This window comes from Schistocerca gregaria, chromosome 3 (assembly GCF_023897955.1).
Source record: "Schistocerca gregaria isolate iqSchGreg1 chromosome 3, iqSchGreg1.2, whole genome shotgun sequence".
In the NCBI taxonomy this organism is placed as follows: domain Eukaryota; kingdom Metazoa; phylum Arthropoda; class Insecta; order Orthoptera; family Acrididae; genus Schistocerca; species Schistocerca gregaria.
The window spans coordinates 235,751,309-235,895,487 of NC_064922.1; the positions used below are offsets into that span (position 1 = coordinate 235,751,309).

At 39.0% G+C, this 144,179-nt stretch overlaps 1 protein-coding gene across 3 annotated transcripts; it reads left to right on the forward strand.

The window, feature by feature from the left end:
• The first annotated feature begins 24,266 nt into the window (after nucleotides 1–24,266).
• LOC126354264 (uncharacterized) lies at nucleotides 24,267–104,615 on the forward strand. 3 transcript variants are annotated; one of them, XM_050003790.1, is made up of 9 exons: nucleotides 24,267–24,401; nucleotides 25,019–25,261; nucleotides 42,043–42,205; nucleotides 54,623–54,797; nucleotides 57,300–57,556; nucleotides 74,826–74,898; nucleotides 79,418–79,540; nucleotides 88,231–88,327; nucleotides 103,643–104,615. In XM_050003790.1, the coding sequence occupies exons 2-9, from the start codon at nucleotides 25,047–25,049 to the stop codon at nucleotides 103,692–103,694; spliced, it is 1,155 nt and encodes a 384-aa protein (XP_049859747.1). In that variant the 5' UTR covers nucleotides 24,267–24,401; nucleotides 25,019–25,046; the 3' UTR covers nucleotides 103,695–104,615. The 3 variants fall into 3 exon arrangements, with proteins under 3 accessions (XP_049859747.1, XP_049859746.1, XP_049859748.1); XM_050003789.1 differs by lacking the exon at nucleotides 24,267–24,401 and adding an exon at nucleotides 24,451–24,710; XM_050003791.1 differs by lacking the exon at nucleotides 24,267–24,401 and adding an exon at nucleotides 24,714–24,796.
• The last annotated feature ends 39,564 nt before the right edge of the window (nucleotides 104,616–144,179 follow it).

The following is a 144,179-nucleotide window of genomic DNA, read 5'->3' on the forward strand; positions in this document are numbered from 1 at the left end:
TTGTGATTGATTGTTTGACCCAGAGATGTTAATTATGGACCGACTTGAATAAACTATTGCAGTGTAATTATATTTTAAGAATCTACTGTAGGGCACTATTAATTGTGATCTGTGACAATTTTATGCAGAAGTGGATCAATTATTTTGTTGCCACTACTGAACCTTAAGCTCGCCACTGTGATTGTGCATCATGGTCTGATTATAGTGTAAAAACTGGTCACCATAATTAGTAACTGATCTTTGAAGGGAATAAAATTGTGTGTTCATATCACCTTAAAATATAGCATCATGTAAATCGTTGAGCAAATATCTTCCCACACTCTTTTAAACTTTCAGCTTTGAGGTTTGGTGTTATTGAGGAAGAGACTACAAAAATCAAGTCAGTTACATTGCAACCCCCACACAGTTTACAACAGAGGTGGAACAGGATTACACACTCCAGTTTTCTTGATATCGTAATGAAACAGGAACAAGATGGTAAACTAGGACACAGTATGTACATGGTAGAAAAGAGAGATGCCACAAACATAGCCTGACACAATGAATTACGCCAGACTATCTAATCAGTCTTGGTTGACAGTAGTATAAAAACTGACCATACTATGGATTACAACAATGCCTAAATACTTAAGACAATCTCCCTTCTCCTGGAATTGTGTGATTAAAGAGGTCACTGAATTTAGGGACTAAGACGGTCTAATTAATAAAGGTAATGGCCTACAAGTGAGTCAGGCATGAAATCCTGCACTGAGTCTAGAAAAAGAAAAGTGTTCCCATCAGTGACGTCCACACCTAACAGCAACACTGGAGTTCAGTGCCAGGCACCACAACTGCCACCATCCACCATAGCACCTAATGTGAAGTAATGGAGAAGATAACAGTCAACATATACAGGGTTTGATTCAAAAGTTTCAAGACTTAACTCAGTACTATAAATTTACTCGACATTTAAGTACAGCGAACTAAAATTCTTCAAAATATGATCCTTCAGCATCATCACAACGCTACCAGCGCACCTTCCACTATTTGAAGCCCTTCTGGAAGGCCACGGGCGTCGCGCTGTCAAGGGCTCTCGTCGAAGCCTGCTGGATGGCGTCAATGGAGTCGAATCAGTTCCCTTTTAGGACTGTCTTGAGTCGGGGGAACAGGAAAAAGTCACTTGAAGCCAAGTCGGGGCTGTAGGGCGGCTGCAGCAGGGTTGTCATGTTGAACGTGACCAAAACTTCAGTGGCGGCGTGCGACGTGTGAATGGGCGCGTTGTCATGGTGGAGAATCCAATAGCCCTCGATCACCATGCGGACGCAGCGAACTCGATGCCTCAAGCGGCGGAGCACTCCAGCATAAAAGTCACCTGTGACAGTCTGTCCACAAGCAACAAACGCCTTGTGAATCACTCCTTTACCATAATAAAAAACAATCAGCATACACTTCACACACAACTTGCTCATGCGAGCTTTCTTGGGCTTTGGTGAGGAATCAGTGTGCCATTCTGAGCTTTGACACTTCGACTCAGGATCGTACTTGTAGACCCAGGTCTCATCACCTGTAACCACTTTCTCCAGAAGGTTCGGATCAACATTAAACCGTTGGAGCATTTTCTGGCAAACAGTCATGCGCCGTTTCTTCGGATCCACCGGCAAAACTTTTGGCACCAGTGTGGCACACACATTTTGCATCTTCAAATTCTCCACACCGTACTCTGACTGAGTCCCAGTTCATCGGCAGTTAATCTAGTACTAAGACAACGATCACTGTTTAAAAGTTCCAGCACTCTTTCTACATTTTGATCCATTCGGCTTGATGATGGCCTCCCAGAGCGATCGTCGTCTTCAACATTCCCGTGGCCATCTTTGAAACATTTGTGCCACATGAAAACCATTGCATGGGCCATGGCTTCTTCTTTAAAGGCCTCTTGAATCACACAGTGTCTCCGTGGCGGTTTTGTTCAGTCGCATGCAAAACTTAATTGCATAACGCTACTCCAAGTGCTGCTCCATTTTCGCCTATCCCACTTTTCGGCTGAGGTCAATGACACGCACTCACAGCATCAGTTCATTCCCTGAGACCCCCACTACTCCTCCCACCAGGCGGAACTGGTCTGCGTGCAGTCCCCTACCCAGAAATGAATCAGTCTTGAAACTTCTAAATAACATCTTGTATATATAATGCCGACAGAAGTGGAGCAGTTGTCATTGGGGACCACCTGAATATTACAACAAGTCTGTTTGCACCTTTAGAAACATACGAGAAACTGGTGAAATCAGGACAAAGAAGTGATGAAGTTTCTCAACAAAGAGTTGTTCTTGACACTATTAAGATGAAAAGACACACACACACACACACACACACACACACACACACACACACACACACCAAGATTAGTAACATAGCATTGTTAGGTGCAACAGCCACAAGACACAAGACAGCTTTGTTGGTGCTGCACGTTTTTCTTAATTTTCATCGAGAAAATCTCATGCTGGAGTGTTTCTCGTTGACTTGTCAATGTAGAAGTTGGCAGAAAAAATGCTAACCAAAAAATTGATGTGATTCACACGTTTATTTATATGTAAAAGCCAACTTTGGAATTATTCTTTCTGCAGGACTGCTTGTGCAAGATTCATGAGCAAAATGAAATTCTAGATTCATATATTTTACTATTCGTGTCACTTCTGCATAATTTTTCACTGACTGTATCAATACACATTTGTGTTGGGATATACATTGTGAAATTTCAAACATTTGTGAGTGCCATGATATTGTCAATTGTAGGCTTAAACTTACTCGTGCTCTTTTAACATTTTTAGAATGGTAGGCCTATCCTCATTCAAAACAATCATTCCCTCCTTCCATTGCAAAATTGTTTGAGAAATAGGTTATTTAACACTTTCACATACACGGGACATATTTGTCCCACTTATAAATCATCTTAACCCTTTGTCACTATTTTTTCTTCGCCAATGAAAGAATTCACTTTTGCATTTTTCTTGATTAAATGATTTATCTCAACATGTTTCCTGATAAAAAGAGATTTCGAAAGTGGTTTTTGAAAAATATAATATTGTCATTAAACACCGTTGGATCACTACAGGTACATATAACTAAAGAATGTGGTCAACAACTTCTTGGTACAGAAATAATTAGCACACCATTCAAGTGACAAAAATTTTTTGCAAAAAATTATTTAATATGAAATTTAACACAACAGTTATTGTTTTTATTCAAGTAAAGTGTTACATGGCAATTGGAACATTGAACTTGGCTTCTGCCAGTGCATTTTTCTAATTTGCATCTTTGCTCCCTCCCTTCAATGTAATGTGGCCAATAAGAAAACCCATTGTATCTGACATCTGAAACTGACCTCAGCTCTCTCTGCAATGTTTTTACCGTATCTGATCTGGGTTCTTCATCTTCAAATTCATCCTCAGTCAATCATGGATGTCCTCCTCCTTGAATTGGAGCTGTTTTCCTTCTCCATTAGAATTAAAGCTTTGGTTACCTGATTTCTGAACTTCAGCAGATCATTTTCTCTTTGCGTCCTTTTCCTTTGGCATCCAGGTCTCTCACGTATTGCACCCATTAGTTGCATATGGAGAGATCAACCATGTGAAAAGTAACTTTTACAGGCCACTTCTTAGTTTCCATGTATATTCTGTACAGAGAGATCAAAAAATCAATTTGTCAATGCCATCCATAAACACACAGTAATCCTTTACGATGGCTGGTCTTGTGACCTCCAGATGTTGCTTCTGTGCTGCACTCCACTTCTTTACTTTATCAATAATTTCTGCACCCAGGTATGAGGAAGTGAGTGTGACAGCACTATTACCAAGCCAACGAACGACACAGAGATCTAAAACTTCCTGGCAGATTAAAACTGTGTGCCCGACTGAGACTCGAACTCGGGACCTTTGCCTTTCGTGGGCAAGTGCTCTACCATCTGAGCTACCAAAGCACAACTCACGCCCGGTACTCACAACTTTACTTCTGCCAGTACCTCGTCTCCTACCTTCCAAACTTTACAGAAGCTCTCCTGCAAACCTTGCAGAACTAGCACTCCTGAAAGGATATTGCGGACACATGGCTTAGCCACAGCCTGGGGGATGTTTCCAGAATGAGATTTTCACTCTGCAGCGGAGTGTGCGCTGATATGAAACTTCCTGGCCTGTGTGCCCGACCAAGACTTGAACTCGGGACACAAAGATCTTTTTCTGTGGTCACACAGACATTGACAGATCCTCTTCCTTCCTTCTTCAGTTCAAACTCAGATTTCAGTGGGCACTTTTGTAACCAGTTAGCTCTGATGGTCTCTATGGAAAAACTCTTTTTTTCAACAATTCAAGCACCAGTGACATAGATGTAAAATAATTATCGAAATATTTTATACCTACAGACTTGTGGAATGTGTTCACTCAGTCACATCGCAATGGAGCAACCTGATCCCCGGTGCTCATGCTCACTTCGAATTCCCGTACTTCTGCCCTGATATATTTCAAAATCATATACAATTATGGAAACTCCACAACAAACAAAATTTTTTAGACCAACAGGGTTTGGTTTACCCAAACAAATTGCTTCATTACAGTGCTTCCGTTGAAGGCATCATTTGCTTGTCAATACTCTGCCTTTCTCCTTTTTTCAGACTGAGAAGTTTGCCTGATTCTATTTAGTAGTGGTCTCATCTTCCAAATTTTGTCTTTTGGAGAGCCATCATCCATATTGTTGACTAAATGAAGATGATTCCTCAGTTTGAATATTCTATTTACAGAAAATGTGTCTGCAATCAAAGTTATTCCTGTGTAAGGCTACCAATACATACACAATCTGGAAAATCCTAATGCACCCATCAAAATATGTACCCCAATCAGTTTCCTTATTTCAGAGCTAGTACATTTCACTGGCACTCAGTTTTTCTGCACTAAATACAAATTTAATTGTTCAGAAAGTAATTCCAGAAAACCACTGGTGAAGTATTCTGAAAAATATTTAGCAAGACTTCTTATTTCTCCATCAGCTGTAATATCTGGAGCACTGAAACTATTGTCAAGGCATTTGAAATGTATTTTTTTCTATTTTAAGTTACCTTGTGGCTATTCATTTTCTACTTGTGGAACTTCTTTGTCAGGTACTAGAGTGTCTCTTTCATGCTGTGAGGTCCGGCACTCCCATTGTGCTTCTTCATTCCTCATATCTGCTGTATCTCCAACATTTTCAGGTGCAGACTCTTCACTGTCTAAGAGTTCTCAAAGATCACGGTCGTCGAGCTCTAGCGGAACCTCCTCAATTTCATTGCCGGAAAGTTAAAATGTTTACTGAAGTCAGCTATGTGATGTATGAACATAATCGGAATATCCATCAAATATATTAAGAATGATTAGCCTTCAAAATTATTTCAACTGAACATCAAAAATATTAGCCACAAAAACAAGAAAGTCCATGCAACATGAATGCACGTCATCACAATGGTGGCAAATGACAACAACCAAATTTTGAAAAAATGTAGCTAACAATTTAACAAAAGAACATTCACCAAAATAACACATACACAATAACCTTACCTTTAAGAAACTTGTAACATCTTTGTCTTCTATAAATCTTTGACAGACTTGAAACAGAAAGGAAAAAATGTGAAGCATGTTCCACACACTACAGCACGCATAACACAGCATGATAAACATTCGACTGTTGATTTCCCTATTCAAAGGAGACAAAAGCCCTCCAGTGACACACACCTGAACTAGATTTTTATCTGCCACCAGTATGACAAAATGCAGACACTATGTGTTTCCACTCTGCAGATGGTGAAACATGATGGTGTCAACTGACAATGCACTGAATGAAATGGTTAACAATTGGATTGTAACCACAGTAGATGTACTACAGGGACTCTACCTGAAGCAGAGATATTCGTTTTCTTCAATTTTGTACATCTTTGGTGGCAGCAATTACTATAGTTGTCCATTACGGTATTGTTGGTGATTATTGCTTCAAAGATACATACATATTTATTCAATTATCGTTTCTTTTATGACCTGTGCCTTACTGTCAAAGCTGGAAACTATATTTCATGTAAGTCTCTCTCTTACTTTTGGCCATTTGTTTAGAAAATAACAGCAACTCATCAGTGGAAATATTTCTTTCCATTCTGTGGGACATAGTTGTCCCAGTGTACTACAATGGTGTACTTGCATTTGAATGTTCATGTTATGTTATGAAATCATTACTATTACATAAAAACAGGTGGAATAAAATTTTAACTCAGTTGGAAATGTAATACCTTTCTTTTTACTAAATAATTGAAAAAAATACTTGTACTACTATAGTTTCAAATGCATTTAGGTCTTGTGCTCCAGAAAAGAGAATTTTTCATCACTGATGAAACTGTTATACAGGTTTTTGGAAGCTTGCATAGTGATGACAAAGATGGTCTGTTACTAGATGAAGAGGATAAAATGTTTCTACAAGGAGATTGGGAAAATTAAAGAGAACATGTTATTATAAAAGATACTGTATAAGAAATACAAAGTCCACTTAGCAAAAGAAGGCAGACAGAAGAAATCACATCAGAGCCAAATGCTAAGACACCTGAAATGCCTTACAGATTTGCCAGAAGTTTAATGGACCAGAACTTACCAACAAAGACATATCAATGATAAATGAATCACGAACTGGGAAAGTGCTGTTGTTTAGTGTCAGTGACATTTGACAGTTTTTCTCCCACTATGGGCCTAAGAGTTTTGTTGCATGCTATATTAATTCCTGAAAGTACTCAGTATGCAGAACTATTTGGCAATACATTCAGCACAAATGAAGAGGTAATTGAAGCATTTCTTAGTGTGACTCTGGAAATGGGGCACCACATTTTACCTACATTTAGAAGCTACTAGGCAACTGAACCTGATTTAGGTGTTCCTTATATAGCTCAGATTATGAAAATACACCAATTTGAAGAGATTCAAAAGTACTTACATTTTTCCAGCAATGGAGACCAGTCAGTAAAGAAAGATCATGCATACAAAGTGAGACATGTGACTGTAAATTTGAACAAAACCTTTCAAGAATCTCTTAGTACAACTAGCACTCAATTTGTGGATGAGTATATGATCAGGTTCAAAGGACATAGTATTATATGACAGCATGTCAAGAATAAGACAAACAAGTGGTGTTTCAAAATGTGGTGCAGGTGTGATTCAGAAACTGATTATCTGTTTGAGTTTGATCTATACACCGACAGAAAAAACTCAGGTCCTGAAATAGGACTCAGTGAGTCAGTAGTTCTGCAACTGACAAAATCTCTACCTGGAGTGGGATGTTAAATTTACATAAATAACTTTTTTATCTCTCCAGCTTTGCAGTATTACTTTGGTTTAGAAAACATCAGATCCTGTGGAACAGTATGCACCAACTGTAAAAATATCCCAAAGATATTCCCTCTAGGCAAAGAAATAAAAAAAAGGTGATTTGTAAGCCTTAATAGCAATGGACTGACAATTCGCAAATGGATGGATAACAAGCCAGTTTTTCTACTAATTTTATTTCTCCTACACCATGTACAGCCATGAAGAAGCATCAGTCTGATACTTCTGAGATGACAGGAAAATACAACAAGTGGATAGCAGGGGTGGACATTATGGACAAAAAACAAAAAAGTGACTTATGAGATTGACAGAAAGGCAAAGATTATGTATTAGCTGAGAATTTTCTTTCATCTTCTTGACATTGGTGTGAACAAAGCACATATAATATATTCAAAATCTGCAGCAGAAGAAGGATTAAAATCAATATTATCATCTGTAGAGTTCAGACACTGCATTGCAAGAAATGTAACTGGCACTTATTACAGTTGACAAAGGAAATTATCCACAGCTGTAAAAACCTCAAGAAGGTTCCAGACATATTGTAATAAAAAGAGTCCAGAGAACAAAATTATAAAGCTGACGTGAGACAAAGATGAGGCCATTGTGTTTCAAACAAGTTGAAAATCACACTTACACTATCTGTGAGCAGTGCCGTGTTAATTTATGCTTTACTTCAAGCAGAAACTGTTTTGCAGAATTTCACATCAAATAGACAACAGATATATGGCCTTTGTGGTTCTTCGACATACAAAGTGTAATGTGTTCTATAAATGTCCTTTAAGCTACACAGGGACAAATATGTCCCAGCATTTTTTAGGAGTACAAATGAAATGAAATGATTTTGTGGCATTGTTGGCTGGGAGGCCCCATCCAGCGAGTTCTGCTACAAATTTGCAAGTCTTATTGCAGGTGATGCCACACTGGGCGACTTGTGTGTCAGTCATGATGGAATAATGATGACAACACAACATCCATTTCACAAGAGGAGAAAATCTCCAACCCGGCCGGGCATCACACCCACGCCCTTTGCATGGTAGGTAAGTACATTACACTCAGCTAAGCAGGCTGACTTTAGCAGTACAAATAAAAATGCTTGAAATAACAACATATTTTGTATATAAAACTTCCAATTACCACATGTTGTTGTTGTTGTTGTCTTCAGTCCTGAGACTGGTTTGATGCAGCTCTCCATGCTACTCTATCCTGTGCAAGCTTCTTCATCTCCCAGTACCTACTGCAACCTGCATCCTTCTGAATCTGCTTTTACCCTCCATGCTGCCCTCCAATGCTAAATTTGTGATCCCTTGATGCCTCAAAACATGTCCTACCAACCGATCCCTTCTTCTAGTCAAGTTGTGCCACAAACTTCTCTTCTCCCCAATCCTATTCAATACCTCCTCATTAGTTATGTGATCTACCCACCTTATCTTCAGCATTCTTCTGTAGCACCACATTTCGAAAGCTTCTATTCTCTTCTTGTCCAAACTAGTAATCGTCCATGTTTCACTTCCATACATGGCTACACTCCAAACAAATACTTTCAGAAACGACTTCCTGATACATAAATCTATATTCGATGTTAACAAATTTCCCTTCTTCAGAAACGCTTTCCTTGCCATTGCCAGTCTACATTTTATATCCTCTCTACTTCGACCATCATCAGTTATTTTACTTCCTAAATAGCAAAACTCCTTTACTACTTTAAGTGTCTCATTTCCTAATCTAATTCCTTCAGCATCACCCGATTTAATTTGACTACATTCCATTATCCTCGTTTTGCTTTAGTTGATGTTCATCTTATATTCTCCTTTCAAGACACTGTCCATTCCGTTCAACTGCTCTTCCAAGTCCTTTGCCGTCTCTGACAGAATTACAATGTCATCGGTGAACCTCAAAGTTTTTATTTCTTCTCCATGGATTTTAATACCTACTCCGAATTTTTCTTTTGTTTCCTTTACTGCTTGCTCAATATACAGATTGAATAACATCGGGGAGAGGCTACAACCCTGTCTCCCTCCTTTCCCAACCACTGCTTCCCTTTCATGCCTCTCGACTCTTATGACTGCCATGTGCTTTCTGTACAAACTGTAAATAGCCTTTCGCTCCCTGTATTTTACCCCTGCCACCTTCAGAATTTGAAAGAGAGTATTCCAGTCAACATTGTCAAAAGCTTTCTCTAAGTCTACAAATGCTAGAAACGTAGGTTTGCCCTTCCTTAATCTAGCTTCTAAGATAAGTCGTAGGGTCAGTATTGCCTCACGTGTTCCAACATTTCTACGGAATCCAAACTGATCTTAGCCGAGGTCGGATTCCACTAGTTTTTCCATTCGCCTGTAAAGAATTCACGTTAGTATTTTGCAGCTGTGACTTATTAAACTGATAGTTCGGTAATTTTCACATCTGTCAACACCTGCTTTCTTTGGGATTGGAATTATTATATTCTTCTTGAAGTATGAGAGTATTTCACCTGTCTCATACATCTTGCTCACCAGATGGTAGAGTTTTGTCAGGACTGGCTCTCCCAAGGCCGTCAGTACTTCCAATGGAATGTTGTCTACTCCGGAAGCCTTGTTTCGACTCAGGTCTTTCAGTGCTCTGTCAAACTCTTCACGCAGTATCGTATCTCCCATTTCATCTTCTTCTACATCCTCTTCCATTTCCATAACATTGTCCTCAAGTACATCGCCCTTGTATAAACCTTCTATATACTCCTTCCACCTTTCTGCCTTCCCTTCTTTGCTTAGAACTGGGTTGCCATCTGAGTCAAAGGTCTCTTTAATTTTCCTGTAGGCAGTATCTATCTTACCCCTAGTGAGATAAGCTTCTACATCCTTACATTTGTCCTCTAGCCATCCCTGCTTAGCCATTTTGCACTTCCTGTTGATCTCATTTTTGAGACGTTTGTATTCCTTTTTGCCTGCTTTATTTACTGCATTTTTATATTTTCTCCTTTCATCAATTAAATTCAATATTTCTTCTGTTACCCAAGGATTCCTAGCAGCCCTCGTCTTTTTACCTACTTTATCCTCTGCTGCCTTCACTACTTCATCCCTCAGAGCTACCCTTTCTTCTTCTACTGTGTTTCTTTCCCCCATTCCTGTCAATTGTTCCCTTATGCTCTACTTGAAACTCTGTACAACCTCTGGTTCTTCCAGCTTATCCAGATCCCATGTCCTCAAATTCCCACCTTTTTGCAGTTTCTTCAGTTTTAATCTACAGGTCATAACCAATAGATTGTGGTCAAAGTCCACATCTGCCCCTGGAAATGTCCTACAATTTAAAACCAGATTCCTAAATCTCTGTCTTACCATTATATAATCTATCTGATACCTTTTAGTATCTCCAGATTTCTTTCATGTATACAACCTTCTTTTATGATTCTTGAACCAAGTGTTAGCTATGATTAAGTTATGCTCTGTGCAAAATTCTACCAGACGGCTTCCTCTTTCATTTCTTAGCCCCAATCCATAATCACCTACTATGTTTCCTTCTCTCCCTTTTCCTACTGACGAATTCCAGTCACCCATGACTATTAAATTTTCGTCTCCCTTCACTACCTGAATAATTTCTTTTATCTCATCATACATTTCATCAATTTCTTCATCATCTGCAGAGCTAGTTGGCATATAAACTTGTACTACTGTAGTAGGCATGGGCTTTGTGTCTATCTTGGCCACAATAATGCATTCACTATGCTGTTTGTAGTAGCTTACCCGCACTCCTATTTTTTTATTCATTATTAAACCTACTCCTGCATTACCCCTATTTGACTTTGTATTTCTAACCCTGTATTCACCTGATGAAAAGTCTTGTTCCTCCTGCCACCGAACTTCACTAATTCCCACTATATCTAACTTTAACCTATCCATTCCCCTTTTTAAATTTTCTAACCTACCTGCCCGATTAAGGGATCTGACATTCCACCCTCCGATCCGTAGAACGCCAGTTTTCTTTCTCCTGAAAACGACATCCTCCTGAGTAGTCCCTGCCCAGAGATCCGAATGGGGGACTATTTTACCTCCGGAATATTTTACCCAAGAGGACGCCATCATCATTTAATCATACAGTAAAGCTGCATGTCCTCGGGAAAAATTATGGTGGGAGTTTCCCCTTGCTTTCAGCCGTTCGCAGTACCAGCACAGTAAGGCCGTTTTGGTTAATGTTGCAAGGCCAGATCAGTCAATCATCCAGACTGTTGCCCCTGCAATTACTGAAAAGGCTGCTGCCCCTCTTCAGGAACCACATGTTTGTCTGGCCTCTCAACAGATACCCCTCCGTTGTGGTTGCACCTACGGTACGGTCATCTGTATCGCTGAGGCACGCAGGCCTCCCCACCAACGGCAAGGTCCATGGTTCATGGGGGGATTACCACATAGATACATAAATTTCAGTCATTAGCCCTTTACTTTTCTTATGTACCTGAAAGGGTTAAAAGAATTTTCGGACACTTATAAAACTATATTTTTGTAAGTTAACAGTACAAGTGCTTTTGGATAACTTATTTCATAGCAAATCAGAGTTTGTGATTCAGATTTACTGACAAAGAACAGATTACTCCAAATTTCATTGCATGAGGGTAATCCCAAAAGTAAAATATACTATTTTTTATAAGTACATAGACCTGTTTATTCTACAATGGTTTACATCAGTTTACTGCTTTAACATTTAGCTATTTTTCAACATAGTCACCATTTCTATCGATGCATTTTTGTAGACGTTGTGGCAGTTTTTGTATGCCCATGTCATACCCGCTCGCTGCCATGCTGTCCAGAAAGTTATGAACCTCCTCTTTCACCTCGTTGGCACAACTGAATCACTTTCCGGTCAAATGTTCTTTTAACCTAGGGAACAGGTGATAGTCACTGGGCATCAGGTCAGGACTATAGGGTGGGTTCCACTGAAACTGTTGTAGGAGAGCAACGGTTTGCCGAGTGATCTGTAGGTGAGTGTTGTCATGGAGAATGTGTACACCCTTGCTCAACATTCCTCTTCTCTGTTTCTGAATTGCCCGTTTGAGTTTTCTCAGAGTCTCACAGTACCTGTCAGTGTTAACTGTGGTCCCAGCGATTCAGCTCCGACGCCGAGGTGAAAGAAGAGGTCATAAATTTCTGAACAGCATGGCAACGAGCTGGTATGACATGGGCATACAAAAACTGCCACAGTGTCTACAAAAATGCATCAACAGAAATGGTAATTATGTCGAAAAATAGCGAAATGTTCAAGCTGTAAACTGATGTAAACCATTGAAGAAATAAACAGGTATATGTACTTATAAAAAAAAAAAGGAGACCTTACTTTTGGGATTCCCCTCGTATATTAATGCAAACAGATGTGCATTTTTGAGAATTACCATTGATCTGTAAATAAACTAATTTGTAGTAAATCGGCATTTATGACTTAGTTACTGAATCAGATAGTCCAACATATTGTGTTACTTCTAGTTTACCTTTAAAGAAGTATATATTATCTACACTTATTGCAAATTAACTCTGTTTTTGAGTTTGCCAGTAACTATAATTAACCTAAACATGATGTAGGAAATTAGTAATGTTTTCTCCAGGTTTTTCTGTTGCTCTAACAGAAATCTGATTTTGTATAGTTGCTTCAATTCTTGTATGGAAATAGTAATTTTTTAGGTCAACAGATATACACTCCTGGAAATGGAAAAAAGAACACATTGACACCGGTGTGTCAGACCCACCATACTTGCTCTGGACACTGCGAGAGGGCTGTACAAGCAATGATCACACGCACGGCACAGCAGACACACCAGGAACCGCGGTGTTGGCCGTCGAATGGCGCTAGCTGCGCAGCATTTGTGCACCGCCGCCGTCAGTGTCAGCCAGTTTGCCGTGGCATACGGAGCTCCATCGCAGTCTTTAACACTGGTAGCATGCTGCGACAGCGTGGACGTGAACCGTATGTGCAATTGACGGACTTTGAGCAAGGGCGTATAGTGGGCATGCGGGAGGCCGGGTGGACGTACCGCCGAATTGCTCAACACGTGGGGCGTGAGGTCTCCACAGTACATCGATGTTGTCGCCAGTGGTCGGCGGAAGGTGCATGTGCCCGTCGACCTGAGACTGGACAGCAGCGACGCACGGATGCACGCCAAGACCGTAGGATCCTACGCAGTGCCGTAGGGGACCGCACCGCTACTTCCCAGCAAATTAGGGACACTGTTGCTCCTGGGGTATCGGCGAGGACCATTTGCAACCGTCTCCATGAAGCTGGGCTACGGTCCCGCACACCGTTAGGCCGTCTTTCGCTCACGCCCCAACATCGTGCAGCCCGCCTCCAGTGGTGTCGCGACAGGCGTGAATGGAGGGACGAATGGAGACATGTCGTCTTCAGCGATGAGAGTCGCTTCTGCCTTGGTGCCAATGATGGTCGTATGCGTGTTTGGCGCCGTGCAGGTGAGCGCCACAATCAGGACTGCATACGACTGAGGCACACAGGGCCAACACCCGGCATCATGGTGTGGGGAGCGATCTCCTACACTGGCCGTACACCTCTGGTGATCGTCGAGGGGACACTGAATAGTGCACGGTACATCCAAACCGTCATCGAACCCATCGTTCTACCATTCCTAGACCGGCAAGGGAACTTGCTGTTCCAACAGGACAATGCACGTCCGCATGTATCCCGTGCCACCCAACGTGCTCTTGAAGGTGTAAGTCAACTACCCTGGCCAGCAAGATCTCCGGATCTGTCCCCCATTGAGCATGATTGGGACTGGATGAAGTGTCGTCTCACGCGGTCTGCACGTCCAGCACGAACGCTGGTCCAACTGAGGCGCCAGGTGGAAATGGCATGGCAAGCCGTTCCACAGGACTACATCCAGCATCTCTACGATCATCTCCATGGGAGAATAGCAGCCTGCATTGCTGCGAAAGGTGGATATACACTGTACTAGTGCCGACATTGTGCATGCTCTGTTGCCTGTGTCTATGTGCCTGTGGTTCTGTCAGTGTGATCATGTGATGTATCTGACCCCAGGAATGTGTCAATAAAGTTTCCCCTTCCTGGGACAATGAATTCACGGTGTTCTTATTTCAATTTCCAGGAGTGTACAAGATAATCAGCAGCCTCAGTTTAATGTTATTTGTTCGCTGTTGTGTAATACATTGCACCAGCCAAAATACAGCTCCACTGTGAATGCTGTTTTTGAACACGGAATGAGTTGCTTGACATTTGTAAGCAGCTGAAAATCATCCTGACTATTGTCAAATTATTGGCACCTGCTGTGAATCAGTGTGTTGGAAGACCTCTAGAGAGTCATGTACCTGTGGTACCAGTATCAAAGGTACCTTACGTACTATCCTTTCCTGTGGTTCCTGTCTGCTCTGCAGGAAGTACAGGATCTCTCATTATTCGTCCACTTCACAGCAAGTGGTGTTTCAGTGGTAGACTACGGAGGACTCAGGATGTTATATGGATCTCTCAACAGAGCTGGAGGTGCCATATTTCACTGGAACTGAAACTGACCCAGTGAGATTTACTACTGTTTGGGGGAATCCAGTTTTGTTTGGTGTCAAGAGAAGTCAAACACAAAAGGGTAGGAGACTATTGATGATTGGCAGTTTAAACAGACAGCGTCTGATGGCATCCTAAGGGAAATGGCAGCAAGAGACACAAAAAGGTTCATGTTGCCGTCTGCCATATTTCAATAATGGATTCGCGAAACAAATATCTGGTTATGATCATGTTAGTTAGTTACTTGTTCCGCAGATCATATGGATGATTTTTTTATCAAAATGATGCAGAAAGTACCAGTTTACAAGCTACATATACATGATTAGTGTTAACATTAATGAACACATTAGTTATTAGCTCCACCCATGCAGCTACACTAAAAAATGAATTTAAAAAAATAGTTGACCAAGCACTTGATAGCTACACATCCAATAGTGGGAAAGATCCTCAATGGTATACAGTCACTGTAAAGTATGTTCCAAAGAAACATAGTAGGTGCAAAACAAAGCATAGTCCTACAGACAAAAGCTGAATGAAACACATTTGTCTGTGAGGAGGGGAATGCTTGCAGCCTTCAATGAATACCATAGCAGAATATTACTGATAGTTCTCTGACAAAGCCCAAAAAATTCGGGCCACATGTATAGGTTGTTCATAGTAGCAAAGATAGTGCCCAGACGCTAAGAACTAGAGCAGAGCTGAAACTCAGGGTAGCAAAGCAAAAGCAGAAATACTGAACTCCTTTATAAAGGAAAATCCCGAAGCACTGCACAAATTTAGTTCTCGCACCACTGCAAAGATGAGTAATGTAGTACTAGTGGTGTTGAGAAACAGCTGAAATTCAACACCTCTAGAGCTTAATGGAATCCCCATCAGATTTTATACCAACTTTGCACTTGTGTTAGCACCCCGTTTAACCATAAATTAATATAAATTCCTCAAACAAAGAAACCATGTCCAGTAGTTGGATTACAGCAGAGTCACACACGTCAGAAAGGGTGGCAGCAGTGATGCCTACAACTACTGTCCAACCTCCATGACATCCATCTGTTGTAGAAGGTTAGAATTTATTCCGAGCTCAAATGTAATGAGGTATCTTGAACAGAATGACTTTTTCTATGCCAGCCAGCATCAATTCCGGAAACATCAATCATGAGAAACCCAACTTGCATGTTTCTCACAAGACATCCTGAAAGGCATGGATCAAAAGGCAGTCAGGTAAGTGCAGTATTTGGTGAGTTCCAAAAAGCATTTGACTCAGCAGCACATCTACATTTATTATTGAAAGTGCAACTTTAGGATATCCAGCAAAATTTGTGACTGGATTGAGGATTTCTTGGTAGTTATCTTTGATGGGAAGTCATCAATAGATGTAGAAGTAACTTCACGTGCGTCCGAAAGAGGCACCCTTCCTGTTCATCTTGTATATGTACTAATGAGCAGGCAGACAATACAAATCATATCCTCAGACTTCTTGCAGATGATGCATTTATGTAAAATAAAGTACTATATGAAAAAAGCTGGGCTAAAATGTGACATTAAGCCTTCCTGAACTCTTGCTTGTGGTGTCAGATTGCTCTGTAGCACAGCTGGAGATCTAGACTATATCAAAATATGATAAAATAAAATAGAAACTTCCACATGGGAAAAATATATTAAAAACAAAGATTCAAAGACTTACCAAGCGGGAAAGTGCCGGTAGACAGGCACAATAAAATAACACACACACAAAATTTCTAGCTTTCGCAACCAACGGTTGCTTCTTCAGGAAAGAGAGGAAGGAGAGGAAAAGACGGAAAGATGTGGGTTTTAAGGGAGAGGGTAAGGAGTCATTCCAATCCCGGGAGCGGAAAGACTTACCTTTACAAATGTCTGCTTGTGTCTGTGTATGTGCGGATGGATATGTGCGTGTGTGCGCGAGTGTACACCTGTCCTTTTTTCTCCCACAGTAAGTCCTTCTGCTCCCGGGATTGGAATGACTCCTTACCCTCTCCCTTAAAACCCACATCCTTTCGTCTTTCCCCCTCCTTCCCTCTTTCCTGAAGAAGCAGACGTTGGTTGCGAAAGCTAGAAATTTTGTGTGTGTATTTGTGTGTTATTTTATTGTGCCTGTCTACTGGCACTTTCCCGCTTGGTAAGTCTTGGAATCTTTGTTTTCAAAATATGATAAGTTGTTTATGAGTAGAAGCCAAGGTTGTGGCAACATATTGCGCTGTAGTGTGGTCTAATGTTTACTGTCATGCCATACTGAAATGCACTTTGATATATTTAATACACTTCTTATCATAAAAACCAAAAATGCAATGTAAATTCAGAAAACTCATTTTAGACAGCAAACAAGTCTCTGCCAATATTTTAATGCATATTATGCACATATATCTTATATAAACTATGAAAAATGCAAGAGAGATTGACTACATAACTTTTACAAAAGCTACACAAACATTCAGTCAAATCTTGACAAGATATACCCAAGGGAGGGGTCCAGTGGGTCTGGACAACACTACACCCCCCCCCCCCATCACCTAATTAAAATTATGCACGATTATTTATTTTTATTTATTTACACGTCAAGTTCCATAGGAACAAATTGAGGAGCAAATCTCCTAGGTCATGGAATGTGTCAGTACATGAAATTACAACATAAAAGTGATAACAGATAAAAATAAATGTTCGTGAACCTGAAAAAAGGATGTGCGGCAAACAGTTACAGACTTCTGTGTGGAGCAGGGCACACTGTTTTATCAAATGGCTATTTTCAACCTTGTGCAGCAATGGGATGATTGCCTCAATGGCCTCGACAATTTCGCACCAGGGGCACACCAATTCTGGATTCTATGGCCTTCGAATGGAAACCTTTTGATCCAACCTTATATTCTGGTTCTCAGTCCTATGACAAAAAAGGGATACATCCTACTGAGTCAACAACACCATCAATAGATTTAAACTAATGATATATTGATACCGCTATTGGCTACCACCTATCCCTACTTTAACCAAGACCAACTATTGTACATTTCTGGCCTCATTTGAGTTGAATTCTTGATTTGTTAATCGGTTCAGTTCTTACTTGTAGTTGAATTTTACGAAAGGGCTGCCATTTACTGTTTTGTGCTGCTTGCTGCCTGATAACTTCTAATTGTGAACAAGTTTCTAACAAAGAAAGAGGAGGAAAACCAATTTTGATGTGTCTGCTAGCATTATGACAAGTTAAAAATATGTACGTACTACTGTAACAGCCTAATTACCTATCTACAGCAGTTTAATGTTCGCACTAGAGTTCTTATTAGGACACTGGTAAAATGTTGGGGATGCAATACTTCAGTATTTCACGAAGCAGAGCAGTACACATTATTTTGGTGTGTGTGTGTTTTTTTTTATACCACAATCATGAAAATCAAAATTCGAAGGAAAGGTCAATGCCAGCTGAAATTGGGCATCAAAATAATTTGATGTTGAAAGTTGAAAATTTTTCAGGACTGAGACGCTAACCCAAATCTCCTGCATAATGCAAGCGCTTACCTTAACAGCCTCAGCCATTTGGACACACTTCCTGCCCAACTCACATTCTCAAAATGTCAAAAGCTAGTAGCATCCACTGTCCATTCACCTACTTGCTCGACAGACAGAACAGACACCTACATATACATGCACTGATCAGCCAGAACATTATGACCACCTACTTAATAGCCGGTATGTCCACCTTTGGCATGAATAACAGTGAAGACACATCATCGCATGGAAACAATGAGGCCTTGGTAGAGTACTGGAGGGAGTTGGCACCTCATCTGTACACACAAGTCAGCTAATTTCCATAAATTCTGGGCAGGAGGCGATGAGCTCTTGAAGCCATTTTCAGTCATATTCCGGATATGTTGGATGGTGTTCAAATCTGGCAAGTTAGGGAGCGAGCACATCAACTGGAACTCGCCACTGTGTTCGTCGAACCGCTCCATCACATCCCTGGCCTTGTGACATGATGCATTACCCGTCAGGAAATGTGATCGTCATGAAGGGGGTGAATGTGGTCTGCAATCAGTGTATAATACTCCTTGGCCATCATGGTGTCTTGCATGAGCTCCACTGAACCTGAGAATGCCCACGTGAATGTTCCCCAAAGCATAATGGAGCTGCCATCAGCTTGTCTCCATCCCTTAGTACAGGTGTCAAGGAGCTGTTCACATTGAAGACAAGAGATTTGTGGCCTTCCATCGGCATGATGAAGAAGGTACTGGGATTCATCAGACCTTGCAATGTTCTGCCACTATGCCAACATCTAGTGCTGATGGTCACATGCCCATTTCAGTCATAATTACCAATGTCGTGGTCTTAACAGCTGCGGACACCCAGTATTATGAATGTTCAGCGCACTATGTATTCAGACACACTTGTACTCTGTCCAACATTAAATTCTGATGTTAGTTCCGCCAGTTTGCCACCTGTTCTATTTTACCAGACTATGATTGACATCTGTAAGTCAAAGTCAGACAGATTTTGCACCTTCCCCATTCTACACGCAGACACCATGCTCACAGATACTATATGCATCATGTATCTGTCTGACTTGCAGTCATTCCTTGCCAGGTGACACTGCTATCACCTGAACAGGTATATATCGACAATAGGTCGGTCGCCATAATGTTCTGGCTGATCAGTGTAAAGCATATCTGCAGGTGTGACTGCCTACAGGGTCCGATCCTCTTGCAGGAATACAGAGCTCAGTGCAAACAAGTAGGTGAATGAACAGTGTAGTTACTAGCATGTGACAAGTTGAGAATATGGGTCAGCCAGTAAGCATGTCTGGATGGCGAAGTTGGTTAAGTCAACCGCTTGCATTAAGTGTGAGATCCGTGCTTGCATCCTGATCTGACAGAAATAATAAACGTTCGCCATCAAATTATTCTGATGCCCGACTGGGGCTAGCACCATTTCTTCCTTCAAAATTATTGTAGATATCATTAAACAGTGTGTAAAAGTAGACTTTGATTAGCCTGTCACCCAAAAATTGTGTTGATCAATAAAATTATCACCCAAAACGCGATGGTTGCTTCTCTTTTAAGAAATTTGCTCAAAATTCTTTAATTGTCATCTTAAAATATGCATTTGCTCATGCACTATCAAACAATGAAACACATACAATTAAAGAAAAAACATGCATTATTTGAATTCCATCTTTTGTTGTGATGCATTTTATTTTATTTTAAAACAATGTAGAATAGGTTTTTCCAATTCTTTGCTGACCGGCGTAGCTCTGCTCCTTGAGGCACTGAGCTAGCAATCCCTGGTTTTGGGAGGCAAGACGTTTGAATCAATCCGCTGGCAACCTTGGAACTGATTTTCTATGGTTTCCCATTTATGATTAAAGCAGATGTCATGTCTGGTCCCTTACTACAGGTCACAGTAAATTTATTTTCTGACACATTCCAATTCTCTTACAGGTGCAGCCTCTCTGCTTAGATGAAAAGAGCTGCATTGAAGGTGAGCGAAACATGTCTTCAAAGACTCCCAGGCCCCAGCACTAAAGGCCATACATTGAAATTTCGCTTACCAATCATCATTTTGTACTATGCCTCATATCTGTACCCAGAGATGGCTCATTCATGGAACAGAAAAAATCATGTCTTCAAGTTTTACTGGAAAAATGATGTTCTACTGTAAAATGCCTCATTGGCAATATGCTTGGGAAGTGACTCAAACCGCATAACTCTTAAAGCATTTGGAAATAAACGTAACATAAATGACAACATATGTTTTACATTGCTGAGGAGTTTATTAGCTTCAAAGCCTGTATAACCATATCACCATGGATAAGTCAAAACTTATTTATGAGGTCGCATGCTTCAGAAGTCTAGTTGAAACTAATACTTTAATTAATGTTAAGGCCCCACAATTGCATCGAATAGTATTTGTATACTCAGCTGTACTATAGGCCTATAATTTATTCAATCGAACATTAAGATTCTTGTGCTTTGTGATAGTTGACCTTATATTAGAAGGCTGAGGTGTATTTTGTTAGCAAACACACAATACAGCATGTTCAAATTTTAATTTGATACTGTTGAAAATATACATTGTATTTTTTTAAGAAAAGCTTTTCTTGCTTAATTTTATAGGCAAGATACTATATTAAAGCAGATTGTGTACATACAGTTAGTACACAAAGAAATGTGGTTTCAGAATAAAATAAAAAATGCCCCCCCCCCCCTATTTTTAGGAGGTCCTCTTAACAAATCAGACCTCCCCTCCCCCCTTTTTGACAAAATGTTCCAAAAAAAATGGACGCTTCACAAACTGGAAAAACCTAGTATCCTATTACTACAATATTACATCTACATGGGTAATTTGTAGTCACACTTAAGTACCTGGGAGAGGGATCAACAAACCACCTTCATAATAATTTTCTATTTTTCCAAACTTGAACAGCACGCAGAAAAAAAGAACACTTATAACTTTTGCACAAGCTCTGGTTTTCCTTATTTTATTATGATGATCATTTCTCTCTATGAAGGTCGCCGTCAACAAAATATTTTCACATTCAGAGGAGAAAGTTGGGGATTGAAATCTTGTGAGAACATTCCACCTCAACAAAAAACACCTTTGTTTAATGATGTCCACCCTAAATCCTGTATCATGTCAGTAACACTCTCTCCCCTACTTCACGATAATATAAAATATGCTGCTCTTCCTTGAACTTTCTCGAGGCACTCTGTTAATCCTATCTGGTAAGCATCCCAGACCGTGCAGCATTACTACAAAAATGGACAGACAGCGCAGTGTACACAGTCTCTTTAGTTGATCTGTTTTATTTTCCAAGTGTTCTGCAAATAAAACATAGTCTTTGGTTTGCTAAGCTACAAAATTTTCTATTTATTCTTTCCAATTTCAGTTGTCCGTAATAGTAATTCCTAAGTACTTAGCTGAATATACAGCCTTTAGGTTTGACTGATTTACCATGTAACTTAAGTTTAATGGATTCATTTCAACACTCATGTGGATGACATCACACTTGTCATTATTGAGGGACAAATACCAAGTTTTGCACCACACAGATATCTTTTTAAATCACTTCGCAGTTTGTTTTGATCTTCTGATGACTCTTGAAGTCATTCTTGGAATAGTTTGCATATATTTTCAAGTGTCTGCCAGTTCAACAGTCTTAGTAACAACTGGAGCTGGTCATACATGATAAAAATACGCACCTGGGAGTAAAAATTAGTACAGATTTAAAATGTGGTGATCATATAGCCTCAGTCATGGGTAATGCAAGTGACAGAATTTGACTCATTGGTCTATGATTGAGACTACTTACAAAAGCACTCTTGCAAACCCATCCTAGAATTTTGCTCAACTTTATGGGAGCTGTATCAAATAGGTATAATACTATACTGAGTATATACAGAGAACATAAGCAAGAATGGTTATGGTTTGCCCACCCACAGGAGAGCGTCACAGAGATGTTGAAGAAACTGAACTGGCAGAAACTTTAAAAGTTATGCAAATTGTCCCAAAAATGCCTTGAAGTGACAGCTTTAAATGATGAATCTAGGAACATACAACAACCCTCTACATATACTTCCCAAAGGTATCACAAGGACATGATTATGTCAATTACAGTGTGCAAAGAAGCATTTTGTTTTCTTACTGCCATCCATACAAGACAGGAATGGGAAGTAGCCCTAAAACCTGTTACAATAGACAGTACACGTTGCCATGCACTTTCCAGTGGTTTGCAGTATGTATATGTAGACTGTAAAATAAAATTACACAGTCCAGAAAAGAATGAGCAGAAAATATGGGGAAAAAACTAATAACTGCAACATCTACAAATATCAAGCAGTAATTAATGGGGAATCAAAAATTCACGCTGCAGTTTATTGACACTTTCATTACATTGCATGTCACAGGAAAAGTAGTGAAAAGTCAATTTCAGAATGCTAGCAAAATTAAGCTTACAAGGGAAATAGTAATGAATGCTATGGTTCAGAGTTATTGTCAGAAATTAAAAAACAAGCATCTGATTGGAATTTTTACTTCACATGGAATTTGTATTGAAGTACATAGTGAAGAAAAATATCATTCAAAGTAGTAATCATCTAGGCAGTACGATCCTGCTTAAACTAAGAGGCACATCAGAACCAAATTGCTGGAAACAAAGAAAACTTTCCCCAATAAAATATCTTTAGTAGTTTCAAACCAAGGAAAAAGAGTGTGACCTCTAAATCTGTAGAACAGAACAGTATGGATGTAAAACACAGCGAAACTGGAGAAGAGGAAATAGGTAGCATTTCACATGTGGTGCTGCAGGTAACGTTAGGCTAAAAGTATCAAATGAAAAATACTAAAGAGCACAATTAAAACGTTGCATATATGAGAAACAACATACAAGCACTTTTTGGTGCAGATTCGAAACGAATAATCCACAATAAAGATGGCAGCAGCAGAAACAAGGCAGAACAGGCAAATATTAGAATATGTATTATTTTGGGCATTGCATGCATTAACATCTGGTTCCATGCAGAAGACAATTCTGAGTAGTATTTGATCATCTGGTTCTTCCACTCGGATTTTTTTTTTTATTTCATCTACACATATGTTGACCTATATGATATATTCTTTCAGTACCTGTCTTCAATTGTACCACAATCCATATTTTCTTTCCCTTATTTTAGTGTTTAATGATAGCTGACTTACAGGTCCCTGGATTCATGCATGCGTAGCTAGTGTTCAGCAATCTGCTACGTTATGTTTACGTGTCCAACAATAGTTGACTATAGTTCCCACTTCGATGTCAACGTTAAAATAAGTTCTGGAATACAAGTCTGAGAATATGAAGGCCAGAATACTACTGAAGCAAGCTCTGATGTGAAATGGTTGAGAGCTGCTTTATGTATTTTAAAAACGTGGTTGTCATTTTCAGGTTAGGCTACTAGAGCTAACAATAGGCTGCCACTCATCAGCTATAGCACGGAATAATTTATTGGTGAACACGACTGCTTCATTTCCATTAGATAACGGTGTATGTGCGTTGTTGGTTTGTGAACTTCGAAATTTACTGGCCTACATGTTCACTTTTCCTAAAATGACTGTACTGGCTGCCAATGGAAGAGCGGAAAACTTATTTGCGGGCTCAACACTTGAAAACTTCACACATTTCGCACGATGTCATTATTTAAGACATATCAAGAAATAACTGTAACTCATACAGTATTGGTAGCATTATACATTACTCTCGCACTAGATTTCTCATAGGCAGATAAGTATTTTTATGCGGAATATATCATGACAAACAATGCGAATTACACACTCCTTCGTACTGTCTTAATTTCGAATTGCCCCAACTTCTTCGTGTACAGATCGATCATCACGCGCTTGCGCTCAACTATCGAACAGAGTCAAGGAGGCTATTCGATATATCAATCAGCTGTTCCTTATACGGGAGGGAACAGTTCAAAAGACATCTTTACGCTCCATTTCCGAAGACAATTCACCTGTTGCCATGGTAACAAGACGCAACTGGTCATCGTAACACACTGGCTTGAATCACCTTCCAAATATTAAGGTTGGGTTCGGGTAAGTAAACGAAATAATTTTCTAATCGAAGAGTGCGGAAGAGACATCGAAGTTTGTCTGTAGTCAACCCAAGCCTTGCTTTTTTTTTAATCAGGAGAAAAAAAGTAACATTTGCGTATGGTGTTTGGCAGTGTTTTACGCGAAGTAAATATGTGAGATAGCAGAATTAACATAAAAAAATGCAGTTTTCAAACGATATTCGATAGCAAATGAGTATTTTACATTCGTCAGTGGAAAAAACTGCTGGACTTACTCATCCCCACTACTTTTGATGAGCGTGATTGACTTTTGGTCAAACCTGAATAAGATGTATGACATTAAAATTTAAGTTGTTATTTTATTAAAGTGTATGAAGTTTTCTGTGGTCAAAACGATTTAAAAATGCCATATAAATGGTATTTTGCATAGTTTTCGCCATAAGGCAACAAATAGTTATAAATTACTCTGATAATGTGATTGTTACTTTTATATTCCATTATAGGTTACTGAGTTTCAATATCTTATTTATTCCGACTTACGCCTTTTATGAATAAATTGCTGAAGATATCGTAGTTCTTAATTAATTTTTGTTGCGTTGAAACAGCTGCTAAAATTTATAAATGTTTTTTGTCATGCAGACTACCAGGGGAAATTCCCAAAAGTCCGATGGATCTTGCCGAAACCATGAAGAATATAGTTGCAAAGGGAATACAAACTGAGATGGGCCCTCCATTTGCTGGTGCTGGTTATGTGACAGAAAAGTTGTACATGCTGCTTCAATTATATTTGCAAAATAAAGGATGGAATCCATCAGTGGAATTGTTACAGTGCTTCAGCGAATTAAAGGAAGCATCAATGCTACCAAGTGCTGCCTACTTACAGTAAGAACTTCCTTATTTATAATAAATATTTTACTGAGTTTGTATTACATTTCAGAATTGAATTTTTATATCTCTTTCATCACAAAGTTGATTTTTTAAAATATTCTTTTTTTAATGGATGATGATGTAAGGAGAAGAGAACGATTGTTCCACCTCACACAGACTGTTGGGGGAGGGGAGCAGTATTGCGGAGCACCATTTATCTTCATCATGCAGTCCAGCAAAATAAGCGCATACTTGTGTATTGTGCTTATTATTGAGCATCTACTAAAGTAATGACATACAACATGAATTTTCAGACCAGTTTATACCAACTGAGTGAGATGAACATTTACAAGGAAGGGCAACATGAGTAATCATGGGAGGGCATCATGGAAATGCCGAAAAATGGGAATTGACATGTACTAAAATACATGCTGATTATCACATTCCATATGCAGCTGAAATGAGAAGAGAGGATATCTGCTATGAGCAGGACAAAGGTTTGCAGAATGTGAATGGATATGTAGAGGTTATCTTGTAATACTTTTTCTACTAATACCATGTGGGAAGTATATTATGAAGGTATATGGAATAGTCAGTGTCTGTCTGATGACCTCAGCCAGCAGTTGAGAAAACACTGGTCATGAAAGGAACATGCGTAGGTCTGAGTCCTGGACTTGCACTGTCTCTTTTATTGTGCAATACTGTTGATATGTCAGTTTAATTCTAGTTTAAAGTACAGCATATTTTGTGTTCACATAGTTTGCAATTTATGTGGCTCATTAGAAAACTGATGAAAAATGATATAAATGTGTTGCTATTTCTTGCCATGCTGGCTTGTTCACTCCTTGTTTCTTTTAAATTGTGAAACCCAGCATCTGGATCATTCTGTGTCAAATACACACACGCAGTGTACCTTACCATTCTAGATTTTCTTAAATGTGATACACTCATTGTGGGTACTGAGATTAAGAAAATGCCAAATTTCAATTTTTTATTTCAAACCATTCCTTAAATATGGCTATGTAAAATTTCCAAAAACTGTCCAAAAAAATTACTCTAGAAGAAGTCCTAATTGAACCATAGACCTGGGAAAGGCGTTATTTTGCATCATTTTTTATGCTCTTTCCAGTGGTGTACAACACAACATAGGTCCTAATTAATAAATTTTTTTTCAAAATACAGGTTGAGATTTTGATTGATTTTTTTCCAGAAAGTGCATAATCTGAAATTTTGATAATATTTCCATAAGTACTTAGTTCCGTTGTTAATCACGTGACAAAATATAAATATGGGATGGTGATGGATTCATTGTTAAAAAAATGTTCGTAACTTGGTTTTCACTAAAAAAAAGTTGAACCTTGACTAACCATTACATCTGGGACCATGAGATAGTTGGAAAGCTGTGAAGGTCAGATAATCAGAGGAGAATGAAATGAGTCATTTACAGAGCTCAAAATAATGTCATAAATCAAAATTAAATAAGAAAATTACACTTACTTGTGGAGGAGGAGGAGGAGGGAGGGGCAAAAACATAGCTTTCATGTTGCCTTGTTCAAGTTAAGACACAGGAGAGTGGCATGGGGCTTTATCTAGCACTGCAGTTACATGGGGTGGTAATAGGTTCCTGGAATTTGAGTATTTTTTGACAGCCAGGACAAATGCACCAAAAACAATTCTTTAACGAAATTACCATTCGTCCAAGCACTTTTTTGGGCTTGGTAGTAAACAGTAAGTGCTGTTTTTTTAGGCTGTCTTCCTATGCAAGTGCTGAGCCTGTGGCTGAGGCAGCGTTTTATAGTTTAACCCAGTCTCATCAGTGTTGTATAACTGATCAGCTACCAGTTTATTTTCCTACACTTCCCCACCCCCAACAAACTCCCTAACAGCACAATCACCAGCAGCAGAAAGTTTTTCACCTGTAATAGCAACATGCCAACATTATGATGATTTTTTACACCAGTGAACCTAGCTTCCACATGTTTCTAATTGGTGACTGGTGTAAAATCGATTGCTAATGCTGGAATGCTATTCGGCGGGCGCACAGACCAGTGATCAAGACACATGGTCATATAAGTCCAATTTTTACCAAACCTACTTTAACAAATAGGAATTTAATTAAAATATACAGAAAGATAACTAAACTATCAGAAGTATCAAAATACCATCATCTTAAAACAAAACCAATAAGTATACTCTATAATTAAGTTCAGCTTACTTTAATTTGATGCAAAACTAATAGCCTGTTAATTGGTAAAACAAAAATGTTGGACATTGGACCTATAAATTCAAATTTAAATAAGGCATGAAAAAAGTTTAATTATTGCTGTAATAGCTCTGTTCCATGTTGCTTGGACCAGAACTATTAATTACGTGATGGCTTGTTTTTGAGTAATGTGTATCTTAATACAATTGAATGCAACACAATAGAAACTAAGAACAATTTCTAAACAACTATCTACAAAATATAAGTTAATACTAACCTAAGGAAAAAGTCTGAGTTGAAATCAGTTTCCCAAAAAATTATTTTGGGCCTTCGCAGATAACATTTTCAAAAAGCCGGTTTGGTTTGGCTTGCATCACTTTCAACAAGAATATATGCTCTCCTAGTCAGAGTAAATGGATTTACTTTTGTGAGAACATCCATAACTAACACCCACAGCCCAACCGCTTGAGTAGGATAGGAGAGCAATGTAGACAGTCTACATGGATAAAGAAAAGTTATTTTCATTTCATCAACTTCTTCACTCAGTTTTGTCATACTCAGTGGTGGCATAGACTGATATATCTCATAATTTCGATTTGTCCAGTAATGTAGTTACCTCCCTCTCCCAACTCTGCACATCATATGAAAAGTATTTCACTTTTAGTTGATGTAGAGTTGGGAATGGATGCATGAAATTGATGTGTTCTTTTGGTTGTCAACACTTCTTCAAGCCAGCTTTTTAAGACCATTTCGGAAGCAGCCTAATATTCTACAGTGGGAAAGGCGGCATATATTTTTGTTTCGTTATCACTCAAATAGCCTCATAGGGTTTGTATCTGGTTGGTATGGCCTTTGCAAACTTGGACGATCTACCAGTATCTTAATGAAACCCCCTACTCCATCACACGTCCTTCCCATGTGGTGTGGCTGAAAAGTGCACTCGATTTTTATGTTGAAGTCTTCCTCATGAAGGCAAAGATTCAGAAAGTTTTTCGTATTTTTGTATTGAGCAGCAGAACATCTGAAAAATAGTAAATCTTTTTTAAGCTTTTGAAATTTATTTGTCAAATATGAAATTAGCTTCTTTTGAAAGGCATAAACAGCAATTGCATTGTGCTCTGGACAATCAGAAACGATGACAAAGCTCACATACTCAGTTTTGTGTAACTGTTTGTAGTTAATAGCAAAAGGATGTTTAATAATCTGCTGACTAGTCCAGTGGTAACTGTGAGCTTCACACTGTAGAAGCATCCTGTAATTTTCTGAAATATCACATGTAACAACAAATTTCAGTTCATTAAGGTTTTGTTTTGTGGATTTAAAAAATACTCTTTGCTGCTTGGCAATGAAGTCATGCTGAACCAAAGAGGATGTCATGCAAAAGAATAAAGCTGTAAATCCTTCAGAAGTTTTCTGTATGATTTTCAGATTACAGTGGTCAACAGACAGCTACTGGCAGAACTCGAGTCATTTAACCAGATTTTCATCAAGAGAGACTTGTAAAATTTTACGTATTTCAGTTTCACTTGGGCAATAGTCACAATTTCCCCAAGTTGCAATCAGTTGACCATGGGTTGCAAAGCATTTTTACAATGCATTGCTGGTAATTGTTTAAGTTGCCATTTGTTACTGTTTTTAGTTTTTCATTTTCAGTTATTTATTTTTTGTGTTGTTGAGTTGTGCGTACGCAGTTGGAGTGTGTGCCACTCCGTCCAACTAATATGCAGTGTTTTGGTCTCAACCCAGCAATTTTAGAAAAACCTATTGTTATGGTAGGAAACTTGTCTTTAAAATGCCTGTGAGCTTCTTTAAGGTTTCACAGAATATTATTAATTTTCAGTTTCCATATGATTCTGTTACTATCAAACAGTCTTTAATACCTGGCTATCTTCATCTTTTTCATAAAATGAATGTACAGGTTTGACAGTTTCTATTGGTAAACATTTCCCTGCTTTTGGATTTGGACCTGCCATAAACTTAACGTTTTTTGCTGAACCGTGTAATTAACAGCATCAAATTTGCACAGTATCCTCCTGATACTACACTTTTCAATTAAAATTGTGTGATTCTTTAGTTTTTTCCTTAACATTTAGAATTTTAAAAAAGTTTGTTGTGAGGTTTTGGAGAGGAAATTTGTCAATTTCAGTATCATTATCTGATAAAGAAGCTTCAGCAGCAAAAAAAAGTTTTTTCTGTTGACAAGGATGTGATTTTTTCCCTCCTATTTTTCCACTTTTGATTTGACAGAGTGCTTTGATGTTTTCTTTTTTTTTTCAGTTGGGATCTAGTGTAGTTCTTGAAGTGATGTGTTAAGTGTTCAAACAACCATTGAAATTTTGGTGAAGTCTGGATCTTTGTCTGGAATAATTATCTTATATCCAGAAGAAACTTCATCTTCAACATCTTTATCACTGACTGGCTCTGTATTTTTCAATTAATAGGATATTAATTTAAATTGTATAAAATTAAAGTAAGCAATCGATTGAATTTAATTATACAGTATGCTGATTGGTTTTGTTTTGAGTTGATGATATTTTGATATTTCTCTCTCTCTCTCTCTCTCTCTCTCTCTCTCTCTCTCTTTCTCTTTCTTGTCTGTATATTTTAATTAAATTCATAGTGATTGAATTTTTTGTTGATAATGTACCCATCATCATCCCATATTTATATTTTGCCATGTGATTTTTTATTGACGTACTTTGAAAATTTTAAATTATGGACATTTTTGGAAAGAAATAACATTTTAAAATTGTATTTTGAAAAAATTTTTGATTAGAGCCTACACCATGTTGCAAGTCACGGGAAAGAGCATGAAAATGCTGCAAAATGACGCTTTTCCCAGCTTTATAGTGCAATTAGGGCAGCTCCTAGAATGATTTAAAAAAAGTCTGCTCCTGCTATTTTGGTCAGTTTTTGTAAAATTTTACATTCCAATATTTCAGAAACAGTCTGAAATAAAAAAAACTGAGATCTGTTATTTTTCTTAGCCTCAGCACCCACTATGAATATACCAAATTTTGCAAAATCTGAAATGGCTAGGTAATGATTCTATTTAAAGTGTGTTGATCTAACATGGATTGGCTCATCCCCTTAGCTACACCCGATAGTTGTACAACCGCACCCACACAGAATTCCTAGCCTGATAATATGAGGAAAAATCAGAAAGTCTTTGCCCTTTTCCCAGCACTGGACCTTTCCTGGTTTGTGCTAGCCTTATATGCTGGTAGGTCCGCCACATGACACTGCTGTCAGTTGTTAAAGATGGCGGTTGTGCTTCACTCGTCCACAGCATTAGAGCAACGAAGTGTGATTCGTTTTCTATGGAGCTAGGGATAAACACCCATCAACATCTACATGGAAGTGCAGCAGGAAAACTGCCTCATTTTGACAACTTTAAGGTGGTGGTGTGAATCCGACAAAGGCTGTGAAGCCATGCGTGACAGTGATCGATCAGGGAGGATGTGTTCTTCATTGACTGATAAAATTTCCCACATGGATGCAATGGTGAAAGCAGATTGGAGTGTTCTCATCGCAGCAATTTTTCAGGAGCTTGACATATTGCATGAGAGTGCTTACAACTTCGTTCATGGGTCGTTGAGGTGGGTGCCTAAGCAGTTGGATGACAAGATGAAAGGCAAGTGCATGATGTCTTCACTGAAACATGTGGTATGGTAATCCAAGGAAGATATGGGTTTCCTGGACCCCATTGTTACTGGCGATGAAACATGGATACCTATGGAAATGTCCTGGTTTGTCTGTGACCAAAAAGTTCCATTCAGCACCATATGTTGGGAAAGTGATGTTAATGGCATTCTGGGATAGCCATGGGCCACTCCTGCTGGATTTATGCCATGAGGAGCAACCATCAGTGCCGACAATTGTTGTTCCACACTTCCTAATCTGAGAGCTGCCATCAGACAAAGGTACCAAGGGATTCTCACCATGGCCAGAGTGATTCTGCTCCACAATAATGTGAGACCACATATGGCAACCAGAACTGCCGAGAAGCTCTGGGTATTTACCTGGGAGATTCTGGACCACCCACCATACAGTCCAGACCTTGCCTGCAGTGATGTCCACATTTTCAGATCACTGAAGAAGTTCCTGGCATGATTCACAAATAATTATTAAGCTAAGACAGCCGTCCGCCAGTGGTTCCATAGTCAGTTGGATGAATTCCACCACAGAGGCATCTCAAATTTAGTGCTGTGGTGGGGCAAAAGTGTGAACCGGTGTGGTGATTATGTTGAAAAATAATGTAAAGTACATAAAATAGGATGCATATTTGTCAGTACCTGTATGTATTTTTTATTATCCAGAGTGTCTGAGGCCAAAGTTAGAAGAGGTCTCTTGTAAGATCCCAAGCTTGTATTTCCTTCGGTTTATTTGAATTTTCTAGAAGTTTCATTAATTTGCCATAGTAGTATGTGCTATGTATATTGCTGGTGAATAATGCCATGGCTGCTGCAGTAACTGCAAGAATGTGCTGTTCCAAAACCCAGTACACCTTCTTGTCACTCCTTGAAGGCCAATAAAATATGTTTCCTGGGCCATGTGAGTACATAAAGCTTATTAAAGCATCCTTCTGCTTATTAGAAGCCTATCAGACGTTTCCAATCCACCACTCTGTTTTTCATAAATTTGATTCATTTAAAAGAAGAAGAAATTGAATGAAATTAAGTGTTACAAGAAGAGAGGGTTAAACATGGGTGTGCTGTAACAGGAACTATAGAAAAAAAATCTTGTAATTTTTGCCAACTGATGAAACAATAATTCAGGTCGGCACTATTTCAAATGCTGCATCGCCTTTCCTGCCCAAAATGAGAGACAAGAGTGAAGGAGATATATTAGCATTCGACCTCCAGCCAACACAATATGCTGCATGCATTTATGAAAAAGAGTGATGAATTGGAAATGTGTGTGGGACTTTTTCTGAGCAGAAGGATGCTTTAATATGCTGTGTACACTCACAGGGCCCATTAAATTCATGTTACTGGCCATCAAGGAATGACAAGTACTGGGTTCTGAAACAGCACATTATTACAGTTATTCCAGCATCCTCAGTTACATTGTTGGCCAACAGTGTATATAGTATTTATATTCTATAACAAATCAATGAAATCTGTAAAAAAAATTCAAGTGGCTTGAAGGAAACATAAGCCTAGGATCTTGAAAGAGACCCCTTCTAGCTTTGGTCTCTGACACTTAATGAAATCTACATCTACATGATTACTCTGCAATTCAGATATAAGTGCTTGGCAGAGGGTTCATCGAACCACAATCATACTATCTCTCCACCATTCCACTCTCGAACAGCGCGCAGGAAAAACGAACACCTAAACCTTTCTGTTCGAGCTCTGATTTCTCTTATTTTATTTTGATGATCATTCCTACCTATGTAGGTTGGGCCCAACACAATATTTTTGCACTCGGAAGAGAAAGTTGGTGACTGAAATTTCGTAAATAGATCTCGCCACGACGAATAACGTCTTTGCTTTAATGACTTCCATCCCAACTCGCGTATCATATCTGCCACACCTTCTTCCCTATTATGTGATAATACAAAACGAGCTGCCCTTTTTTGCACCCTTTCGATGTCCTTCGTCAATCCCACCTGGAAAGGATCCCACACCGCGCGGCAATATTCTAACAGAAGACGAACGAGTGTAGTGTAAGCTGTCTCTCTAGTGCACTTGTTGCATCTTCTAAGTGTCCTACCAATGAAACGCAACCTTTGGCTCACCTTCCCCACAATATTATCTATGTGGTCTTTCCAACTGAAGTTGTACGTAATTTTAACACCCAGGTACTTAGTTGAATTGACAGCCTTGAGAATTGTACTATTTATCGAGTAATCGAATTCCAACGTATTTCTTTTGGAACTCATGTGGATCACCTCACACTTTTCGTTATTTAGCGTCAACTGCCTTCTGCCACACCATACTGCAATCTTTTCTAAATCGCTTTGCAACTGATACTGGTCTTCGTATGACCTTACCAGGCGGTAAATTACAGCATCATCTGCGAACAACCTAAGAGAACTGCTCAGATTGTCACCCAGGTCATTTATAAAGATCAGAAACAGCAGAGGTCCCAGGACGCTTCCCTGGGGAACACCTGATACCACTTTAGTTTTGCTCGATGATTTGCCGTCTATCACTACGAACTGCGACCTTGCTGACAGGAAATCACAAATCCAGTTGCACAACTGAGATGATACCCCACAGGCCCGCAGCTTGATTAGAAGTTGCTTGCGAGGAACAGTGTCAAAAGCTGTACAGAAATCTAGAAATAAGGAATCAACTTGAGATCCCCTGTCGATAGCAGAATAAAGAGCTAGCTGCATTGCACAAGAACGATGTTTTGTGAAGCCATTCTGATTATGTATCAATAGATCATTTCCTTCGAGGTGATTCATAATGTTTGAATATAGTATATGCTCCAAAACCCTACTGCAAAGCGACGTCAATGATATAGGTCTGTAATTTGATGGATTATTCCTACTACCTTTCTTAAACACTGGTGCAACCTGCGCAATTTTCCAATCTGTAAGTACAGATCTATCGGTGAGTGAGCGGTTGTATATGATTGCTAAGTAGGGACCTATTGTATCAGCGTAATCTGAAAGGAACCTAAATAGGTATTCAATCTGGACCTGAAGACTTGCCCGTATCAAGCGATTTGAGTTGCTTCGCAACGCCTAAGGTATCTACTTGCAAGAAACTCATGCTAGCAGCTGTTCGTGTTTCAACTTCCGGAATATTCCATTCGTCTTCCCTGGTGAAGGGATTTCAGAAAACTGCGTTCAATAACTCCGCTTTAGTACCATCGTCACTGCGCAGCGTAGGTATTGACTGCGTCTTGCCGCTTGTGTACTTTACATACGACCAGAATTTCTTGGGATTTTCTACCAAATTTCGAGACAATGTTTCGTTGTGGAACCTATTAAAGGCATCTCGCATTGAAGTCCGTGCCAAATTTCGCGCGTCTGTAAATTTTAGCCAATCTTCCCGATTTCGCATTCTGCTGAACTTTGCATGCTTTTTCCGTTGCTTCTGCAACGTGCTATAATGTTAACTTTGTTTAGTAGTGCACCATGATAAGATAGGCCATAGACAGTTGGGTGCACGTTAATTGTTTCAGCCTGAACACTGACGACAAAAGAAGTTATCAGCCAGTGTCCCACTACTTCCCTGCACGTGATTTACCTGATATTTGATTTATTCATCCCTGTGATTACATGGTATTCAGAGAGGCACCGATATCTATCACTTCAGAATTTTCCACATCATCTAGGTGTATAAGTGTCTCATTTATCTATTTTTCAATCCAATAATGTTCTGATGATTTTTTTTTCTGGAAACATTACATATATTAAGTTCCAGTTCTGCTTTAATTTCTTTCAATACTGCCTGTCTATAATCCTACTCTAAAGCAAAATACGTGGCACTAAGGCTCCATTAATAACAGGGATTTTGTCTTGTGTACTTGTGGCCCACCTTCACTTTCCGCAAGTTGCCCAGCTAACCATTCCGTGTTTCTGCTCTTCAGTTACAGGCCATGAACTGTGTCTATCCATCTCGCAAATGCAGCAACAGGCACGGCACAGTTCTGCGTCTTCATTTGAGCCAAAACAATCCACTCAGCTCTTTGGTCAAATAGCTAACAGCATCATTAATCTCTAGATGCTCATGGTGCTGCAAAGTCTCCGCAAACCGCGAACGAGTGTGTGCCATTGCTGTTCCTATTTCCTCCAGTCACCATTAATACTATCAGTTGATATCCTGGTTGCTTCCTGCTGCTCCTACAAAAATACAAGGTGTTCTCCATCAACATATCTTATGTTCTCTGTCACCCGGATAAGTCTGACATTAGGTTTCACTATATTTCTGACCTGGTGTTTTACATATAGCCTTTCCTGTAGTATTTGACCTAGACACCTCTCAGGATTGCTACCTATCAGCAGGACTCTTTTTTCTTTCTTTCTACCCAATTGTTCAACTGACCTAGCCGCAAAGATGTTCCTACGAATCTGCTGCACTTTACTTTGCTCAAAAACTGGCTGAGGCCCTTCTCCTATGTCAGGTAATTTGTCATGATACTGCAAACCGGAATTTGAAATTTGGTTTCTGAGGTTTTCTGCTTTTGCCTATTACTTGTCACCTTCCCCCAGCTCGTATTGTCTCTTTCCCCCTTCAAGCTATCTAATTCAGAATATGCCATTTCTAATTCTGCCTGATTAACTATTTTCTTGTCTCGACCACATACTCTACAACTCCATGGGAGAGCCCAAGTGATATTTTGCTAGCTTCCACTCTCCGATTAGCCCTGTGAAACATTAATCAACAGTCTTAACTTGTTTCTCCCATACTAACCTACGTCATCACACACATTTGTTACGTATGACACTGCTTTCACATAAAAGGCTCTGTAACACACTTAATCTATAATAATTGGAAACGAGTGGAAAAACAGGTCAACCCTCAAATGCAAAAACCCAGAGGCAAGTGCTGCCATCTGTTGCTAGGTACATTAGGATATGTAGGGGTGAGACCGATGTTAATTTTGACAGTTCACCCGGCCCCAGTGACCGAGCGGTTCTAGGCGCTACAGTCTGGAACCGAGCGACCTCTTGTATGGATGTGTGAGATGTCCTTAGGTTAGTTAGGTTTAAGTAGTTCTAAGTTCTAGGGGACTGATGACCTCAGATGTTAAATCCCATAGTGATCAGAGCCATTTGAGCCATTTTAACAATTCCCGTACCCAGCAACAGATGGCAACACTCACCTCCGAGCTCCTACACTGGAGGGCCAGTCCGTTTCTCCGCGCATGTCTTCAGTTAATAAAAACTTATATTTTGGTGGGCTGTACAGGTAACTTCTTGGCAGCAGGCCGACTTAAAAATACTAGAATGTAACACAACACACAGATGTTCGCAGAACGTAGGTTTATGTAGCAGAAGACACGAAATGAATAAAAATTACAGAGAATGACATTTTCCAACAAATGTATCATAAGTATTGGGATCTTGCATAAAGGAACCCTTACCAGGTTTGAGAACATGTGGTAAACAAACCAAGCCATGGATGCTACTGCACAGCTGTCAGGTGTGGCCTCGATGGCTATGGGAAAGTTGCACAAGTCACACCAACTCCCAAGAAGGGAAATAATCTGCTTAACCGATATCACCAGTTCTGGTTTGCAGTAGGATTTTGGAACATATACTGTGTTTGAATTTATTGACAAATAGCCGACACAGATTCCGAAAATATAATTCTTGTGAAACACACCTAGCTCTATATTCTCTTGAAGTAGTGAGTGCTATTGACAGAGGATGTCAAATTGATTTTTAGGTTTCCAGGAGGTTTTAACACTGCTCCTCGTAAGTGACTTCTAATCAAAATGCATGTCTGTGGGGTGTAACTGGATTCATGAGTTCCTGTAAGAAAGTTCACAGTTCATAGTAATGGGCAGAAAGTCATAGAGTAAAACAGAAGTAATGCTAATAATTCCCCAAGGAAGTGTTTTAGACCCTCTTCTGTTCCTGATCTACATAAACAGTTCAGGTGACAATCTGAGCATCCCTATTACAAGGGGCATTCAGTAGGTAGTGCAACACCTTATTTTTCATTTTTTCCTGGCCAATTTCAACTGAAAAAAATGCAGATTTTTTTGCAGATTTTGTTGTAGGACTTCGTAGAATATTCCCACTTCGCCCCTATATTTTCATGGCCTTCCAGTAGATGGTGGCGCTATACATAGCCTTCAGGATGGCGTTTTTAAATTGAGATGCATACCAAGTATAGAGCTGTCATTGAGTTTCTTTTGACGGTAAACCTGAGCATTGCAGATATTCATAGATACCTGCAGAATGTTTACGAGACCTAGCGGTGAACAGAAGCACGGTGAGTCATTGGGCAAGGCATCTGTCATCATCACAACAAGGTGCGTGCAAACCGGTCTGATCTCCTGCATGCCAACCGGCTGCACACAACTGTGACTCGTGCAATGTTGCACCATGTGGACACTTCATTCGAGGTAATTGACACATTATAAAGAAACACCTCGCTGCTCACTTGGATCATAAAGTTACACCTCGCTGCTCACTTGGATGTCTCTGTTCATAGTGGTGACACACATGTCCACTTGTTGGAATACTCAAAGATGTGTGCCTCCTGGGTTCCTCGCCACAGTGGCAATAGACCATCATATTGAACTGAGATTATGTTGAAAAGCAGGGTTTTGTAGACAGAAAAATGGAGAACGATATTGTATATTGTAATCTTGAATAATACCGACCTGCTTTCAGGGGGAAAAAATGTGTTTTATTGCTATTTGAATGCCCCTCATAGATTATTTGCAGATGATGCTGTCACTTACCATCTTGTAAAGTCATTACATGATAAAAGACCAGTTGCAGAATGATTTCGACAACATTTGTATACTTAAAAAGGTGGCAACTGACTGTAAATAATGAAAGGTTTGAAGTTATCCACATGAGTACTAAAGAGAATCTACTAAATTTTGGTTACACAATAAATCGCACAGTCTAAAGGCTGTAAATTCAACTAAATATTTTGGGGTTACAATTACAAATATCCTAAATTGGAAAAATCATGTAGATAATGTTTTGGGCAAAGCAAACCAAAGACTGTGATTTATGGGCAGAACACTTGGAAAGTGCAACAGGTCTGCTAAAGAGACTGCTTACTGCTTGTCCACCTGTTATACAGTATTGCTCTGCTGTATGGGATCCATATCAGACAGAATTGATGGAGGGCATCGGGGGGAAAAAAAAAAAAAAAAAAAAAAAAAAAGGGGGGGGGTAGTGCTTGTGAGTTGTTATGAAATAGATGGGTGAGTGCCAAGGATATGAGAGACGAATCTGGATAGCAGTCTTTGAAACAAAATTATGGAAAGGATATAGTTACTACTTACCATACTGCGAAAATGCAGAGCTGTCGTTAGAAAAAAAAGACACACACACACACACACAAAAGTGAGCTTTTAGCTTACAAGGCCCTTGTCGAAAAAACGCGTGCGCGCGCGCGCACACACACACACACACACACACACGTCACATCACCTTTCTCACACACGACCACATAGGCTGTGGGTGGGGGGGTCTACTTTCAACAAAAGCCTTGTTGGCCGAAAGCTCACTTTCTGACAGTCTTTTTGTTGTGCTTATCTGTGACTCAGCATCTCCACTGTATGGAGAGTAGCAACTATCCTTTTCATGATATTGTTACATTTCATCCTTGATTTTCCATTGTTTAGTCTCGATTTTCCATTGGTTAATCCTTAAAACAAAGGCATTATTCATTATGGAAAGATCGCCTCATGAAATTTCAATTACCAACTTGCTCATTAAAGTGTGAAAATATTAAATATATCTTCCTACATAGGAAGAAATGATCATAAAAAAAAAGAGAAATCAGAGCTGACACGGAAAGAGTTAAGAGTTCATTTTTCCCATGCGCTATTAGAGAATGGAATGGAAGAGAAATAGCTTGAAGGAGGTTTGATTTAACCTCTGCCAGACACTTAACTGTGAACTGCAAAATGCTCACGTAGATGTATGTGGATACTGGTTTTCTGACTTTACAAGAAACGAGAAATGGACAAGCCACCAAGGACAATAGCAACACATTTATACAATTGGTCATCTTTACACTCTTGTTCCACATGTGGGTAGGTTATTATGCGAAAAGTTTCAAGTTTATCCCCACATAGTCCCATAGTCACTAAAAATAAATTTACCTTTTATTTTTTAAACATTTTTTGGCTGAATTGGCTTCAAATTATCAATATGAAAATTGCTCAAGAAATCTTCTATTCATTTTTTCTCTTAAGAGAGTGCAAAAAATTGTACAAGAAGGCTTAGTTTTCTCTTTTAAGAAAAAATTGCGGAAATATTATACATCAAAGTTGGTGAAACTTCAGGGGTGCACTTTGTATAGCTGCGCTGTAGTATCAACCAAATGACTGTACCTCTGCAAATATTATATTGGCAAAAGTAAAACTTTACCAGTGTTCATAGGGAATGTGCAGATGTTTGCACAAAATTTTATGAAAATCCTTTATGGTCATGCAGGAACTGTTTTCAAAATGAAACCACTTGGCATGGAATGGCCCAGTGGTGGATTCTTGGTTGGTAGTAATGCCTAAGTAGAAAACTGCGCAGTAGTTTCAACAGAGCTTATATATAAAATAGGTGCTTTCACAGGTGATTCTACCTCAGTTGTGGTGTGATACGTCAGTGACAAAATTGGAATAGAATGAACTGGATGGATGTGTGGGTCTCTCAAACAAGTATGACCCATATGACAAAGGGTTGGGAGCAGAAAAGCACGAGGTGAACCTCCTTTACCAAGGCTTTAATTGCCTTTTATTGTTCCCTTCCTCAAAATTCTTCCCACTTCTACCACACTTTGTATTAAACCACTCACTCACCTTACAATATGCTTTTGTTGAACTCTTACTCCCAACTCCCTATTATATACATCATATCCATATGAAAAAGTGCAAAACATTTTGCACATTGTATTCTGTGCTGTGTTCCTATACAAAGGGTTTGTACTTCCAAATGTTAATCACAGCGATGTTATCCTCCAAGCATTTTCTCAGGAAAACTCAAGGGACTAATAGCTGGTATTGAAATCTTACATATGATATGCGTGACACCTTTGACTATTAGGTGTTATTTCACCATTTTATACACAAATATTCTGGCTGTGTGCAAATAAATTCATCTGAAAGATTTCCCACAGATTATGTTCTTTCCCTCCTAGCTCTTTTCAACCTTTATGCTTTTGTCTGAATAACACAGACGTAGTACTCCTACCCATCAAAACGAGATCCTTCCTTTCCCATTCAATCACATGTCTGCTTTTTTTTAGGTTGTTGCGTAGTAGACAGCATTACCAAGGCATTTACATTTTACTCTGTGCTGTTTTTATTAGTCATGATTTTGTACATGAAATGGGTAGTAGTATGTCCTACTCTTAATTTTATTTGCATAATCTGTTACATCTACTATGATGTACTGTTCGTGCGTGTGCTGGAAGAGAGAGCTGTGATAAAAAGATGTACAGTTTGAAAGATGTTGTATTAGAGAGAATATGTGACACTGTAAAACAGACTACTCAAGTGTGTGTAGTTTTGATTGTTGCTGAAAATGATCTGTATTTTTGAAAATGGTTCAAAGTGTGTGTTATTCAGAGGATTATGGAACATGTACTGTGTTCCATCATTATGAAATGCCTCGAAGCAAACAATTTGTTGACATACAACCAGCACGTACTCAAAAAATATCATTTTTGTGAAACACAAGTGGCTCTTTATTCACCTGAAGTAATAAGTGCAACCAGCATGGGATTTCAAGTTGGTTACATATTTCTAGATTTCCAGAATGCTTTTGACACAGTTTCTCACAAGCAATCCTATGGTGTTTCATTTCAGTTGGGCAACTGGATTCTCAATTTCCTGTCAGATAGGTCACTGTTCGTAGCAATTGACGTCAAACCATAAAGTGAAACAGGACTGATATCTGGGGTTCCTCAAGGAAGTGTTATAAGCCACCAGCTTTTCCTAATTTATATAAATGATTAGACTATTTGCAAATAACACTGTCATTTTCTGCCTAGTAAAGTTATTAGAAGATCAAAACAAATTGCAAAATGTTTCAGACAAGAAATCTTTATTGTGAAAAAATGGCAGTTGACCCTAAACAGTAAATAGTGTGAGGACCTCCATATGAGTACTTAAAAAGTCCATTAATTTTTAGTCACACAATAAATCACAAACAATTTAAAAGATGTTGATTCAATGAGGTACCTAGGGATTACAATTGTGAACAACTTGTTTGTCCTCTTCTGGAATATTGCTGTGCAGTGTGGAGTCCTTAACATATAGGATAGATAGCACATGAAGAACAAGTTCGAAGGAGGTCAGCTCATTTTGTATTATCATGATATAGTGGAGAGAGTATCACAAATATAATATGTGAGTTTTAGTGGCACTCATTAAAACAAAAGCATATTCTGTTTTGGTGAGATCTTTTCATAAAATTTCAAGCACTAGCTTTCTCCTCTGAAAGCCAAATTATTTTGTTGATTCCTCCCAAACAGGGAGAATGGCAGTTGCAATAAAATAATACAAATCTGAGCTTGTGCAGAAATATTTCTGTGTTCATATTTGCCACATGCTGTTTGAGAGTGGAATGGTCTAGAATAGTCTGAAAGTGGTTCTCTGAACCCTTTTCCAAAACACTTAAATGACATAGTAGTCATTTAGATGTAAAGGAAATAATTTTGTGCAGTATTTTGCTTGGAGGGACATTGTCTAGATGCCTGCCAGTTTTATGTAAATGTCACATATCCAATATTCAGTCCATAAGTCCTTCCATCATTTTTCATGCTCTAACTTTATGTCCCTTATACAGCTTTGTTGTGAGTGGTTCCTATTTTGACAGCTGGTTGTAAGCTGTTGAATTTTAAAACATGAAACAAAAACTTTTTGTTAGATCGTAAACATTGTGATTTAAATATAATAGTGTTTTTGGTGTTACCAGTATGTTATTCAATTTTAGGATGATGGCATCTCGTGTGGCACTAGATGCTCAAGGTCGTTTGATATTGAGAGAGAATGGCAAGATAATCCTGCCTTATGAACATTTCGCTAATGCTGTAATGTTGAAGCATATGAATGGGCCACACGGGCTTCATCTTGGATTGGAAGGAACCATCAGAGCTGTAAGTGTTTTAAATAATTTTCAGTGATACACAGTATCATTGCTTTTGGTTTATATTGGACTTATTGTCTACCTACCTAATCATGTGAAGAATATTTATGTTCCATCATTGAATAAAAATATAAAAAATTATTCCCAAAAATTGAATTTCAGTTGTGTCAAGTTTTATTCTTAGCCCATTTTAATATCCAGTTAATACAAATGGAAAAAATCATAAAATAATGATCACACCTGGATGTTCAGATTGCATTACAGAACTGCTGGAAAATCTTTGCTGCAATACAGTCAGTTGAGTGAATAAAGATAATAGAAATGACTTCATTCAGTTTGGAGCGCACTTTTACTAATTAGCTTTGTGGTTGCTGTGAAGAAGAATGAAAGTCTCATAAGCTGAGCTATAATGTTCTATTTACTGTCAATGTCACCTCCCTCTACACTTCCATCCCCAATGCCCATGACCTTGCCACTATGGAACACTACCTTTTTGAACATCCAACTGACTTCAAACCTACAACCTACTTCCAGGTCACTGTGACCAGCTGTATCCCCAACTATCTATGGTACAGAACCCCCAAACCCCTCGCTTGGTTCAGATTCACTGGTGACACCTTTGTAATTTGGATCGAAGGTGAGGACACCCTATCCACATTCCTTCCAGAACCTCAACACCTTCTCCTCGATTCATTTTACCTGATAATCCTCAACTTAAGCCCCCTCCTCAATTTTGACCTCCACATCAAACATACCAACCACCAACAATATCTCCACTTCCGACAGCAGCTGCCCATTGCATACCAAGGAGCCTCTTCCATGCAGCCTAGCTACCCGTGGTTGTGACGTCTGTAGCAACAAGCAGTCTCTCTCCAAGTATCTGAATGGTGACACTGAGGCCTTCACAGACCAAAACTACCCTCCCAATCTTGTCCAGAAATAGATCTCCCATGTCTTATCATTCCACTCATCTCCCACGTCCCACAAACACACTGTCCGGTCACAAAGGAGCGCCCCTGTCATGACTCAGTACCACCCAGGACTGGAGCAACTGAATCACATTCCCCGCCAAAGTTTCAGTTACCTCTCACTATGTCCTCTCCAGTATCCTCGCCACCCCTCCCACAGTGGTATTCCACCACCCCCTGCTAAACCCCTGCTCGCAACCACTTGACTCATGTCTCACATCCCTGCAACAGTCTTAGATGAAAATCCTTCCTACACATCATCCCACTTCCACCTACTCCACTGCAATACTCCACGGACCTGTCTCACTGCGCGGCGTCCTCAGCGATGTATCAATCATCTTTACTTATGGAGCATTGACAGTGGCTTTCGTTTTTCCACTGACCAACCGTTTGTATGAATTTCTGGTGGCACAATAGGTTTCTCCCCCACATCTTGGACCTGTTGCTCTTCCATTCATTTGAACTATGAAATTTCTGGGGATCATCCTCAATAGGAAACTTCCTTGGTCCTCTCATGCGTCATACCTCGCAGACCGCTGTATGCGATCCCTCAGTGTTCTACATGTCCTTATTGGTACTTTGTGGGGTGCAAATCGACCCTCCTCCATTTGTACTGGTCCCTTGTCCATTCGAAACTTAAGATTATGGGTGCTTATTTTATTCATCTGCATGTCTGTCCCTCTTAGACCATCTCAAGACTATCCATCATCATGGCATCCCTTTGGCCACTGGCACCTTTCACACTAGCCCGATTGAGAGTCTGTATGCAGAAGTTGCTGAATTACTGGTGTCCTACCACCATGACTTTCTTCTCAGTAGAAATGCATGCTGTATGTCTGCCATGCTTGGCCGCCCATCCTATGCCTCCTTCTTCGATGACTCGTTTGATCACCAGTGTGGGACATGTTCCTCTTCTCTATTACTGCCTGGAGTTTGCTCTCGGCTCTCGCTCCTGCAGCTTAACTTCAAGGTACCTGCAATTTTCCCAGTGGGTGTGAACCCTTCACCACCTTGCTTCATGTGGCACCTTGTGTTCACCTTGGCCTTCATTCGGTTTCTAAGGACACTACTCCAGTCTTGCTCTATCGCCTTCACGCTTCGCATGGAATTTCACGATAGTACTGTTGTGCACACGATGGCTCTCAGACTGACCGTGGTGTTAGGTGTGTCTTTGTTATTGGCACCAACGATTTTTGGTATTCGCTTCTGGAACACTGCTCTCAGTATTTATAGCATAGCTCTTCACCCTTTATTAGGCCACACAGTACATCTGACAACACAGGCTTTTCAATTGCATCATCTCTCAATGCCCTTCAAGGCCTCTTTGTGCTGCACACCGTCCATCCCGTAGTGCAAAGGTCCAAGAAAGCTATCACTGCTCACTCTTGATGGAACCCCTATGGTGTTCATGTGGGTTCCTGGTCACATTGGTTTGACAAGAAACAAGGCCACTGACAGTGCTGCCAAGGCTGCAGTCCTCGTACCTTAGCCTGCTAGTTCTTATATTCCTTCCGATGATCTCCGTGTTGCTGTCTGTTAGCAGGTGGTGTCACTTTGGCATCACCACTGGTCCACCCCTTCATAGGAATAAGCTCTGAGCTATTAAGCCTCTCCCAGTGGTTTGGACTACCTCCTCTCCGCCCTCTCACTGCAAGATCATTTTAATTAGGTTGCGTATTGGGCACTGTCTTTTTAGCCATTACCATGTGTTACGTGTTTGTGATCATTGCACCCAGTTTTTTTTAGTGTCTGCCATTTCCTTAAGGAATGCTCTTATTTTAACCACTTATGTTCTCTTTCGTATTTGCCATTTGAGTTGTTGGACGTTTTAGTGAACGACACATGGGTTCCCGACTGTGTTTTACTTTTTGTACATCATAGCAATATGGCAAAGGTCATTTAATTTTTGGTTCTTGACATCCGTTTCTCTATGACGTATTTTATAAACCTTTCTCCATGTCCCTGTTTTTAGCTGTCTTGTTGTTCGTTGTTTGGGATTGATGTGTAGTCATTTTGAACTCATCTCTTTGTCTTTGTGTTCTACAGTTTTTCCTTGGGCATGTATGTCCCTAGTTGTTTTTGTGCCCTAAAACAAAACAAATAAACCTACTCCAGTCATGTCGCAGGCATCTCCCACCCCAGTAAAGGCAGGGGTACTTGTGAAAGCAGCTGTGTGATCTACAAATTAAGTTGCAATCACTTTGCCGCATTCTGTGCAGGCATGGCAACTAACAAGCTGTCTGTCCACATGAATGGCCTCCACAAACTATAGCCAACAAAGAGGTGAACCACCCAGTTGCTGAACATGCTGCCCAACATGGCATACTTCACTTTAATGACTGCTTTACAGCCTGCACCATCTGAATACTTCCTACTGACACTATCTTTTTTGAATTGTGCGTTTGGAATCTCTCCCTACAACATATCCTTCATTTCTGTAACCTCCTCGGCCTGAACCTTCTCCACTTCTCTCCTTTTCCTCTTCCCCTTCACCAGCCTCTCTCCACAACATACATCTCCTGATACTGCACCTAGCAGCCCTATCCTGTCCCTACCACATCCCTGCACACTCCCACAGGCAGCACAGTATCTTCTCATACCCACACTGTGCTGTCCCTCCCCCTTCCCACACAATGCCTCCTCCTAATGCCCACTACCCACCCTAGTAGATTGCTGCTCATGTCAGATGGAGTCAGTCAGGCTCCGGCACCCAGAGACAGTGGTCACATATGTGTGAGTTGTGCTTGTTTGTGTGTGTGTGTGTGTGTGTGTGTGTTTTTTCTATTTTGGAAGAAAAACTTTGAAAGCTTAATATTTTAGCAGTCTTTTTATTGTGTCTTTCTGTTACTCAACACCTCCTCTATGTGGTGAGTAGCAGTCTGTCCTTCCCATTTTGTTGTTAACGTTCTATTTCTTATTGATAAGCCAGTTCATTTCTCAGTACCTCCAGTATATGATGATTGATTATCTTAACTCCTGTTATTTCTAAACCACATCAGATCTAGCTAAAAGAACACTACTTGTCAAAAATCACATAGTCCTTTGGCATGTTTTACTGTATACCCTACTTTATGCAGGTAATCAAAGAACGCAGTATTCTGAGGTTGTAGAATTGTCCTGGAGCTGTACAAACCCAGGATGTAAGAGAAAGGTATAAAAAAGTAGGTAACAACAACACATACAAGAAAACCTCACCGATACTTCAAAATCATGGTATAGATTTTACAGCCTGAAACGGAAATCGGATATTGCAGATCTGTGCATGAAATTCAGCTTTTCAGAAGTTAATATAGAGAGATGGTGGTTGGAGGTCTAGAGAAAGAGATATGTTAGAAGATAGTGTACTGACTGGAGTGGGTTTGCAATAGAATAAAAAATATAGGTAGATTTGATGGAAAAACTGTAGTGATTTATGTTACAGAAACCAAGTGCAGAAAGTGGCAAGAATAATGAAGAGGAAAAGCCAAATAACAGTAAAGACCAGAAAAGAAAAGTTGTAGCACCAAAGAATGGTATCAAATTAATTGATATGATTGAAAGAAAATCAGTATAGACGTAATGTGTACTTAAATGAACCATCATATCATACCAAAATTGTCTACAGCTTAGAAATCTTTTTTCACCAACATTGTTTTACCACCCCAGATATCTGAGCATACTTCACGAACAGTCTTTTACTTATCAGAATTCAGGAGTGGCTTTCTTGCGCGTCTCTGTTGGACCAAAACCCAGTTAGAAAGGACAAGATGGTGGGCCGTTTAGCCTTAGCATAACATTATATTCTGCTAATATATCACTCTGAATCAAATTATGCAGTGAAATGAAATTTTATGACAAATTAAAATTTTCTGCCAGTTCTAAACTTGAACTTGGAACTTTTTTCTTTAGTGGTCATTGCTGTGTAAGCAGGGCTGTCAAGGAACATCTTTGGAGCAATTCAAAGCTTCAGTCAGCCACTACCACCCCCTTTTCCCACCCACCCCCTTCCATCTTAACTCTCCAGATGTCTCAGATATCATCCAACTAATTAATTTCAATGAGTCATTTGACATTTCCCCCCTTTTTAAAGAATGGCCTAACCATAGGGTTAAGTTTGTTTTCCAGTAAAAGCAACACAAGAAGTAAATGTGGACATAGTGAAATACACAAGTGACAGAATGATGAAGATTTGGCTGAGGAGTAGTGGATTGAAGGACTTCATCTAAATATGTGCATCACAGACAGGAAATAAAGAGGAGAACATAGAAGACTGCTGAGAGAAATTTGAGAATGAAATTATGGATGTGGATGTTGATAGTGATGGATGATTTAATGTCTTATGTGGGAAATGAACAGCTAGGGAATGAAAAGATAATTGGTTGTATGAAAATGGGAGAAACAATGTAGTGGAGATGCTGAGTAGCAGATAGGCAAAAAAAAAAAAAAAAGACTCACAATTATAGCTTTCGGTCATTAAGGCCTTTGTCGACAATAGACACATACGACATTGCAGTGTGTGGTTTCAGTTGTCTGAGACTGCAGTCATGTGAGCGAGTTCCATTTGCAGGAGTGCGAGTGTGTGTGTGTGTGTGTGTGTGTGTGTGTGTGTGTGTGTGTGTGTATTGTTGACGAAAGCCTTAATGGCCGAAAGCTATGATTGTAAGTGTGTTTTGTTGTGCCTGTCTGTGACTCAACATCTCTGCTATATTGTGAGTAGCAACTTTCCTTCTCATAATATTGTTACATTCCTGGATTTGAAAATGGGAGAAAGAATGATGAAAAACTGTAATGAATTATGTTACAGAAATTATGTGAGTTTTGTAAAATAAATGTATGGCTTATTGGCGTATGTGATTCAGTAAGAAAAATAGCCAAATGGTTGGGGAGAAAGAAGGACGAGGACTACTTCCTGGTGGAAAAGCAAAATCGTTGGCAGTTTATGGGTGTAACTGCATTTCCAGGAGAAGCTTCTCGTGGAGACCATTGAGTAAAGGTGGCAAAAATGAGGATGGGTAAAATGGAAAGAATACAGGCAATAAAGTAGAAGAAAATAGAAGTGTAAAAGCAAGAAGACAGAAAGGTACAGAAAAAGTTTGGTGAGTTGCTTAAGCTTTAAGTCCCAAGTGCTTAACTATTGAAATGTGGAAGAGGAATGGGGTAAGTTTGAATAGACATTTGTAAATAATGTGGAGGACACATGTAGCAGGATGTCTGTAAGGATGAAGGATAAGGAGACACCATCAGAAAAATAGCAGGTGAAGGAAGCAGTTAAGGAAAAGAATAACTCATGACAAGAATAGAACAGAGACAAAATTGAAGAAAGCAAATGGAAATACCAGGAAAGCAGAAAGAATTTTAAGGAAAATGAAAGAATTTACACAAAGCTGATGAAAGGAGCTTGTGGTGAACTAATATCACAACCAAAGGAGATAAGACAAAGGTGGAAAGAGTACTTTGACAAACTACTAAATGTAAAAATAATTATGAAAATAGAAGTACAGCGGGAGGATCTCGATGTGAAAAAAATAGAAAGATAATACAGTATTAGATGCTTGACTAGCAGTCAGAAGAATGAAAACAGGAAAGGCAGCTTGAATAGATGAAATAAATGTGAAGATGATAAAGGCAACTCTACGTACTGGGCTGCAATATTATGTAGATTGCTAAGGTGCATATGCAACAGAACTGTATCCAGAATAAGATTTTCACTCTGCAGTGGAGTCTGCACTGATATGAAACTTCCTGGCAGATTAAAACTGTGTGCCCGACCGAGACTCGAACTCGGGACGTTTGCCTTTTGCGGGCAAGTGCTCTACCATCTGAGCTACCGAAGCACGACTACCACTCGGTACTCACAGCTTTACTTCTGCCAGTATCTCTCGTTCGCAGGAGAGCTTCTGTAAAGTTTGGAAGGTAGGAGACGCAGCTTGCTAAGAGTGACTCTTTAATTTCAGTTCAGTGTATGTTCCATTTAAAGTTTGTCATCCCCCATGTGACGTAAACATCTTCTGATGGTATAGTCAATTGAAAATGACTGGATGTATGTGTGCAGGGAAAAGCACGTGATGACCAAAACTGTTTGAAGATGATGGTGATGACTGTGTCTGCATAGTCGTAAGATATCTGTTCGGAAACCAAGTCTTGAGCTTCAGTTGCCAAAGACGACAATGTGGAAGGTTTTATGTTGTTCAGTGACAAGGCAACTTCTCATTGAAGTGGGCAGGTAAATACTCATAATGTTCTAAGACAGTGTCTACATTCTGCCACTACCTAATAATTTGCCAAGGTTGAGACACAGAATTGAAAAGACTGTTGCTTCCTTTGCTCCAGACTTGTTAACCAAATTGTGGGGACACTTGGATTTTATGTTGGATGTGTACAGTATGACTAAAGGTGCACATACGGAATATTTGTAGGAAAACTGAGCTAGTTTACTTTCACTTTGATGCACAATTTGTTGTAAATAGTCTAAATTAAACTGTTTTAATATACCATTGAAACCGGGACATTTCTGTTGTAGACACCCCATTTTATAAAAACAAAAGTAACTCTGCCCATTACTTTTGCACAACTAAACTGCAAAATCAGTTTAGATGAAATTTTATATGGAGATAGCTTGAACCCTGAAAAAGAACATAGGCTACTTTTGAAAATTTAAAAAAAAATCACTGAACTGAAAAATTGTTAAAAAATTTAAATTTATTCATAATTATTGTATAATGTACAAGGTGGGTCCATAAAATAAGATCTCCAAGGCACTGGAGCTGTGAGGAATGCTTTCACACAAGATCTGGCAACACTGACATGTAGCTTGGTTCTCTTTCTTCAAATCCCCACCAACCCGAGTCTACTGCTACACTCAGTCTTGACTGGGCAGCCATTCGCGATGGAGCTCCCCTTCACTTCTCCTAGCTGCCCTGCGGTGGATTCTTAATCTCCCTGATTCGCTACTCCTGGTGTTAAGAGACAATGCTTCAGTGGCTGACTTAGTATTAGGTTTTATTCATTACTAGGACTTTTACCACTTTCTATAAGGGAGGACCACTTAACCGTATTGGCCCATTGAAGTGTTGGAAGAACACTGTGTTGCCTCCTCTGCTCAGACCAGGCTGTGACTATCTGGGCTTGGTGATCCATCCCAGTCCTTTTATTCTTCCTCCCCCATCTTGTGTGATGTGTTTGACTTCTTCATATTTTGTCTATCTGTGCTTCTCTTGCCCTGTCAGTGTTGCTAGTCTTTTGTTGGCAGTTTCTGAGTGGGGTACCTCTGGTAAGTGGTGAGGGATGTATGTCCCCCTCATTGCTCGCTGCTTTTGGGGGGCTCCCAGCTGCTCTCTGGATGGGGCACATCGGCTGCCTTTATTCCTATATCTCCCTTCCTTCTGTTTTGTCCCTTATCTGGCCTTTGTTGACCTTTGATAGACCTCTGGATTTTCTTCCTCTGGACTTTGTGAGGTAGGTTGTCTCTGATGTACAATCATGTAGAGCTATCTGTTCAAAGAAAACGGGACTGATGATGATGTGCTACCTTGGTCCCTTTAATCATCCACACTTACTTCTCCTGCCAGGTGTGAGTTGCATGCAGTGATTTCTGATTGGAATTTGAAATGTAATTTCAGAGGTTTTCTGCTTTTCCTTATGACTTGTCACCTTCTGTCAGTTCCCATTTTCTATTTTGCACTTCAACCTGTCTAATTCAAGATATACTATTTCTAATTCTGCCTGAAGGGTACAAATCTTTCTTCCCTGTTCTGTGAGTCTCGACTGCAGAATCTACAGGTCCATGGGAGAGCCCTCATTCACTGGCTTCCCTGCTTTAGTCAACACAATGAAACACCAACCCGCAACCCTGACATGTTTCTCCCATACTAACGAACCTATGGCAACATCCACATTTATCACATAGCACTACTTTTCTGTTTAACAGTAATGGAAATTCCTGGATGGAAGAAACTTAAAATAAAGGAAAGGCAACCACTCACCTAGAGAAGATCAATGCAGGAAGCACAGTAATACATAACAGAAAACAAGCTTTCAAGCACTGCTCTTTTTGCCAGCAATAGCACATACATTCACATACACAACACAGACACCAAAATGCACACTCCCATAGCCACTGCAACGAGCTTGGTTGAGTTGGTTGGTTAGTTAGGTACCTTCCGATGAGTTGCACAGCTAACTTTTAGGCAGCAGGCAGACGTGAAACATAAGTTTGTAGATGTCACACAGGTATTTGCTGAGTGTAAGTTTTATGTATCAGAAGACACAAAATGAATGAAAACTAGAAGCCCGTTATTTTTCAAGAACAATCTTAAACAGATACTGTCAGGAAGTCATGAAAAGCAGTGCAATTTATCCAAACCGGGACAATGTGTTCATCAACTGCTGTTGATAATGTCAGAGTACTTGGTGTGTGCGACCGTCAGCCATGACTGCAAACTGCCAGCGTAACATATGTAAATGATATTAAACTTTCAGTTTCACATTAAGCATGGTTTTTACTTTTTGTGGCTGATACAAATATAGGGACAAAAATAACACAAGTCCTCTTACTGAAAAGGCAACTAATGAGAGATTCGAAAACATCAATACATGGTAGAAAGCAAATGGATTATCATTTAATTTTGACAAGACTTAGGAAGTAGATTTCAATACTTCTCACAAAACTCCCCAGGCTGCTAAAATAAGTTTCTCAAACAATGAAATATAAGAAGTAGAACATTACAGACAGATCATAACCTTCGTAGAAAACCCACTGCCTAGAATTAATGAAGCACCTGTGTCAACTATGTGTGCAGCAAACATCATTACTTATATAGAAGATGATGCATATTTCCATTCTTTAATTAGTTATGGAATTTCAGGGATGGCATTCCACTATACAGAAGTGTGGTACAGGAAACATTTCTGTGTTTATTTAAGAGCATCCTGCACAGACCTCTTCCAAAAACTGGGTATTTTGACAAATAGGATGCTTCACAATACACACATTCATTAATGTCCTTTGTAATCACAAATATTTCATTTTTCATAAGAAATAGTGAAAGGCTTGAATATAATGAAAGAGCCAAAAATAACCCTTGCAAGGTTTCAGTGGGTTTCTTTAGTACAGAAAGGGGTCAGATACACATGTACACACATTTTTCAACAACCTACCAGAGCATATCAAATTCTTGTAAACAAAGTAGTGAAGTTTAAGACTGAATTCAGGAAATTACTGTTGGGAAAGTCCCTCAATTCCATTGAAGAGTATTTTCAAGAAACTCTAAAATTTAATGTAATATGTTAACATAGAATTAGCACCATAATACAGTAATTCAATGTTATTTCATTGTTTTACATTTGAATTAAATGTGCATCCTTGACTTCTTTCTGCATTGGAGAGACAACTGTCTGTAGGGTCCATGCAATAGACTGATGAAAATAATTATCTCTAGCTTTTATTTAGATGAAGTCACTACTTTGAATAATATGTCTTAATACTGCTTGATAATGTGTCTTAATACTGTGTGGTCCCCCATAAACAAAAATAGGAAAGGTTCAAATAGGGCAGCCCAGAGATAAAATAACACTGTAGAAGGATGCAAAGCAATACACAGGTCCATATCATCACATGAAATCAATAACACTTGTAACTAGTGTTATGGTGAGGTAGTAGACAAACTCAAGAATCGTTGAAATCCTGTAGCAAAAAGCTCAGATAACATCCCCAGACCTAGATGGTATATGTGCTATGATAATCAAGCATTGTAGTCATTGATTGATGCAACAAGTGACTCTTCTTGTAAATTCAGTCTTGCCTTGGGGGTGGGGGATGTAGTGCCTGTATATAAAAAGGGAGATGGAAAGATCCCTGGAATTATCACCCTAGTACTATTTACTATACCATATTTGAAATAGTAGAGACTGCCTTCATAAGAAGAATAGTAAATTTCATAAAGAAAAATATCATATTATATGAGATACATCATGATTTTAAGAATCCAGATCTATGGAAACAACAGTAGCAAACAATTTAGCTTGTGTAGCGGAAGCATTAAATGAACAGAAGAATATGTCTGTTGTAGTCATTGATCTTTGTGAGGCATTGATTGTGTAAGCAAAACAAAAACTTAGTAATTATGGCATAACTATTATTCATAATATGGATAAACAATGTAATCTTATGCGGATGACACAGCTCTCATTGAAAGGCACTTAGGATTTAGGGTTTAGTTTTTGATCAAGTGAAACTAACCCTAGAAGAATATGCTGAAGCAGTAATTTCATTCTCTAATTTCTCTAGGAATTGCTTATTGCTCTCTTCTTTCTTTCCTGTCTGTGGTGCTTATACTTGGATATAACCATTCGATATATTACTTATCTTCAGCTAAATCATCATCATCCTGTCATTTGTGTATTCCATTGTGTCCACATATTCTTGTAGAGTTGGTTTTACTATTGCAGCCCCTCCATTTTTGCCTTCTTGTCTACAGCTTCCATAAAGTGTGCATTCTTTCCTCAGTCTCCTCCTTCCTCTTCCCTTCCACTTGATTTTACTAAGCCCCACCATTCATGGTCATCACATTAATAATAACAATCAGTGTCTAGCCATCCACTACCCATGGTTCACCCAGAACCCCAAGAACTGCGGGTCACTGCAGGGTATGCATAACCTTTCCTGAGGCTCGGTTTGAAGTATTCCATATGTAGGCTATTATTACAATGAGCTCACTACTCCCTTATTACAATGAGCTCACTACTCCCAAAGGCATAGTAGAGCTATTGCCAGCATATATTTAGGCTACCCTACCCGTAACATGGAGAGCAAACACCTTTTATAGCTGCTCCTGTGGACTGTATGCACTATAGGTAATGTGATACAGATATAGGGCAAAGGGCCCTTACAGGCCCAGTCTTTTTTTACGTGGATGGTATTCCTCCTCCTCTTCCCTCATTACTTGTAAGGTGAGACCCCAGGCTTGGGAGGGCGGAGGTAATTCCTCACTAGATTAAAATCAAATGACATACATCTTGAAATTGATTGTAGTTTTGGATTCATACACTTCATCTGCTCATTGTATCAGAGCAGCTGATCATGCATTGATTTTACTACTCCACATTACACTTCCTCCTTTGGCTGAGAATTGTTCCCCCGTTACATTTTTCTGATTAAATCTCCCAAAGCAGATTGAGTCTAACTCTAAGATAATAGTGAAGCAGTTTCTTATCTTGTAATTTGCCTTTAACAAACATGTTCACGCATCTGATTCTTTGATGCACATAAGGGAGAAAAGGCTTATTATTTTAGTTACGTTGGAATAAAACTTCTAAGACTGTAGAGACCTTTTTATGCTTGCATATTATATTAATATTATTACTATTGTTGTTATATCACAAAGTTGAGGCAGTTGGATTTTCTGGTTTCGTTGCATAGGTGTGTAGAATCACAGGTATTGAAAACTAAAATTTGTTGTTGATAAGGTGCACTCTGGTTGCAGGTAATGGAGTCCTATACAATTGGAAGAGAATGTTTTGGAATGGAGAAAGAATTTATCGTGGATGTGGTCCAGAATTGCCCAAATGCTGCTTGTCGTTATTACAAGAACCAACTTGAACTAACACAGAAGGGCATGCACCTTAGTGCACCTACATACATCCCTGATTCAGCAGGAGGTTTGTATTACCGGGCTCATATCTGTGCCATTGTCTGCAATGTGTGACAAATGGAACAATTTAGTTGGCTACACCAATATCTGTGGCATATACTGCGGCTGTAACACATCTTTTCTCACCCTATACTAATCATAAATAATGTATCTTCATTATCCATTTTCCGTGAATTGCTGACAATAGTGTTCTTAACTTTTGATTTAACTGATTGATATACCCCCTATTGTTCACTTTACTTCAAAGGTATGTAGAATACTTCCTGACAGATTAAAAATATTGAGGACTGTGACTCAGAACTGGAACCTTTGCCTTTCATGGGCAAGTGCTGTATGACTTAATTATCCAAGCACGATTCATGAACCTCTTCCACAGCTTTACTTTCTTCAGTACCTCTCTCCTACCTTCCAAACTTCACAGAAGTTATCGTGCATGCCATGGGATGAGCACTCCTGGAAGAAGGATATTGCGTAGACATGGTCTAGTCACAGCCTGTGGGAGTGTTTCCAAAATGAATTTTTACCCAGCAGGAGATGAGGTATTGGTGGAAGTAAAGCTGTGAGAGTGGCAACTCAATTGGTAGAGTGCTTGTCCGCAAAAGGCAAAGGTCCCATTTTCAAGTATTCCAGCACACAGCTTTAATCTGCTAGGAAGTTTGAATAGCACAGTCTCTACTGCATAGTGAAAATTCATCCCAGTATATATAATAGTTTGTCAGTTTTTAATATTGTCTTAACATAAATAGCCTCTTGGATATAAGACATATGTTATGTGGCTGCAGTACAGTATTTTGGAATTAATTCTTCAATCTTGAGGAGGTAGTCAACATTGAATATTCATCTTTGGGATTGCATATTATGAGTAGAAATGGATCTAGTTCAGTAGTATTATGCACAGGTATGTACAGAGCAAAGTTGTGAGGATGGGAAAGAGCCACCTTGGTTTGACAGCCATTTTGATAAGCTACTCCAAAAGCAAAGGAAACCTCACAAATCGTCATTGGTTTCATTCTTTACTGAGTGTCTTTGGCTCCATCATAGTTCCAGAGCAACCAGTTGGTTTCAGGTGTTGTACATATTCCTCATAAGTCAGCATGTTGTACACAACATTTGAAATTGACTAGTTGCTCTGCAATTGCATTGAATCTGAAGATGTTCAGTAAGGAATGAAACTAGTGATTGATAAGTCTGAGAATAGACTACATTAAAAAGTTATGAAAATTGAACTATTTCTGTTCCATATCATTGATCTTTGATTTGTCATTTATTTTTATAAGTAAAACATTGACTTAAGGCAATACGATGCATATCACTTCAGAGTCTTGTTGCTGCCTTCTCACACCTTCCTAGAATGCAGCCTTTTATGGAAGTCAAACATGGGCAATCAGCAGTTCAGACAAAAAGAGAATTGAAGCTTTTGAAATGTGGTACTACAGAACAATGTTGAAGATTACATGGCTAGATTGTGTAACTAATGAGAAAGCACTGGAAAGAATTGGGCAGAAAAGAAATTTGTGGCATAATGTGACTAAAAGAACTGCGACATCAAGGAATTGTCCGTTATTGTTGGAAGGTCATGTGGGGGATTAAAATTGCAGGAGGAGACCAAGAGCTGGGTATAGTCAGCAGGCTCTAATGGGTGCAGTAGTTATTTGGAGATGAAAAGATTTGCAGAGGATGGAGTAGTGTAGAGAGCTGCATCAAACTGTCTTCGGACTGGGTTTACACAGGTTAGAATGCTACAACAATGGCCCCAATCATGAGAGAAATAATGAGCTGCCACAATCCTTCAAAAACCCAAGTTTTTTATATTAGAGAAAATTCTTAGTCAGATTGTTGGGACGCCAACTCCTTGTCGCTCATCACCAGCCTTGGGTAACCTCTGGCAAGTCTGTATTTCTCACTTGGAGTGCATTTCTCGAAGTTAAAACTTTGCAGTGGTGACAGTGATTGTTATTTCTGTTAGCTCTCACCCCACAGACTCTGACAATATCAGTTGTATACTTCGCTTTTTTCTAAAGTTTAGACTTAGCTTTCAGTGTATTAGTTAGTCTGATTGCAAATAAATAGTGTCAATCAGAATTTGAGTATCCTTTAGCCTTCTGCTGCAAGCATCCTGTGGAATCCCAAAATTCGCACCCCCCATAGATGCCAAGTGACTCTGTGTGGTGCTGATCCAAGCAATCAGCCTGCCTTGGCAGGAAGTTTGTCTTCTGGAATTTGCTCCTAATGACTCAGAAACTGCAGACTGACCTGTAACCAACTGTTTTCCCACAACATATTTATTGTAGTAAAGATTTTTATTGGACAGTACTCACATTTTTGTAAGTTACAGTCATTTTTGAACATAGGGAAAATGCGTGACTGTAGATTATATTCATTATTTAAACATGTGCTGTTTACAAAGTGTCTAAAGCTAAGGTTCAGATGACTTTTATTTTATATTAATTGAAATTGAAATTACACTCAGCAGGTTTATTCTTAAGATTTATTTTCTGTCTCCCTTCAGGTACAAGCCAGTTAAATCCTTCAGTTCAAGAGGCTGCTGCAAATTTACTAAGAAGTGCTGCATATCCAAGTTCAGCAGCAGGAGCAGAATTCGGTGTACCATTACCACTGCATCACCCAGTGGAAATGGGAGCAGATGCTGCAAATAAAAAGGCTCACCACAAGCAGCAAAAAACCTATGAGCAAGTTGATTCAAAATTAGCAGACTTTTTAAGGGCTAATCTTGAAAATCTTGAAGGTTTCTCCAGTGCTAATAAGGTAGGGAAATATCTCTTTCACACACATACTGGTCATTTGATAAATGTCAAAAAGTCAGTCAGTTAGCATCCAAAAGTGTAAGTATAGAAGGATGGGATGAAGTGTGGCATGCTGTTATGTAACACAAGTTTTCTCAAGAACTTACTGTGCAGCAATGCTTTTAGGATATATTTTCATTGCTTTAAAAATAACATCCACTCCATTTTACTGTATTCAGAGAATTTCAGCATCAAAGAAATCCCTTTCTGATAACATATTTTCACAGGTTCCATGGTACCATCAGGCCCAAAACTATTCTGTCTCAGAATGAGTCTCTTCGTAAACAGTTCACATAATGCCAGTTTAAAACAAATATGAGAAATGAAAGATTTATGATAGGATATACAGTGCTGGGTTAATACATCTAGTGTATACCTATTAAACTTTAGAAAGCTGGGTTAAGCAACAGAACTGTGTATGGACATAATTCTTGGTCTGCCCCCCTCCCCCCAAACAGTTGCAATGTTGAGTTGTTTCTTGGAAGCTGTTGTAAGTGATTGATGTCACCTACAAATGAATAAATTGTTATTATTTAAAAGAAAAACATTTGGAAAACTTCACAGAGACTTTAGAATTATTATTGTTGATAAATAAATTTACATGTACTGGTGTGAGCCCTGAAAATTTTAAGTTTTTCAGATGTAAATAATAGATTTCAGCTGTCAGTTATCCTTTTTAAATTTTATTGGCAGATCTAGATTTTAGCTAGAAACTAGCCATTCTCAATACACTGTCGTTTTTGATCAATGCATGTAATGCCTGTTGGTCGGGCTTCATTGAATAGTATTGAGTAGTTAAGGCCTTTGTCAGCAGTAGACACACACACACACACACGCACGTGCACACACACACACACACACACACACACACACACACACACACACACACACACACACACACACACACAAGCACAACTTGCACACACATCTGCAGTCTCAGAGAGCTGAAACTACACTGCAAGCAGCAGCATCAGTGGCATGATGGGAGTGGTGACTGAGTGGGGGTAAGGAGGAGGAGGCTGGGGCAGGGAGGGGGAGTGATAGTATGGTGAGAGTGGCGTGGCGGACAGTGAAGTGTTGCAGTTTAGTACCTCCATCCATATCAAACCTACTAACCACCAGCAATACCTCCACTTCGACAGCTGCCACCCATTTCATACCAAGAAGTCCCTTCCGTACAGCCTAGCCACCCATGGTCGTCACATCTGCAGTGACGAGCAGTCCCTCTCTAAATATACCGAGAGTCTCACTGAAGCTTCACTGACTATAATTATCCTCCCATCCTTGTACAGGAACATATCTCCTTTGCCTTATATTTCCACTCTCCCACAACCTCCCAAAGTCCCACAGTCTGGCCACAGAGGAGCAGTCCCCTCGTAAGTCAGTACCATCCGGGACTGGAGCAACTGAATTACATTCTCTGCCAGGGTTTCGATTTCCTCTCGCCGTGCCCTGCAATGAGAAATGTCCTACCCACCCCTCCTACTGTGGTATTCCACCTTCCACCAAACCTACACTATATACTTGTCCATCCTTACACAACCTCTGCTCCCAATCCCTTACCTCATGGCTCATACCCTTGTAATAGACCTAGATGCAACATACATCCTCCTACCACCAACTACTCCAGTCTGGTCACTAACATTACCAATAACATCAGAGGCAGGGCTACCTGTGAAACCAGTCGTGATCTACAAGCTAAGCTGCAACCGCTGTGCTGCATTCTGTGTAGGCATGACAACCAACAAACCGACAAACTGTGGCCAAAAAACAAGTGGACCACCCTGTAGCTGAACACGCTGCCAAACATGATAACCCTCTTCTCAATGACTGCTTCGCAGCCTGTGCCATATGGATCCTTCCCAACATCAGCTTTTCTGAATTGCGCAGGTGGGAACTTTCCCTACAATACGTCCTACGTTCCCATAACCCTCTTGGCCTCAACCTTCGTTAGTCACTATCCTCATCCATCCAGCCCCCTCCCTGCTCCCATTCCAGCGCTACACAGCCGTCATTTCACCGCCACACCCAGTCTTTTAATTTCTTTTATTTTTATTTCTCTCCTTTCCGCTACTTACCCTCTCCCCCATCAACACCTTCTCTCCTACCCTCCATCTAAACTGCAACACTTCTCTGCCTGCCGCTCCCACCATACTATCCCTCCCCCTCCCCGCCCCAGCCTCCTCCTCCTTACCCCCACTCAGTAGCCACTCCCATCATGCACTGGTGCTGCTACATGCAGTGTAGTTTCAGCTCTCTGAGACTGCAGATGTGTGTGCAATTTGCAGTTGTATGTGTGTGTGTGTGTGTGTGTGTGTGTGTGTGTGTGTGTGTGTGTGTGTGCTGCTGACAAAGGCCTTATTGGCCGAAAGCTATGATTGTGTGAATCTTTTTATTGTGCCTATCGCGGTTCACCATCTCCGCTATATGGTAAGTAGCGACTTTCCTTCTCTCGTATTATTTACATACTACATGAATATGTAATAAAAATGGGGGTGCCTATCTTAAAAAATGTAGTTTCTATCAGTTTGACCTATGACAGCACCATCTAGTGTTCCATCCATAGCCCTATCACGCTCGGAACAGATTTGTTCTTCTTATTTTTTTGTTTGATGCTAATTTCGTGAGATATTTGGCCTGGCCACTGGCATTGGACCACCCTGTATATTACAGGAAAAACATTTGAAAATTATTTTGGAGGAAGTTGAAGCATAATCTGAAAATTTTCTGGTGTCTCTATGTGTCTGTGGCTTATACATGAATCCTTGATTACATCCTTCAGATGGAACCCCAGTAAAACATTGGGTTGGGGAAGATGGAAGGACATTGAAAAAACTGAAATCCATTTTTTAACTGGGAAAAGACTAAGGTATTGTAGTGATTGACTGTTTGGGAAAGAGTAAAACATCGAGAGTAGTTTATTATGCAGCATTATTATATCGTTGCATAGTGTGTTGGAACCAAAACAAAGCAGAAGAGAGGTACTTGTGGAAGTGAAGATGTTATGGTGGGTTGTTAATTGTGCCACGATAGTTTAGCCAGTAAGATCATTACTCATGAGAGTTGAGATTCCAGGTTGGAGTCTCAGTCTGGCACACCGTTTTAATCTGCTTGAAAGTTTCAAAGTGCTCACTCTTCACTGCAGAGCAATAGAATCAATCAGAAAACAGCCCCTTGGGCTGTGGCTAAGCCATTCCTGTGCAGTATCATTTCATCCAGGAGTGCAAGGTATGTTGAAGAACTTTGAAGTTTTGAAAGTAGGAAGTGGTACTAGTGGTGTAAAGCTGTGAGGGTCACCTACATAGTAAGAGCATTGACAGTAAAATGCGTGGTTCTGGATTTTAGTCCCAGTCTGCACACAGTTTTAATTGCCCAGAAAGTTTCAAAAGTGACAAGACTAGCTTGTAAAAACATTGCTGTTTCACCCAATCAGCGAACGTGCCTACATGCTGGCCATCACGAAACCAAAAATGCCGAGCTGACTCCAAATTGTTTTCCATAAGCCATATTACACCGATTTGGTGCCATATGTTTGCCTGTTTCTTTGGTGTTCATGTTTGATCCATACATAGTAGACGGTTATGTCATTCTTTTCTATATTGTTGGGTCTATTTTACTGCTTGTAGAACATGGAGCTCCTCTTTTATCTTACTGTTCTTGTGATCTTCTAATTCGTATGCCACCAAAAATCTCATTTCCCCACTCTAATTCTCAGTAGTTGTTTCATCATTTACGTTCATACTTCAGATCCATAGATGGTAAAGGTATGGTTATAATATTATAAAATTAGTATTGTCTCTTTCCAGGGTTTATTCAGGAGCATTGTCTTAATTGTGCCTGACATGACGTTTGTAGTTTCTTTCCAGGATCATTATCATAAGTATATGAGATATCACGGCCAAATATGTCTTTTATTTTCCATGTTCTACTGTTATCAAGTTTTCTAGGATGCCCAAAAGTGGCAGCTCCACCACTTAGCCACCCTGGCTACAGGTCAGTTACTTGTAACTGGGGAAATAAATCATTTACCATTCACAGTCAAGGAAATAAAAGCCAGACAGACTTATTAGGCTTCAAGTATATGGTTATTGAATATGCCCAACATTCTTTTTGCAGGTGTATCCTCTTTTCAGTATTTTTTTTATTTATTTAATAGGTTTCCTTAAACTTGTAACAGTGGATTCATTAATCAGCACACGTGTATGTAAACAAGAGAATGAACACAGCATCACAGCTTAAAAACACACAAACACACACACACCCTGACAGAGGTGTGTTGTCTGACAATATTGTTCTGTGGGTATGCTTGTTAAGGGAAAAAATATGTGTGTGTGATCCTTTACTCATTACTTAAATAATTAATGTAAGTGATGTTTGTATTCCATCCAAGAGTTTCCATGCAGCTTTCATCATCTTTGTTGACATTACTCTACCATATGTTTAGCTAATTGTATATGAACTAAAACTACATATTTAACACTTTGAATACTGGCCACTAAAAAGCATGTTGGGTCTAGAAAACTGGCCATTTATGCCATTGTTTAAAGTGTCACTGCCATATATGTAATTGATATATCTTCAATAGTAATACATACTAAAAATAGACAAGGCATCAAGATTTATTTTTCATTTTTACTTCAGTTCTTTGATAGATAACTAATTTTGAAATAATGATGACAGAAAATATAATTATCCTGCCTTGCCAAAGTGGTTCGCATCAGATCGCTGAAGTTGACCACTGTCGGGTTGTGCTAGTACTTAGATGGGTAATTGTTCATTTTACTGAGCGCTGTTGGCAAGCGGGATGTGCTCAGCTCCTGTGAGGCCAATTGAGGAGCTACTTATTTTAGAAGTAGCAGCTCCAGTCATGAAAACTGAAAAAGGCCAGGAGAGCGGTGTGCTGACCACATGTCTATCCGCATCCATTGATGACTGTTGGCCGAGGATGACAGGGCGGTTGGCAGTACTGTTGGACCTGTTCAGGCAGGGTTTTAGTTTTTATGTGTTTGTAGTTCTTCTGTATTATATTGCTGTCATTTGCAGCCAAGCTGTTGTTCCTTAACCATCTTTCTGCTTACTCTGTTGTTGCATAAATTTTCTATTGCATCTTAGTCCATTGTAATAAAAAAAAAAAAAAAAAAAAAAAAGGAGAGAGAGAGAGAGAGAGAGAGAGTCTGTTATCATTTACCTGCAACATAGGCACTTCTTCAGTTAAGTGGTTTTGTAAATCATTGGTAAATACGAAGAATAGCATATGAAACACTGGAAATGCCAGGTAGGATTATCAACAGTGTAGGACCCGGCCCGAGATGCTGGTGTTGGCAGAAGTGTATGCATGAGGTGTTCTTGCTTGTGTGTATTATCAGTGGTGTGTTTTTCTCTTTTGCTGATGAAGGCTGTGGCTGAAACCTTGATGTACGTGTCTTTTAATTATGCCTGTCTGCAACTTAATGTGTCTTCTTTCCCACATTGAAGAATAGCTTATGCCTTCATGCAGAACTTTGATGTACTCTGTACCTTGCAAAGCATTCTGTGTTTTCATAGCTCATTTCTGCTTTACACCAACCAATGTAGTGGCACAGTGACAAGATACTAGACTTGTATTCAGTAAGAGAGTGGTTGAAACCCCAAGCCATCCAGATTTAGATTTTCTGCAGCTTGCCTAAATCTTTTAAGAGTGTGGTAAATGCTGCAATGATTCGTTTGAAAGGACCCAGCCTTTCCAATCTAAGTTTGTGCTCCATATCTTACGACCATTCTTTGATGTTACATTAATCTTCCTTACATACTTAAAATAGTTGTAAGTGACTCCCTGAAAACATACATACACAATTTTTTAAATCAGTAAACCATTGTTTGTAACACTAAAAACTTTAAATAATAATACATTTGTCCACAGATTAATTAATTGTGATAAATGATATGACTAATCTTCAAAAACAGCAAACAGCTGCTCCACTTCACCTGTTGGTTCGGAAATGATTTTGTGCATTAATAAATAATTTAGTCTGATTCAGAAAACTTTCAGATCAGAGAGATTTTTCTGCCATCAATATTAACCAGCTGGTAACCTTTTTCCCCCCACTCAGTTTTGTCATGGAAGTATCCATGAAGAAGGAATGTTTGATATGTTCAGAGGTAAAATTCACAAGCACCAGATCAGGCTTAAGAGGTTTGAGGAAATTAATTTCTGTTGTGTCCTTGCATATGCAACCAATGTTGCTGTGTATCTGAACATCATTGTCAAGCATATCCAACACCAGAAAAAAAAATGTAGCACCTTTAAGGACCATGTTCAGTGTCACAAGGGTATAAGATGTGCACCCTGAGAGGTTATAGTGCTCGTGATTTCTTTGTTACTGTCATTGGTGATGAGATGGTACCCTGGAGGTCTGCCTGTGCACCCTCTTTTTTGAATCTGCAAGCAATAACAGTGCTGAGTTTAGGGGTGAAAAGAGTGTGCAACATTCATTCTAGGATACAACCACATTTTGCCAACAAGTTTGTACTCCGGTTGAATAATATCAGGCATTTTAACAGGGCTGCATTATGGGCCTGCTGGAAGCTGGATGGACGTATCAGTGGGTTGCTGCACATCTTGAGCACAGTGTATCGGTGATGTTTCGCTGCTCTCTGCAGTGGTCTGTTGTTCTTTCTCACATTTGTAGACCAAATTCTGGACATCCAGACAGAACAGATCTACATCTACATCTACATGACTACTCTGCAAGTCACATTTAAGTGCTTGGCAGAGGGTTCATCGAACCACAATCATACTATCTCTCTACTATTCCACTCCCGAACAGCGAGCGGGAAAAACGAACACCTAAACCTTTCTGTTCGAGCTCTGATTTCTCTTATTTTATTTTGATGATCATTCCTACCTATGTAGGTTGGGCTGAACAAAATATTTTCGCATTCGGAAGAGAAAGTTGGTGACTGAAATTTCGTAAAAAGGTCTCGCCGCGACGAAAAACGTCTATGCTGTAATGACTTCCATCCCAACTCGTGTATCATATCTGCCACACTCTCTCCCCTATAACGCGATAATACAAAACGAGCTGCCCTTTTTTTGCACCCTTTCGATATCCTCCGTCAATCCCACCTGGTAAGGATCCCACACCGCGCAGCAATATTCTGACAGAGGACGAACGAGTGTAGCGTAAGCTGTCTCTTTAGTGGACTTGTTGCATCTTCTAAGTGTCCTGCCAATGAAACGCAACCTTTGGCTCGCCTTCCCGACAATATTATCTATGTGGTCCTTCCAACTGAAGTTGTTCGTAATTTTAACACCCAGGTACTTAGTTGAATTGACAGCCTTGAGAATTGTACTATTTATCGAGTAATCGAATTCCAACGGATTTCTTTTGGAACTCATGTGGATCATCTCACACTTTTCGTTATTTAGCGTCAACTGCCACCTGACACACCATACAGCAATCTTTTCTAAATCGCTTTGCAGCTGATAATGGTCTTCGGATGACCTTACTAGACGGTAAATTACAGCATCATCTGCGAACAATCTAAGAGAACTGCTCAGATTGTCACCCAGGTCATTTATATAGATCAGGAACAGTAGAGGTCCCAGGACGCTTCCCTGGGGAACACCTGATATCACTTCAGTTTTACTCGATGATTTGCCGTCTATTACTACGAACTGCGACCTTCCTGACAGGAAATCACGAATCCAGTCGCACAACTGAGACGATACCCCATAGCTCCGCAGCTTGATTAGAAGTCGCTTGTGAGGAACGGTGTCAAAAGCTTTCCGGAAATCTAGAAATACGGAATCAACTTGAGATCCCCTGTCGATAGCGGCCATTACTTCGTGCGAATAAAGAGCTAGCTGCGTTGCACAAGAGCGATGTTTTCTGAAGCCATGCTGATTACGTGTCTATAGATCGTTCCCTTCGAGGTGATTCATAATGTTTGAATACAGTATATGCTCCAAAACCCTACTGCAAACCGACGTCAATGATATAGGTCTGTAGTTAAATGGATTACTCCTACTACCCTTCTTGAACACTGGTGCAACGTGCGCAATTTTCCAATCTGTAGGTACAGATCTATCGGTGAGCGAGCGGTTGTATATGAGTGCTAAGTAGGGAGCTATAGTATCAGCGTAATCTGAAAGGAACCTAATCGGTATACAATCTGGACCTGAAGACTTGCCCGTATCAAGCGATTTGAGTTGCTTCGCAACCCCTAAGGTATCTACTTCTAAGAAACTCATGCTAGCAGATGTTCGTGTTTCAAATTCTGGAATATTCCATTCGTCTTCCCTGGTGAAGGAATTTCGGAAAACTGCGTTCAATAACTCCGCTTTAGCGGCACAGTCGTCGATAACAGTACCATCGGCACTGCGCAGCGAAGGTATTGACTGCGTCTTGCCGCTTGTGTACTTTACATACGACCAGAATTTCTTCGGATTTTCTACCAAATTTCGAGACAATGTTTCGTTGTGGAACCTATTAAAGGCATCTCGCATCGAAGTACGTGCCAAATTTCGCGCGTCTGTAAATTTTAGCCCATCTTCGGGATTTCGCGTTCTTCTGAACTTCGCATGCTTTTTCCGTTGCCTCTGCAACAGCGTTCGGACCTTTTTTGTGTACCACGGGGGATCCGTTCCGTCTCTTACCAATTTATGAGGTATGAATATCTCTATTGCTGTTGCTACTATATCTTTGAATTTGAGCCACATCTCGTCTACATTCACATAGTCAGTTCGGAAGGAATGGAAATTGTCTTTTAGGAAGGCTTCTAGTGGCACTTTATTCGCTTTTTTAAATAAAATTATTTTGCGTTTGTTTCTGATGGATTTGGAAGAAATGGTATTGAGCCTAGCTACAATGACCTTGTGATCACTAATCCCTGTATCAGTCATGATGCTCTCTATCAGCTCTGGATTGTTTGTGGTCAAGTGTGTTTTCGCAACCATTTACAATTCGCGTGGGTTCGTGGACTAACTGCTCGAAATAATTTTCGGAGAATGCATTTAGGACAATCTCGGAAGACGTTTTCTGCCTACCACCGGTTTTGAACAAGTATTTTTGCCAACATACCGAGGGTAGGTTGAAGTCCCCACCAACTATAACCGTATGAGTGGGGTATTTATTTGTTACGAGACTCAAACTTTCTTTGAACTGTTCCGCAACTGTATAATTGGAGTCTGGGGGTCGGTAGAAGGAGCCAATTATTAACTTAATTCGGCTGTTAAGTATAATCTCCACCCACACCAATTCGCACGGAGTATCTACTTCGACTTCACTACAAGATAAACCACTACTGACAGACACAAACACTCCACCACCAATTCTGCCTAATCTATCTTTCCTGAACACCATCTGAGACTTCGTAAAAATTTCTGCAGAACTTATTTCAGGCTTTAGCCAGCTTTCTGTACCTATAACGATATCAGCTTCTGTGCTTTCTATTAGCGCTTGAAGCTCAGGGACTTTTCCAGCGCAACTACAACAATTTACAACTATAATTCCGACTGTTCCTTGATCCAAGCACGTCCTGTAGTTGCCAAGCACCCTTTGACATTGCAGCCCATCCCGCACTTTCCCGAGGCCTTCTAACCTAAAAAACCGCCCAGTCCACGCCACACAGCCTCCGCTACCCGTGTAGCCGCCAGCTGAGTGTAGTGAACTCCTGACCTATTCAGCGGAACCCGAAACCCCACCACCCTATGGCGCAAGTCAAGGAATCTGCAGCCAATACGGTCGCAAAACCGTCTGAGCCTCTGATTCAGACCCTCCACCCGGCTCTGCACCAAAGGTTCGCAGTCGGTTCTGTCAACGATGCTGCAGATGGTGAGCTCTGCCTTCATCTCGTAAGCAAGACCGGCAGCCTTCACCAAATCAGATAGCCGCTGGAATCCAGAGAGAATTTCCTCAGATCCAAAGCGACACACGTCATTAGTGCCGACATGTGCCACCACCTGCAGCTGGCTGCACCCTGTGCTCTTCATGGCATCCGGAAGGACCCTTTCCACATCAGGAATGACTCCTCCCGGAATGCACACGGAGTGCACATTGGATTTCTTCCCCTCCTTAGCCGCCGTATCCCTAAGGGGCCCCATTACGCGCCTAACATTGGAGCTCCCAACTACCAGTAAGCCCACCCTCTGCGATTGCCCGGACCTTGAAGGCTGAGAATGATCCTCTGAAACAGGGCAGGCAGCCGCTTCTGGCTCAGCCAGAGACAGTGCCTGAAACTGGTTTGTCAGACACACCGGGGAGGCTTTCTGATCAGCCTCCGGGGACGCCTTTCGCTGCCTGCCACGCCTTGGAACGACCTCCCAATCAACCACAGGCGAGGGCTCAGCCCCACTGCGGGCAGCAACCGGGGCAACCACAGCGGCAGACCGATCTGGGGACAGACGGGACGAGGTTGACATCCCCATGATACCCGAGTCCTGCTCCCCACAGTGGTGCCCATTGGCAACAGCCTCAAGCTGCGCGACCGAAGTCAGCGCCGATTGCAGCTGTGAGCGAAGGGATGCCAAGTCAGCCCTCATCCGAACACAGCAATCGCAGTCCCTGTCCATTCTAATCGATGTTTAACAACAGTTACCGAAACACGAGTCCGTGCCTAGATAACGCAAGCGGAACACGCAAAGAATGTATCAACTAACCTGTACAAATGCCTAACGACTGCGCTACAATCTGCTGAATTTACGATTACAGTAACTAAAACTCGAAATTGCACCTCCTATACGAAACTCACACGCAATTTAAATAAGAATCTACAAAGTAAACACTAAAACGCGATGCTACAACTGTCAAGTGCTATAATACGCCCGAAATATATGAATTAAACAATGCAAGTACCCAAAAACACGCAAAGAAATTAATTAAACTATCTAACAAATAAGTAAGCTAGGGTTATACTACTTGCTGCTGCAGCTGCTTATCCAACGGCGGCAGGGAGCACACTGACTGTGACCAACCGACACTGGCCGTTCACAACAAAAACAGAAGACAGGCGACTACGCGAATTTGCGCTATTCAGGTACTAAGGCGCGATGCTACAACCCTCAAATACTATAATACGCCTGAAATATATGAATTAAACAATGCAAGTACCCAAAAACACGCAAAGAAATTAATTGAACTATCTAACAAATAAGTAAGCTAGGGTTATACGACTTGCTGCTGCAGCTGCTTATCCAACGGCGGCAGGGAGCACACTCCTGCTTCCTAAGATTCTCACATTGTGAGTTCAGCAGTGACTGCCCAAACATCATCCATGGAAAATATTAGGGCACATGTTGCACATGATTTGTCACCAAGGACCATTGGGAACTCTGTGCTTGTAGCAAGACTAAGATCGCATGTGCCACTGGCCGGCCACCACTGACAACACGACACTGCCGAGCATGGCTACTCTGGTGTCATGAAAGCATTGACTGGAGAGTGGAATCTTGCTTTGTTGTCTTCAGTGATGAGAATAGTTTCAGTCTATTTGTGATAGATGTTCACGTGTAAGATGTAGACCAGGATTCTTGGAGTGTGTAGGTGGGAGGGGGCATCAGTCACAACTTCCAGTCAAAATGTGTCTGCCGGGCAAAATAGCCAGTGCCTGCTACTTTGCAAAGGTTGTGCAGTTGTTATCCCTGTGCTACCGCCATTTCTTCAAGAGGAAAGTGATGTGCTTTTTCAACAGGACAGTGCCCCTCTACATTTGGCTGCTGAATGCAATGTGCCCTTCACAGTGTACAACAGCTGCCCTGACTGGAAGGATCACCATGTCTGTTGCCAATTGAACGTGTATGGATCATATGGATATGGGAACTTACTTGTTCTCCAGAGTCTACTGGAACCATTGCCAAATTGCAGCAGAAGATGTAAGGTGCTTGGGACAGTCTATCACAGGATGCCATTAGACACATTTATGATTGTTTGCATGCAAGAATACACACACGTGCATTGCCATCACAAGAGCGGGGGATGAGGGGGGCGGGAGGGGGGTTATTCTGTATATGGATGCAACTGTTTGGTTTGGGCACCGTTTGCTGTGATGTGTGTTTCATTTGGTCTGTATTTGTTATGATATATTACTACAATGATGAACTTACTTTCACATCACTTCAATAAAATGGCCTGTCCTTGACAGTGTGGCCTTCTTTTGTCTATCATTGTCCTATGATTTATTGCTGATTACACAAGCAATTATTACATCTCCCCAGCAATATGTCTTGTGTGCTCCTAAACACTTCACATGATCTGTCATTGAACAGAGTTTTCTCAGATTTGTTTTTAAAATTCTTCTTGTTAAGAATTTAAATAAAGTCCTGAGTTACCTCTTTATTATTATTTTAACAGAAACTTATAATCCATAATTTACTTAGGCAACTTAGAACAAATATATGAAAAATAAAAATCTTGATTATATCATTTCAGTGCTGGAAATTGAGTGTAAAGTCACTAGAGAACATAGAGTCCAGTATTTATATCCTGACAGTTTTAGTTTGCTGCTAGATATTGTTTTGAGTTTTTACATATTTATATATTCAAAAACAAAATTTATGCCTCTGTCTTGAATTGTTGTTTATGCAATACATTCAAAAATGGATAGCAATAGTTATCCTGAGTCTGACATTGAGTTTAGCAGCCCGGAAAATGATGAAAAATGTTTTATTGGAGACTGTAAGTTTGCCTGTTTGGTGAATGATACATAATAAATACATCTTCTATGCTCCAACCAACTCCTCCAAGATTTCCAAGTGCAAGAAGCCCTGCTGTTCCATTAATGAAAAACTGTACAGAGGATGTCATACCACAAGTGATCAATTCATTGACAATGATTGATCAACATCATTGTCACAAGAGACAAGCAGGCACAGTAAAGAGAAACATATTTTCAGTGGAAGGACATATCAGCAATGAAATGTGAGTGTTAATGCTTTTGTAGTACCTCAAAGTACTGTGATAAATCCCAACAATCGAGTGTATTTGACAAATTGGACAAAACACCCGATACTTGCTACACTGATGTTCTGACAAGTGCTGGGTTTTTTCTCATTTCTGGATGCTGAAAAAATGCCTTATTCTTTTTCACAGCTCTGCTTATGATCCTGTGAACCATCCACCAGCAATGCTAAACAAAATTTGACCTTTACTGGAACACCTCAATAACAAATTCAAAAGTTTGTGCCTGCCAGATAGGTATATAGAGATTAATGAGAGTTTGATGTTTTATGAAACAGATTTCAATCTTCCTCTGAAAAGGGTAAGGTTTGGAATTGAGACATTCTTGGCATGAGAGTCCCTTAGTGAGTATGTGTGGTCTTGCATTATATGTACAAGAAAAGGTATAAAATGTTATGTAATGTATAAAGCCATAAAAGATTGTTGTGATATTGATAAAACCTCTTCTGAATAAAGGTAATTACCTTGCATAACTACTTCACATCTCCTAAATTCATCGACTTGTTTGTTCAGAGAACTGATATGTATGGATTTGGACTGCCATCCAGAAGAGACATGTCTCCATCATTTTGTTGTTAGGAAATTATGGATTTTCAGAAGGTAAAAGTGACAGCAGTTTGTTGGAAGGGCAAGACAAAAGTGTCTATCTTGACCAGTATTCACAATGCTGAAGTGAAAGCTGTAAACAAAAGACACAAAGAGGGGCTGAAGCCAGCAGGAGCCATGGCATTTGACAACACAATAGATGGAGTAGACAAAGTAGATCAGCTCTTAGTTATCAACCCACCAATGCGTAAAAGAGGAAAGAGATGTTACAAGAAAAAAATTTTCATCGTATCGAACCAACTTTGTGCAACACACAAGTGCTGTTAAGAAAATGAGGTGGCAAGAAAAATTCTCTCGAGTTTCATGTTCTTATTGAGAATAATATCTCAAAACACCAGAAAGAGTTCACTTCACAAGCAGCAGGTCGCCTGCCTTCAATCTACAGTGCCAGGCAACTGATTCTCCAATCTTGGCCATCATTAATTCCACCCACTGCGAAGAAAAACCATGTGACATGGATTTGGGTTATAAAAAGCTGAGTTTGGGATGGTGATTTGAAGAAGGCAAGAAGGGAATCAAGATACTTTTGTGAAGTATGTGATGTCACACTGTACGTTGTTTCCTTCTTTCGTACTTACCAGACAGCTACAAATATTTAGAGGCATTGACAAAACTAATGATTATATTTCATATCTGTACAGAAAGTAAAAAAAGAGCTTTTAAATTCTAGAAAACTCTGCTCAGTGCATAGTGCACTAGTGTAACTGGGATCTTATTTATGGTGTCCTTAAAAAATTTGCAACTCGTTGTTTTAAGCTGTGAAGGGTACATGAACATTCTATATGCGACATCATTCATTAAATTATGTTTTTTATTAATAAAAAAATACAGTTCCTTGGAACACACTTTGTAAGCAAAATCCGTATGTTAACAGACTGATAGTATTAAATCAAGAAGTCCATTGCAACTTTCTGACATTTTATCTTCTAATTAGCATTTGTTGAAGACATACTGTCAAACTTCTGCCTGACAAATGAATGTAGAATTGCCTTTAAAATTTTTTAACATGAAATGTAATTATGTTATTCATGATTAAGCACTGCATCAACACATACCACCTGTTCTTGAGCCTCTCTTGATGGTAACCAGTTTGGTCCTTCTTTGTAAAGATTCACACATCCTAAACCAAACATTTATTTCCTTATCTCTGTAAGTTGCTTGGATTTGATGATGAACAGTCAGTCGCTGTCATGCCTCGCAATACTAAAACCAAATCGCTGCTCAAATGCAATGTTTGAGCGCACTTTCAATTCTGTTCAACTTTATAAACACCTGCCACCATTTTATTCACATATTTAAAACTTTATTAAGTACAGTTATGTGTTTTGTTCAGAGCACAGGTATAGTGGTAAACACTGCAAAGTTTGCATCTTCTGTGCTGCCTTAGACCATTTATTTTTTATATTTCCTTTCCTTGGTTAATTTCCTAAACAACTCTGTTTTCATAGAATGCCTTCCCTTCGGTTGTCAGAAAAAACTTTCGAATCTTAATCTGGTTGATAATATAGCTTGAAGGTACTTTCCTAGGAATACCTGCAACCATTAAAACACACACAACCAAATTCCCTACAGTGGGAGGTGAATAAATATCACGCTTTCATCTGACATCGTGTAAAAGAGCATCAACACCACAGTGTTGTAATTATTCATCAATAATACACTGTTTATCGATAATCTATCACACATGAATTTCAGTTAGTTTAGAAAAAAATCTTTGTATTCCCTTAACCTTAAGGTAGGTAGGCCCCTCTCAATCTGGGCTCCTAGTGACTCTCTCTCTCTCTCTCTCTCTCTCTCTCTCTCTCTCTCTCTCTCTCTCTCCCTCCTTTCCATTCTTCCCAATTTCTTTTTCCATCCTGAGGAAGGAACTTGAAGTTTCAAAAGTTGGGTATAGTTTTTCTTACTTTCGAATTTGTCTTCTGAAGCCATTCTGTCTCCTTGCAATTTTACAGCTTTTTTATTTGAATTTTTATTTTGATATAATTAGAGAAAATGCACTTTATTTGCCTCTATGCATAAGAAAGAAACTCTTTAATTCCAGTAGTTCATATTGGTGTTAATTTTTTCATCTTCACTTTGTCATTTAACATGAAAAGCCATTTTATCTCATCCTTGTCAATGTGATACAGGTGTTCATATTTTATGTTTACAGAAATAAAGATTTAGTAACTACCTGTGCTGTTAAGAAATGTATACAAGTTCAGTACCATATTTTAAAGACTATAAGACACATCTTAATTTTTATCAGTTTTTTTAAATTTTGCAATTTTTTTTATTAGATTGCAAAGCTAGACTAAGAAAAAAACTCTTAGTTTATAAAACCGAACTGACACTTAAAATCTCTGAACATCGTCATCTGAACTTTCTTCTCCCTCTTCATCGTCATCATTCTCCTCTTCATATATAAGATGGTCTCCACTGTCATTTAGAGCATTACTTATTTTGAACGTCTTGAAAGATTTAAAAGTAATACCTTCTCTCATTCTAGACCACAACTGTTTCATCCACTGACACATTTGTTTGATTGTAGCTCGTTTTAAAGCTCCCTTCAACATGAATTCATGTTGAGTTTCATCCATCATCCATTTGGTTCATTCCTCCCTCATATACACTTTTAATAGTTTGTTTATCGAGATATCAAGACGTTGCAATTGTGAAGTAAGTCCTCCCAGAATGACAGCAAGCCTTGTATTTCCTTTTCTCAATTTCTCTTTCACAAAATTATTCAAATGACTACTAAACTGATTTAACGCAAGAAGAGAACTCTTCTTCAATAAAGCACCTTTCCTTTTCTTCCACTCTCTGCTTATCTCTAATTTCATAGCAGCCTTCTCCATCCCACTCTTGTCATGTACATGATCACTACCACCTGGCAGTATTTCAGAAGATTTTGGCATTGTTTCACACTTGAAAATGATCATTGGATTAAGATGAGCATCATCAGCTTAACTTGAAAGGGGAACACTGTAGTGCATTTTTTTCATGTTCACCTGTTTTTGTAGCTACAGTTTTAGTACCTTTCATGGCAACAGTTCTGTTACTTGATACATCAGATGTCAGAGGAGTGTCTGGCTGACTAGCCTGCGAATCACGAATGGTGTTTTTCTTTCTGTTGGTAGAGGGCCAAAATGCCACTCTGCAGCTCGTTTCCATGTTCTTTTACATATGCTATTACTTTTCAATTTATAGCCCACTTCATATGAATACCTTTTATTTTTTTCCATTACAAAATTAGCTATTAACAAAAATATTGAACTGTTACTGATAATGTAAAGCATTTTCAGTTCAAGTTCACTGGCACTGTACATTGCAGTAGCCATGCGAATATATGGCCATTTTTAAGACTGGTGGGAATTTTAAATCAAACACTGGATATTTTTATATTAATTTTGAGCACAGGATGCACCTGAATTTTGGAGGCAATTTTTCGAAGAAAAAAGTGCGCCTTATAGTCCATAGAATATGGTAATGTCTCAGTGCTTCTTCATTTGGTCATTTGGGCTTCAATATTTCTCTGAATTTTTACATTGTGGGAGAAATTTTTGCATTTAGTATGTTGTCAAATTTTCATAAGTAAATTTGGAAGTGGTTTATTAAAATGACATTAAGCTTCATTCTTCCTGCAGAGCAGACTACATGAATTATACAGTGTCAGATACTTTAGAAGAAATAATTTTGCTTTGTTTTCAGGATCTTCTAGCCCTTCATAATGGGGCTTGGCCCAACAGTGATATGGATAAAAGAACATCCTCTGGTTCTGAAGGTAAAATTAAGTATTTTGAATTTTTGTTTACAATTGTAGTAAAGGTAAATGAAATTTAGTACCCATTAAAGTAACAAAATGTAGCCAAAATTTGAAAAGATTGCAATATTATATATCTGGATGGTAAATATTATATTATCATGGAAGCGTTGTCAGCAAAGATAGCCCAACTAATTTTAAATTGGCTAAAGACAGAATATTATTTGTAATTTTAAATGAAATCAGGTACAATTGAGAAAAAACATCACCAACTTAACCTCATATTTTAAGGAGAAAAAAGTACATTTGCGAGATATCAGCTCCAGCATTGGATCCTGAGTGAAAATTTAGGCCATGATTTTGAAAAAAATGCAGTTATGGCCTGAAAGTACAGCTTTTAATCATTTGCAGGCACTGATTGTTTGTCACTCACTCTGCCACACTACAGCTGCATAATGCCTGAGTGCAAAGTGCTGTTTAGTGGAGTGAGTAAGAAGTTTGTGTTCATAATGTGGGTGAACCAACAAGTGACAGTGCTTTGTTCATTGTGCCCAAGTGCACAGTTCCTAATCTGTGGCTGATGCCAGAGATCTTTTGAATTTCAACACTTTGTCACGATACTCAAATGCACTGTAAATTAACAAAATGAATGAACGCATCATTAAAGAAGTAGCGAAGTGCTACTTAATTTTTAACATCACTGTTGTGCATTATTTTCTTTGTATTCAAAAACCGACGCTGCATTTGTGGGATTTGTGCTACTCTTCAACAAGAATGGCATGATTAAATTGTAAATCAAAAATCACTACATGGAAAAGGTAGATCGCTACTTACCTTAAAGATGACATGTTGAGATGCAGACAGGCACTACGAAAAGCTTTTTACCAAAAAAATGCATTCTGGTCCAAGCTGCTGGAGTGCTGATCATGTGTGCATGAGGTATGCTTGTTTGTGTGAATAAATGTGTGTGAGTGCTTTCTGAAGAAGATTTGGCCAAAAGCTACTGTGTAAGTGTTCTTTCGTTTTTCCTGTTACGATTCAATGTCTCATCTTTACAGTGAGTAGCAATCTATCTTTTTCTTATATTTTTGATATTCCAACATGGAATTCCCATCATTTGTATATTGTTAACTTCATTTCATAATAATTATTCTCTTGATTAGATATATTCTTTTTGATTTTCAAGTATTATGTAAGTACTGGTGAAGAATACCAGTATGAGAATATTGTGAAAATTATATTGGACACATATTATGTGTTTGATGTTGATATATTGCATACTCATTTGACTTGCCTCTTTTTTGTGTAAAATAACATGTGCTCTGACAAGATTTCTAAAAGCATTGGACACACGGCAACCTCCCCCCTTCTCTACCCTCGCCTTCAACATCCTGTGAGTGGGAAGGCTCTGGTCATCACTCTGCTGTACAATACTTAGTACTAGGGCATTAGGCAGCAGCAGTGGGACAGAGCAAGTGACAAACAACAGTGTGTGCAAATGTTTAAAAACTGCAATTTCAGGAGGTCGTAACTGTGTTCTATCAGAATTATGGGCCAAATGGTGCTGATATCTTGCAGGTGTGCCTTTTTTTATAAAATTGTAAATTGACAAAAATGTGATGTGAAGTAAGGTAAGAAATTAAAACAGTGATGATGATTAGGTGATCAGCCATATTGAGTGTAATAAATAGAGGGGTTTTGAACAGAGTGACACATACTGTTATTTACACAGGAATATCCTGTGCTAGTTTGGCACACAGTAGCATTGCATTTCTGACCAGTGGGGTAGATGAATGTAGATATGTTGACAGAACTGTACTGACATAAGTATGAGGGCATGTTGACCTTGCCACAGTGACACTGGTTCCCGCCAAATCACCGAAGTTAAGCACTGCGGGGCTGGGTTAGCACTTGGATGCTGAGTGCTGTTGGCAAGCAGGGTGCACTCAGCCCTTGTGAGACAAACTGAGGAGCTACTTGATTGAGACATAAATTGACATAAGGCCAGGAGAGTATTGTGCTGACCACATGCCCCTCCATATCTGCATCCAGTGATGCCTGCTAGCTGACGATGATATGGTGGCTGGTCAGTACTGTTGGGCCTTTATCTCCTGTTTGGGCGGAGTTTGTTTTATGTTTGAGCTCCTAGTAGAGATAGCAAGAAGGGTATTATTCCTCTGTCTACCAAGTATTAGCTCAGAATGTGACAACTGCAACTTGTCTTTTACCTCTTTGTAACATTGGAATGTAATAATGGCAATAGAAATCATTACATGGAGTCACCATTAACCACATGAGACCTACAATTCACAGGCATTGATATTACTGCAATTTAGGAAATATCACAAACACAAGAACAGTAAAAAACAGGTTTTTGTAGTAGTGTAGGCAGTGATGCTTTGAAGCTTTCCATAATGCTGCTTCCTGTAGCATACTGTCATACATTTCATCACTACAATTAAGGCGTAGCTCATACATCATATTAACCATTAACTGTAATTGAAGCAGACCTTGTCCTAGCACATCCTAAATGAATCAGTTGTTAACAAATCTGCTATCTTGAAAAGGAACGTTATCAACATATAGTAAACTGTGTGGTCATGTGCATTGGCCATGCTGTACAGGAATGACTGGTGGTGTTGCCCACAAAGCCTAATATACATATTGCTGGGCCACCTGTACATTCATAAAAACCTTACATATGAATAGGATTTATCAGTGCTCTTCTTCCTCAAATCACAATGGGTGTTTCTCTCACCTTACCAAAATGTATTGCCTTCCACTCATCATTAGTGTTCACATATTAGTGCTGGTTTTATTTGCTATTTAAATGGCTTCAAAAACTGCAGCATATATTATCATTAACATTACAACAATATTTTTCACTGAAGAAAGTTTATGATAATTCCAGTTGCAACATTCTATACACTAATCAGTATGCAATATTGCCATGTGTGGAGCCCATATGTGCAAAAGTGCTGAGTGATTCTTGCCGAGACCAGCAAAGGTTGAGAGTCCCATGACCTGCTAGGTAGCCCTGGATTTGTCTCCATTGTTATCTGTTTGTATCAATGGTTTTGATAATTTACTTTCTCTGTAGTTCTTTTGGGGATTCTGATATGTGTTGTGCACAATACACAATATTCCTTTATCGGTACACACAGGTGTCAAATTACTGTTGTGGCTGCAGGTCCCGCTGAAATGTCTTATGAACCAGCCATCCACCTTGGGGTACAGTGATTTAAAGGAGGAACCACAGTACAGTCTTCCTCGGTGAAACAGTTTTGGAAAAAGAGGTTTAGTATTTGGCTTTCTCCCAGTCATTGCAAAACAAATGAATAAATCTCTCCATCACCGAGCTGGACAGTAAGAACAAAATAATGTGTGTATTATATTAATGAAAATTGTTGAGGGTTGCTTTCCAAAGCTTGTTTATTGTTACTCTGACACAGATGGACCATTGGCAGATGTATTATGATGGCAGCATTTAGTGTGTGTGTGTCATTACCTGGCAATATATACAATGTGCTGGCAATGAGGCCTTCTGGAGGCACATGCGTAGGGTGAGAGAACATTGGCATGCATAATAGACAAAGATGATGGAGGTGGTGGTGGCTCTGTGGAATCGCTAGCTCTGAATCACTGACACTCCTTGCCTCCAGTAGCAAAATCCTGAGGAATCTTTGAGCTGTAGTGAAGGGTCTTTCATAAAGGATATCACTAAAGCCACCCATTTTAGGAGGATCTCTCCTGCATCATTCTGCAAAATTTTCTCATCAGTCAAATTATTTAACAGCAAGTTTCATAGCTTTTCATGTTAAAAAATACATATGCACTTACCAGACATGTTTTTCTTGGAAAGCATTCCATTGTTATTGTTTTAGTTTGTCTGGCACCTGCAAGCCCTGTGTCAGCTCTTTCGTTGAAAAATTGTCTGTATTCTGCAAATTATGAGCGTTCTTTTAGGTAGGCAAAACAGTCTGTGTGTGTGAGGATCGCTTCTGGTCAGACAATGTGATGACTTTCACGGTCCAGCTCCAGTCTCGCTTGTGGCTCAGGGCCTCCTGTCTTGCATTTGGTGCCCTTTCTGGCCAAAATATTACAAATTTTGGATCTTCATAGTAGAACTTCTTTTATTTCTTCACTGTATTACTGAAATGTTCTTACTTGATAGTCCTAATAAATCATTGGTTAAATCAATATACAATACATAGTGATGCCTGTTTGTTCCCAATTAGCATGGCAATTTTTAATGTTGATTCAGCTTTAAACTGATTAGTAGTAATAGCTCATGTACTTTTCATTAAATAACCATCAGTGGAAATTGATGCAAGGGATCAAACGTAGTCCAGTCAAAAGTATCATGTTCAGAAAAGACACTCAGTGCTTAATAAATGAAGTTTAGGTGATAGTGGTTTTCATGTATCTTGTGTGCTGTGTAGAGCTGAAACTGCTTACACATTACCAAATGAACAATCACAATCTTTTCATATTTGAGTGTTGTTCTCATTTTTGTATTTCTATTTTGTTTTGTTTTTAGGGGGACAGGAAAAAATAGTCAGGGCATTCACTGAAATAATGAAAAATATGTCTCGAATGAAGACCTGTATTCGACCAGCAATGTGCAAACCATATGGGAAGCAGTCTGAAGCACTACAAAAAAGTAAGTATATTTTGGCATGTAGTTAGTAAAATCTGAGTTACAAGCTATCATAACATACAGAAAAGAAATAATGCACATACTTTCTAATCACTGAAACTAGAACAGCACAGGTTTTAAAGAAAAGACAAAGTATTTTTAAATTTTTAGAACATCTTCAGAATTAAAGGATAGGTTGAAAAATATATCTGAATAAGATATATTTATTTTATATATATTTATATATATATTTTCATTTCCTTGCTGACTGTAGACAGTGTGACTGTGGAAGAATCTCTGTAGACTGGGTGTTATGTAAAGAAGGTCTCGTTTGATGAATTGAATGAAATTTCCCCTGCACCAATAAACCCCTATGTTGTAGTGAATTATCACCTGCTATAATCCTCAGACTTCGTAACTAACCAAGACACTTTCCACATAAAATGCATTATGATAAGTACCACAAGAAAAGCCATAATGAGACTAACTTCTGAGGTGGTAGGCAACAGGAACATCAAAGTAGCCCTTATCAGGAATTTTGCAGATAGCCTAGTGCCTGTCTCAAAAGACCTGTTTCGTTCTCCTCTCATGAATGGAACATACCACATTTGAGCTGGAGCCATATCAACAACTGTAATAGAACTTCTGTTCATGAAATAAACTGCAGTTTAAACTGCATAGCCCCACATTTTGTTTCCAACTTTGGAACCAAACATTACATTATTTGTAATAGTGAGATTTATTCTTTCTCCCTTACCATGCAGTTGAGGAAACTCTTTAGTTAATCACTGTACTTTTGTTTTTACGCTATTCCTTAAAGTCAGATTTTTCCTGTCTTCATATTGAAATGAGCTTCACTTTCACTTACAAATTTCTTGATGTGGTCATCTGTTTCACCTTTCCTATGTAAAAGATGCACTTTTAAGACATCAGGGCATGTTAGAAAATATTCTTAATTGAAGTAATTTGGTGGACATTCCTTCACCTTATGTCATGTGAACAATCTCAAGGGGTCTCACTGCTGTATGCCTCACAGTGTTGTATGGTTTTCTAACTTCCTTTGCCATGATACATGTTTCACAACAAGGCATTTCATCTTCTGACACAATTTTGTCCACTCTGCCACACAGTTCTGGCATTTATTCCCCAGGTAATTGAAATTAAAATGTCTTTCGACACATTTGGCAACAACGCCTGTTATGATTCAACTTTACCAACAAGGTTAGAACACATGAAATTTCACTTTGGAACCTTAATTTTTATATCTTCTTGGCTCATCACATGTGACACAATTTTCCTTTCATGTTGCATGTGTTCATTACTACCACTGTCTACAACAAACTTGATATCTAAATCAAACAATGGACAGTCCAGGACAGAACAACATCAATATGGAAAGGATAAGGGAGGTGATGTGTTGAGACATAGAAAGATAAAATGATAAAGACAGCTAAAATATTTAAGCTTTCATGCAAAATTCCTCTTCCAAAGTAGAAAGCACACACATTTACGCAAGTAAAACTCTCACACACATGGCCACCGTCTGGAGGCACTGAGCCCTGTCTGCAACTGCATCTGATGTGAGCAGCAGGCTACTAGGGTGGTTGGTGCGGGTAAGGTGGCAGCATGGAGTGGGGAGGAGGAGGGATAGCAGGGAAGGGAAGGAGAAGTGTTAGTGATACCTGAGGGAATGTACAGGGATGATTTGGAGACAGGATAGGGCTGTTAGGTGAAGCATCAGTAGGCTGTGCTGAGGGAGGGGAGAGGGAAAGAAAAAAAGCAGAGTATGCGAATGGACTTTCAGGTGCTTTGGCAGGGTATAAGGCAGTCATAGTACTGGGTAGGAAGCAGGGAAGAGGATAGATAGATGAAGAACAAGGACTAGCAAAGGTAGTGGCTAGAGGGTTTGTGGATACGAAGAATACATTGTAGGCAGGGTTCCAATTAGTGTAGCTCAGAAAATTTTGTATTAGTAGGAAGAATCCAGATGACATAGACTTTGACAGCAGTAGTTAAGGTGAAGTACATCATATTGGGCAGTGTATCAGCAACTGAGTTGTCAGACTGCCTCTGCATAGTGGTTGCAGCTTAGTTTGTAGATCAAATGGCTATTATCACAAGTGGCCCTGTCTTTGGTGGGGTAGGAAATGCCCTTCACAGGGCTGGAGTAGGTGGCAGTGAGAGGATGTATGGGACAGGTCTTGCCTTTAGGACTGTTGCAGGGATCTGAGTCATGAGGCAAGGTACTGGGAGCAAGAAATGGACAGTGATATTTAATAGGGTTGATTGGTGATGGAATACCTCCGTGGGAGGTGTGGGGATGACATGCCTCTTTTAGGTCACAATGAAAGTTAGTCAAAACATTGGTGGAGATTGTGATTCAGTTGCTCCAGTCCTGGGTGGTACTGAGTCACGAGAGGAGTGCTCCTTCATGTTCGGTCAATGGATATGGTGGTGGTGGGGGGGGGGGGGGGGGGGGGGCAGTAGGTGACTTTGGGGGCAAGGTGTAGGACATTGTTTCTGGGCGAGATTGAGATGGGTAATTTTGGTCTGTGAAGCCTTAGTGAGATACTTTGCACATTTGGAGAGGGCTGCTCATCACTACAGATGCAACAACTAGTGTTGACTAAATTGTATGGAAGGGACCTCCTTTCATGGAATGGAAGCGAGCTACCAAAGTGAAGGTATTGTTGGTAGTTGGTAGGTTTGATGTGGGCAGAGGAACTGATGTACCCTTCTTTGAGATGGAGATCAACATCAAGGAAGGGAGCATGTTGAATTGAGGAGGACCAGGTGAAGCAAATGGAGGAGAGGGTGTTCTGTTTCTAGGGGTATGCAGATAGGATGTCATTTCCCTGAGCACTTGTCATGAAGACATCAGTGAATCTGAACCATGTTAGGGGTTTGGGGGGGGGGGGGGGGGGGTTATGGGCAGTAAGGAAGGATTCCTCTATATTGCCCATGACTTGGTTGGTGTAAAATGGTGCCTTGTGGGTGCCCATTGCTGTGTCACATATTTGTTTGTAGGTGTTGCCTTCAGAGGATAAGTAATTGTGGGTGGGCATATAGTTTGTTATGGTGACTAGAGAAGATGGTTGTAGGCCTGGATTCAACTCGATGTTGGGAAATGTAGTGTTCAGTGGTGGCAATGTAGAGGGAGATGGCATAAATAGTGACAAGCAGGGTGCCAGGTGGTAAAGGAACAGGACCTGTGGAGAGGCAGTAGAGGAATGGTTGGTGTGTCTTATCCAGGGGACTGGGTTACAAGTAATAGGATGAAGGTGTTGGTCCAGGAAAGCACAGATTCCCTCTGTGGGGGACAGTAACCAGCCACATTGGAACATCCTGGATGGTTGAATTATTTACATTTAAGATGCGTGTAGTAGGTAGAAGTGCGGAGAGCACTTGGGAGAGAAGAGACTAAGGTGAGAGGTTAAGGGATGGACATAGGGATTTGAGGAGGGACTGGAAATTCTGTTGGATTTCAGAAATAGGATCACTGTGGCAGGATTTATAGGTGGATGTGTCTGATAGCTGACGGAGTCCTTCCTGCAGTTCATTACCACAGTGATGGAGCCTTTGTTGGCATGTAAGATTAGATGGTTGGGATCCTTTTTTAAGTGGTGTATTGCGGTTCTTTCTGTGGGTCTAAGGTTGGTTTCCATATAGAGAGATTTGGGGAATCATAGTGAAGCAAGATTTCACGTTAAGAAATTTCTGGAAAGTTAACAGATATGTTTTGGGGCAGTGGGGATGGATCACAGTTGGATGGAGGAGTAAATTGAATCTGGAAAGTTTCAGTATTGGTTTTGGATTGAGTCTGGCTGATGGGATCGATGGCATGAAAGTGTTTTCGCTGTAGGGTCTGGGATAAGGAGAGAAGACCATTAACTAGTCCAGTATTATTTAATTGTGGGGCTAAGGGAAAGGCCTTAAGAAAGGACTGATACTTCCACTTTTGGAGGACAGGTCCAGGTCTGTGTTGTGGGTCTGAAGTCTTAGTGGAAGGAGGGATTGCTGTCAGAGATGAGTAATTTGCTGATCATTCCATTTTAGGGAATTCCATGAGTCAACAACAATGCGGAAATGGTATGTGAGACTGCATTCTAGCTCAGGGATATGGAAGTTTTTCTGTATTGGCACAGATGGAAGAAACAAGGATCCATCATAGTGAATAGAAAACACATTAAAATATGTGGGAAAAATCACAAAAAGGATTAAACAGATGAAGTACAGTGGGAAAAAATGAAACCTAATTGAGTAAGGCCTGTAGTGAAAGACAAAATGAACTCAAAACAAAAGAGGTCAAAGAGAAAAATAAATAAGAAGACAATAATGATAGGATGCAGGTAGGTAGGTGTTTGTGTGATGTGAGGGTCAGCAGGTTTAATCGGATTAGGTGAGGTCAGTTTGTGTGAACTTGAATAAGGGAAAAGAATGAGGGAGAGGAGGAATGGGGTGGTTAGGTGCAGGGTGCACCAGTGTCTTGTGTGGCACAGTAAGGTACAGAAAAACTCACAAGGGTGAAGGGAGATAATGATCAATTTGTAAGGTCCAGGAATATTTATATGAGCAGGAAGAATGTGGACCACAAGATGCTGCAGATACAAATAATAGTAACAAAGGGGGAAAAAAACAGTGCTGGATTGTGTGATGGAAAGAAAGCCATTAGGCAAAATCAAACAGTGGAAATTTCAGGATGGAAGAGCAACAATACGGAAAAGAAAATTGGTATGTCCATGTTGAGGTGGTGTTGAGTCACGGGCAGACACAATGAAAAAGACTGCTAAAATATTTAAGCTTCTGGACAAATTCCTTCTTCTGAATTAGAAAACGAGAGCATGTGTGCGCGCACACACACACACACACACACACACACACACACACACACACACACACACACACACACTAGGCCACTGTCTCCAGGGACTGAGGCCTGACTATGTGAGGACAGTACAGGACAGCACGGCATGGCACAGCACAGCCAGAGAAGGAGAAAGGACTTGGCAATATACAAAGTGTGTGTAGTGCTGGAGCGGAAGTAGGGAAAGGAGCAGGCAGGTATCATGTTATCTATTTTATCAATTTTCTTTACTTGCTTTTCTGTTGTAAGTACTCCTGGGGGGGGGGGGGGGGGGGGGGGGGGACTGCCTTTGCTGATTTCTTCTTTTTCTCATGTTCCTCTTTGTAATATTTTGCAGCTGGATGATTTGTGTTTTTGCAGTACTGACATAGAGGCAGTCCTTTTATTATCCGACCGCCTCCCAGATGATATTTGCACAGGTAGAGCATTGTGTTTTGTTCTTGTTACTGCTAAGTATCATCTTACTTTCACTGACATAGTGATCTAAACATCCACATTCAAAACACCTCCTAATTTCCCATTGTTTTTATTCTGATGTTTATTCTTGTTGGCTGCAGCTTTGATTGCAATACATATTTCATCTTTATTTTTCTTCATTTTATCTTCTTTTAGTGACGTGTTGAATAAAGGTTTTTCAATGTTTCCTCTTCCTTAGCAGTAAAGTCCCAAGCTCTTCCATATTGTTTATATTCATCTGGTAACTTTGTTATTATCCATGCATCAATGCTATTTTGTCAGTATTCCGCCTCAGGTGATTCAGTCTTGAATGCTAGGGTTTGCACTTTAGCAATAAAGGACATCGTAATTAGATTTATACCACATTCAGAGTTGTAGAACTTTGTAGGTGTATCATACATTTCCGTGGATATTTCATGGGTAACAAGTGTTTTTTTAATATGATATCTATGGCCCTCAAAATGAAGTATTTTGCAAGTGTCTATTTTTGTTCCCACATAGATATTACTGGTAAAATATCCGACAAGTCCCTTTGCCATGAACATCACATTTATTCTCCACAATGGAAAACTTGTAGCATCTTTTAATTTGAGAACTCTGTTTAATGCTGTTCCTTCTGCTGATGAAGCCAAAATATAACACACAATGTACAGGTCATCTTACTGGGAAAGCCAGTCTTTTTACACTCACAAATTTTCACTTTTCTTACTTTCCCTGATTTCCAGCTGTACAGTGCCCATAACTTGTCAAGGTACCTGATTGTAAAATCTGGTGATTTGTTTCTGACACTACACAGGATTTCTTTTTTAAAGAACACATAGAAGCACTTAGCTACAAAAAAAGACTGGTTTCGTTTTTTTTATTAAAAAACAACCAACTCATGTTACCAAATTATTAAAGAAACAGTGCTCTTATACCAACTGTGGTCTTACATTAACAGGTACTTATTTTTTTGTTGGCTGTGATCTTTGTAAATCACTGCAGTTGATTTGTGTATAAGGCCGGAAGTTGATAAATGGTTAAGTCAGTTTGTTCTAGAGATGTTACTGGAAGTTAACTCCAAGATTTTCTGGAATAGTATGAATAATGAATAAATAAACAAATAATATACAAATTCTGTGAATTGTGCAGTACCAGGGTTGCCGTAAGTTCTGGAAATCAGGGAATTTCAAACATCTCAGGAAAATTTGGAAAAAAAAGAAAAACACTGGAAAATCTTGTTTTCGTCTCAGTAGATGAAATGGTTTGTTTACTGAGATGTCATGCATCGTCGCTGGGTGACACAGCTGAGTACATGCGCCACTTCTTACTCCCTCATTCTTGCTGCTTTTCCCTTTCCTACCGCTTCCCTCAGCTTGCAGTCAGTGCTGCCACCACATCTTGGCACTAGCCTAGCAGCTGCCGACAAGAGGCAGGGAGGCGTGAGGAATGGTTTATTTGAATCTGATTCTCAGAGATTGTCGAAAAAGCTGCTGGAGATGGTGGTCATATGTGTGCATGAGTTGTGTTTGAGTGATTATGTGAATATGTGTGTGTGTGTGTGTGTGTGTGTGTGTGTGTGTGTGTGTGTGTGTGAGAGAGAGAGAGAGAGAGTGCGTGCGCTCTCATTTTGTGGCAAAAGCTAAGGCTCAAAATTTAGTTGTGAAAGTGTGATTGTCTTTTCTGTGCCTGTTTGTGGCTCAGTGACCATCTGTACAGTGGGTTGCTACCTATCCTCATTATTATAGATTCTCAGAATATTTGCGCAAGTTATCTGTTGCATGGATTGATCAGCACAGTGTCATTTCACCAACATGGTGTCTGTGACACATGAATAGCTGGCCACATGAGTGGACTTCCATGATGGAACAAACCCACAGGCCATTTCTGTGGGTATGTTTAACAAATCAGGCCTGCCGATCTCAAGCCCACTTAGCACTTAGCTTCCCAACTAATGTGAAAGCCCTGCAAGTCTCACCGATCTGTCCACAGGCCGGGTCTGTTTGTGAGTGGCATAATGCGGCTAGTTTTCTGGTTTATCCAAGGTCCCAGGGCTGTGGTGCTCCTTGACAGGCCAGAGGCCACGAGCGAGGGATTTCAGGAATTGCGAGTGTCTCACCACAAGTAAATTGTTCAGTGCGGTGTGTTATAGGCATTTTATTTGTTCTGGTACATTTTGGCACTTTGAAAATAACTTATATATTAGAAAGTATGGACAATAAAAAGAAGAAAATTGTGGCAGTCACTGGCTGTTTGTCTGCTATGTACTCATTTATTTCTCAAATGAAAAAAATCAGACAATATCTGTAAAATAATAGACACAGCGCCATGGGTAATAACTGACAATAACTGAACATAGTAGAACCAACATTTTATTTGTGGTCACCTGTAGTACTGATTTACATAACTCTTCCCTGCTTTATACACTTCTTTCAAGGGGCCTACTGTTTTCTGAAGTTCTTTTTGAAATCAGTGAAGGTATTTTAAATCTGTATTGTAGCTCCAGCGAAATGTGTATTTGTGTGTCACCAAATGTGTTTCCTTTTATTGAAGTAACAATAGTGGTCTTAATGAAACACATGTACCATTTGGCTTGCTTTCTCTGTCTAAAAACAGTTCATTACAAAAGATGTTGATCTTAGTACTCAAGATTTTTGCTCATATGGCGAATAAATACAGAAGTCCTTCCATTTTTTGTCAACTTATGTCTTCACTTATACTTGAGATCTCAAAATTTGTCTGGTATAAATGCAGAAACTTGTCGATCAGGGAAATACCATGGAATTTCACATGGGGAAATTTGTGGCAACCCTGAGTACAATTCAATAATGGCCTATCTTAATAGGTTGAAATGAAATCAGCATATCCTTTCGCTTGTTACTGTTTAATAGATAAATGGCTGATACAGCTCATTACTTTTCATGATTGCTGAACATTTTATGCCACCGTCTCAGTGATGCATCATTGGTTTGAGTTATAACCACAAAGTTAGTTGTCCCTTTAACCACACACACACACACACACACACACACACACACACACTCTTCAGTACACTTGAAGCTCTTTGGTCACTATCAAAAATGTAGACGTGTGTGTGTGTGTGTGTGTGTGTGTGTGTGTGTGTGTGTGTGTGTGTGTGTGTATTTGTACTATCTTTTATCATTTAATAAATGGAGATAATTAGTGATATATGTAGTTCATATTGAAAGTTACAATCTGGTTAACTGCATTACTCCTAGCATGGTGTGTGCACAATTTTGGCATTACACCATGAAAGTCATATGCTGTTTTTTAGATAATATGTCATGCTGAGTATAATCACATTGGTTAATTGTATGCCTAGAAGAATGTGATATCTTATGTAACGACCATTAAAAATGTACAGTAAAACCATGTATCTTTTCTGGATTTACAGCATTGGTAGATACAATTCAACTTGTTCAGTCTCTTCGCTCTTTTCTACCACCTCCACATATTGCTGTTAGCAGCTGGAAAAATGAAGACAAACACAGGTAGGCAGTACCTAACTTGCTTAATTGAATTGCGTCCTGTCACTGACAAGGTTCCTAATGAGTGTGGCTTTTCTGTAAAATAAAAATTGGCAGTTGCCATCTTCTTTTAGGTTGTGGGCTAACGCTGTTCAATGTAGAATGCAGAACCATATTTAAACATGCTCTTTTTCAAAATGAAAATGAAGATATCTTAGTTTGTTGTCCAAATAAGTACTAGGTGATGAACTTGTAAATGAATGAAATATGGCACCCCTTTGCAGTTTAAGTGGTACACTGCATTACAGGTGTCTCCACAAGTCAGTTTTAGTGTGGTTCATTATGATAAAGTATCAGGAAATGTGATGCTGGTGGCTGAACATCCTTTTGCATTGCTCCCTTGCTTGGGTTTGTTCTTGATTTATGTTTAGATCTGGTATATGTGCACCGAGTTCCTTCACTTCCAATGTAAACTATTTTCAGATGTTGCCCAATAAACTTACACTGAATTCATATTCTACTGTTTGCCAGCTAGCAGTATGCTACAGTTATTTACAAGACCTCGACCAAAATACACTCACAAAAAGGATATTGCTAGTAGAACACATCTTCCCAAAAACACTATCACCAAGCAAGGAAATTCTTAACAACTAAACATAATGGAACATGTTTTCGTACACTTCTTTCTTCTAATCATTTATGAAACTGTCGCTAGGTGCTGCCACTTATGTTACCCTACTGTAATCCACTCCAGTAAGACATTTATAAACTTAGTGTGCCCTTTCTACAGTGGATGGAACTGTCAATGACAAAGAAAAAAAGATTTTCAGCACTATCAAGACAATAATATTAAATGTTGATCGATGACGTATCAAAATATAATAGAGATATACAGAGACAGGGTTTGATAGAAAAGGTGCAGCAGCTCTGATTATGCACTTTAATTGTGCATAGCAAAACATGAAAATTGAGTGGAGAATGGTTGGTGACCCTTAGACTCAAAGAACAGAGTCTTCAGGAGGCTACATTTACCTAACAAAATTTCAAGATGCAGCTGTAAGCACTCCCTAGATGTTCAATAATATTGCACAATTTTTCCTGATTTGCAATAAACATCTAGGGGTGTGCTGTAATATTGAGACCATCAAGAACTTCCAAAATATTTTGCGCTTCCTGAAAATGCTGTGCTGTCTGTGGACAGTATTGATAATATGCCTGCCAGTCTCCCGCATGGTGCAAACTGTGGATATCATTGTGTGTTCACTGTTTGTTGTTGTTATGATGTAGAAAATAAGTTCAAAACAAGATGAAAAAGTATTGTGATTAGTGTGTATCAAAGTGTATGAATAACTACTAGCATTGTGGGATGTTAGGGTAGACAAGTACAAAAAAGAAAATTTAAGAAATGATCGCATGATTTGTTGGGAAAAAAATTGCAGAAAACTATGAAGGACAATTTTTTTTTTAAATCGGTGCAAAATTACGAATAAATCTCTATATAGACATTTATGTGTGTTGTGATCCTTGAGTTTCTCCCGGCGTATTTGATAATCCAAATATCCACGGGTGTACTGCCGGTCTATAGTGTACTGCCGGTCTATTGTGCCCGTTGGACACTATAGACCGGCAGTACACCTGTGGATATTTTGATTTATGTGTGTGTTTACATTACCCACCCGGATATAATAGTTTAGCACACATTTTACTGCATGACATGTTTCCACAACTGTGTACCAAATACTGTCAAGTGAAACTGCACGTGAAAATTTTAAGTTTTTGAAAGAATTGCTAGTAGCAAGGTATTCAAGTGCAATAGAAAAGCACTGACTTGGTGGAGTTACATCCCCCATTGAAATATTTTGACCATGGAATTAGAGTGTCAGCAAAAATTCAACCAGTAGGAGGAAGAGGGTGAAGTTTATTTTTTATGTCAATGAGTTGGGCAGGTTTGAGGTGCATCATGCCTCAGGAACTACATTTTATAGCTACACAAAAAGCAATTATACCCCAGAGAACTAATGATTATCCACTCAGTATTTGTTAAATATACATTACTTCGATACTGTACTTAAAACAACAAACATAAGAATGTACAGCAGTTGCTAAAACCATAGTATTGTTTCAATGTGATCAGCCACATAGTGCGACATCATACTCCAGATTCCAGATGTTTGGGGGCGGGGGGCAGGGGACAGAGCGCCGAAGTACACTCATTTTTAGTAAAGTATCAAGCGTTTTACCATCAAGAGACAAATAGTGTTATGATAATCTTTTTGTTTTGTTCAACCTCGGTTCTCAACAAATTTTAGTGAGTGATCATTGACGCTCCTTGACCCAATTTCTCGTCTCCCCTTTTTCTCTGCTTGCAACAAAGTAGAGCAATTATCGCAGCAGCAGTGTCTTTGTAATCATCACTCCAATCCACACTATCACTGAACAGTGTGGGGAGAATGTCAATAATATTGCACAATGTTTTATACAGTATAAGTGACCATCTAGGGCCACTTTAAGGCTGGTTATTGCCTGTTCGGAAAACATCATTTGATAACAACAGCCCCACAGATGTTTACGGATGTTATTTAAATCCATGTGGGAAGTATTCGAAATTCATCCTGATAATTTAAATTCTGAATCCATTTTTGAGACGTATATTAGAGTATATCTTTTGGTGCAGCTCCACCTCAGAACCTTTAACTACGAGCTGCATCTGAATACTGGTAAAGGCAGAAGGGGCCAGCAGAAATCATGAAACTAAAGTTTATCATTGCCATTGATAATTGGTACTGATGCTGACAGAGTGCATCAGATATACAGCTATTACTTAGTTGCTTAAAAGTCTGTGAAGGGCTAGAAGAAACTTTTTCCTATTTGTTGTATTCATGGTCAAATAGCTTTATTTTCTGTAAAGAGACTGGAGGCAGAGAAGTGTCATTGATTTTAGGTTTTGTGCTCATAGGATATGTAAGAAAAAGAAGAGAAAGAATGAGGAATGGCTGAAAGCAAAATTCCAAGAGACAGAAGAACTAAAGAAACAGAATTAGACAAGGAAATTCCGTCATGAAATAGGAAAGATGAGGAAACATTTCCAACCAACACAAAAATGCCTTTAAAAATACATATGGTAAGATAATCAGAGACCAAAAAATATTGCAGAGTTCAGCAGAATATTTTGAAGATATTCTCAGTGCTAACTGAGACCAGGTTCAAGACATCTACAAGAACAGGAGGAGGATATAGAGTGAGAAAAGGAAAGTAGCGAATAGATCAACTACGCAAGAAATGAAGTCAATGATTTATAAATTGATAAATAACTGTGCACTTGGCGAAAATTGGATAGTGTCAGAAGTTATAAAAATACATAAATACGTGCGCTAATGGATAATGTATGGAAAATGAAAGGATACCAGAAAACTGGAGTAACGTACACTTTATACTAGAAAGGAGAAGAATTAGCTATTAAAAATTATTTCTTTGTCAGTCTTTGATGGCTCACCTGAGGATGGCTGGCAGTTGTCCAGTTGAAATATCGTGGATGGAAGCTAACGACGACTGGCTGCAAGCCTGAAATCTTTTTGAATAACACAAGTGTTCCTAGCCAAACAGAAGCACTTCTTACTAGCTGTTTGTTACTAGACAATGGAAAATTTTTATGTATATGACACGAGATATCTATTTCTGTTTGTTAAATTTAAACAAGGTCTACATTGTATAAAAAACTAAAAGAATTGGACATTTGAGACAAGCTAAGAAAGTTAGTTGTGTTAACAATGAGGGACACCAAGATGAGAGCAATGTCCAACAGCTTTAACGAAATAGCTTGATAACAACAGTCCCACAAATGTTTACTGATTTTATTTAAATCCATGTGGGAAGTATTCAAAATTCATCCTGCACTCTCTTTTAACTTAACACTGCATAATATGATACAAAAAATATCTACATCTACATTGATACTCTTCAAATCACATTTAAATGACTGGCAGAGGGTTCATCGAAATAGGAATAGTAATGATTAAATCCAGTCAGATATGTGCATATGCAAATGATATTACAATTGTGGCAAGAGATTGAAAGACAATTAAAGAAAGATATGGAATAATGGATGCAGCAGGAGCAAATTTGGACTCACTATAATTGAAAACAAAGCAAAGCAAAACAAAATATGTGCTTCTGTTCAGTTCCAAGGATAGAAGAAAACAGAAGGCCCCTAATGGATGTTTGAAACCCCTCAGCAGCTTCCACTATCTAGGTATCCTTTTAAACAGCATTTGAAAGACAAAGCCTGCAAAACGTATGTGGGCCTGTGTGAGAGGCAGAGGACTGGAGAGGAAGCTACTGGGTGGTTATAACTAAAGTGCAGCTATTCATGGAGATCCATTATGGGCTCTGATTATCATATGGCAGCAATGCTTGGTAGATATTCTAATGTGTTAATGCAGAACCCATTTACAATGGAAAAAAATTAGTCCCAATTTTGGCCACCATGTACAAACCTGGCACAGTGAATGCAAGAAAGATGTATAGAAACTTTCCCTTGGGAATGGGATGTGGGCAGAAAAATTCAAACAAGTAAGAAAGACATAATCTTGATTTTATTATTAACCCTTTTGGTTCCACGCGATTTTCAAGGTATCAGCTGAAAAGTGCCAGCCGATTTTGTAGTGAATTGCAGAAGTTTGTTAAACTTGCCATAAAATCTGAACTGTTTATCGTAGAACCGTATTTTTTTTTTCTTCTATAGCTAGTACCTTCAGCTACAGGAATATGAGCAGAGTACACCATTAGGCCTCATACTTCTAAAGAAAACAATATTTGCATTAGAGTTTTTGAATGGGAAAAATCAAGACTTTGGTTTTAAGTCATATTTAGCCACATGTAATATAATTGAACTTAAAATCTGTGTTCATGCTATCAATCTACATAGTATTCTGAACAATATAACAACTGTTTGTGTGTTTCTTTCACATATTTTAGAAAATAATGCACCCAGAAAAAACTGATACGAGAAATGGGCAAAACATCTATAATTTTGTCACTGGTTCCAACAGAAAATAATACCAATCAAGTTTTAGGATCATTTATTGACACACAAATGTTGACCAACACATTTGGGATGTAATCCCTTCTTACAGAGTACTCACATTATTCTTGATCGTCACATCGAATCTTTTGTAGAGCACACAACACACTCTCACTCCTTCTTTCCCGGTAGCATTTCTACACCATACACTGTGTGTGTGTGTGTGGGGGGGGTTGCATTTGCACTTGATGTAGTGGTGGGGGTGGGGGGTGCATTTGCCCTTCATGTAGTGGGTGCTACGTTTTGTAACTTGAACCACTCCTGGGACAACATGCAGATGATTTTGCTGTTGAATTTCAGACGTGTAAGTTGTTTCTCAGACGAAGATAGATTTTTCTTTATAAAGAATGTAAGAATTCAGGAACATTCTGCCAATTATGCTGAAAACCACTTTCTTCCATCATTTCACCGTCTTCCTCTCATCCAGATAACAGTTTGTCATCATATCTGAGGAATCAATCCCTTCCATGTATTTATTATATTGTTGTTATATTCAAATACGACATCAGGTTTCTTCAAAGGTTGTCGTTTGCGACTACTTCTTTCTGACGCTGTTGCAGTAGAGGAGGAACTGAGCAACAGAACTGGATTTTTCTGTGACTTCTTTTTCCTGAAGTCACAGAGAAGCACAAAGGCCTTTCTAAAGAATTTGACATTCCCAGTGTCAAATTTGGAAAGAAAATTAGGTGGGAGAAATTTTCTCTTCCTCCATATTGTGCCAGTGAGGAAGGTTCCCATGGAATACTGTTTTTCCACTACCGGAATTGACATTAAGAAATTGTCACAGAAAATGTGGTACCCCTTGTTCATGTAATTACCAACAGCAAGTAATTTTGTTATAACTACATAGCCTAATTTGTGCTCTTTTACCTCCACTCTGTCAGCTTCACATCTTGCTCCATGGTACACATAAAATTCAAGGCAGTAGTTCACCACAGAATCACATAGCATCCAGAACTTTACACCCCATCTGTGATGATGTTTATCAGGGAGATACTGGATGAGTTGAGAATGAGTTTTAGAGCCAGCAAGACTTTTGTCAATACTCAGCTGTTGATGAGATGTATAATGGTGATGAAACACATTATTGGCAATGTTCAGCATAACATCAAACTTTGCAGTGGGGTCATACACTGGATGACCAGGAGGGTGCAATTTTGTATTGTCTGTCAAGTGGAAAAATTTTAGGAGCAACTGAAATCTGTTACGCGAAAACATTTGGGAAAACGATGGAGACGCCATATTTTCGTCTGTGGACCACTTACTAAAAATTGTTGGTTTCTTTATGAGTCCCATATTTAGTATTACTGCCACAAAAGCCTTCATTTCTGGAACTGAGGTAGGATACCACTTTCTCACACGAGAGTTCACTGACAAGTTTACATTTGCTTCGAGAAATTGCTGAGCATATCAGTTTGTTTCTGTTGCGATTATTGTGCACAGTTGCAATTGGCATAGCATTTATTGGTACCTGTTTGGGACCTGGTAATTCAAAAAACCTGAAGCGGTGAGGAGCAGGATTGTCCAACTCATCAGTTCCAGTTTCAGCAAACGTGTCACTGGCTGCAGTCAATTCTTCAACATCGTCTTCATCGCTGCTGGGTGCAGATTCGGCTATTGATGACTCACATGATGAGATATCACCACTAGACCACTCATAGATCGATCCACCGTCTGAAAAACCTGCAAAATCATTCTCACTTTCACTACTTTCCGTGGCATACATCGCACGCAAATGAGACTTCTTCCTTGGCAGCGCCATAGTACCTTCGAAATGAATGAAAAACAACCTTGTTTTTGGAACTCGAAAATATCGATTATTGGCATCAACAATCGAAACAAAGTACTTGATGACTATCTTTCAACCTTTGTTTGTCTGGACGACATCAATATATCACGATCTGTGCCTTAGATGGAAGAAAAGTGCATGTGAATGGCTGTACGATTAGATCGTACAAGGCTCTTTTCGCACGTACGGCACGATCCGATTAGATCGTATTTGGCACTAAAAGGGTTAACTTCCATTTACACAATTATGTACTTAACATGGTGTCCGTTCTTTCAGACATGTCTGAAAGAACGGACACCATGTAAGTATACAGGGTGGTCCATTGATAGTGACTGAACCAAATATCTCACAAAATAAGCATCAAATGAAAATGAAAAAACCACAAAGAACAAAACTCGTCTAGCTTGAAGAGGGAAACCAGATGGCGCTATGGTTGGCCTGTTAGATGGCTCTGCCGTAGGTCAAACGGATATTAACTGAGGGTGTTTTTTTAGGAACCGCCATTTTTATTACAAATTTGTGTAGTACGTAAAGAAATATGAATGTTTTAGTTGGACCACTTTTTTCGCTTTGTGATAGATGGCACTGTAATAGTCACAAACGTATAAGTACGTGGTATCACGTAACATTCCACCAGTGCGGACAATATTTGCTTCATGATACATTACCCGTGTTAAAATGGACCGTTTACCACTTGTGGAAAAGGTTGATATCGTGTTGATGTGTTGCTATTGTGATCAGAATGCCCAAAGGGCGTGTGCTATGTATGCTGCTCGGTACCCTGGACGAAATCATCCAAGTGTCTGGACTGCTCGCCAGACTATTATGTCATTTAAGGAAACACATGTGAAACGTCAACCACAACGTGCAACAAATGATGATGCCCAAGTAGGTGTTTTAGCTGCTGTCACAGCCAATCCGCACATCAGTAGCAGACAAATTGTGTGAGAATCGGGAATCTCAAAAACGTCAGTGTTGAGAATGCTACAGCAACATCAATTGCACCCGTACCATATTTCTATGCACCAGGAATTGCATGGCGACGACTTTGAACATCATGTACAGTTCTGCCACCGGGCACAAGAGAAATTATGGGACAATGACAGATTTTTTGCACGTGTTCTGTTTAGCGACGAAGTATCATTCACCAACAGCAGTAACGTGAACTGGCATTATATGCACTATTGGGCAACGGAAAATCCACGATGGCTGCGACAAGTGGAACATCAGCGACCTTGGCATGTTAATGTATGGTGCGACATTATGGGAGGAAGGATAATTGCCCCCATTTTATCAATGGCAATCTAAATGGTGCAATGTATGCTGATTTCCTACATAATGTTCTGCCGATGTTACTACAAGATGTTTCACTGCATGACATAATGGCAATGTACTTCCAACGTGATGGATGTGCGACACATAGCTCGCTTGCGGTTGAAGCGGTATTGCATAGCATATTTCATGACAGGTGGATTGGTCGTCGAAGCACCATACCATGGCCCGCACGTTCACTGGATCTGATGTCCCCGGATTTCTTTCTGTGGGGAAAGTTGAAGGATATTTGCTATCATGATCCACCGACAATGCCTGACAACATGCGTTAGTGCACTGTCAACGCATGTGCGAACATTTCGGAAGGCAAACTACTCACTGTAGAGGAATATGGTCACACGTATTGCCAAATTCATTGAGGTTGACGGACATCATTTTGAGCATTTCCTGCATTAATGTGGTATTTACAAGTAATCACACTGTAACAGCATGCGTTCTCAGAAATGATAAGTTCACAAAGGTACATGTATCATATTGGAACAACCAAAATAAAATGTTCAAGCGTACCTACATTCTGTATTTTAATTTAAAAAACCTGTTACCAACATCCAGACATCGTAGTACAGTTGACAGGTCCTATAGGTGCATTCTCTTTAAAAAAGAACAGACCGAGAATAAAGGTGCTTATGGAATCCACACCAGACAGTCACTTACAGTGACTGGTGTCTGCAACGGCTCTTCATGCACGATATGTGGTTTAACAGTATCCCGAAGTCTCAGTTCTGCGTATTCATTGCACCCTGTAGTGTAAAATGTGCCTTGTCATTCCATAAAATTTTGTCCAGCCACATGTCATCAACTTCAGTGAGTGTTGCTTGCAGCTCAAGAGGTTTCAGTTACTGCACTGTCCAGATCCTCTACAGGTGCTAGTATAAAATACACTGCAAAACTATGCATACTGTTGACCAAGAGACGGAAATTCACAAGATACTGCACAAGCACTAGCACTACCTAGGGCACATGCTGCATGGTCAAATATAGAAACTGCAACCTCACGAATAACAGGACGCCTTCCAGGTGCCACGTCAAGCTCTTCAAATTTCATTATCAACTTCTTTAAAGCGTTCAATGACATCTGGTCTCTCCTCGGATCTTTCAGTCAGCTCACCTCAGAACTTTCAGTTGGCAGTACACTCTCAATGCAGCACTGAAATTGCTGTTATATACGCTTTGGTTTCACTACAATTACATTTAAAGGACATGTGCTCATCTTTTATTTACCAATGTAAACTTGTTTTTACTGAATATGACCTGCTCCTACGATTATTTATTGATCTCTTACAAGATGGTGATTTTACATCTGGCATTTCATGAGGAGCCAATATTTTTCTTAATTTATGGCCAACTTTGAGCTTGACAGCATGTTAAGTGTCCTGCAGTGTATGTTAAAGACACAAAATCAAATACTTGAAAATGACTTAAAAGGCCGAACCCTGGGTTTTACCTAAATAAACAATAAAACAGTCAAATGGTGGTGTGTTCCTTTAAAAAATATTGTATGACAGTTGCTCAGCAACATCAAAAACTGTTCACATAAAACAATTTGACTATGAACCCGTGGCCTATAGTCTTGATAGGTATAATGTTCACTCAGATTATGGCTTGTCAAATAACATTGTGGCTGTCAAACCGTCGTACAGACAGTGTACGGTACCAGATTTGCACTAGTGTCCACAATTAGAACTCTCTTTTTCCAGTGTAAATCGGTTACGTATTAATGCAGTAGCATATCTACCAGCTTTCACAGCCATATGATAATTACAGCCCATATTGAACCTCCATGAGTAGCTGCACTTTAACTATAACCACCTGGTACAAGCATGAAATACAAGGAAACATACAGTAGATTTTATCAAATCTCAAAAAGTATGCTGATTAGGACATGTGGAGAGGATGGCAAATAACAGGACAACCAAACGAATAATGGAAAGGAGAGTGTACTGCACCAGAAGGAAGGACCAACCTGGAGCTAGATGGCCGACACTATATGGCCAGTCTTATCAAGACAGAGATCTGATGGTGGAAAAGAAAAGTGAAGAAGAGAGATATTTGGCGGCAGATTGTTAAGAAGACGAGGACCAGTCAGGACTTAGGTACCGAAGAAGAAGAAGAAGAAGAAGAAGAAGAAGTTGACTTTATGCAGTGATGAAGAAATTCTGTGAAATCACTGTAAAATCTGTTATGATCAAGGGAAGAAAGACTGATAAGAATATGACAGAAGGCAGTGTAGGGAATGCAACCTTGGTCCTTGTGTACCATGGTGTCTCAAGAGTGTCAGATAAAAATAAATATTATGTCAGTCTGAAATATTTATTTGTGTGTTTCTTTTTCGTGACTTAAGACTGAATAACAGTCCTTTGCCTGATTTGAAGAAAACAAAGCTTTTTCTATTTATAATTTTCGTTTTCACTTGTTATAATATTGCTAAATCTGTACTGTATCTATTTCTCCTCTTGTAAGTGCTACAACAAACAAATCCATATATCTTCCTTAATTTAGTAATACTGTTTAATACTGGCCACATATTAAACCAGATGTAGAGTTCAGCTCATTGTCCTTCAACAAACTCTCATTTTAGAAATGTTGTTCAACCCTTAAAGAGCCCCTTTTCTCTTTCGCCAAGTGCCTGCTCATCATCCCTGAGGCACCAGTTAAATACAGGGTGACAATTATTGAACTATATGGGAAAAAGTAAATTAGTTACAAACTATGGTGTGCACACACTTTATTCAACATGTAAACTTCACTACAGATGTTTGGATTTAGGTTATGACATGTTTGATATACCTGCCATCATTGGCGATGATGTGGTACAGACGAATAGCGAAATTCTGCATTAATTGCTGAAGTGTTGGAACATCGATGCTGTTTTCGGCTCAGCAATGACTTTGGTGTTATTGCTGTACATCTTGTTAAAATAACCCCACAAAAAGGAGTGTTCAGATCCAGAGAATATGGCGGCCAATGGAGGTCCATGCCAGTGGCCTCTGGATACCCCAGAGCCAGAACACAGTCCCCAAAGTGCTCCTCCAGAACGTCAAATGCTGTCCTGCTTTGATGGAGTCCAGCTCCGCCTTGCATGCCATCAAGGAATATCGCACAGATTATTCCATGAGTGGACATTGCACACCACACAGTCACACATTGATCATGAAATGCAGATTCTCAGTCCCCCCTAAATGCGCTGATTTTGCTTATTGACAAAACCATCCAAATGAAAGTGAATGTCGTTGCTAAACTGTACATGCATTCACATACTAATTCCCGTCATGCCCCATGTCCAACCATGCAGTTTAAACATCCTAACACAAACCGTTCAGAAGTTATGATGATTTTATTCCATATAGTTCAATAAATGTCACCCTGTATATTTGGTGCTACCTCTTCATTTTACATCAACAATTTTCAAACCAGATGCTGATGTCAGTGGAGTCTTTATATATAGAGCAATTACAGGGAAAAAGGTAATTGACGAGAAGCAAGAGAAGTACACAAAGAGTAAAACTGCACTGGAGTGATTTAAATAAGCCAAGTGTGACGGCAGAACTAAGTTTTCAATGTGTCTGAAAAAAACCTAATAAATGGTGTGTATGACCAGATTTGACTTATGGCATTGCAGTATGTGATGGAAAAACAAAAACTATTTGAAAACTTGATTGCTCATAGGGCACTGGAGAGACGCATGTTGGGAATTATTAGCATTGATGAGAAAATAAACAAATAGATCAGGGAAGAAACAGAAGTGGAAGATGCGATTGTTACTGAAATGAGAATGAAATGGAAGTGATCAAGACATGTAGCCAGGCAAATGGATTCTAGCTGGATTCAGAACGTTGTTTGCTGTATTCCAAGAGTTAAGGAAGAAAAGAGATGACAACATATTGGAAGATGTGTAGATGACATTAGGTAACATGCAGGAGCGGAATGAAGGTACATAGGTATAGACCATAATGCATGGGAAAGTTTAAATATTCAGTAGTGGATGTCAAATTGAGTGGGGGTGGTTGTGGTTGTGGTGGTCTGTGGATTTCACTAAGCATAGCTTCTGTTTCAATAGGACTGAGAAATGGTGGTTGCTTAAGTTCATAACTGTTAATACATCATAGTAGCTCGGCTCCCTCTTCGACAGAGTTACTGTGGCAAAGAAGTAATTTAATATTGTGTAATGGACTGAGTGACCTGAAGAAGTGGATTCCGGTGCCTGATGAGACTTTTTCTGTGATGAAGTGTGGGTGTTGTGTATTAACTGTTACCATGTTGTGAAGATTGTGTGTAAAATGTGCCATTGTGAATGGCAAAGGGAGGGACCATAATCTGGTTCAGACACATTGTCTTTTACTCCAAAAAACACTTGAGAGGCCCAGTGGACGTAACTTTAGTGTGATGTTCAGATCACTATCACTGCAGTGATGTGGACTACAGATTTCCCCTACATATGTAGATATTTCTCTAGTAGCAGAGCTAGCCCATTTTAGGACGAAAGTATGAGGTGTCTCCGCTTCAGAGATTCCCCCAATCGCAGTCATCCAGTCTTTCCTGTTACTCTCCCCATTTCCTAAAGCTCACCAGTCCTTTTCCTTCATCCCTCTTCCTTTCCCTTCAACTCTTCTGCTTGAATAGGTAGCCACTTGCTCCAAAAGCTTGCACATTTCTGCATGTTTATGATGTTTTCTCATGCCTCTGCTTGACGAGTAGACTTTTTATCTACCCAAAGCTTGCACATTTCTGCATGTTTAAGATGTTTTCTCATGCCTCTGCTTGACGAGTAGACTTTTTATCTACCCATACGATATATATTCAGTAACTGTTCAGCTACAGATAAAGACAAAGCCTTTTAGATGGTGAGGACTAAATTGGAAAAGATAGGAGAGAGAGGAATAAAAAGATTATGAAATGAGTTAATGAGTGCTATCAGCAATTCTTTTCATCTAAGATGTGTACGCAACAGGTAGGAGGAATTCAGGAAAAGTTGGAGAAATTCAACTGACTTCTGTTTTGAGTGACACGCTCCTCTTGAGAACAGCACAAGGAAAAATGGGAGGATGGAGTAATGCTTTAACGGGATACCAATGGAGAGAGAAGACTGGGACTTCTGCATGTAGCACAAGTCAGTGGTGGTGAAAGTAGAACTTTATTTCAGTTCTGCAAGTGGTTTGTGTTACAATAGCCCATTCTGCATTGGGTACTCTGTGTTACGCTACCTACTATCCCCAGTTCCATTCCAGAACTAGATATAAATCTGCAGAACATTTTCGGAACATACATTGTTTGTACAAACTAGGGATACCAACATATTGTGTGTCTTAAGGCCGAAATATATAATGAAAATACATTTCTTGCTCTGGTTTTAACAAAATTCTGTTTTTGGAGTAAGGTCCTGACCCATTCAAACCCTGCTCTTGAAACATTAAAAACATCACTGGATGATAGTACAAAATGGAAAGCCCTAGAAATGCATGAGTGCCAATCATATACTGAAAACAAGAAACCTAAGCCAGTTCTGTCCCAAATTGGAGAGACATCACATAATTTTTCATTCATTATAACAGTGATTCCATTACTTCCCCTTATGTATTGTAATAATTTCTTAGTAACTTAAAGGTTCAAGTATCTAGCTATCATAAATTTAATGAGTGCACTAGCTACAGTCTGAAGATGTGTGGGTATGAGCTTCATTTTGTAGTCTATCTCATCAACTTCAATTGATGCTAAAGATTGTGGAGCAATGAGTGGAAAGAAAGCCACCTGTGTGTCTTTTCAAGTAGAATTTTTGAATTTCTACTCTCTCACAACTACAAAACAGAAACATCATGCTCCATTTTGATGATTAACTGAAATGGGTACCATATCTGTAGGATCTTTAGGTTAGATGTTGAAATACATAGAATAGGGTGGTGTGGGAGGGGGGGGGGGGGGGGGGGGGCAGCATTCAAGTCCCACATAGCATTATTGGACTTTATTTAGTTCCACTTAAATTAAGGTGTGGAGTTTGTATATGTAGATCAACACTATCATCACTATATTTACTTTAAATTATACAGTGTAAGAAAAGTCCTACAGTCTTAAATGAAATTTTATTTTGTTGTAACCCTAAATACTATTTTTAAGGAAACAAACATTGACTTTTGTAAGCAGGAAAACACAGGTGTCTACTTTATAATTTTTGCTGACTGTGTGCTCAGGATTTCATTTCTCAGTGAGTAAATCTTATTTAGATGAAAGAACAGTCATTTACAGTGGATTGCTGGCACAAGCGTACGGTGTTTGCGACATACTGCTTCACATTTTGTTTAGTAAGTTTCATTTGTTTACAGGAGAATACTATTGTGTACAGCCACATCACATGCTGCTGCTACTACTACTACTACTACTACTACTACTACTACCACCACCACCACCACCACCACCACTACTGTAGTATTAGTGGTAGTAGTAGCAGCAGCAGCATGTAATGTGACTGTTTGTAATAACATATTACTAATTTTGTTTTTTGATCTTCCAGAATTGTGTGTTACATTTAGTTCTTTCATTGTTGTAAAAGCCGCAGCCTGATGTTTCTGTTCATTCCAAGCACTGTAAAAGTGGCTTTCACATTTTACAGTGACCGAATACTTCAATTTTTTCACATACTTTCCTCTCACAGATTTTATTTAGTACATAAATGAATTACCTATTTGGTTTTCAAATTAGATTTTGCAGTTACTACTACTAGTACTAGTACTAGTACTAGTAGTAGTAGTACTAGTAACTGTGAAATCTAATAATTTGACAACCAAGTAGGTAATTCATTTATGTATTAAATAAAATCAGTGAAACAAAGGTATGTGAAAAACTGAAAATATTCTGCCACATTAGAATGTGAAACTCATAAGACAAACTTTGAATAATTCAGAGAGATGTGCAAGTTAGGCCTGTAGATGGTAATGAAAGAAATGAGTGAGAATTTTCATATGTGATATTTCTGTAGTATTTGACAGAAGCTGTCTAAGAAGACCACTATCCAGAATATATTTTGTTTAAGTACTGTGAAATTAATTTTGAATAATTGTTTAATAAATGAGGAAAAGCATTGTTTGTCATTGCTTTTGCCTGTTATTGTTACATTCAATTTTCTTAGTTTCAATTTTGAAAATTTCAGGAAAACTAGTATGGAGGATCTCTGTGAGTCAACAGTTCGCAAGATTGACTGATATGATCTGTCATTGAGCCCAATGCGTGCTGAAGCCATAGATGCAGACAATATTCTAGTCAGACCAAAGACTATAGATGAATGAAGGAAATATCTGTGATAGTCAAAAACCTTGAAAAGGCATGTAATGTGACTGTACGTAATAACATATTTCTAATTTTGTTTTTTGAACTTCCAGGATTGTGTGTTACATTTAGTTCTTTCATTGTTGTAAAGCTACAGCCTGATGTTTCTGTTCATTCCAAGCACTTTAAAAGTGACAAAATCACATTTTTAGTGAATCAGTTACTTTTTTGTTCTGTCACATGGCTGTGATAGTGGTCAGCTTTATGTTTGTGTTATTGTCATTTGAACTAAATTGAATCTGTTATATAGTTTATATTCAGAAGATGTTGTAGAGCTCAATGTATTTTTTTGTCAGATGTATATATATCATTATGTGATTTCCTTCTAATTTTTGTAAAATGATATGCACAAGATCATTTTTTTAACATTGTGTTATTAAGTAGCACTGAGAAAAAATCTTTCTTACAATGTTATTTGAGTTACATTTGAAGTATGAGAGTGAAATAGAAACAATGAATAATTGTCTGGCCGTAAGAAGCATACATTTTCAAAACTCGTGTTTCACGTAAAGGTGTATTAAGATCGTCATTTGTGTTTGTGTACGTATATTACCTGAATTCTTTGTATCAAAAGGAGTGTGAGTTAAAGTGATAAAGAGTATCTGGAATACTGCTGATGCCTTTTGTAACTCTGCTGTAGAGTGAGGTGAATTAATGTGATTACTTTTTTTTTTTTTAAGAAAAAAGTACTGTATTCATAAGTGTTTCATACAAATTCATATTGTACTTGTAGAGTATTTTCTTGCATTTAAGACATCTGTTAAGCAAAATAATATATTGTCAGTAAGTTAAATATACTTTTGTAGTTACACAGTTCAGTTTTTAAACAAGAAGCACACAACGAATGCCCATGGTACACTGCCAGTTCAATTTACAGATATTGAATTCACATTTCCCCACGATTGTACACTTTGCCGAACATTCTCGTTGTTTCTAATTTCTCAACCCGATTGCAAACTGCACTGTTACTGCTTATGTCTCTAATGAAGTTGTGTAGAACAACAAGTATTTTACCACATCTGACTGAATTTTTTTTAAAAAAATGCATTCCTGCTTAGGTGATGTTTACTCATTTCACTCTTGAGTAACTGTAATTCCATTAACTGAAGATTTGTAGACAAAGATAGACACATTATGTGAATGATCATACATGCCCAAAGAGATGTAGTTGTTATATTTTTCATGTGGCAGTTTATTTCTTGAAAACTGGCAACAGCTATGTGTACAGATGTACACTCTCTGGAAGTTCAGTTTATATATATACCACTTAAAGTTGGCACCTAGTGTGTTGAAAAATGCCTGTTGTTTGTCTAAAAATGTCAAATGTGTACTAACTATTCTGTTTTCTAGATTTGGTGTGATTTTTAATTATTATTGGATATATTACAATTGAAAAATGAGCTATAATATTTTTTATGAAATGAAATGCATACTTCTTCCCATTTTCAAAATTACATTGAAGTATGACTTTACCTCTAGATATATTTTTATATGGCTTTGGTAGATAATTAGGGCAAAAGCTTGTCTGTTTTTTCATTATCTGTGATTTTATATTGTTTTAGAATTCTTTTATATGGCATTGGACAATATGTGCAATGGGAAGACAGTTGTTTCTGTGGAAAAATCTGCATAAAATGTTTAGAAATTGGCTGTTCATCATTGTATAATGCAGATAGTTATGGAAAAGTTTCTCAGGGAAGTAATTTGATAGTAATTTTTTATGACCTGTACATGAGAATCACTTCCCACACAGCTTTCAGTATGTAATTTAATCACAAAATGTATACATTACATTTTCTTTTGTGTTGTGCACTCACGTATCACATATTGATATTCTTACAACCACTTTTTCAGAAGGTTTTCCATCATCAAGCTATTGTCATTTAGAATGTGAAAACTGCATATGTGTTCACATTATGGACATTTATTGGATTGTTACGTGATGTTGTTATGACAAGGTACTGACTGTTGGAAGCAGGAACTTTTTGAAACATTAACTAATTATTTACATTTATTTTGGGAGTGTTGCAGCATTAACAATCCAAAGTTTTTCCTTACTTTGCTGAGCCTTTAATCAGAGATATTGTTTCAGTGTGTTGTTAAACACTCCAGCAATAGTAACCAAAAATATGTCAATATATATCATAACATAATATAAAAATCTAAGTTAATATTTAAAACAACTGCCAATGATAGTGAAATCTTGCACTTATGTGTCCCATAAAGTCACCAATAACAACATTATCATCTTTTAGCTAAGCTTTCAATAATTGTACTCTCTCACTCTTTTCTTGAAAATTTTATTATTTTTAAATTTAACATTCCAGTCCTATAAATCTAGCTGATTCCTGTTGCTTAAATGGATGTTTCTGCTAGCCAGATATGTCCTTATGTGTTTACTTAAGAAACAGAGAATACATTATCTGGTTGACTTCTTTTTTCCCCCTGTTTAAAAGACATGTGAGTCTCATCTTTATCTACAGTAATGATAGAAGCTGAAGAAATTTATTAAAATTTGTGCCATGGTCAGGACTTGAACCCAGGTCTCCTGCTTGCTAGGCAGATGTGTTTTACACCACCATAGCAGAATAGGTAACACAGGTGCATGGGCCACACTAGTCCAGTGCCCTCCTTAACACAAACATTAGTTAATGTCTTCAGCCTATTTTACCCTTCTTAAATTGTCAGTATTACTGAGGCTTTCCAGTATTGGAATAGACCCCAGCTTTGTACATAATGGGGAAGTCCTGCCTGTGCTTCAGGCATAGGTGATCTGTAGATATGATATAATTAAATTTTCCTTGAGACATTCAAGTCTCAACTGCATCTACGATAGTGATAGAAACTGAAAAAATGAATTAAAATTTGTGCCACTTATGTTATAAACTGTGGTGCTATTCCAGTACTGGCAATATTGATAATTTAAGAAGGGGAAAATAGGCTGAAGGAGTGAATTGAAGTTTGTGTTAAGGAAAGCATTGGACTAGGGTAGTCCATGCACCTGTGTTACCTCTACTGGCTGGCACATTTGCTCAGTAAGCAGGAGATGAGGTTCAAGCCCTGGGTGTGGCACAAATTTTAATTCAGTTCCTGAGCTTCTATCATTATAGTATAGTTAATTTAATTACAGCTATTAGCCAAAAGCCATAAAACATAATTTTCTGCATTATTTTATCCCTAAAAGTCACATAACTTGACTTGAAGTATATTTGGTGTACTATATATTGAAGCTTTGTCAACAACCATGATGCCTAAGGATGTGTTTGAGCTCCTATAAATACTGAGTCAACACACATTGGCAAAATAAAGATTTTTGTTTAAACATTACTGTATGAAGGATCTTGTTCAGTGTTTCCCAATCTTTCAAAGGTCGTCACCACTTAATGAGATCAGTTGTCAATCAGTGTGCCAACTAAGTGAAGCACTAACTAAATTTGAGATAATCAAAACAGATTGTGATCCTGATTACTGATGACTAATATTGTGTTTATGTTCAAACTATTATATTCACATATTGTTGAACAAAAAATTGTGTCAGTGCTGCCATTGGTATTACTTATTTCTCACCAGAAAATTATTAGATTTGCGCTGAGCCACTGCATATCCTGCAAGGCACAAAATTCAATGGGTTACTCACTTTTGTTATCATTGCTACCATAGTTGAAAGTCCACTTTCAGTAAATGGAATCTGAATTCTTATAGTTTTTTATGGTAATGAGTACTGTCTATTAGATTTTTTCCAAAATGGTGTCATTTCCATCAAGACCTGCTTTCTGTGTGTTGTCTTTGTGGAATCCAAGAAATAGCACTTGTTTCATCTATAAATGAACAGATCGAGGGACATCAAAATGCTCTCAAATTCAGGTCTCTTGTTGCTAAATTGACAGTTTGTGAAAAAAGTGGGAAATCTATTTTGTGCTGTTAAAATATTTACCATATTTTTTGCAAGTTGAGGTTAGTCATAATAATTGTCCAAAGAATTCCACACGGCACATTGTGTTATTTGGGCCTTGTTGGAGAGTGGAGCACTTACTAACAAAATAGTGATAACTCAGTCATGTAATTAGGTGTGCCAAGTCAACAACTCACCAAACGCAGTAAGTTTTTGTCATCACTGTCTGTGGGCAACATTCAAAAAGTGTTTTGCATGCAACAGTAGATTCCATCCTGGATTTTCAATTGTTTCATTTTGCATACAACCATTTTATAAACTGTAGTTTCCATTTAGTGGGACAATAATTTTTTGGGAAGTATTGGTTACTTATATACAGTGCTTCATTTGTGATGGTATGGGCCAATATGTCATACAGTTACATCTAATGAAAACACAGAATTGAAATAATGCTTCAAGGTGTCTAAATTAAAATAGCGGAACCTCTTTGTTTACAAATCAAGCACTGCTTATAAATATGAGATTCTTATGAAATAGTGATGAGAAAAAATGATTATTTAAAAATAACTTAGTTAAGTGACACAAGCAAAATCGAACCTGTTTTGTTTTTACCTCTCACAAAAGTTTCATTTTACACCTTACCACCCAGGGGATAATTGGTATTACATTGGGAATGACTAATCTAGAGCATATGTATTTCAATTGGCTCTGTATTCATATTTCTCATACTTACAGAGACAATATATTATGTAGAAATTTGTTACTGGTAAGATGTATTCAATTTTTCTGCAGCAGATAGATTTCCATTGCCATTGACAATTCCCTTCTATGGCATTTTTGTCTTTGTCACTAGTACAAGTTGCTGTTATAAGTTTTCCTTTATCCCAATCTTTTTTTCATGGGTTTTATATAAAATAAGTGCAATGAACAGGCCAGTTGACTTACATTAATACAGATAAAATAGTTAGGAAGCTCCAAATTGATTTTACAAACATAAATTCAGGAAGTTGAAACTTCCTTCAAAAATATCTGACAAATAACAATTTTGAACAATCTGCTGTAGCTCTAGGCTTGTCTTTTTTTTCCCTCCCCCCAGAACAAATGTTCCATCAATTTCCATAAAAATTACAGTTTTAATTATGTACATCAATAAGCAAATATAGTCATTGCTATTAAAGTGGTAATCGTTTTATTAGGAGGGTAAACAAATGTCAGAAGAGTGTTAAGATTGCAAAGGGAAGTTTATGTGGGTGGTTCTATATTATGTCCAGTTAATCATTCACATTGTGACTTTAACTCAGTTTTATACTAACTTATGTACGGCTCTCTATTTCTGTAGCAAGCTGAGTGGTCCTTTTCTCCCCTATTGTAACTTGTAATTTCTGTCAGTGTCTATTTTGTATGGGAACTGTAAATTATATCCATATGACTGTTTGCTGATGAAAGTAGTACCCTGATTTTATACCTAGTTTCCTTTTAAGTCTCATATCCCCTTGTCTGTTGTCATTTTTATGGAAGTGTGTGTGTGTGTGTGTTTGTGTGCGCGTGCGTGTACTGACCGTGTGAAAAAAAGAGAGTTACGCACCAAAAGAAAAATTTAAATGTCTTTGATAACATGAAAACTTCTACAACTATTTAACTCATAATGTCATAAAACTTTCAAACATTTCTGTAGTAATTTAGGGTAGAGAGTGTATAGGTTAAAATGCAGTTCTTTTCTTCAGGAATCCCCGGGTATCAGCCACAGACTAAATTACAGCCTTTTACTGTATTAACTACCATGTTGCAAACGGCACCATAAAGTGCAAAAACATTTGGTTTTATTTGTTGCAGTCATTGCTGGAGAATTTGAGGAAAAAGGGCTATCATTTTACCACTAAATTCAAAGTTATTAGTAAACCATAATGATTAGTGTATCAGGAGATCATTTTATAATCTGCATAGTTACACAATAATATTACAATACTGGATGGTTGCATATGCTTTACATATATACTTGCGAAGTTCCAGCTGAAAACTTTTCACTTTCCATGACTCAACACAAGCACAGTTTTAAGAGAATATATATGTTACTGCATTTAAAACAGTAGTGTTAATGGTACTATGCCCTTTTCAAGGTTGGCCTAATGTCATCTAAAGAATTTTTAGAATTGGTAGGTTAATTTAAAGTGTTAGTTATAATTAATGACTTATTAAAAAAACTTAAACTTTGGAAAAATTTTCCTTTCTTCCTCAAAATATGAAATAGTGTCTCCTCTGTGTAATTTCAACCCAGAGCTTTTGAAGAAGCATTTAATTCATAAGCATCACATGCTTGTTAAGTAGGGGATTATTGAAGTTCCTACAGTTTTTATTTACTATTGTGGTTAACCAGCAGCTGTTATATGCCTCTGCATTTTGGGAATTGTCAGTGACTCAAATTAGAATGCTGACTTTAGACTCAAGTCTGAAGTGCTCACCACAAAAGGAAAGAAAACTTATACTACCATTTTTACAGGCAGTGTTAATGTTAATGGGAAAGAAGAGATGACATGTTAAAATGTTTTCATGGTTACAGTAAGCAATTAAAGACCTAAAGTCAAAAATTAGGCCTTGAGAAGAGAATATAATGGCTGAAATATTTCATGGTGATAGAGATTTATCTGATAAATAAATTAATAACTAAATAATGTGAATGAAGCATTTGCCTTGTCAGAGACAAGCTCTCCTCAACAAGACAAGATGTAGAAGATGAAACTAAAGAAATGCGAGGGGAAAAACGAGAGTGGCACAAAGATGATAGATTACTCTGATCAAAATAAAACAATGGTAATAAAAGCAATGAGTGTCTTTGAAAATGTAGTATTTAAGTTCTTTTTTCTATCTTTTATTTACCTTTCCTTCTATTTGTCTTCTGAAATCTACAACATCCACGTATTATGATTTTCAACCATTTTCATCCTAATACCATTAGATTTTATAGAATAATATTGTTTTTACATTCTTTTTTTGTCAGACATTTGTTCAGGAGTAGCAGGGTTTCAAATACCTCTCTGGCAATCCAGATTTAGGTTTTCAAAACCAGTTAATATGAGACCAGAATGATTGTTTCAAAAAGGGCTTGTTCTTTTTATCCCCATTTTGGGTGTTAAATGTATTGCAGTTTTAACTCTGTAATACCTAAATTTTCATAATATCCATAAAATCTAATATATGTTTTATTTGAATAATGTGCTTAAAAGTGATATATTTCATCTGTTAGTTAATCCCATGAGTACTAAAGACATTTGCTTATTACTATTTAAGACATAGTTCATATTTTGAAACAATTATAACTAATAATATGGAGAAAGGTGGCCATGATCAGAAAACACTGCTTCAGTAATAATGGTGCTGTTCTTTGTCTTTTATTTTGGTTTTGACAAAAATTGTATCATAGTGTAATCAAAAAACTGAAATAACGTAACATTGAATTTATAAAATGAAACAAAAAAAAGCCAATTATGCATTACAATAAACTGTATCCTATTTGAATCACATACCATTTTAGCTACCTGTTGGCCCAAGAATAGAAAATGTGTGTGGATAAAATCCACATAAAGACTTGGACTGCTCAGACAGGCCTACCTTCATAGTCTTTCCTTCATAGTCTAATAAGAGATTTCAGTGTAAATTATGTCATCTCATATTTTGTCTGTAGTTTTATAATGAATATAACTTTTAGTTTATACTTAACTAAATGTTAGTAGTTGTTATATAATACACTTTGTTTCAAATAATTAATAGCTTGAAGATTAATGGCATCAATAATACTCTTAAAATCATTCTGCCACTCTTAATTTACAGTGTGAAATTTCTGAAATTGTCTCATGCAAACATTAACAAAGAAGGACTTCTCCTGTGAACAATGGCATGACACAAACAATAACACAACATACAATACCCATAAAAATAAAATGTATTTGTCAACATAAAAATGATTTTTGTCATGATGTTACAAAGGACAGTAAGTTTCAGAGGAAGGTGAGGAACTTTCTGCAATTGAGAATATTCTGTAGCTTACAGAATTTCATCTGTCTAAAATTTATCACACTTTTATATCACTGATGTTAAAATGGTCTATAACAATTATACTCAATATCAAGCTATTTTAATAAACAACTTTTTCTGCAAATAAAAGGAAAAAAATGGTACAAGTTATACAAATATTGCACTGTGACTTTTCCCTGAAAATTGTTTCTTTAAGTTACTTTATTGTACAAATAATATTAATGTATGTGTAGAATTGAATATTTAGAAGCTATGGTAGTAACAATAAATTTTGAGTGTGGTGAAGTGAAGGAGGTCAAAGTTGTGAGCACACACCTCTCTCTCTCACTCTCTCTCTCTCTCTCTCTCTCTCTCTCTCTCTCTCTCTCTCTCTCTCTCTCACACACACACACACACACACACACACACAGAGAGAGAGAGAGAGAGAGAGAGAGAGAGAGATTGAGTATGGGAAGCAGTTCTATCATGATACAGTGACTGACACTTTGTCTTGGTGATTTACAATCCTGCAAAATTAAATATTGCAATAAATATAAATTTTAGACTAACAGGAACCTGCCCATATTCACTACCAGTATTTCATTCTGTATCCAGTAGTGAAAGACACTCCACAAAATATATTGTTATTGATTCAGTTGTGACAAAAGACTTTCTAATATTACAGAGAAATTACAAGAAATTCAGTTAAATGATTTCCAGACTTCATTTTCACATCTTATGTGCTTCATTTTCATTCTGTCTTATTTTTGCCTATTGGGCTATTTATCTCTGCTATTACCAGCCCTGATTTCCACTGTAAGTTTCATATTATCTGTAACTTTTTGTTTTCTTTTTTAGGTTTGTATCAATCTGTTGCTCGTTATTTAAGCAATATTTCATATTAGTCCAGATGGCAAATTTTTGACTACTTTTCTGGTAACCCAATTTTATTATTTTATCACTATAAGATCACTACTGGATTTAATTTGTCACTTAAATGTAGCAAATAACTTCAGAAATATTTACATTTATTTTTTCAAAGACTATATGCAACACACAGTTCTCAGGAGTCAGTATATCTCTGCGAGGTCATAACCTCCTTCACTTATCTACACACACACTTTTAAACTCAAATTTTGTAATTTTCTTATATGTCCTTGGAGTGTAGTTACACAAATTGATACTGTGTATAGGAATGTTAAAAGTGGCCTGTAACTCATCTGAGGATAACAGCATTCTTTGTATTTACCTTTGGATATGCAATTAATGTTAGCTTAAGGCCTATTGTTTTTAATGTTTACTCTGGTTGGTACAAACTAATGTGTATTAATTTTTGTGCATTGTTGATACATGTCTGTTTTCATTGTTCTTGTAGTCTCATTCAGATTATATATATAGTCAATTAAATATTCAGATATTCAAAATATTTGTCTTTCTGAAATATTCAGGGCCTTTTTACTTGCCACAGAGTTTGCCAATTTAGTAGAAGGTAATGTGAGCTAAGTGACATAGCTTGTGCTCAGTTGTAGCTCAGAGTTTTGTGCATTATTTCATTATATTTATTGTTACTAGTGTGTGCAGTTATGGTACATTTAAAAGATAACTTTGCCAGGATTGTTGTCCAAAGAACTACTTCATCTTCTCTTTAGGTGTTTCTTCATTAAGATCTGTTGTTATGAGTGCCAGTAAGGAGTTATTATTTATTATGAGAAGTGTTCAGACAAAATCTCACTCTTAATGTTGTTAAACTTAAGTCTTATTGTTTCATTGTGAATTGTAATGTAATGCAAGTGATGGTTTAACCAAATGCTTACAATGTTACCTGATAACATTTATTTTTACCTCCCAGAGGTAAAAATTGAATACTGCTTATATGGAGTTATTTTGTACACCCAAATGTAAATATCAATTGCGAATTTGTAAGTGTGGTGCATTTTAAGAAATGATTGGATTGTAATCGTTATAATTGTCAACAATTACATTTGTTGTTATTTTAATGATGAAAATCCTGCAAACAGGGTTTAAGTGTGTTGCCTTGTACTAAAATCTCTTTATAAATAATTGAATAAATGCTCATTATTCTACTTGTCTATCTCGTCCATGAAATGAAGACTTTTCGGATGTATTGAGTGAATCAGTTCTGAAACAAAGGAATTGCTATGTCTACTGTCTGTTGCATCAGTAGACTTAGTCTTTTTTAGTAATCTCCTTGTGTAAAGATACAATATGTCATTTTTACACCATTGAATGAAATTGAAAGTAGTCTGTTTGTACTTCATATTCGTTTTTATTGTATTGAGAAATAATATATACATATATATATATTTGTATACTTAGTTTTCATGCATCTGTTAAGTTCACATATATGAAATAAATGTCACTTCTAAATATTTAATAGGTGTTATATTTCACATAAAAATTTTTGACAGTAACTTCATTATACATAAAATATATTTTATGTGAAATGAAATGTTTTGTCTGTAGTTTGTAAAGAGCTTCTTGGAGTTATGTACACAGTTTATGTATCAACAGAGAATAAAAAAAATTAAGACTATTGATTAGTTTTGTTAATTTAAGGAACTGCTCCTTCATACTAGGTATTTAGAGAAAAGGGCTACAAATGCAAAATTTGACTTTGCCAAGAACTGAGGGGGGCAGAAGGCTCTTAATTACATGCTAGTGAGGGTTAAGGGGACTTACCGGTGTAGATTCTAATATCCATTGTAGACACACACATCATCCAGCCGTTAACTATTAAGTAACCATTTTGATGTATCACCTCACAATGAATAAATTTGAATGACCTATTTGGACAACAAGCAACTTGATCTCTGTTATCAACATTCTAGACTGAAAGCATTACAGGTGATAGATTGAACAACAGCTAAATGACAATATTGGCTTGAGGGCTCTGCTGGCAAGTGATTAATAAGGTGAGCTGGTCTTGTTGATCCCTGGTTCTGAGACTTAGAAGCAGCCGAGGTTGGGCTGGAACTTCTGCAAACTTAGTGTTGCCAAGGTTTGGCACCATTCACATATCACACAAAACTCTTGTGCACCATTGCCAGTGTTCTGAAAGGCCATGCTATCATGTGCAAATTCCTGAGAAAGTCATCCAGAGTGAAAGAATATTGGGTATAAAGGAATGGGGGAACTCGGGCAATAGCTTCATACCATTGGGCACGACGAGCTAATCATAGACCTATATCTTACAGCACTTAGTTTGGTTGATTAATCAATTCATTTATTCATTCATATACTATGTTTTCATTATGAAGAATATATGTCGAACGAGTAAAGTTGTATAGGCAGATGTAGCTTGAAAAGGTATTCCTCAAGTTATGGGTTATAATTGAATCAACAACTTCATAATGATATGTCACCCTAATACTATTCTTAATAATTTTTTACCATCATTATCTTCTTATATGGTTGCCTTTCTCTAATTTTCTTGGTGCAGTGAACCTGCTATGGAGTGCCACCAAATCTTGCTGTGAGATTTATTATCCATCTCTAGAGAGTTGAGGGCTGGAAGTGAATCTCAGACCAGAAGAGAACAACATTTTTCTTCAGCTTTCACTATTTGTGGGCATTGACAGTGCAGGCAGAGCCTCTTGTTCTCTGCCTTCCAAAAACTGCCAAGCCACAATGCCAAAACATAAGTTATCCCTTCACAGCAGTGGAGATTCCCATTCACTGTCACACCTTGGTGATGTTCTGTGCTTGCTCACTCTGTACAATCACCAAACATGCACGCATAGTGGAAAGTTCTTTAAATGGTAACTACCTAAACAATGTTCCCACATAAGCATCTTTCATATGATTTCAAAAAAAGAAGTGGAACAATGTCACACCACAGAACCCCCCACTAAGATGCAAGATGTTCTTTAAGATAACTTACTTAACTGATTACAATTCAAGTTTCTTGTGCTGGTCGTTTTCACGGTAGCTGTATATAAATTATTGTGGTTCAAAAGAAAAATGTCTTTTGCATGCTGCACATAAAGTTTTTTTTTTATCTTATGTACTTTTCACATTAGAAAATGGCAGTTAAATTGCTACACAATGAAAACAGAGATCACAAGGAAAAGTGCAAATACTCAACTAGTTTACCATCTGAGAGAAGGCAGATTTGACTTAAAAACAATGAATTAGATGCTGATCTGACACCCATGTCTTGTAACTAAGGCAAAATGTGTCTGGGTGCACAAGATAGATAAAAAAACTTAATGAGAAGCATGCAAAATGTGTTTTTCTTTTGAACTACTGTAATTTAATTACAAGCCTGCGATAACCTTTAACTTTTTGTTAAATTATTATAGAAGTACATCTCTGAAGACCAATCTCAATTTTATTCCTTTACAGTACAAAACATATGTGAGTCAGTTCAGACTTTTCAGTTTATAATTACTAGGTTCCACAATGATTGCATTTCCCTATTGGTTATGTCTTAGCAGGTATTTGTGCTTACTTAGTTAAAGATAAAGTGATTTTTTCATAGTCTTCTTTCTTTATCCTTTCCCAGTTTCTTAGGCCACTATTGCCATGCAATTGCATTGTTAGATTTTCATAGATGGAGAAAATACATCAGAGATTGGTCCTATTTGACCAGCCATGATCATTATTTCATTGCTCTTACTCAAAGGTAACCAGGTTTCCACTATCTTTCAATCTTGCATAACACCACCAAGTTCTCAAATTTGTTGAGATAGAGAAGGTTTGTCTTTTATTTATCCATAAGGAGTTACGTGCTGAAATTTTAATGTACACCACTCTGCTTGATCTTGGATCTCTCATTTGTTGTAAGTCAAACATGTACAGAAACAATAATTCCAAGAATCAATCATTGCCCAGGTTAAGTGTCTCAGTCTTTCACTTCTTTGGAGAACACTTCAACAGTGTGGCTGATTGACACATAACAGCTTCATACCTATATGAGAGCTGTGCGCTCTCTCTCTCTATCTCTCTATCTCTCTCTCTCTCTCTCTCTCTCTCTCTCTCTCTCTCTCTCTCTCTCTCTCTCTCTCTCTTTTACCAAGCCTTCTCTTCCATGTTACTTGTTCTGCATTTGTTATCTCTTATATTTTCATATCATTTATGCACTAATTCCCTCTACTGTGGCAGCAGCAAAGCAGCTTGTTTGCCACACTACCTCCTTATGTTAGTGTGTCACAATCTCCTTTAGAGTTTTGTAGCCATTGATCTGTAAGTCAGTGTTCACACTGTGAAACATATGTATTTGATTATGAGTATCTCTGTACTTAATGGCTTATATTGGCTAAACTCCCCTCCAAAATGTGAAAAATACCCAATCTTCATATGAGGAAAGGGAAGGTAGAAAATCTTACATACAAAAGCACATTTGTTTCACTCAAATAAAGTTTGAAATTTCCAGAACAAAATTTTTCACTCTGCAGTCGAGTGTGCACTGATATGAAACTTTCTGACAGATTATAACTGTGTGCCAGACTGAGACTCAAACTCAGGACCTTTGCCTTTCATGGGCAAGTACTTTATCATCTGCACTACTGAGGCATAACTCACAATCTGTCCTCACAGCATTGATTGTGCCAGTATCTCGTCTCCTATCTGCCAATCTTCACAGAAGCTCTCCTGCGAACCTTGCAGAACTAGCATTTCTGGAAGGAAGGGTATTGTGGAGACCACAGCCTGTGGGATATTTCCAGAACGCAGAGCATTTGCTCACGAAAGGCAAAGGTCCTGAGTTCACGTCTCGGTCCGGTACACAGTTTTAATCTGTCAGGAAGTTTCGTATCAGCGCACACTCCACTACAGAGCGAAAATTTTCGTTCTAGAAACACCCCCCAGGCTGTGGGTAAGCCATGTCTGTGCAATATCCTTTCTTCCAGGATTGCTAGTTCTGTAAGGTTTGCAGGAGAGCTTCTATGAAGTTTGGAAGGTAGGAGATGAGGTGCTGGTGGAATTAAGGCTGTGAGGACGGGTCATGAATTGTGCTTGGGTAGTTCAGATGGTAGAACATTTGCCCGTGAAAGGCAAAGGTCCAGAATTCGAGTCTAGGTCTGGCACACAGTTTTAATCTGTCAGGAAGTTTCAAAGTTTGAAATTGTTACATATGTTCTTTGTACTCAAATAACAGGCTCTTCTTTTTACATTCTTGTTTCAGATGAGGTCATTTTGCCTACTTTTACTGAAATAAAATTAGTACCAGTACCTTATCATCGGTTAATCTCATTCTGTACAAGGTAAATAACTCCTAGCAATAGTCTTCACGAGTATGTTGCTGGATCACATGAAGGGTGCCATACACATCACTATCATAAATCTTTAACACTTATTATATCCATTTAATGTTCAGTTTTAATAAAGTGAATAACAGGTGTAATACACAGCAACACTTTAGCACCCATGACAAATTTGTACAGCACTAAGCTTATGCTCTGATGCTGAACCGTTGATTATACTGGGTGATTGTAATAAAACTGATGGTGTTCCCAGTGGTGCCGTGTGGGCAGTATAAACTGCAGGATGCTGAAACAGCGAAGTATGTTAATTAATTGGTGCACTTGTGGAGTATGCTGAAAAAAAGTAATAATTCTGCGTTCTGCCATCAGAAGAAACTATGGTGCTGTAAGCAGTCAGAATGTGATGTGGATGCCAGAAAAGACAAGGAATTATCAAACATTTGATAACGGTGGCTCTCTCACATTTCTTAGGATATGATCACAAGCTACAACCTGAGTTCAACATGGTCTCCCAACTTGGCAATATGCTGTGCTTGTAACATCGTGTGGTGACAGTTGCAGTATATCCAGCGTAACCAAAGTGATATATCATCTTACGCTATACTTCAGATCAGGAAGAGTTTGGATACATCTCTGAAAGATACGATCTTTCAGATATCCCCACAACCAGAAGTGATTTGAATTTAGGTTGGGCGATGTGGAAGGCCACATATCTCAAAACTGCATAGAGAGTGTGCAGTTGTTACTGAATGATTCTTAATCCACATCTTTCACCTGCCAAGCGACCTTTGATGTACCCTATCTTGCATGAAGATAGTAGTGTGGACATAGTTACGTTCTTGCAAAGCTGGAGTCACGTGTTGCACAAGGAGGTCCTTATACCATGTAGATGTCATTGTACACCTATCAAGCCTGGAGGGGGAGGGGGGGGGGAAGAAGAAGGAGAATATTAGGACTAAAAGAGCTTATGAAACCACACCACACAGTCATAAACTGAATGAAGTGTATGGTCCTGCAAAATATGTGGTAGAGTAGAGCCCGATATGCAACAGTTTTGTACATTCAGCACTGTGCAGACTAAAATGAGCCTCATCTGCCCAAAGAATATTCCTCAGTCACACATCATCCATTTCTGTGTGTGCCAAAAAACAAAGGGCAAAGTTATGGCATTGTAGCCCATCTTGGAGCCTGGGTGCACACTATGGATCTTGTAGGGATACCAGTGTAAAATGTGCCGCAGAGTCTTTTGAACTGTTGACCAGGGCAGAGACAATTCTCTTACACAGCTCGAGCAATGGCTGCAGGATTTGACAATGCACAGTCGGCTATATCTACAGGTACTTCATCAACAACTGTCATGGTAATGAGCCGCACATCCCTCCCTGCTGCATCACCTGATTCATATTTTTATTCAGATTTCTTGATATATTTTTTCATCTATTTACTGACATGGGGCCTCTTCTCAGCTGTTTCTGTGGTGGTATTCCTGCAATGCAGTGTTGCTATTGCTGCCATTCTGATAAAACAACTTTACGAACAGTACACACTCTTTCTTCTCAACAGCAATTGCTTTTCGTACAGAAAACATTAACTTTGTTAGCCCTTTCCACCAACAGTAACTTCACAAAGGAAATCATCATGTGTCGCCAAGTGCCAAAAAGCACATTGACATAAAAACAGGAAACATTTCATATTCTGACTGCTTGCAATACCATATTTGCACCTGGTGGCAGAAGAAACTATTCAGCATACTCCGCAAGTATATCGATGAACGAACATACCTGCTATGTTTCAGCATCCTGTGATGTATACAGCCCACAATAAAGCACTTGGAAGACCACATGGTATTTCACACTGTACTTTAAGCAACAGGAGACAAAAACATATCAATACATAACAGTATTAATTATGTTACATAAATATGTAAACTTTTCAGTTTTTTTTATTTATGAACCAATAAACAAAACAAAAACTTAAGGCAAAATTCACCTCAGGCAATTCATTCAGCCAGATGTAATTGTACAACTAAAATGTGTAAAAGTCCTTTTCCAGCAGTGTGACTGCTAATGTGAGGCATACTACATCCATAATGATTTGTAATGTCCTCTATATTAGCTACTGTTAACTTCATCCTGGATCAGGAGATAGAATGTATCACAAATCTTTCCCACCTATGTCACTGTTAATTAGCACAATTCTCCATAATAAGTACCTATGTAATGAAGGATGCCTGATACATCATCAAAGAGTTCGCCACTAATAAATTTTCTTCCTCCAACTGATGATACACTACTGGCCATTAAAATTGCTGCACCACAAAGATGATGTGCTACAGAAGCGAAATTTAACCAATAGGAAGAAGATGCTGTGATATGCAAATGGTTAGCTTTTCAGAGCATTCACACAAGATTGGCGCCAGTGGTGACACCTACAACGTGCTGACATGAGGAAAGTTTCCAACCGATTTCTCATACACAAACAGCAGTTGACGGTGTTGGCTGGTGAAACGTTGCTAATGCCTTGTGTGAGGAGGAGAAATGCGTACCATTACGTTTCCGACTTTGATAAAGGTCGGATTGTAGCCTATTGCAATTGCAATTTATTGTATCACGACATTGCTGGTCACGTTGGTCGAGATCCAATGACTGTTAGCAGAATACGAAATCGGTGGGTTACGACCCATGGCTCTACCCTTCATTTGATCCCTGCGAAACCCTACATTTCAGCAGAATAATGCAGGACCACATGTTGCAGGTCTTGTATGGGCCTTTCTGGATACAGAAAATGTTCTACTTCTGCCTTGGACTTCACATTCTCCAGATCTTTCAACAATTGAAAACGTCTCGTCAATGATGGCCAAGCAACTGGCTCGTCACAATACTCCAGTCACTACTCTTGATGAACTGTGATATCGTGTTGAAGCTGCATGGGCATCTGTACCTGTACACGCTATCCAAGCTCTGTTTGACTCAATGCCAGGTGTATCAAGGCCATTATTACGGCCAGAGATGGTTGTTCTGGGTACTTTCTCAGGATCTATGCACCCAAATTGCATGAAAATGTAATCACATGTCAGTTCTACTATAATATATTTGTCCAATGAATACCCGTTTATTATCTGTGTTTCTTCTTGGTGTAGCAATTTTAATGGCCAGTAGTATAGTTGATAGTTTGCATATTATGTAATTATAACATAAAGTTTCCCTCAGATAATCTGAAAAGCACACATACTTACTGCCACAAACCCATAGTAGTGTCATCATATGTACTGTCACCAGATACACTGCTTTCACAGGTCAAATAGTTGTCATCATATTTGTTTGTATCTTAAATATTTTTTAAAATTTGGCTTACAAACATTGTAGACTCGAATATACTAACTAGGACATGCAAATTCTTACTTAAAAGCTACTTCAAATTGAATCAAAGTCTTAAATTTACTTCTGCATTTTGAACTCCAGTTTACTGCTTATCATTGTAAATGTTTAACAGTAATGTTAATTTTAGTGGTATCAGCCCAATCCTTGGGTAGCACTTCCTTAAATTGCTTCAAAAAGGCAGATGGATGTACATTACCATCTGATATATATACTGCAAACATTCCTGCTGGTTTTATATTCTACCTTTTTTGTGCTTTAATGTCCACAAATTTTTGTAACCATCCTTCCAAACTAGTCAAAGCATTCATCTCACTAGTTAATGTCAACTATTTCTCTGACACCTCTACTCCTCTTTCATATTTGAGATTTGATCATTTAATGCCTTAAATCCATCACGTACCTCTTTAAACTGCTCTTCCATCTCCTGTTTTACTAAATCATATTTGGCTTTAATTTCTTTCTATAACTGCTTAGGCAACTTTGGTAAGATAGCTTCTATACTTAGAAATCTTATCTACTTCTGCAGATATTGCTTCTAATCTTGGCCATGATTATCAATGTTATTAAATAATTCCTCTTTACTGGTTTTAAACTGCATTTTAATTCCTCCCCTTGCCTTTTTAACTCATCTAGTTCTTCTTACTTTTTTAGTTTTTCTAATGATCTGGCTGAAGTGCTATCCATGTTGTGTCTAGTAATCAGTAATAACTACAACAATCTTTACTCCTAACGATTTGATATCCTATGATTTTGTTTTGAAACAAACACATAGAATCATTCGAACTTTTTATCTACTACACTTCACAAACAGATCAATGCATAAAAACATTTTCCACTTGGGGCTGCTACACCTCACCTAATTGTACTATTGGGAAACTGCATTGCTGATGTGTTGTGCATGGGCAAAGTGATGTCATGATGAACTGCTGTGTAGCCATTTTGATAGTCAGCTGACCAGCTGCCATGCTGCAAAGTGATGACGTGCTGCTGTTACTTTGGTTGACTGCCACCAATGCTGTCAGAAGTCTTGGCTGTCCCCATACATGTGGAATCAGCACTCAGAGGTCTCCTGTTTAGTCAACATAGCGTTTCTTGATTCATGCATAAAGATCTCTTGCTGTTGACTGGGTTGCTATGCTCAGCTAATTTTGTGACAGTTCACTTATTTGGTTTTTACCAATTTGAAAATTACTTCTTCTTCAATATTCTAGGGAAAAAAAATTCTTATTTTAGCACCTCTCATCCACGTCCTTCACCTTGGCACCAAATGAAGTGTTGTCTTAGTCCTGCCACAGACCTGTCCCAAAATGGAGTGTTACTCCTCAAGTTATGGATTTTAACTGGCTCAACAACTTCACGAACAACTTGTCATCCTAGTACTCTGCTTAATAATTGGTTATCTTCTTGTATGGTTGCCTTTTTTGAATTTTCTTGGTGCAGTGGACCTGCTATACAGTGCTACCATCTCTTGCCATGAGACTTTTTTTTCCATCTGCAGAGGGTCAAGGGCTAGAAGAGAGTTCACATCCACGCCAACTCGCCATGAAATGACATAACTGCTTTTAAAGAGCTCTTCTGTATTTGATTGTTCTATGTAACAGTCACAACATTGGTTGTACAGATATTAATACGAACAAAATATCTGAAGTGAATCTCAGAACAGAAGAGAATGATATTTCTCTTCATCTTCTTTCCACTGTTTGTGGGTGTTGACATTGCAAGCAGTGTCTCTTATTCTCTGCCCTCCAAAACACCTCCAAGCTGTGATACCAAAGTGCAAAGATTACCTGGTGAAAGGTTCCCACCAGCTGTCAGGTACATCCACTTACAGACCTAGCTGCAGTGAGCCCATTCTGGAAATCCAACAGAAATTCCACTATCTCCTCAAAACCATATGTCCATCCCTTAATCTCTCACCTCAGTTTATCCCCCTCCTCCCCCTACCACTCCCAGCATTTCTACCTTCTACATGGTTCCTAAAGAACATAAAATCAACCATCTAGGATGCCCCAGTGTGGCTGGTTACAGTGGATGTACAGAGACAATCTCTCCCCATGTAGACCAACATGTTCATCTATTACCAGTAGCCTACTGTGCTATATAAAAAAACCACCAACCAATTCCTCTATCAGCTCTTCACAGTTCCTGTTCCTTTGCCACCTGGCACTCTGATCATCACCGTTGCCACCCCTCTGTATACTAACATTCCCAATTCTCGTGTCCTTGCCACTGTTGAACACTGTTGTTGTTGTCTTCAGTCCTGAGACTGGTTTGATGCAGCTCTCCACGCTACTCTATCCTGTGCAAGCTTCTTCATCTCCCAGTACCTACTGCAACCTACATCCTTCTGAATCTGCTTAGTGTACTCATCTCTCGGTCTCCCTCTACGATTTTTACCCTCCACGCTGCCCTCCAATGCTAAATTTGTGATCCCTTGGTGCCTCAAAACATGTCCTACCAACCGATCCCTTCTTCTAGTCAAGTAGTGCCACAAACTTCTCTTCTCCCCAATCCTATTCAATACCTCCTCATTAGTTACATGATCTATCCACCTTATCTTCAGTATTCTTCTGTAGCACCACATTTCGAAAGCTTCTATTCTCTTCTTGTCCAAACTAGTTATCGTCCATGTTTCACTTCCATACATGGCTACACTCCAAACAAATACTTTCAGAAACGACATCCTGATACATAAATCTATATTCGAAGTTAACAAATTTCCCTTCTTCAGAAACGCTTTCCTTGCCATTGCCAGTCTACATTTTATATCCTCTCTACTTCGACCATCATCAGTTATTTTACTTCCTAAATAGCAAAACTCCTTTACTACTTTAAGTGTCTCATTTCCTAATCTAATTCCTTCAGCATCACCCGATTTCATTTGACTACATTCCATTATCCTTGTTTTGCTTTTGTTGATGTTCATCTTATATCCTCCTTTCAAGACACTGTCCATTCCATTCAACTGCTCTTCCAAGTCCTTTGCCATCTCTGACAGAATTACAATGTCATCGGCGAACCTCGAAGTTTTTATTTCTTCTCCATGGATTTTAATACCTACTCTGAATTTTTCTTTTGTTTCCTTTACTGCTTGCTCAATATACAGATTGAATAACATGGAGGAGAGGCTACAACCCTGTCTCACTCCCTTCCTGACCACTGCTTCCCTTTCATGCCCTTTGACTCTTATAACTGCCATCTGGTTTCTGTACAAATTGTAAATAGCCTTTCACTCCCTGTATTTTACCAATGCCACCTTCAGAATTTGAAAGAGAGTATTCCAGTCAACATTGTCAAAAGCTTTCTCTAAGTCTAAAAATGCTAGTAATGTAGGTTCGCCTTTCCTTAATCTATTTTCTAAGATAAGTCGTAGGGTCAGTATTGCCTCACTTGTTCCAACATTTCTGCGGAATCCAAACTGATCTTCCCCGAGGTCGGCTTCTACCAGTTTTTCCATTTGTCTGTAAAGAATTCACGTTAGTATTTTGCAGCTGTGACTTTTTAAACTGATAGTTCGGTAATTTTCACATCTGTCAACACCTGCTTTCTTTGGGATTGGAATTATTATATTCTTCTTGAAGTCTGAGGATATTTCGCCTGTCTCATACATCTTGCTCACCAGCTGGTAGAGTTTTGTCATGACTGGCTCTCCCAACCCATCACTAGTTCTAATGGAATGTTGTCTACTCCCGGGGCATTGTTTCGACTCAGGTTTTTCAGTGCTTTGTCAAACTCTTCACGCAGTATTGTATCTCCCATTTCGTCTTCATCTACATCCTCTTCCATTTCCATAATATTGTCCTCAAGTACATCACCCTTGTATAAACCTTCTACATACTCCTTCCACCTTTCTGCCTTCCCCTTCTTTGCTTAGAACTGGGTTGCCATCTGAGCTCTTGATATTCATACACGTGGTTCTCTTCTCTCCAAAGGTCTCTTTAATTTTCCTGTAGTCAGTATCGATCTTACCCCTAGTGAGATAAGCTTCTACATCCTTACATTTGTCCTCTAGCCATCCCTGCTTAGCCATTTTGCACTTCCTGTCGATCTCATTTTTGAGACGTTTGTATTCCTTTTTGCCTGCTTCGTTTACTGCATTTTTATATTTTCTCCTTTCATCAGTTAAATTCAATATTTCTCCTGTTACCCAAGGATTTCTAGCAGCCCTCGTCTTTTTACATACTTTATCCTCTGCTGCCTTCATTAATTCATCCCTCAGAGCCACCCATTCTTCTTCTACTGTATTTCTTTCCCCTATTCCTGTCAATTGTTCCCTTATGGTCTCCCTGAAACTCTGTACAACCTCTGGTTCTTTTAGTTTATCCAGGTCCCATCTCCTTAATTTCCCACATTTTTGCAGTTTCTTCAGTTTTAATCTACAGGTCATAACCAACAGATTGTGGTCAGAGTCCACATCTGCCCCTGGAAATGACTTACAACTTAAAACCTGGTTCCTAAATCTCTGTCTTACCATTATATAATCTATCTGATACCTTTTAGTATCTCCAGGGTTCTTCCATGTATACAACCTTCTTTCATGATTCTTAAACCAAGTGTTAGCTATGATTAAGTTGTGCTCTGTGCAAAATTCTACTAGGCGGCTTCCTCTTTCATTTCTTAGCCCCAGTCCATATTCACCTACTATGTTTTCTTCTCTCCCTTTTCCTACTACTGAATTCCAGTCACCCATTACTATTAAATTTTCGTCTCCCTTCACTATCTGAATAATTTCATTTATTTCATCGTACATTTCTTCAATTTCTTCGTCATCTGCAGAGCTAGTTGGCATATAAACTTGTACTGCTGTAGTAGGTGTGGGCTTCATATCTATCTTGGCCACAATAATGCGTTCACTATGCTGTTTGTAGTAGCTTACCCGCATTCCTATTTTCCTATTCATTATTAAACCTACTCCTGCATTACCCCTATTTGACTTTGTATTTCTAACCCTGTATTCACCTGATGAAAAGTCTTGTTCCTCCTGCCACCGAACTTCACTAATTCCCACTATATCTAACTTTAACCTATCCATTCCCTTTTTAAATTTTCTAACCTACCTGCCCAATTAAGGGATCTGACATTCCACGCTCCGATCCGTAGAACGCGATTTCTTTCTCCTGATAACGACATCCTCTTGAGTAGTCCCCACCCAGAGATCCGAATGGGGGACTATTTTACCTCCGGAATATTTTACCCAAGAGGACACCATCATCATTTTATCATACAGTAAAGCTGCATGTCCTCGGGAAAAATTACGGCTGTAGTTTCCCCTTGCTTTCAGCCGTTCGCAGTACCAGCACAGCAAGGCCGTTTTGGTTAATGTTGCAAGGCCAAATCAGTCAACCATCCAGACTGTTGCCCCTGCAACTACTGAAAAGGCTGCTGCCCCTCTTCAGGAACCACACGTTTGTCTGGCCTCTCAACAGATACCCCTCCGTTGTGGTTGCACCTACGGTACAGCCATCTGTATCGCTGAGGCACGCAAGCCTCCCCACCAACGGCAAGTTCCATGGTTCATGGGGGGGGGGGGGGGGGGGGGGGGTGTTTAACACTACATTTTCCAATATCTGACTGACTCCAAACCTCCAACATCCTTCTTGGTTACCGTGACCAACTATATCATTATGCACAAGTACTTCTCTTCTGAATTCATCACCTACCAACAAATCCATGGAGCAACAATGGGCACCCACTTGGCACCATCCTCTGCCAAGCAATTCATGGAATGTCTAGAGGAATCCTTCGTAACCATTCAAAATGGACACCCTATCCACATTCCTCTACAACCTCACTACTTTCTCCTCAATTGCCTCACCTGTCCATCCTCAGACCAACAAGTGACCTGCCTGGATCTTGACCTTCACCTAAAGGATGGCTACATCAGTACCTCCAACCACATCAAACCCACCATCCACCAACAGTAAACTAATTCAACAGTTGTGCCACGCATTCAACACGAAGAAGTACCTTCCAGACAGCCTTATCACCCATGGTCATTGCATCTGTAGTGGCGAGCAGTCCCTCTCCAGATATGCCGAGGGTCTCACTAAGACCCTAAGGCCTACACAGATCAAAACTATCATCTCCGCCTTATCCAGACACAGTCTCCTGTGCTCCTGTGCCTTGTTTCCCAAGTCACCTACCATCCTCCACATAGCCAAAGTCTGGTGAGAAAGTGGTGTGCCCCTTGTGACTCAGTACTATACAGGATTGGAGAAACCAAATCATGTGCTCCATTGGGGTTTGGACTACCTCTTGTCAGTCCCTGAAATGAGAAAATTCTCTACACTATCCTCCAGACCTCTCCCATAGTGGTACTGCACAACCCACCCAACCTGTGCAATACGTCCCTATCCCACCACTGCTTCCAGTCCTTTGCCCCATAACTCATACAACTGCAATAGACCTAAATGCAAGATCTGTCCCATATGTGCTCCCACTACCAACTACTCAAGTCCTGTCATGAGCATCTTTTACTCCATCAAAGACAAGGTCACCTGTGAATGCAAGCATGTGATCTAAAACTTATTTGCTACCACTGTGTCACATTCTGCGTGCATATGACAACTAACAAGCTGGATGTCCACAGTGGATGATCACTGTCAAAATCTGGTCGAGACAGCTGCACCTGAGCATGCCACCTGTACAATGTGTTTGACTTGCTTCATAGCTTGTGCCATCTGGATTCATGCCACCAACACAAGCTTTTCTGAACCGTGCAGGTGAAGACTCTCCCTGTGATGTATCCTTTGTTCCTGTAACCTACTTAGCCTCAACCTTTGCTGGTCCTTGTCCTCCATTTGCCTATCCCATTCCCTGATCACACTCCAGCCCTACACACACAAACTTTCTATGGTGACAACACATCTGCATAGTCCTGTCCCCTTCTCTACTTCTCACTTTTGCCCTCTTCTGCCACCCCCTTCTCAGCGCAGCCTGCTGATGCTTCATCTTGCAACTCACCATGGCCCTGCACCCTCCCGCTGCCAGCACTAACATCTTCCCCTTGCCCCTACTCTGCTGCCCTTTTCCCTGCCCGATCCACACATTTTCGTTACCCCCACTATTCACCCCATCGAAGATTGCTGCTCACCTCAGATGCAGTCAGGCCTTGGTGGCTAGATATAACACCACCATTCGTGTTTGAATGTACCTCCTCTGTATCATGAGTAGCAATCTATCCTTGGAATATTATTACGTGACTTTGTTAGATTAAGGGTTAAACTGTGGCTATGAACCAGTTATAAGTTTATGCCCCTGTTCACCTGGGTGTGTTTGAAATTGGTGTGTTTGTGTCATTTATTAATATTAATATGCTTATGTCATCAGCACACATTAAAGTATTGGAAGAATCCTCCAATGTTTCATGTGCCATATTTATCTGATTGTAAGATGGGGCTTTTTCTCAAATTTGTCACTCAAAAAAATACAGAGTTGTCTTATATTCCCAGATTAACTATTGCTGATGTTAACATTTTTACATTGTTTAATGGAGTATGTAGAAGTTGGCTGAAGCTTTGGCTATTGGGGTCATGTGCAGATTTATTTTGATCAATTTGAAAGGGCAGGACAGTGCAAACAATACTTGCATTTGAACAGGCTCAAGATTTCCCATTATGTCAATATGCTCAACACTGTGTTGATGTTGCTCTAACCATCACGTGACACTCGACTCATGTGGCACTAGGGCAAAGGATAAGCAAGAAACTATGTACTAGCCACTACAGTCATCAATATTGCTGTGCTTAAAGTTTGACAGTTTTGAAACACAATAGGAGATAGCAGTGAATTCTAAAACCTTAAAACTTTTGTTTGCAATAAAAGTTCTCATACATGTATGGATGCTGCATACAAACATCACCTGGTAATACTGCTTTTTAAGTAAGGATAACATTCAAAAGGGGAAATTTTGTCCTTCAAAAAACATTACTTGATTCTAAACCCATATCAATATCCCATTTGATTATGAGAGGCTGTAATGATTTACCAAGTGGGTTGCAAATGAGAAATTTGGTCACTGCTCACATATTACCAGCTCTTAATCAACTCTACAAAATGGTGACATTCAGATGAAACAAGGAGGAAAATTAATTCAGAATGAAATGTCTAACAAGTGAAATACATCATATTAAACAGTAACTGTTGTCGCGAGAATAAATTACACCAGCAAGACCCACAATGGGAACAGTACCAACAAATGTCAGTAGATAAGTTTGAGAACTGGACTGAATCATGATTGTGGTCTTTTCTTATCTATTAGTTGCTGTAGGTACATGTGACTTGCATACTAAAAGATATTGCAGTCCGTGTTTCAGAACAGCACTATGGAAGGGAAGGAGGTGGAACAATGGTACCAGCTTGACTGAGAACTAGACAAGTGTGTGGACAGAGTTGGCAGCAAATTACTTCGTGTTGCCGACCATGGGAATCTGTACCATGTACTTTGGCTTTTTAGGAACATCTACCATGTATAAATTGCAGTTTTCTGAATTTATCTGTAGTCATAATTGCATTAACTTTAAAACTGGACAAATACTCACAATAGTCTTCATTTTTGCAGGAGTATTAGAAGTCTAGACAGGGGCCAGTGGCGTACATGTGTGTTTCATGCTGCAATGTTGTCAACACTCACTGCACCATGACAGGAATGAAAATGGGTGTGTCAGTTGCTGATTCTACGGAGCCAATGAGAGTGCTGCAGGCAGACAATATATTTGGTGGCAAGAGCCATTGTAACATTCTCAACTCTGTATAGATGAGAAATACAGTATGTATTCGGATAAAAATAGTTGTGTTCTTGGGCTTCATGGCAACCACAACCTTAGAAATATTCGGAAGAAACAGCCAAGTACTTGTAACAACAAAGATGTAAATTTCACTTTTCTGCTATTTGTATGATGGTTAAAAATAATGAATACCACAGACAACAGGGTCATAAGCAAAAAATATAGAAAAGAAAATGGTCCATAAATGAATGTTGACCATTCCTTTCCATTTAATTTTTATTTCTCCTAGTGTTATCAAAATGTAGCCAGTAAATGGCATAAATTTAGAACAGATGTAATGTTAACTCTTTAGGCAGTATTTTGTGTAAGTAAAACAGTTTGTTATTTTTGATTAGTCATAATGTGTTAAAAACAAATTTATTGCAATAAAAAAAAGATAGAGTAACCTTGTAACCAGGGTCATCTTATACTTTGGTAAACACAGTATATTATTTATATAGACCAACAATAAAGAGCACACCATCCACCAAACATTGTGGTACACTATTTTTAATGCTCCTTCATTCTGAATTTAATCTTATTCCTGTTGTATAATTTGCTATTGTCATTTTCTGTTTTCTGTTGTTAATATAAGATTCAATCCATGAAAGGGGAAAGGCATGTAGATCCCATTCCTTGGTGGACCAGCTCGAATAGTGGTAGTGCTGATCCTGAGGATGTGAGTCTGTTAGGCATCTGAAGTTGTATCAAGCCAGCTCCAAGGGTAGCAATGGTTGTCTTGAGATGGAATCTTCTAAGCATGGACACTGCTGGTTGGTGTGTCATACCAACATGGAAGCAATGGCATCCACTGTGAACATTTGTCATCCCTAGGTAGCTCTGAAGACACTTGGTGTCAATCCTGGGTCTTCCGAAAAGTGCAAGCTGAAAATTCTGTGCCCACCAATCAATGAGGTTGATAACTGGGTTGGCATGGCCATGTTGTAGGCCTCAGGAAGTACCAGAGGGTCTGTTGTCAGCAGCAGCTCCATCAGATGGTGCCCTGTATCAGTGTTGTCTGTAGGAAACCAGGAAATGGGTCAGGATCTCAGCAGTTGGTGTGGCTGACAGCACCTTCTCCATCTGCACCTTAATGATGTGGACAAACCACTTAGCTTCATCACTGGAGGCTACATAGAGCAGCACCATTGCCAGATGCATTATGTGTCATTTTTTGAGCAGAAATCCTGAAGCATACTGGTTGAAAATTGAGGGCCAATGTCTGTAACAGTTGTTTCTAGGGGCACTTCACTGTTGAATATTTTTTACAAGGTGCTTTTCTCTTGACTGCTGTGATATTTATATTTTAACTACATAAGGAAACTTGGAAAACAAGTCTGTGACAGTGAGACACTTCTCTCCCAGCAAGGGGTTAGTGAAGTCCACATAGACAAGCTGCATGGTCACTCTGTCATTTGATAAACATGGAACTGTTGTGGGACCGCTGACTTGGTTGATGCACAGGTTTAACTGAGTGAGCTGTCTTCTCAATGTCCTGTGTGATAATGTGCCAGAAGGCATACCACCTTGCCAATATCATCATGTGTGTCATACCCTATGGTCAGTGTGCAGTTGATTTATGACATGCTGACACTATTTCAGTGGGACAACTACAAGCAGTCATAATTGTCGTCTGATGTCAGCATCAGTAGTCCCTGTACTATTTAGATTTAATTTTTTACAAATGCATTTCATAGGCTGTTTGAGGATAATAATTTCCTCAGCTGTATCCTTCGTCATTATGAGAATCGAACAATGAGGTTAATGGTTTATGGTCTGTTCTTAGGTGAAATTTTCTGTCTTAAAGGGTGAAGAAATGCATAGACTTTTTAGCTGCCAAATATGATTTTTTGATTTGAGAGTAGTTGATCTGGACTGAAACAAGCATGATGATTATGAGCTATACTTATTTGTGCACCAAAATCCCAGTGAAAATAAATCTTAAATTCAGTGCACAATGGTCAAGATCATCAAATGGTACAAGTGTTGATAATATGTTTATGTTCTATACCATTTAAAACCAAAAGACTAATAACTGTCCATCTCAAAAATGTTTTGTGCCTGACACGGTGGCACAACTAAGAAAGTAATTGGATCGCTGACTTGTTTCTACTATGATGTTACTGTGGACTTATTATAAGTACCCAGAAGTACGTGGTGCTTGTTGTTGTTGTTGTTGTCTTCAGTCCTGAGACTGGTTTGATGCAGCTCTCCATGCTACTCTATCCTGTGCAAGCTGCTTCATCTCCCAGTACCTACTGCAACCTACATCCTTCTGAATCTGCTTAGTGTACTCATCTCTCGGTCTCCCTCTACGATTTTTACCCTCCACGCTGCCCTCCAATGCTAAATTTGTGATCCCTTGATGCCTCAAAACATGTCCTACCAACCGATCCCTTCTTCTAGTCAAGTTGTGCCACAAACTTCTCTTCTCCCCAATCCTATTCAATACCTCCTCATTAGTTACATGATCTATCCACCTTATCTTCAGTATTCTTCTGTAGCACCACATTTCGAAAGCTTCTATTCTCTTCTTGTCCAAACTAGTTATCGTCCATGTTTCACTTCCATACATGGCTACACTCCAAACAAATACTTTCAGAAACGACTTCCTGATACATAAATCTATATTCGATGTTAACAAATTTCTCTTCTTCAGAAACGCTTTCCTTGCCATTGCCAGTCTACATTTTATATCCTCTCTACTTCGACCATCATCAGTTATTTTACTTCCTAAATAGCAAAACTCCTTTACTACTTTAAGTGTCTCATTTCCTAATCTAATTCCCTCAGCATCACCCGATTTAATTTGACTACATTCCATTATCCTCGTTTTGCTTTTGTTAATGTTCATCTTATATCCTCCTTTCAAGACACTGTCCATTCCGTTCAACTGCTCTTCCAAGTCCTTTGCCGTCTCTGACAGAATTACAATGTCATCGGCGAACCTCAAAGTTTTTACTTCGTCTCCATGAATTTTAATACCTACTCCAAATTTTTCTTTTGTTTCCTTTACTGCTTGCTCAATATACAGATTGAATAACATCGGGGAGAGGCTACAACCCTGTCTCACTCCTTTCCCAACCACTGCTTCCCTTTCATGCCCTTTGACTCTTATGACTGCCATCTGGTTTCTGTACAAATTATAAATAGCCTTTCGCTCCCTGTATTTTACCCCTGCCACCTTTAGAATTTGAAAGAGAGTATTCCAGTCAACATTGTCAAAAGCTTTCTCTAAGTCTACAAATGCTAGAAACGTAGGTTTGCCTTTTCTTAATCTTTCTTCTAAGATAAGTCGTAAGGTCAGTATTGCCTCACGTGTTCCAACATTTCGACAGAAACCAAACTGATCCTCCCCGAGGTCTGCATCTACCAGTTTTTCCATTCGTCTGTAAATAATTCGCGTTAGTATTTTGCAGCCGTGGCTTATTAAACTGATAGTTCGGTAATTTTCACATCTGTCAGCACCTGCTTTCTTTGGGATTGGAATTATTACATTCTTCTTGAAGTCTGAGGGTATTTCGCCTGTCTCATACATCTTGCTCACCAGCTGGTAGAGTGTTGTCATGACTGGCTCTCCCAAGGCCGTCAGTAGTTCTAATGGAATGTTGTCTACTCCGGGGGCCTTGTTTCGACTCAGGTCTTTCAGTGCTCTGTCAAACTCTTCCCACAGTATCGTATCTCCCATTTCGTCTTCATCTACATCCTCTTCTATTTCCATAATATTGTGGTGCTTGCTGTAGGAAATTAACCTTTGTAATGTTGTATGAAGAGATGGAGATCCACTCTTCAAGAATGCATACAGAATCATATTGGTCTAATGGAGTGATGAGAACTGATGGAATGTGATGGCATGCAACCAAATGCAAAACAATCTGTCATGGAGCTTATTGTGAAAGTGGCTGGGAAGTGGCTATTCTTTAAGGCATAGCTGCACATAGTGTGTATTTTTTTTTTTTTTTTTTTTTCTCCAAAAAACTTCCTGCCCCGAGATACAGGCCTCCAAAGATGACACTGCGAACACCATTTTGAAGATTCAAATTTCAGATAAATTCTGAAAATGCTGTATCCCTGTAACAGTTCTAGATTATTTTGTTAAGAGTTTTTTTTTTTGTTTTTGTTTTAAAGATAATTGCTTTATGATTATAATGGTATCCTCCATATCCGTCAAAGTTCTTTTACTGTCGCCTTTTAAATTTTTTTTATAATTTAGAGAAATTTTTTTTTTTCAAAAATGCCAATCCAGAAAAGTTAGATTGTTTTGTGTTGATTAGTACCTTTTAATACTATATTCTCTGTAAAGGAGAGCTTCCACTTTTAAGTTGGCTTGGTTTTGTTTTAAAAAATCTTTTTTTTTAACTTTCATGGGTAATGTATGCCTTCATTGAAGTTGTTTCTTACTAATTTCTTTGTTACAATGTTTATTTCTGTTGTCTTTGTTGCACTTATTTCTTATTGCTTTCTTTGTCACAGTTACTTCTTTTCACTTTCACTGTTGCAACACGTTGTAATTTCTTGTCAGTTTCTTTGTCATAGTTGTTCATTGCAGGTTTCTGTATTGTAGTTGTTCAGTGCTAATTTGTTTACTGAATAGGCTTCTAAGAAATCTGAAACCATCCAGTGTTTTCCACAAAACACACTGCAACTTTGTCAACTGGCAAATTCCTCATGAAAACACATGAGGAATTTGCCAGTTGACACAGTTGCAGTGTGTTTTGTGAAAAGGACTGTTTGAAATGTCTTTTGACTGGGGCCACAGGAGAGTGAAGTGTGCTGACTGTTTGCTTATCAATAAAAGAGTGATATATAAGACAAACAAGAAAACAGACTTTGTTCAGGTTGGGAATAAGTGTTCTCATTTGAAGATGTTCCCAGTGACAACTTTTTGTGCTCTAAATGTTTTGACTGAATAAAAACAATGATAGTATCTGCACAAAGTGAAGCCTCCCATGGTGCAGATGCTGCAGATTTTGCATCAACAGAGGAAGAATTAAATACCCTGAATCAGTCAACTACAGAAGTAGGTGTTAGTCCTGTTAAGAAATCATAGTCAGTGAAGTTGAATCATAAGCTCCATGCATCAAGAAAGCGCAGTGAAATTACTAAAGCTAAGGATGTATACACTACAGAGTCTTCAAAGCAGGAATTCCACCTTCAGAAGAAAATTAACCAAAGCACTCTTGCATCTCTTGCCAGGACTTTTTCACAAATATCAATCCAGCTGTTGAATATTATACATCCTACAGTGGAAAGGTGCAAGTTTTAACTATTATTCCAAAGACATTTTCAAGGAAAACAATTTTGAACCACATTCTATTGGTATCAAAGTACGTGATAGACAAATCAAGAAATGTAAGGTCTGTAAAAGGAGTCTTTGAAAGACCAGATCCCTATTATGATCATCCTGTAGAAGCAGCTTAAGTTCAAATAGTGCAGTCATTGTATCTGGAAGATAAATGGGGCTATTCTTACCAGAGTGCAAACAAAAAAAGACACTTTAATTGTAACAGCTGAAGGTCAAAAGGTTGTGAAAGTGAAGAAGTACATGACTCACAGTATTAAAGATACTTTTGCAATTTATAAGAACAACTATACAATTTCACATATTGGAATATCAAAATTTGATGCACTATGACCTAAGTGGGTGTTCCACATGCACCTAGAGATCTCTGTTTGTGTGTGTACTGCATGAATTTTGAACTTTGTGTGGTAACTTTGGAGAACTTATTGGAGACCTTTGTTGGGCATGTGATGTCATTAGTAGTCTGTGACGTAAAGCGAGTGGGATGTTTGTTTCAAGAATGTGGTGACTGCCCTGGAAAGGGAGGACTGTCTTTACAGACACTTGGCCTGGAAGATGTAGCAGATAACTCTGCAGAAATTACATATGCAACATGTTAGGAAAATAAACAAATTAAGAAAACTGTTGCCTTTGGCAGTTTCATTGATGAACTTGGTAAATGGTTTGTGTAAGCAGTAACTCACCAGCATCTGAAGAAATTGCAACAACAACACATTGTGGAAGTGAAAGGGTGTGCACAGGCTGAAGAAGTTTGTTTAGTGCTTGACTGTGATTTTGCTGAGAACCAGTCTGTAATTCTCCCACAAGAAGTACAAGGGTATCATTGGAGTAATGACCACATTTCAATTTTTACAGAAGTGACATATTTTCAAAACAAGACCACAAGTGTTGCATTTATAAGTGATGACCCAGGACATGACTCAGCAGATGCTTTGCTAGCAATGCACAAAATTGTTCAACAGCAAACAGGGGCAGAGAAGATCACCATTATTTCTGATGGTGCTCCTAGTCATTTTAAAAATCGTTACCAGCTGTTTGAATTGAGTAAGTCACGTGTCCCAAGTGATTGGATATACAGTGCTACTGGTCACGGGAAGGGGCCTTGTGATGGTGTAGGAGGTCTGCTGAAATTTTGTTATCTTACATCTTCCAATCCAGTTTGAAGTTGTGCGACCGTTCACTGTTTTCCTTGAAATCTCTGTAATCTACGTCATGTGCATAATGTATTAAGTTACTATCTTGAAGATCCCATAAATTGCACCAAGCATCCTTGAATGCACAAATACCAGTTTTTGTAATAAGTGTGCCTCGTCCTTCCTTGAATATCTGTAGTTTTTCTTATCTGCTGCATGGTCTTATTACTGCAGACTTATTTGAAATCTGTTACTAATTGTTTTTTAGTATGAATTGATCTTCCATGTACTTAATTATGTGTAGTACCCACTCCTTTGACTTGCCATTTACTACATTTTACTGGAGACAGGGTTTGTGGTTCCGTGTCCAACAAGGACAAAGAACTACATGGTTCAGCACTTCACTTTCCATGTTAAGCATGTATCATCATCATTGTACTCCTCATGCACAGTCGAGCATACACAACACCACACATTCCAATGACTTGTCTTGTACAAACGCTAATATTTCATCTGCCACTTCTTTCTCCCTCTGCAAAATTCCTTCTGTTCCTTTCTAATAAAATGTCAACTTTGGCAACTTTTGTTCCAGATATAATGGAATGTTTATTTCGTTTTGTATAACTCCAGTAGCACCATAGCACTGTTGTGAGTTATTCGTCAACTAAGCAGCTCAACTACACTCCATAGCCTCATGCTGTGCTGACCATTGGATACCTCCAGTCCCATCCCCTTCTGCCATTAGCTGCCAGTATTGTGGTTGCAGGGTAGACAATATGTGAGGTGTCAAATGCCATAAATATCATTGGCATTTTGCAATTTTGTCCCCAAGAGTTCCTGGTAAGTACTAAAAACTTGTGTGTTTCCTGATCTAAAATAGTGATTCAGAATTCAAAAAGTTGTTAAGGCAATACTCTTTAACCTGAAGGAACTTGGGACTTAATCCATTTTTAATGAATAGCCAGTCTGTCTTTTCTTTTACTAGTTGTACAATAGTATTATATTGGACTGAATCCATCAAGATGTATCTGCTATGTTTAAATGATTTCCAAGTGGTATAATGAGTGAGCATAACAAATTTGCTAACATTAGAAGGCTTGTGCTTTGATGAAAGATACTAAGTAAATGTTCTTTAGGATCCATTGATTTGTGCCAGCAGCAGTATTTTGTATTAATGTAGCTGTTTCAACTGTAACTGTATTTTGCAATTCTCTCTTTTGAGAGAATTTACACTTAAAAGGGCCTAGGGGACACACTGGAAATCTTAGGGACAGGAAGAATACTATTCTTTATACTGAAAGTCTCTGGTAAATAGCCATGCAAGTACCCTCTTACCAGTAACAGTACAAATCGTACCATGTATGACATGATTCAGAGAGGGGTGATGTTCATTCCTTATGAGAATTAAATGGTGTCACCATTAAATGATAAGTAATGTACTCCTACCATGCCATAAAATTTGAGGCTGGATTTAAAAAAAAGAAAAAAAAACATCGTAAAGTTAAGATGGTGGTTTGAATGCTTTATGTGTTTTACATAACCTCCCCCACTTGAGTACAATGTACAGACAGCTTATATAACCACGTGAAACTGGAGAGTCCTTCTTTAGGACATTGTTCAACTCACTCTTTGGCTAGAATGTCTTGGTGACAAAGTGGTGACCCTTCATGAGATTTTCTGCACCTTGTCATTTTGTGATAGGTTTATACCGATAACACTAACACTATGGAATTCTTGTTGAACACTGGCAATGCCGTGTTTTTAATCAATGAGTACATGTATTACTGCTCAATTCATCTCTGCTGGAATGTCCCTGGTGTTGGGTCCTGCCCTACTGCTGTAGGGCCAATCCTCTCCTCAGAGAACTGTCATTGGTGGCTAACTATAAAAACACTGACCTATATTAATCTTCTTAGTTATGCACTCCCATTCTGCTACTAACATTTTTGGATTAGACAGCTTTACCAGTTTTGGGTTCAAGGGAGAGGACCACTTCAATTTAGTTTTTGTTGATCCATCATGGACATGGGACAGTGGTCAACCAGATGTTTCTCACAAAAAATTTCAAACAGCCATATGTTTTCAGAAGTTAGACGACCAGTTTTGGCATCTCATTAGTACCATCTTCAGGCCCCTATGCAGTCCATGTATAGACAATCAGATTCATTAATGTATGTGTAATTGGAGCCATCAGTATCCGGTTTCCACAAATTTTTGTGGAGTGTCCACATCAAAGACTTGACAGCAACTCAAGTTACTGCCAAATCTTAGAAGTACACTCTCCACAAAAAAAAGTGGGATTCAAATATTGCTGGCTCTAGCTATTCATACATTGATGTATCTGATTGCCTGTACATGGAGTGTATAGGAGCCTGAAGACGGCATTAATGAGATACTGAAACTGGTCATCTAAATAAAATAATTTCTGAAAACCTGCATCTGTTTGGTGATTTTTCTTTGGTAAATGTCAATTTAGTGTCCAGTTCAGTGCCTGTTTTGGATCTTGATGCCCTGTGCACATCATACAAAGAGATTTTTTAACCAAAGCTCAGGTCTGCATGTAATTTTACAGCTCACATTTCTTTGAAGTCTCCTGCAGTGCCTAAATTTCACCAAGCTCACCCTCTTGCATTTGTGGTTCATTAGGCTGTACCTGCAGAGCTTGCACGGCTTCAGAAGCAAGGCATAATTTCCCTAGTTTCCACCAGTCAATGGGTGATATCTATGGTGATTACTAGACATCCAAATGGGTTATTAGGTACTTGTGGTGATTTAAAGTTCATTAATAATTCCCAATCTAATGTTGATCTCTGTCCTCTGTCTCAACTGGAAGTGTTGTTGAGTACACTGGCTGGGACCATTATTGTTCAGAGAAAGATATAAAGGATACCTATCTCCAACTGCCACTGGATAAGGCTTCATATCAGCTGCTAGTTTTACAACATACGCTGCTTGGTTTATACATTTACAGTCACTTACTATTTGGGGTTGCAAATACACTCACTATTTTTCAGTACTATTTAGAACATCAACAAACTGTGTTAATTGTTTCAGTGATGTTACTGGTACAGCATCAATGCACATGTTGCATTATAAGACTTGAATGTCTTCTTCAGCAGATGCAGGAACATGATTTATGCTGTCAGTAGGAGAAATAGTTTCTATCCCCCTAGCACAAATGCCTGAGATGCATACTATGTCACAAGAGTTAATGACAACACAACCACATTGACATGATCATAAAAATGCTGGCCCCCACAAATCTTAAACAGCTGCAGTCATTCATGGATAAAATCATGTACTATGTGAAGTTTATTCCCCAAGTGGTGTAGATCATGCACCTTCTCAATCAATTGCACAAGAACAGCGTCAAATTGATGTGGTCGACCAATTGTCAAACGGCTTTTCAGTGCATTAAGGCCAAAGTAGCTCCAGGTCTCATGACATACACATCAAGCCTACTGCTGTCAACACAGGCAATGGTAACATCCTAGTTAGGCATTGCAACAACTTTGTCCCCCAAGTTACTAGATGGTTCTCAGCCATCACCTCCAATATATTAAATATGTAGCTCACTTATTCCCACATTGAGGAGGGTTTGGCAGTTATTTATGGGGTCAAGAAATTTCATCTGTATTTGTATGCCAACAAGTTCCACCTAACCAATGGCCTTGCTAGAGTGATAACACTGGTTCCGTTCAGATCACTACAATGCTATAGGCTTGGCTAGCATTTGTGTGGGTGACTGTCCTGGTTCACCATGTGCTGTTGGTAAATGGGGTGCATTCAACCTTTGTGAGGCCCATTGAGGAGCCACTTGAGTGAGAAACAGCGGCTCCATAAAAACTGACAATGGCCAGCAGAGCGGAGTGCTGACCACATGCCCTCCAAACCGCAGCCAATGATGCCTATCAACTGAGAATGACATAGCAGTTGGTCAATTACCATTGGGTCTTACTAGAACTGTTCAGATGGAGAGAGGCTTTCCATCATTCTTAGGTTCCAGACTGATGCCACCGTATCTGCAGTGCTGGACGTTGTTCTTAATTGGGCACCAATATGAAATCCACTTTCTCCCAATTGTTCAACAAGCTAATGCATATGCCCATTTATGCCTCTCTCTTGACCCCAACATGGGCTTTGATTGCCAAGAAATTTTGGCATCATCCTGTGATCCAGTTTTGAGTAGGGTTTTGTCGGTAGATCAGAAGGTGTGACCAGAGCATATTTTTTAACAGACCAACCCAGTTTTTCACAATTATTTCACACTTTGCTACTGGCTTAACATCTCATGGTGCACCTTATCATTAACCACAGAGGAGCCTGACTGCTAGGTTGTTATTGCACTTCCACTCTTGCTCCCTTCCTTTATTACCTTTATAATTCACAGTGGGGGTGACATACATGATGACACTGGCCAGACAGCACCTTCAATGGTCCAGTATCAATGCCAACATTGAACATATGTGCCACTTCTCCTGTGTCTATTCCTCAGCATGACTTTTTTTGCTATGGCCCTGCCCTGACTACCCATGGGAGAGGGTCCAAATTGATTTTTCCAGGAAATTTCAGGGGACTATGTGACTGTTGGAGGTGGAAGCCTCTCAAATGTTGCATTTGTGGCATGCATGCCACTGACTACCATCTCTTCTACTATCCATGACCTTGAGAGGAGTTTCACCACTGATGGACACCTTGCTCCCTGGTGTCAGACAAGAGGCCCCAGTTTATAGATGAGTAGCCACCAGCCACAGGGGGCTCACATTCTGAAGATGACCTTAACTTAAAGTCAAAACCAGTCATAGAAAATAAACATCATCACAAACTAGACTGTTACTTTAAACAAAGTGCAGTCCTGCCTACACTTGGGGCATCTGTGTCTAGGGTACACATTCAGCTGGAATCTGGGATGGATGCTAAGGGCTAGCAACTGTTTGATGTCAGACATGGGAACATCCACCCGACCTGCCACTGTAACTGACTGCAGTTGCACTCGGCACCTTCACCCTTGTGTCTGCTTCCGACCCCAGAATGAACATCAGGGTCACTCTTAACTGGATCTCTAACCCTCTTGCTTTGCCTTAGTATTACCTCTGCTCCCACTCACCGGCAGGTGGGTGAGAAGATCACGGGTTGCGACCCTGTGGAGATGGAACCACTCCCTCTGTCCCAACTGACACTCACCCCAGTGGCACCAGAACAGCTTCCAGCTGCAGGCACATTCCACCTCTACCACTACCACAGCCCTGGACTGGGATTCCTGACAGGCTAGGCCCAGAGCTAATGGTACTATTCTGCTGTTCCAGCTGCACCCCTCCACCTGCGCCAGCATAGACTAGGAGACTTTCAGCACTAAGTTCCGATTTTGGGGAAGGGGGGGGGGGGGGGTGATTTAATATCCTCGCCAGGAGGCAATATCAGTAGCAGCTCAGAATGAAAAGAACTGCCAGGATGTGAAAGGCAAGCCATGTAGGCACAGATATTGAGACCAACAGGTTAAGCAAGCAGCCATGGCTTTGCTGAAAGCTGTATGATTCATGTGTAGTTATTGGTCACACCTAGCTTCTATATGGATACTGGCCCTGCTGTGGACTTGGAGTTTCTGGTTATAATTCATGACAATTCTTCTTTGTTCTGCTCACAATGAACTTCACTTTTTTTTATGGGTGATATGTTTGTGTCAGGGGCGACAACAAAACAAAACATTCTAGAAAATGTCTTGAACATATGATTCAGAAATATTTCGACAGTGCAGTTTATGGCACACCATTCATGCATAATGGCTGCTTGTCCACTATTTAACATTGCTTACTCACAACTGACTGGCTGAATCAACATATGTTGTTAACAGTTGTTAGATCAACCTGCCACTGTAGTTACTGTGCTGACATCACTTATACACCAGGAAGAAAACCAGTCTCAGAACTTATTGGATGGGTGATACTTGTAAATGGACTTTCATTCATTGAAGTTACACATTTAATGGAAGAACTAAAATTTTAAGTTTCTATGAACATAAAGAAGATAATAGATATTTTAATGGAAAAAGATGTTTGTAAATTCATACAAGTGAATATATATGTAAACAGATCAGTACAGCCAAAAAGATGTTTGTCATAAGCTTAGACAGTCACTTACAAGTAGAGAACTATGTATTCTTACTTGTTACAACTTCTTGCAACCCCACCAGACATACCAATGGATCAATCATTACAATTATGCATATGTCCAGCAAGGCCACTAGGCAGGGCATGGATGGATATATCCAATGGTGCTAGCTCACATGGAAAAATGCCCATGGCAGATTTAAGGGCTGCTGCAGACCACTACAGCATCACTTGTCAACCAGCTGATGTTTTACAGCAGGCTCCACAGTGTATCTATTAATGACAACAATGCACTATGTGGTTTACGCCTGCACTGTGATTTGGACTTGGTTGTTCATACCACTGACATTCGGCTAAGCCACAGAATTGCTTACCTGTCCAATGTAGTACTGTTTCTGCACATTGCTCTGTCAACCATTGTGCTTTCAGTGAACAAAGTATTGTATTGAAACACAGAGTGTGATTCATATTTGAGTACTTCCCACTGTACAAACAGTGTTATTCTGCTGCAAAATGTAAATTATTTAACAAACTTCCAGAGTATTGTACTGGCCAGAAATTTATCATTTAGTGTATTTCCAGAATAGTCAGGAACTTTTTTTCTGTGATTTATTTGTAAATAATTTGTGCTTAATAAAATCTGTGTTGTTGAAGAAACACACTTCTAACACTAAGAACAGCAGGGGAGCATCATACTAACAAAAACTTGTTCCAAAATATGCATAAGCATATATAACTTATAAGGATGTATTATGGCTTATTCTATCCACAGTTGTTACAAGAAAATAAATTTCAGGATAGAAACAATAAAACAGCAGTATCTTAAAAACTAGGTAAGGGTCTGTACTATTATGTGTATGTGTGCCGCCCCCCCCCCCCCCCCCCCCCCCCACGACCACACACACATATCTCACTGTATCATGTTGTTGTTGTTGTGGTCTTCAGTCCTGAGACTGGTTTGATGCAGCTCTCCATGCTGCTCTATCCTGTGCAAGCTTCTTCATCTCCCCGTACCTACTGAAACCTACATCCTTCTGAGCCTGTTTAGTGTATTCATCTCTTGGTCTCCCTCTATGATTTTTACCCTCCATGCTGTCCTCCAATACTAAATTGGTGATCCCTTGATGCCTCAGAATATGTCCTACCAACCGATCCCTTCTTCTAGTCAAGTTGTGCCACAAACTTCTCTTCTCTCCAATTCTGTGCAATACCTCCTCATTAGTTATGTGATCTACCCATCTAATCTTCAGCATTCTTCCGTAGCACCACATTTTGAAAGCTTCTATTCTCTTCTTGTTTAAACTATTTATTGTCCATGTTTCACTTCCATACATGGCTACACTCCATACAAATACTTTCTGAAAGGACTTCCTGACACTTAAGTCTATACTCAATGTTAACAAATTTCTCTTCTCCAGAAATGCTTTCCTTGCCATTGCCAGTCTACATTTTATGTCCTCTCTACTTCAACCAACATCAGTTATTTTGCTCCCCAAATAGGAAAACTCCTTAAGTGTCTCATTTCCTAATCTAGTTCCCTCAGCATCACT

Excerpts from the sequence above, each read along its gene's own strand:
- LOC126354264 (XM_050003789.1), top strand. The coding sequence starts at position 24,673 with ATGAGCGTGATTGACTTTTGGTCAAACCTGAATAAGAT. Across the intron at positions 25,262-42,042 it reads CCAAGTGCTGCCTACTTACA|GATGATGGCATCTCGTGTGG; the intron begins GTAAGAACTTCC and ends ATTCAATTTTAG. Across the intron at positions 74,899-79,417 it reads AACATCCTCTGGTTCTGAAG|GGGGACAGGAAAAAATAGTC; the intron begins GTAAAATTAAGT and ends TTTTGTTTTTAG.